The sequence below is a fragment of the Neomonachus schauinslandi genome, chromosome 13 (genome assembly GCF_002201575.2).
Source record: "Neomonachus schauinslandi chromosome 13, ASM220157v2, whole genome shotgun sequence".
Lineage (NCBI taxonomy): Eukaryota > Metazoa > Chordata > Mammalia > Carnivora > Phocidae > Neomonachus > Neomonachus schauinslandi.
Window position 1 is genome coordinate 57,879,835 of NC_058415.1, and position 135,247 is coordinate 58,015,081.

Consider the following 135,247-nt stretch of genomic DNA (forward strand, 5'->3'; position numbering starts at 1 on the left):
CTGTAAGCTGTGTGCTACTGAGAGAAGCCCTAGAGTGAACCTAGGACAGATGGGGACACCCACGGGGCTCTATAAATGTAGGAACAGTATGAATGAAGTTTGGAGCTCCAGAGGAAGAGGCAGCTTATGGGGCAAGAGGGGAAGGACTTGAGATTATCTTCAGGTTACCTGCAGGGTGGTCCGGGACACCTCTGCGTTGGCAGCAAATTGAGTGTAGAGCTCCAGGTGGGGGCAGAAGCTTTCCAGCCCCTGCCCCCAGTGCCCTCCTTCGAGGTAGGGAAGCAGCTCTCTGCGTGGGTGAGGACGGTAAAAGCGCAGTCCAACAACTACCAAGCACCACCTTATTGAATTCTCATAACCTTGCCCTGGAGGTAGTGGTATTACCCCATTTTACAGATGGAAGGTGGGGCACGGTAAGGCACTGGGCCAAGAGCATAGGTGAGGTAATTGGCAGACTCCGTATATGAACTTGGGTCTCCCCCCCCCCCCCACTCCAAGCTTCGTGCACTGCCAGAGGCCAGGGCCTTCCCTCTTCTCTCTCCCCACGCCCTTCTACTCACTGGCTGGCGCCGTATATGAGTTCCCAGGGCCCAAACAGGGCCTGGCGCTCTGCTGGTCGCAGGGTGCCTGTGGCTCTCAGAATCCCCACGAAATACTGCGGAAGGAGAATACCGGTATATAGTCTGCAGGAAGAGGAGGCTAATGCCAAGTCGCCGCTAGAAACTGTAGAATTCCTGAGCTCCCTACATGCAGACGGACAGCCCAAGACCCACCATACTCGGGGTCACCGACCTCGCAGAGACCCTCCCATACCCTGGGGTCCCCGCCCCATACGGGAGGGCGTGCGCGGCCGCACCGTGGCCACCAGCCCCAGCTGTTCCTGGTAGCGCCGCTCGGTCTCCAGCAGCTCCCGGGCAGTGCAGGCGCGTTTCCGCTCCCAACGGGCACGCTGCTCTTGCACTGGGCACCGTCCGCTGGCGCCCGACCTCTCCATGCCGGGCTGAGGGGTCGATCCTTCCGGCCGCAGCCCGCCGGAGATTCAAATCCCAACCGCTCCGGGGGCGGGGCCGGGGAGAGGAGCGCGCCTCCTGGCGCCGGGAGGCTGCACGCAGGACGGAGCATGCGCGGCGGCCTGCCGCCCCGCATCGAGTCTCTACCGTTACGGCCTTGCCCTACCGCCAGGGCGGCGCTGCAGGTGCGAGAAGCCCGCTCAGGCAGCAACGAGTGGGGCAGGTGGGTGGCCCTCCTCTGGAGTGGCGCTAAATTTGGGCAGCATTCTGGACCTTGAGTCAGGAGATTTGGGAGTGCAGACACCAGCGGGGCCTCAGTGTCCTATCTGTAAAATTAGGAAGGGGGCAATAATTACCGTACATATTCTCTCCTGGGCCTGTGCCAGACTCTGGGGCCCAGTCGTCCCCAGTGCTTTAATTACTAGGAAACCTCACGGGTCACACGGTTTGAAATATTTTGGCCCTTGGACAAAAGTTTTAGGTTTTGGGCGCCTGGGTGGCTCAGTTGGTTAAGCGACTGCCTTCGGTCACGATCCTGGAGTCCCTGGATTGAGTCCCACATCAGGCTACCTGCTCCGCGGGGAGTCTGCTTCTCCCTCTGACCCTCCCCCCTCTCATGTGCTCTCTGTCTCAAATAAATAAATAAAATCTTAAAAAAAAAAAAAGTTTTAGGTTTTAAGTTACTAACTCGTTTTCTCCTTTCATACTGATCCAAAACCTGACAGCCCATTAGCTCCTGGTCAGTAAACGTCAGTAACTAACGTGGTGGTCAGAATTGCTGTAATTCTGGCCAAAGGCTAAAGCTTGGAGTTGATTAGTCTGTGCTACCTAGTCAAAGATAAAATGGACCAGATTTTCCTTACTTCGCTAGGTCTTTCGAAAAATTGACAGTAGCCCTGGAGGGTGAATTGGCAGTACCATTTTGCCAGGATGTATAAGAAGTCTTAAAGTGTGCTTACTCTTATGACCTAGCAATTCCATTTTTAGAAATGCACCCTAAAGAACCAGATATGTGGACAAAAATATATATGCCAGAATGGGTGGTACAGTGTTGTTTGTAACAATAGAAAACTGGAAGCCATCTAAATGTCCAGTGGTAGAGGACTGACTAGGGAAAAAAAAAAGAGAGAATTGACTAGGAAAATTATGGTACAGCTATTTGAAGGAATAATACAAAAGCATTAAAAATGTAAAAAACCTATCAATATGGAAAAACACAGAGTATATTGCCAAAACCAAAAAAAGCAGGCTAACAAAGCTGTTTGTACAATATGATCCCATATATGTATAGCATATATAGGACTGGAAGTAGTCAAGAGGTAGTTGTGGTTGTTATCTCTGGGTGATGGGATTGAAGTTAATGCACTCCACAAATATTTTTTTAAGCACCTAATCTGTGCTAGGCACTGGATCGCTGAGGTTAAAGGGGTGAATGGGACAAATAGGGTGATTTTTAAAATTCCCTTATGTTTTTCTTCTTTTCCCAAGTTTTCTGCTTGAGCATGTATGCATTACTTTTTATTTTTATTTATTTTTTAAAAGATTTTATTTATTTGACAGAGAGAGAGCACAAGTAGGGGGAGCTGCAGGCAGAGAGAGAGCAAGAAGCAGGGGAGCCTGATGCGGGGCTTGATCCCAGGACCCTGGGATCATGACCTGAGCCAAAGGCAGACACTTAAACTACTGAACCACCCAGGCGCCCCACATGCATTACTTTTTAACTAGGAAAAAAATACTCTTAAAGACCAAAATGTTAAGAAACCTTCAGACCCTGCATTCTTACCACTGTGGACTCCTAGGAATTTGGAACCCAAGACAAGAACCAGAGTACTGTTAGGGTTCTGAGGTCCCCTTTAGCTCACTGACATTCTAAGAATTCTAAGGAAAAATGCTGGACTTAGATCAGGGAAAAACAACTTGAAGGGTTGGATGGCGGAAAGAGAAATTTTGGGTCAGACTGTACCTTGGACTTGGGTTGTAAGGAAACTGGTGACACCATATAGGTGAGGACTGGTTACACTGTCTCAAGTGAATGTGGGGCAGTCCACACTAAGAGTTCATGGGTGGAAGGGGACAGATAATCCCATGTAGTCAGTATCACTACGAGTCTCTTCTGCAGCCGTGGGATGAGCAGAAACATGGCCCTACATGTCTGAAGACACAACCCTAACCACCAAAAACTTGGCCATAAATACCACAGAGAGGCCATGCATCAGGCAGGGGGTGACCCAGTCAGTTGGTCCTGAGTACACCATGTCCCAACCTGGGAAAGCTCCCTGAATAAGACTCTGGGAGCTCAAACCTGTTTTAGAGTTTGGCAGTCTCCCAGCTGCAAAGGCATGATCCAGGGTCAGAGTCTATACTCCCCACCCAGACCAGAGACAGTCACACACAGAAACAGAGCACTTAAGAAAGAGATAGCACCATGGAGAATGGCGTTTGGGAAATTAGAAGGCTGAAACAGAGAGAGACCTGCTCATAGACACAGATCTAGGCTCTGAAATACTGACTAAAAGCAGCTGAGACGGCAGGGAGACGTGTGGATATATAGAGTGCTGCGGAGAAGTGTACCAGGGAATCCTGACAGAGACCTAAATGGGAAAACAATGGAAATAAGAACATTTGGAAAGAGGGAAAGTGAAGTAAAGCTGGGATGGGCCTTGGAGAAAGATCTCCACACATACAGACTCCAGACTCCAGTTAGCACGGTGCTTCTGTCTTCTGTGCTTCCCATGAACTCTTCCACCTCAACTAGATTCGTCTTACCACATTCTGTCTTGTCCAGTCCATCCAATTCAGATACTACCATGTACCCTCCATGTGTCAGTGTTTAACCAAGGTGCTGACATCACAGCTGACCCAGACAATAAGCTGACCTTCCACATTGCACACTGGATTAGATTTCCATGGATGGCTCTTAATTTGGACCCAGAGATAGCAACCCAGATTGTTAGGCTGACTGCCTCCTTGGAGGACAGCAGCTGTTCAGCTCTGTGAAAGTTTTGGTATACAGTGTGACAATCTGACAAGGCAGATAATTTGGGGTGCTGTAAAAAATGTGCCGTCATGCTCTTGGAACAGTTGTGGTTTGACAAACACAAGTCATCGACTGAGCTCCCTGAGGGCAGGGAAGGCATCTTAGTCAATATGATTTTTCTCAAGTCGTGGCAAGGTGATCTGCAGAGAGAAAAATGCTCAATAACGGTTGGTGAATAAAATAATTAAATACTGGACCCTACCCTTATGGAACTCAAGGCTATTAGAGCAGATAAAATGTCATAAATCACCATAATATAAGTTGGATGGTGGGCAAGGTTATTAGCAAGGGCAGGCAAAGAACTGTAATGGTTCAGAGGCACCAGAAATCTCTTCCTGTGGTAGAAAGTGGAAGAGGTGGCCTTTGAGCTGAGTCTTGAACCATAGAAGGGATTTAGACAAGACAGAGAGTAAAACTAACAGGGTAGAGGGTACACAAGTACTGATTCATGACAGTGGCAGGTGGCTGGGGCGTTCAAGTGGGGTCCTTGGGCCTCTGCTGTGCCAGGCATTACCTCTTTTTTTTTTTTTTAAGATTTTATTTATTTATTCATGAGAGACAGAGAGGCAGAGGGAGAAGCAGGCTCCCAAGGAGCAGGAAGCCTGATGCGGGACTCGATCCCAGGACCCTGAGATCATGACCTGAGCCGACGGCAGATGCTTAACCATCTGAGCCACCCAGGCGCCCGGCATTACCTCTTTAGATAAGAGATCAGTACAGTCCCCAGAGAGGAGGGAGGTAGCCGGAGCACCCTGAAGCTAGGGACTAGTTCTCGATAGGATTAGAAATACTTCAACAAATTTCTCTAATCCATACAACCGTACTGGTGCATATCTACTGAATGTGAGCCCCAGATAGGAACTTCCTGAGATGGCCTTATTCTCTTTTGGTTTGTTGGAGCCATAGGGACCTTACTAGAATGTGAGCTACAGAACAGCAGAGGCAGGTCTCTAGTTCAGTGCTGCATCCCTAGGGCTTAGAACAGTACCTGGAGGATTGGAGGAGGCTCAATAAATGTTTCTCAAATGAATAGGCATACTGGGAACCCCAAGTCCATTCTTGGGGTCCTTTCACTCTTCATCTCCTTGCACGTGCTCTCCCCCTCAAATCCATGCTCTACACCAGCCCTCATTACAACCTAATATGAGAATTGGATTCTGTCATTCTCCTGCACAAGATATTTGATGCCTTTCCTCTGCACAAAATACCATTCTTCCCAGTGTTATTAGCAATTGAATTGCTACTTCTTCAAAGTCCCGATCAGATTTTGCCTATTTCTGTATTACTTTCTGAGGCAGAATTAATCTCTCTCCACTGAATATTGTGATAGTGTTTGCCCTCACTCACTAGACAGTAAGCTCCTTAGGACAGGGACTGTGTCTTATTCATTTCTGTACCTTTAGTCCATAGCCCAGTGCTGGACATAGTAGATGCTAAATAAATATTTGTTAAATATAAGAGTGAGTGGTATTGCCAGCAGTGAGAACTAGATGAACAAAGGTGGTCAAAGGTCTGGGGGGAAAAATGAATAGTTTAATTTGGCTGGAGTATGAGGGAGAATAGTAGGAGATAAATTGGAACGGTTTCTTGGGTAAGATTTTGAAGGGCTTGAAAGTCAACTGCAGGAAGAAGATGGGCAGATGGAAGCCAATGAAGGTTTTTGAGCAGAGGTGTAATGTGAAAAATAAATTTAGTTTAAAGCCATCAGAGTCCCTCTCTTACATATACTCAGTTTTTCATTTATACTCAGATTCACCTCCCACCTACCTCTCTGTCCACCCACTCCCAGGCTTCCCCAACAGCTTGTCCTACCCCTTTATCTGCTCCCTGGCTAGGCCAGGGATATATCCATGGGCTGCTTCCCCTCTCAGCCAGAGGCTGTGGGGCCCCCAACTCCCTGGCTTTCCCCTTCTCTTCCTGGGGCTGGGAAGCAGGCCAGGGTTAGCTGAGGCTGGCTGGTGAGCAGCTGGGCAGTGCCAGGGAGAGCCTGTGTAGTGCCAGGTGGTGCCTTGGGTTCCAGGCTGAGCCTGTGACCCCGATAACCTCCTGCCTGTGCACATACCTGCCTCTCACACCACCCCCATCCAGGCTTTGGTATCGGGGAAGGGGCACAGGGCCAGGCAGACCCACAGGACTTTGGCTCCATCTCTACAAAAGGGCCCTCTGTGAGTCAGCCTGCTCCCCTCCAGGCTTGCTCCTCCCCCACCCAGCTCCTGTTTCCGATGCACGTACAGCCCGTACACACCGTGTCTGGGACACCCCGCGGTCAGCCACATGGCTCCCCTGTGCCCCAGTCCCCGGCTCCCTCTGTCGATCCCAGCCCCTTCTCCGGGCCCTGCCGTGCAGCTGCTGCTGGTACTGCTGCTCCTGGTGCCTGCCCATCCCCAGAGCCTGTCCCGGATGCAGGGGTCGGCCGGGCTGGGAGGAGATTCATCTGGGCAAGATGATCAGCTGGATGAGGAAAACCTACCCAGTGAAGAGGACCCACCAGGAGAGGAGGACCCACCAGGAGAGGAGGACCCACCTGGAGAGGAGGACCCACCTGGAGAGGAGGACCCATCTGGAATGAAGACTGAACCAGGAAAAGAGGACTCTCTGAAGTTAGAGGATTTGCCTACTGTTCAGGCACCCAGGGACCCCCCAGACTCCCAGAATAATGCCCACAGGCACAACAAAGGTTAGTGGTCATCAGCCCTCCAAATCTAGCCTCGAGGATGTTTGTCCTCCCCTCACTAAACCCCAGCCCCGGCAGGGATTTATTCAGAGAAGGAAAGGGGCCTGTATTCTGACAGTAGCCTTTCCCATCCCCAGGGAATCTCATGCCATTAGATCCTTCCCCCCACCTCCCCGCCCCCCATCAGAGCTCGAAGGGGATGAATGGGGAGACAAAAAAGCACAGATGGAGAGAGGTGAGCAGGAAGAGATGAGAAAGAAAAAAGGAGGAGGTTGGAGAGGAGAAAGATGTGGAAAGAGAGGACATAGGTGGAGAGAAGTAAGAATATGAGGGAAGAAAAGAGGAAAGATGGCGGGGGGGGGGGGGTTGGGTAGCCGAGGAAGAGCCAGAAGGGCTTGTAGAGATCACCTCATCTTCAGTCTACAGATAAAGAAACTGAGATCTAGGAAGAAGGAATAGCAAGTAGGGGAACCTAATAATTTGACTCAGAAACAAGGAACCTTGGGAAGGGGGTTGGAGACAAGGAGAAAGGGAAGAGGGTGTATTGATTTGGGCCTGGGGACTGAGGCCCCCACCCATTTTACAGACTAAGATAGCAGTTGCAAACTGATTATCTCTGGGGCCGGTAGGATCTTTGGTCTACCAAGCTATGGTGTTATGTTTGGTTGCAATCTGTTGTGCTTTATACCTGGTCACGTTAGGCATTTCGGTTACCTGCTATGCCCCTGTAAGGTATCTGAGTTGGAGAACACCTACTAGTGAGGGGGACCCACCACTTTCTGGCTGCTGGGGAGGGACTAGGCTTAAAGATCAGCTTTTCATCCTTCTCATTGATGCAGGGGATGACCACGGTCATTGGCGCTATGGAGGTGAGACACCCACGCCCTGCACACCCAACCTGGTCACCCTGCTCTGCTGATGTGAGCCCCCAGCCATCCCGAACTCTGCTCCTGGGCGTCCCACCCACTGCATCCTTGTCTGCCAGTCCCCAGCACCGACGGCTCCCTGTCTCTGTCCACAACCCTGATTTCTATTTCCCGCCCTATGCCTTCTCACTCCACCCCCTCACTTTTTCCTTTTTTTTTTTTTTAAAGATTTTTATTTATTTATTTGACAGAGACAGAGACACAGCGAGAGAGGGAAGACAAGCAGGGGGAATGGGAGAGGGAGAAGCAGGCTTTCCGCAGAGCAGGGAACCCCACGCGGGGCTCCATCCCAGGACCCTGGGATCATGACCTGAGCCGAAGGCAGACGCTTAACGACTGAGCCACCCAGGCGCCCCCCTCACTTTTTCTACCCCGCTTTCCGAACTGTTCCTGATCTTGTCACCAGATTTCCTGTCCACACTCTCTCCAGGCGACCCGCCCTGGCCCCAGGTGTCCCCAGCCTGCGCAGGCCGCTTCCAATCGCCGGTAGATATCCGCCCAGAGCTCGCCGTATTTTGCCCGGCCCTCCAACCCCTGGAAATCATGGGCTTTGAGCTCCCGCCTCTCCCAGAACTGCGCTTACGCAACAATGGCCACACGGGTGAGGCTGGGGCCGGGGGGGGGTGGGGGGGGGGAGTGGCCTCGCGGCGGCGCCTGAGGGAGGGGGCGGAGACTATCTGGGGATGGGCCCGGGTCTAGTGCGGAGGGCCGGCCAAGCCTGTGCTTGGGAGTTCGGTTGGCCCTCCCGGGTAGGTTGGCCCTCCGGGCTCAGCTGCCTCTTCCCTCGCAGTGCAGCTGATTCTGCCTCCGGGGCTGGAGATGGCCCTGGGCCCCGGGCAGGAGTACCGGGCCCTGCAGTTGCATCTGCACTGGGGGGCTGCGGGTCGCCCGGGCTCGGAGCACACGGTTGACGGCCACCGTTTCCCAGCCGAGGTGAGCGCACAGCGGAGAGGCGAAGGGGGGCGCTGGGCCGGGGGTCTTGCCCACTTCTACCCTCTGTTTCTCTCCAGATCCATGTGGTTCACCTCAGCACTGCATTTGCCAAAGTTGATGAGGCCTTGGGACGTCCGGGGGGGCTGGCCGTGTTGGCCGCCTTTCTTCAGGTACCAGCCCTGGACACCCCTATCCCCTGCTTCCCCACGCCCCAGGGCTCAGGGTAGTTTGACCCCAGATACCCCATCCTGGCACACGCAAGCTGGCACCTGGTAGTCCTCATTCACTCATTAATTCACTCAACACCCCCTGTAGGCCAGGCACTGAGCCACACAAAGGATTCCGAAACCGTGGCTCCGCCCACAGCCGGTGGGGGAGGCTGACTTGAAAGACAAAAAGGCACAGACATGGTAGAAGGTGGTCAGAGAAAACTTCACAAAGGTCAAACTTGAAGCCTTCAGTAGTGGGAAAGAAAAGGAGATATTCCAGGCAGAGCCAACAGTGTATGTGGACTAAGAATATGACCCACTCAGGGAATGGCAGATGGAACGGAGGGGAGAAGAGTAATTTCTTGAATACTCCTATAACCCGTACTTTCCATTTTGTGAAATGCAATAAAGTCTAGAGAAATATTTAGTGACGTCTTTGGACCTGTAACAATCAGGGCTGCATACACAGTGATTAGAAGAGGCTAGGAACATGGAGGGATGGTGAGATACCTTCTAGGCTCAGTAACTGCCTGACTTTAACGCCAGCCTCACAGCACAAAGTTCAGAGCAGTGCCTCTGAGATAGCATGTCCTTGCTCCCAAAGTCAAACACATGAATTATTAAGGTGAATGTGGAGGAAACGTGAATACAAAGGTTATTATGGCTTTCTGTGGGGAGACCATGAGTGTGTATGTGGAGGTAGGATCAGTGAGACTGGAAAAGATAGTAGGACCCAGGTCACTGAGGGCCTCCTATCCTAGGAGAGTGGCGCACCTTCCTCCTCCTCCAATTTACCCTTGAAAACCAGCCCACCAAGCAGCTTAGGTTCGTTTGCAAAATAAAAGTAAATTGAGTAGTAATACACAGATTTTGTGTTCTCCCAGCATTCTCAGAGCTGAGAAAGGGGGGGAGGGGAGGTATGGGAAGCCCACCTCACCTTCAGGCCTCCAGCCATGCATGGCCTTAGATACCTGTAAGAACCTGTCTTGTACTGTCATTTCCCAGGAGGGCCCAGAAGAAAACAGTGCCTATGAGCAGCTGCTGTCACATTTGGAAGAAATCACTGAGGAAGGTCAGTTTGTTGGTTTGGCCACTACCCTCAATACCCTTGTTCATAAAGAACTCTCCTTGGGGAGCCTCAGGTGTGAGGATGGAGATGGGCTCCCTCCCAAATGCAGGGAACCAATGTGTGAACTAACTATGATCTTGACAGTAATTATAAAGCTGAGCAGAGGCCCACAGGCTTTATGGCTAAAAACAAAACAAACAGACAAAAACCTCATCCCATCCCCCCCAAAAAACCCAAACCCCACAAAACCCCAAATCAAACAAAAACCAAAAGAAGATAGAAAAAAAGAGAGAGAAAAAAAAAAAGCGTTTGGAACTTCAGAGGTTGAGTCCAGGGAGCTAATATTTTTCTGAAAACTGTCTATTTCTCCTTCATAAGCATCAACTATTTTATTTATTTTTTATTTTTTTAAAGATTTTTATTTATTTATTCATGAGAGACAGAAAGAGAGAGAGGCAGAGGGAGAAGCAGGCTCCCAAGGAGCAGAGAGCCCGATGCGGGACTCGATCCCAGGACCCTGGGATCATGACCCGAGCCGAAGGCAGATGCTCAACCATCTGAACCACCCAGGCGCCCAGCATCAACTATTTTAAATTTGTACTTTTGCTGAAAATCTTTCCCTTCTCAGCCACTCTGAGTAATTTTGAATCTCACTGCCGGGCCTTATATTTTACTAAACTAGAGGGAACTGTGTTTGTGTCTGTTTTTTATGGTTTCAAATGTTTATACTGATTTACAAGTTATTCAGCTCATTTTCCCTTTTGATTCATTTTGGGTTTAAATCTGTAGTCCAGCATGTTATCACAGAACGCAAAGTAAGAGCGAAGACTCAGAGGGAGGACCTTGGGAGCACTTCTTTCACTCTGTGAGGCACCACAGCCCTTTACCTTCTTCTGAGTTAGGTCTTGTGCTGAGTTATGGGAAGGGACACACTTAGTGAAGAAGTGGTCTCAGGAAGTTGCACCAGCTTGGCTTCTGGGAGGTGAAACTTATCCCTGTACCCCAGAGCTTTGGAGGGAAGCAATCCAGGGGGGATTCCAGCACAGGTCCTCTCTACAGACTCAGAGACTTGGGTCCCAGGACTGGACGTATCTGCACTGCTGCCTGCTGACCTCAGCCGCTACTTCCGCTACGAGGGGTCTCTAACCACACCCCCCTGTGCCCAGGGGGTCATCTGGACTGTGTTCAACCAGACAGTGAGGCTGAGCGCTAAGCAGGTGGGGCTGGGCATGATGGTGGCATAGGGGATGTGGGGGAAAGGGGTGTAAGGATGAGATCAGGGTGGATAAAGAGATGAAGCAGCAAAATGGGGGAAGCAGAGGACATAGCGGGTGAAGCCCTGAGGTGCTGGCTGTGAGTAGGCCTGTGACCCTTTCATTTTCTTGTCATGAGCCCACCCCCACTGTCTCCTGACCTCCCTAGCTCCACACCCTCTCTGGCTCCCTGTGGGGACCTGATGACTCTCGGCTACAGCTGAACTTCCGAGCCACGCAGCCTTTGAATGGACGAATGATCGAGGCCTCCTTCCCCACTGAAGTGGAGAGCAGCCCCAGGACTGTTGAGCCAGGTGTGGCTTTCTGGTGCCCCATATTGCTGTGTGCGGCCGCCACAGGTCCCTCATCCTCCCATGTGTCTTCATTTCTGCCTGTGTCTGTCACTGGTAGTCACAGGCCCTGGTTCTAATTTGTCCTTTTCCTCTTCAGTCCACCTGAATTCCTGCCTTGCTGCTGGTGAGTCTGTGCCCCATCTCTGGCTCCCGACCTCTTTTTTTTTTTTTTTTTAAAGATTTTATTTATTTATTTGACAGAGAGACACAGCAAGAGAGGGAACACAAGCAGGGGGAGTGGGAGAGGGAGAAGCAGGCTTCCTGCTGAGCAGGGAGCCCGATGCAGGGCTCGATCTCAGGACCCTGGGATCATGACCTGAGCCGAAAGCAGATGCTTAATGACTGAGCCACCCAGGCGCCCCTCTGGCTGCTGACCTCTTGTCATCGTTCAGCCTCCGGGGCGAGGACCACCTCTACCTCCTATCCTTTTCTGCAGAATAGACCTCCAACCCCAATAAGATAGTGTCAGATCAAGGGGGAGGGCGTTCCCCTGTCCCCAGGGCAAAAGTTGATTAGAAAGAAGCTCCAGAAATCTCCTAGCATCCTCCTTCCCAAACAACCTCTTTTAGGTAAGAAAAAGAGGTGCTCATCTTACTCCTTCTTGTGTATCCACCCCCATCCCTTTGCTGGCCTCTTCTGGATTCTGACACTGAAGGCGGCTGGAGAACCTGGGGGGCAGGGTGGGGGATACACTGCAGCAGGCTGAGGGAATCCTGCAGACTCCTCGTCACTCTGAGGCAGCCTCTCCTCTCCCTCCAGGTGACATCCTGGCCCTGGTTTTTGGCCTCCTCTTTGCAGTCACCAGCATTGCCTTCCTTGTGCAAATGAGAAGGCAGCAAAGGTATACCTACCCACTTCCTGAGCCCCTTCCTCAGGCACAGCCCCACCTCCGTGGATGGGTCCGGAACAGTTTCATGAACACTGCATGCAAACGAGCTCATCTGGAGGGGGAGTTTTCTGATTGGGCTTTTGTGTTGTGTAGACTCCGAAGTGGGACCAAAGGGAACGTTAGCTACCACCCAGCAGAGGTCACGGAGACTGTTGCCTAGAGGCCTTGGAACTGGGAGAATGTGCAGAGAAGCCAGCCAGAAGAATCTGAGGGCGAGCGGGAGATTTTGTCCTGTCCTACCCTTTATGCCACTTCCTTTTTTAGGTCCAAATATTTTTTTAAATAAATGTTTCTAATAAAATATGTGGAAGGCAGCTTTGTTCCCCAAATCAGGAGGATGGTGTATTTATTTCCTATTGCTGCCTTTAACAAATCACCACAAACTTAATGGTAATGCAAATTTATCCTCTTAGGGTTCTGGAGGTCAGAAGTCCAAAATGAATCTTCTGGGCTGAAGTCAAGGTGTCAGTAAGGGCTGGTTCCTTCTGAACACTTTGAGGGGAGGGGGTTTCCTTTTTCAGGTTCTAGAAGCCAAGGATTCCTTGGCTTGTGGCCCCTTCCTCATCTCTCTCCAGCCTCTCGCTTCCATTGTTGTATCTCTTATAACTGCCTTTTGACCTTGCCTCCCTCTTATAAGAGCCTTTGTGATTACATTGGGCCTACCTGGATAATTTAGGATAATCTCCCAATTTCAAAATCCTTAGCTTAATCACGAAGTTCCTTTTCCCACATAGCGTAACATTTCACAGGATTAAGGTGTGGACGATTTGGTGGGGGGCATTACTGCCTAGCACAGATGTTTTCGGGAAGGGGCGGAAGTGACTGAGAAGTTAGAATGACCGTGGGCACACCCACAGCAGCGTATGTGTCTGGGGGTAGAGCAGGCTTAGCCTCTAGGCTTAAAATCATAGTGAGGCTTTTGGGCTTTCACCCTGCTCAAGTAAAATCTGTGTAGCTTTGCAGTTTTGCCTTCAGACTGGCGGCCTGCTGGAATGGGGCAGTGCCGAGGACAGCAGCTCCTTTGCCCTGCGGGTAGAAGGGGTCCAGATGTCCCCCCAGCCCAGCGGGGCCTCTCTGCTTCACACAGCCTGGTCACAACCCTCCTCAGTGAACCCACTGCCCCCACCTCTTGGCTCCCTTAGCAAAGGAAGTCCTACTGTGGAGCGTGGTCACGCAGGGGCCCTTTCAACCCCACTGCTCCCCTCGGGCATCTTCTTAGCCTTTCTACTTTGGAAAACCACCACCACCGTCACCAACACCAAAGAAAGGTTGAAAGGGCCCTGAGATGCCAGTAACCTCCACTTTATTGCGTTGGGGCGGCGACGGCAGCCTGGCTGGGGGCAGAGCCACCCTCACAGGTTGTTGAGTTCCAGCAGGGTCTGGTCGAGAGTCTGGTGAATCTCCACGTTCTCCTCCTTGGCACTGGCCAAGGTCTCTGCGAGGGGAAGCAGCGAGTGAGGAGGGGCAGGGAGACATGAGGGGAGATGGGGGCTGAGGCAGACTTGGAATGGGATGGAGGCACAGGAAGACATAAGCATGAAGGAATCTGAGGATCCCGTGCCAGGGGCAAATGGACGGACTGACCAAGACAGACACAGAAGCCTCACTCAAGGCTTCGGGGTGATGGGGGTTGGATGGGAGGGCCTGAGTCAAAAACTACTTTACCTCCTTCCTTATAGGGTTTACCAGAGTTGGAAAGGGAAGGAAAGACAAAGACTGAGCCAGAAAGGGGAGGGCCAGACAGACAGACAGACCTGAGGCAGAAAACAGACCTGCAGGGAAAGCCCCATGTTGTTGGCATCCAGCGTTTTCCCAAACGTCACCCCAGACCTTTCACCACCTTCTTGCCATTCCTCGGCACCTCCCCACCCGTCTCCCCTCCAGTCCTTCCTTTATCCTGGAACCGCAGCGGAGTGCTCTGAGGTCAGTGACAGGCCTGGGTCCACACAAGAGCGCGTCTCTCAGAGGCAGCAGAGGGCTCGCGGTGACGGATGGGGTGATAGGTGCCCACGTGAAGCAGTGAGACACTGACAGACTGAGAGTGCTGTGTGGAGGGGGGTTCTGCGTGGGCCACGGTGTTCTGTGGGTGAGCTCAGTGCGGGGGGGGGTCACAAGATTGGGGGTGTAAGAGCCAGGATCTCTGTGGGGGTGATGGAAGTGCTCTCTGGAGGGCAGGAAAACAGCACGGAGACCAAGTTGAGTTTATTAAGCAGCAGAAAGAGGTAGAGGCTGGAGGGTGGAGTGGTGGATAGAAGGATGAAGCAAGTGCCAAGGTGGGCGGGAGGTGCGCCGGGGGCTCTCCAAGGCCGCGCCCAGCCTGGCTGTGTGATGCTGACCGTTTTGCTCCTCCTACCTGCCCCCTCCCCACAGAGAGAGAATGGAAAGAGGAGAGAGAAGGGGCTGAGGGGGCCACACTGGTGTGGGACTCAGAGGGAGGTGATGTCGTTGAGTGCGTTGTCCAGTTCCTCACTGATGGCCTTGTATTTCATCTTCTGTGCATAGACTTCGTCTGGGGGTGGGGGGAGTCCAGGGGAAGGGGGCCGGATGGGAGTGTGGGGAGAGGGAATGGAGGGAAAGAGGAAAGGAAGGAGAGAGGGTAATGGAAAGAGAAAACAAGAATCAGAGAGAGGTGGACAAAGATGGAGTGAGAGAAATAGGCCAGAGAACAGGCTGGACAGCCATGAGGGCTCCCTCCTCCCCTCTCTGTACCCCTGTCTCTTTTTTCTCTGGAGACTAAATTGGTCCTATCTCCCCCAGGGACATGGGGGCACAGTGCTTTGAATGAGCAGAGTGCTTGCTTCAAGGGGAAGGGCCTGGGGCCAGAAAGGACTACAGTCCTAAAGTTGGAGATAAAATTGAGGCTTGCCTAAGAAGGCTACAAGCACGAGAAGTAGGAATTACGAAAGTGAAAGGGTTATTGTAGAATAAAAAGAAAATAGTTTAGGTACGACATTCTTGCTACTAATGAGAAATAGCCACAGGGATGCTTGGGTGGCTCAGATGGTTAAGCATCTGCCTTCGGCTTGGGTCGTGATCCCAGGGTCCTGGGATCGAGCCCCACATTGGGCTCTGTGCTCAGCAGGGAGCCTGCTTCTCCCTCTGCCTGCCTACTTGTGATCTCTCTGTCTCTCTCTCTGTCAAATAAATAAATAAAATCTTAAAAAAAAAAAATAGCCACAGATTAGTAAATACCTGGATGTTCATTTTCATCAAATCTAGCTTAAAATAGTATTTTCTATTAATGTCATGAATACTTAGATATTAAACCAACTCTATATTTAATAAAAAGATCTTTGTGATATAGCACTATTGTGTTGCACTTGGGGACGAACTGTCTAGGTCAGAGCTAGTCAAAGTGTGGTCTGAGGACCAGCAGCATTGCCATTACCAGGGAGCTTGTTAGACATAAAAATTCTCCAGCCCGAAGTCAGCAATCACTTTGGAGTAGGACCTAGGAATCTGTGTTTTAAAAATTCTCGGAGGTGTTCTCATGCACACTCAAGTCTGGGAATCGCTGGAGTGGGCACACTGCACTGAGATGCAACTACCTGAATGGTGGGCATAGACCTGGGAGCTGGTGGAGTCCTAGGTGGTCCAACACTAATTCATCCGGGACAGGCGAAATGGGAAAATAAGGGACAGACCGACAGTCACGGGGAGTGGGGACCCACTTAAAAAGGTCCCGGGGTTAGGAGGGTATCCCTTTACCTTCCAGGTCATCAATGGTCTTCTCCAACTTTGCCACAGACCTCTCAGCAAACTCTGCTCGGGTCTCAGCCTGGGAGTAAAGGTAAGATGGGGGAATGACAAAAATTAGGCCCTCGCAGATACTTTCACTTAAGTCAACCTCCTCTTCCAACCCTATTTCCAAAGTCCTTGCCACGGGCAGTGTCTGACGGGGACGGGGGGCTCAACGGGAGAGTAGGGACAGAAAGGACTCTCACCTCTTTTAGCTTCTCCTCCAGCAGTTTGATCTCCTCTTCATATTTATCTTCTTTGGTGGAATACTTTTAGGGACATACACATGCCATCAGGAGATCGCCTCCACAAATCCTTCACTCCACTGAGCCCACAGGCTACTCCTGGTCTTGTCTCCAGGGAACACCCAGCCCCTCCCTGCCTGGGCCCATTGCCTCCCTTCCCTGAAGGACCCCATCCTCACTGCCCCTCTAACCCCCTCTACCTTGTCCGCTTGGGCTTCCAGGGATTTCAAGTTGTTGGTAACAATTTTCAGCTCCTCCTCTAGGTCCCCACATTTACTGCAGGGGGTGTGTGGCGGGGGGGGGTGTGAGGGCACAGTGTGGGGGACAGTGGAGATGGCACAGTGAGGAAGGGGTGGAGGAGAGAAAAGAGCAAAGTTGTGAGAGTGACAGCAAGCTGAGTTTGGAAGCCCCAGGCCCTTCCCAACCCCCAGCAGGTGAGAGAGCAGCCTGAGACTGGGGGGAAGGTGAGCTGAGAGAAGGCACCGTTGCCCAGAAAGGTCCAGAGAGGTCACTACCTCCTCCTCTGAGGCCATCAGGGACTTGAGGGCCTGGTCCATGGTTCGGAGTTCCTCCTCCAGCTGCCTGGCTCGGCTGGGGGCAGCAGTTAGGGGTCAGAGAACAGGACCTGTCCCTATGGCCCCAAGCCTGGGAAACTGCCTCCCACGGTCCAGAGTGCCCCAGAGCCACAGGACCAAGGCCAAGTTTCACTTGCCGCCCCAGGGTCCCCTTACCTCTCAGCCACCTCTGCTCTTTCTTCTGAGCGCTCCAGCTCTCCCTCCAGGATCACCAGCTTCCTGGCCACCTGGGCGGGGGGGGGGGGGTAAGGGACAGAAGAAGCACAGCCCTGGTGAGTGGCTGGGGGCATCTGGGGTTTGGGAGGGAGAAGGAAGTGGGGCAGGGCTGTCACCTCCTCATATTTGCGGTCTGAATCCTCAGCAATGTGCTTGGCCTCCTTCAGCTGCATCTCCTGCAGCTCCATCTTCTCCTCATCCTTCATGGCTCGGTTTTCGATGACCTTCATTCCTCTGAGGGGCAGGGAGCAGGGTGGAAGTGGGGTCAGGACCAGCAGAGACAGGCCCCCGGCCCCTCCCTGGCCCGCCCCCTGGAAGGCCCCCTGCCCACCTCTCACTCTCGTCAGCGGCCTTCTCAGCCTCCTCCAGCTTTTGCAGGGCTGTAGCCAGGCGCTCCTGCGCCCGGTCCAACTCCTCCTCTACCAGCTGAATGCGGCGGTTCAGGGAGGCCACGTCCGCCTCGGCCTGTGCGTCAAAGGCCAGAGATCAGAGGGGCTTTGTCTGCCTTGAATGATGATCAGAGAGGCTCCAGAGGATGGTAAGATTCTTGTCATAAAGAATCTGTTTCCTGGCTTCCAGACTTTCAGTCTGGTTTTGTTTTGTTTTGTTTTCCCCCTAACCAACCATCTTCCATCCAGACTCTATACTCTAGCCCCAAACATGCATTCCTTAACAAGCTCCACTCCTCTGCTTCAGGGACTCTTCTAGCACCGTGCATACTTTCCCGATGGTTATCTGCAGGCCTTGCTGTACCCAGTGAAAGCACCCCGTGCTCAGACCAGGTCTGAGGAGCCCTGACCCCTCCCCCACCAGCAAAGCCTGGCCCAGGTGAGCGGGTGAGGAAAATCAGGCCAACCAGACCTCGCCGCTGCTACAAATAGCCAATCAGAAAGTCAGGCTCCGTGATGTCACTGGATGCCGGTCAGACTCCCAGTGAGGGGCTCAGGAGGCTAGCCAGGCCTATAGGCGACATCCATGGCTGTAACAAGGGCTTCCGGCCACAGGGCTAGGGCAGCCCCTGATCTGCGGTAGAGGCAAAACCTTGGAGGTTTTGGGGACGGTCCATGGAAAATGATGATACCTTACAAAAATGGGAGGGCAGAGCAAGAAGGGCCTCCAATAAAGGAAAACGAGAGGAGCAGTGCAGTTTAGCGTTAGGAGAATCGGCTCTGAGTCAGACTGTGGTCTGTAAGCTACAGCTCACCCACTCAACACTAGTGTGGCCTTGGGCAACTCATTTAGTCTCTCTAGGCCTCAGATTCCTCCTTTTTAAATTTTACATCTGCGTTGGTTCAAGCAGTTCGTCCTCTGTAGGCTGTTCTAAGGCAATGCAGTGCTTCTCATGATCAACAGGACCACTGGGAGGCTTATAAAACCAAACAGGCTCTCTAGCTCCATGCTAGGGCCACTCAAATGAGATCTCCAGGGCAGGAGCTTGGAAATCTTTTATTTATTTTTTTTAAGCTTCCAAGTGATTCTGATGATAAGCCAAGTTTGGGAAATAGTAAAATAATATGCAGAAAGCACTTGAGCCCATTGACTGCAGTGTCCACACTCCATAAATGTTAGATTATCCCTGTCTCTCAGAGACAAAGGCCTCAAGATTTAAGATTGGAAAGGAGAAAGGGCCAGTGTAGGGGAATAAGTGAAAGAGGGAAGGGATGGGTGGCAGCCCTGAGGGCAGAGCGGGTAGAAAGCACGTCCCGGGTGGTAATCACACAGCAGGGGAAACACAGCACCATATACAGGAAGTCACAGATTGTCCTCCAGGTGCTTGAGGCCACCTAGAGTGACAAAGGCCATCCTGGGCAGAGGGCCAGATGACTCAGGATTCTGGGGAAAGCACGGGGATTGGGAAGAATGACCCTGGGGGACCTTAGAGGTCTACTCTAGAGAAAGATAAGACTCTATAAAAGGAAAACTCTCTTTGTGATAGTGGGGTGACAAATGACTCTGAAGAGTCTGGGAAGTCCTCATCACAGGACTGCTATTTGCCATTTTCTTTTTTGTTTTTAAAGATTTCATTTATTTATTTGAGAGAGAGAATGAGATTAGATAGAGAGCATGAGAAGGGGGAGGGTCAGAGGGAGAAGCAGACTCCCTGCTGAGCAGGGAGCCCGATGCGGGACTCGATCCCGGGACTCCAGGATCATGACCTGAGCCGAAGGCAGTCGCTTAACCAACTGAGCCACCCAGGAGCCCTATTTGCCATTTTCTGCTTCTCAAGCTCTTTCCAGTTATGGATGCTGCTCTCCAACCACAGGACAGGCACTACTCTCCCCACCGGATAAATGTGAAGAGAGAAGGGAGAAACCGAGGCACCGTGTAAGTGAAGTGCTGTGTTCAAGGTCATGCAATAAGTCCGGGCAGTGTTTGCTATTGACTCCTGGCACTGCTGCCTTGTGTCCCTAGCTCTGTCCCTGTCCTCCCCTCCTCCCCTCCAGTCCCCACCCAGCTCCTTGGGTTTCCAGTCCTACCTCCAGCTGCACTGGGCCTTAGTTATTTATAGAGCGTCAGATGCCCCGGGCTGTCTTTGCTAGCAGCTGCAGGTCAGTTCCCTCCCAAGTGCCAGGGCTGGTGGAGAACCAAAATCAAGCCTGGAGGTCAGAGAAACCAACCTTGGCGGGGGGGGGGGGGCGGTTGTTGGGGAACATGGATAATGGTCAACATAAATAGTAATGTCATCTCAGATCTCAGATGTTCAGACCTACTTTTGCCAATCCTCCCATACCTCCAATCATAGGCTCATTTTAATCCTGGATGGAAGGCAAGTGGGGAAACTGAGGCAGAGAATGCTACAAGTATCCTAACCAAAGTCATATGGCCATTCTCCAACCTCAAGGTGGGGGTTGGAAATGGCAGAAGGCAGAGAAGTCTGGTTAGGGGATGTGGGGCGGGCAGAGAAATCTCAGAGTGAGTAGGACCTGCTAAGGTGGGTGCCTAGGCATTTGTGGCCCTGTCCCTCCGCCCTGTGGCCTGGCATGGTTGCAATGCTGACAGCTTAATGAGGGTAAATGAGGGGCCATTAGAAACTGAGCTGGGGGGCGCCTGGGTGGCTCAGTTGGTTAAGCGACTGCCTTCGGCTCAGGTCATGATCCTGGAGTCCTGGGATCGAGTCCCACATCGGGCTCCCTGCTCAGCAGGGAGTCTTCTTCTACCTCTGACCCTCCCCCCTCTCATGCTCTCTCTATCTCATTCTCTCTCTCAAATAAATAAATAAAATCTTTAAAAAAAAAAAAAACAAAAAAACTGAGCTGGGCCCTGGGTGCACAGCAGGGCTGCTGGAGCCAGAGGTCAAGGCCAGGGAATTTCTAATGGCCCCCCAGGGGTGTAACTCAAGTCAGGCCCTGTCTCTGGATTCCTCTCCCACCTCCTGCCCAGTAGTACCTACACCCACACCTCACACCCCACAAATGGAGCTGCAGCCTCTTCTCCACTTCCAGCTAGAGGATTAATTGCGGTGGAGGGTAAATTCTCTTACCACCCCTCCCCTCCTGCCCCACGGTGACTCACTGCTTGATCGCTGTACATTCTAAGAGCTGGAACCAAAAGGAGTTACAAGGCTGCGTCTTCTGGGGGAAGTGGTGGGTGGTTTTGATTTACCCACTGCCTTAGATTAATTGTGCAACCTTGCCCTAGCCTGGGTTTTGGAGAGGAAACCATTTCTGTCCTGGTGCTGGGGATGTCTGGGTCCCCTTCTCCCTTCATCCCCGTGTCTGGGACCCCTCCCAGTACACTCCCCCCCATACCCCAGGTCCACACTCACGTCGGTGGCCTTCTTCTCAGCCTGCTCCAGTTTCTCCTGGGCGTCTTTCACTGACTCAGAATACTTTTCCACCTCATCCTCTGTCCCCTTGAGCTTCTTCTGGAGGGCCTGCTGCTCCTCCTCCAGCTGGGAGAGAGAGGCCTTGGTTAGTCAGGCCTGGGGTGCAGGAAGGAGGCAGGGTTGCGTGTGAGCGGGGTACCAAAGGCATTTAGAGGCTGTCCGGGAGGAAGCAGGAGAGCAGAGAAAGGACAGTGCAGCCAGAGGTGCTGAAAGGGGACTGGTGGGGCCAGAGAGAAAGCTTCCAGCCCCAAGAGGCTGGGCCCATCATTGCTCTGCAGGGACAGGTGTGGAAATTGGGGGACTGCCGCTCCCCAGGCTATGGTGGGTGAGATTAAGTGTGGCTTCGGCTAGGTCCCTGAAGGTCCTGTGAAGGTCCAGCCCCCACACTGGACGGGAGAGCCTGGGACTGCAGGCCTCGGGCTAGGGGGCACAGGGCAGGGCCTACCCCTCCCTCGTTGGGGAGGAGGGCGCTGCACTGGGTCCGGGGCCCCCACCTGCTTGCAGCGGTCCTCAGCCTGCTTCTTGTCGGCCTCGGCCTGCTCGGCACGGTCGATGGCATTCTCCTTGTCCAGCTTTAGCATCTGCATCTTCTTCTTGATCGCGTCCATGGCTGCGGTGGGGGGCGGGCCGGCCGGTGGGCAGTGCGGACTGGACGAACTGGGCTGGCTGCGCGGACTGGGCGCACGGGTGGCGGGCGAGGAGGACCAAGCGGGACTGGGATGTCCCAGCCGCGCGGGCGCCTAAAAGGCTGGGAGGGACCGGGCGGAGCCGGGGGCCGGGACCCTCCCCCACCGCGGCCCAAACCTTGTAGGGGCAGAAGCACAGCCCGATGGGGGGGCGCGGCCGCCCCCTGTGCCCACCCCTTCGGGACCGCCCCCCCAGGCTCCTCCCCTCCCCCCACCCCCGCAGCCGTCGGAAGGTAAAGTAGCTGGTACGGTGCGCTGGAAAAACTCTAGCCTTACGGAGGGGAGGGGACCCTCGGGCTGGGGGCTCTGCGCTTCCTGAGTGACAGCCCGGCCCAGTGGCAGCTGCGGCTGGGGCCCCTGGGGCTATTTCGGGGCGTGAGCTCACGGCAGCTGCGCGGGCGCAGGGACCCGCGTGCCCCACTCAGCTGCAGCAGCCGCTGCCCTTAATTTAGAAGTTTCCTGTAAATCCCCCTGGATTAAATGTCTCTTGGGAGGCGGGGCTCCTCCGTGGTTCGAGTACCTCAGTTTACCCTGAGTCCCAGACTCTGGGTCTACGTTGCCGACGTGGTAGTGACAGCGGTGAGTCTCACCAGGGACTTGGGGAAACTGAGGCAGGAGGGGAGCCCAGAGCCCCGGCCCAGTGAGGAGCGAGGCCCGGCCTGCTGCCCCCGAGGGCGGGCCTGACCTCTCTTCCCCTCGCTTCCCCTTCCAGCCCCTGCCCCTGGAGCCAGGGCCCCTCCTCTACGGTGGTGGGGCGGCTAGGTACCCAGCTCCGCGCCCCGCCCGCCCTGCCCCCCCCCACGTGCCCCGCATATTTTCCGCGTGGCTCCGGCCCGGCAGCGATCCCCGCCCCCACCGACGCAGCCTTCCCGCCCCCTCCTCGCCCCTTCCCCTCCCCCCGCCCGGCTTTCCTCTCGCCGCGGTGGCCCCGCGCGCCCTGCCTCCCTTCCCCTTCTCCCTGCGGACTCTCCTGTCTCCCCTGGCGGGCCAACTTTACGCCAAAAGTTCAGTTCTGCCCTTTTTTGGGCTGTTTCCCCGTGGGGAGGCGGGGCCGGGCTGGGGCGGGGCAGGCGGGGGGCGAAGGGAAGAGTTAATGAGTCGGGGGCTCCCTGAGGCCGCAGAAGCAGCTCCCGAAGCCGGTCCCGGGGTCGGGAAGTGTGAAGCGCGGGGTGCGGGGCTGTTTGTTTTCGTTTTCCCTCGGGTGGGGTGGGGGGAGAGGAAGTGGAGAGCCGGTTGGGAGGAGGGGGAGGGGGAGCCCAGGCGGAGAAAACTTGGAGGGAGCGGTTCGCCTCGCTCCCCTGAGGCCGAGCGGTGGGAGGCCTGGCTTTTGCTGGTGGGGGTGGAAGCCGTGGGAAACGTGGGCCCTGGGCCCGGGCCGCGGGGGAGGGGGTGCGGAAATGTATTTAGATCTGCTTAGCTGCCTGCTTGCTACGCGTGGAACAAACCTGACCTCGCAATGTTCATTCCACCCATCTCCTTGTTTTCCCCAAACTCATGCAAGACACCTCCACCCCCCAGTAGCCAGTGCTAAACCCTTGGGGGTTACCAAGCGCTCCCCTGTTCTTCACTTTACACTGCCACTTAATCCTGTGGGTTCTACTGCCTACACATGATGTTCCTCCGCCAAGTCTCTGGGGTTGTCTTGGGCAGCTCCTAATATTTCCTCCTGCCTGTGTCTGCTGTGGTCTTCCTCCTGGGTCCCCAATTCGTATGTTCTTTCAACGGAACCTTGACATTGTTAACCAAAAATCTTTTAAAAAGTTGATGCCGATAAGATCCTAGAATCCTCCAAAACCCCTCCCACCTCCCTCCCACCTCCCTCCCTCCCTCCTTCGAGGATAAAAATCCACATTTCTTAATATGGCATATGAAGTCCTTCGTTTTGGCCCCTGCCTACCTCCCTGCCTCATTTCCTTTCATTCCCATCCTCACCCCCAATACACAGACTTGGACTTAATGCTGCATTCATACTGAACTACATGCAGGACCTGGAAATAACTATACGTTTCTTAAAGCTTCCACCTTTTATGCATTCTGTTCCCTCTGTCTAAAATGCTCTTCCATTGGCTGATTCTGGTGGCCTTAAAAACTCAGATTAAATGATAGCTTTTCTGGGAAGCCTTCCCTGGCCACTGCCCTTCTCATTCTTGACCTAATAGATGTGTGTTCCTGGTGTAGGCTCCTGTAGTTCTCCTCATAGTTCCTGTTATAATTGTTCTTGTACCTACCTTTGTCTCTTCTTCATTGGCCTGTGAATCCTCTAGAACAGGGACTATCTTTTTTAAATCTGAATTTCCAATGCCTAGCATAGCATCAGGCGTAAGAGTTGACAAACTTCTGCTGGGTAAATTTTTTTATGCACACAAAAATATTAATACTGTCTGGATCTAAAGGAACTCATGGTCTAGTGCAGCAGTTCTCAAACTTTTTTTTTTCCCCCCCCAAACTCTTTAGTCTTAGAACCTCTTACATTCTTAAAAATTAAGAATGGGGTTTGAAGATCCAAAAACCTTTTGGATTTTTGGATTATGTCTATCAATACTTGACATATTAAAATGGAAACTGAGAAAAATTTAAAATATTTATAAATTCATTAAAAATAACAGAAACCCATTACTCATTAACATAAATGTTCTTTTATTGATGTATAATTAACATACAATGTTATATTAGTTTCAGGTGTACAACATATTGATTCAATAATTCTATACATTACTATGTGCTCACCACGATAACTGTAGTCACCATATGTTATTACAGTATTATTGATTATATTCCCTATACTGTACTTTTCATCTCCATGACATTTATTTTATAACTGGAAGTTTGTACCTCTTAATGCCCTGTATCTATTTCGTATTTCGTCCATCCCTCCACCTCCCCTCTGGTAACCGCCAGTTCTCTGTATTTAAGAGTCTGTTTTTGTTGTTGTTTAAGATTTTATTTATTTGAGAGAGAGAGAGCAAGAGAGTGCAAGCAGTGGCGGAGGCGGGGGGATGGGGCAGACTCCCTCCCGGGCAGGGAGCTTGAAGTGGGGCTCAATCCCAGGACCCCGAAATCACGACCTGAGCCAAAGGCAGATGCTCAACCTGCTGAGCCGCCCAAGTGCCCCTTGTTGTTCGTTTGTTTTTTAGATTCCACATATATGTGAAATCAAATGGTATTTGTCTTTCTCTGACTTATTTCATTTAGCATAATATCCTCTAGGGTCCATCTATGTTGTTGCAAATGCAAGATCTCATTCTTTTTTTTATGGCTGAGTAATATTCTGTTGTGTATATCAGTACACCTCATCTTTATTCATCTATCATTGGACACTTGGGTTGCTTCCATATCTTAGCTATTGTAAATGATGTTGCAATAAACATAGGGGTACATATATCTTTTTGAATTAGAGTTTTCATTTTCTTTGGGTAGATAACCAGTAGTGGAAATACTGGATCATATGGTATTTCTATTTTTAATTTTTTGAGGAACCTCCGTACTGTTTTCCACAGTATTTGCACCAATTTACATTCCCACTGACAGTGCACAAGGGTCCCCTTTTCTCCACATCCTCGTCAATACTTGTTATTTCTTGTCTTTTCGATACTAGCCATTCTGACTGGTGTGAAGTGATATCTCATTGTGATTTTGATTTGCATTTCCCTAATGATTTCATGTGTCTGTGGCCATCTGTATGTCTTTTTTGGAAAAAATGTCTACCAGGTCCTCTGCCCATTTTTTAATCATATTGTTTTTTTGGTGTTGAGTTGTATAAGTTCTTTACACATATTGGATATTAACCTCTATCAGATATATCATTTGCAAATATCTTCTCCCATTCACTTTTTGTTTTGTTGATGGTTTCCTTTGCTGTGCAAAACCTTTCTATTTTTTGTTTGTTTTCTATAGGAAGGCTTTGAAAAAAAAAAAGATTTTATTTATCTGAGAGAGAACACAAGCAGGGGGGGAAGGGGCAGAGGGAGAGGGAGAAGCAGACTCCTCACTGAGCACAGAGCCTGTTGCGGGGCTCAATCCCAGGATCCTGAGATCATGACCTGAGCCGAAGGCAGATGCTTAACTGAGTCACCCAGGCGCCCCAAAACCTTTCTATTTTGAACATAAATGATTTTTAGTGAAAACTGTATTCACTTCCCTAAATTACTGAGAGGATGGCAGTTATTTTACATTTTTGCAACTCTCTTTAATATCTGGCTTAATAGAGGACATATGAATTCTCAAAATCTACTTGTGCTTTCTATGTATTGTTACAGGGTGGTTTGTTTTAGGTACTGTATATGAAGAAGAAAATCTAGTCTTATACAGATATATAGCTGGAAAAGAGTAGTATATTTATAGTCTTTTAAGGTAATTGTGTATATTTGGTACTACCTTAATACTTGACAAATGGTAGTTTCTTTTTTTTTTTAAAGATTTTATTTATTTGATAGAGAGAGACACAGTGAGAGAAGGAACACAAGCAGGGGGAGTGGGAGAGGGAGAAGCAGGCTTCCCGCTGAGCAGGGAGCCCGATGCGGGGCTCGATCCCAGGACTCCGGGATCATGACCTGAGCCGAAGGCAGACGCTTAACGACTGAGCCACCCAGGCACCCCGACAAATGGTAGTTTCTTAAGGGTTATTTGCAATGTGGAATCTGAAACCACGTCAATAACTTTTTTGTACTATGTTACATTAAAATCCACTGGTCTGTTCTGCACTTTGGTTGGATCTTTTATTTATTTATTTGACAGAGAGAGACACAGTGAGAGAGGGAACACAAGCAGGGGGAGCAGGAGAGGGAGAAGCAGGCTTACCGCCAAGCAGGGAGCCCGACACGGGGCTCGATCCCAGGACCCCGGGATCACGACCTGAGCCGAAGGCAGACGCTTAATGACTGAGCCACCCAGGCGCCCCACTTTGGTTGGGATCTTTTACCCAGGGATAATTATGTAACATCATGCATTGGTCATTTGTAAAATATTTATTCACTGAGCTATGCAGATGTTACAAATGTTAATACATTTCATTATACATTATAAAAAGAAATCAAATTCCTTAATATGGTGATTGGTTTCAACGGAAAAGTCTAAGTTTTAAGTTTTGGGAAACTGAAGCTCATGGTAGCAGATACAAGTTTTCCAGAATTCTAATTTTTACTTGAAAGTTCAAATTGGCAACAAATACTGTTGGGTTTTGGGGAACCTGGGTGGCTCAGTCAGTTAAGTGTCTGCCTCTTGATTTTGGCTCAGGTCATGATCTCAGGATTGTGAGGTCGTGATGAGACCAGCTTCTCATTCAGCAGGGAGTTTGCTGGAGATTCCCTCTGTCACCCTCTCCTTCTGCCCCCCCCCCCCATGCTTGTGCACACACTCTCTCAAATAAATAAATCTTAAAAAAAAAAAATACTGTCTGGTTTTCCCCTGATATTATAGAGTTCCTTTGTTCCTTTTTGAGAAAAGTTCTGCCACATACTAAAGTCTGATAACTATGGTTCATCCATCGTTTTCAAGCATATGTGGTATTCCATGAAAAAAGCAGCTAGTTCAGCTCACAAGTCAAATGATTGTCTAAGTGCTTTCCTTGAGACACCGTCATACTTTGGTGCGCAGCAGACGTGCTCTGTGCATACTTCCCAATTCATCACATAGAATATTGAAAAGCTGGGGCACCTGGCTGGCCCAATCAGGGGAGCATGCAACTCTTGATCTCAGGGTCATGAGTTTGAGTCCATGTTGGGTATGGAGCCTGCTTAAAAAAAATATTGAAAAGACTTGTTACCCAAGGATTTAGATTTAATACAATTAATTTTTAAAAACTGCTTCATCAAGGACATTCTTAAGTGAAGCTGGCATTTATTTTTTAAATTGCTAGTGCATGGTGGTGAAAATTACAGCCATTATTAGTACAGTTCGTTCCAGTGCCTTGTTATGTGCTAAGGCAGTTTTACCCACCATCGTTTTTGCAGGGTCAGTACAAATGTTGAGCACTGTGAAGAAGGAAAATAATGTCTTAGTGTTATGAAAATAATCTTGAACTTATGGACTCCTGAAAGGGTCTTGGGCACCAGTAGGTGCCTGAGGACCACATTTTAAGAACTGCTAGTCTAATGGGTAATCGAGCCTCTCCCCAGAAGGCTCCCTGAGGCAACACTAGTAAGAGGTATGGGATTGGTCAGTTTTTGGGGACATGGCAGGGAAGTGGTGGCAGGAGTAAGCAGCTGTCCTGGGCTGATAGCTGGAGGAGTTCAGACAGTCTGGACTACCACTTGTTGGGGAGGTTGTAGAAGGGATTTGAACTCTAGGTTCCCAACTCACGATGCTAGGACATTGAATCTGGGGTGAGGGGGCCACAGTGGTATGCACTGGAGTTGCCAGGCCTCTGCGTCAGAGAGGTGATAATGCATCTCTATTTTCCAGTGCTTAGCATGGGCATGGCTTAGCAAATATTGAATGAATTAATCATGGGAGTGATGGTAGGAAGTTGGCACCTTCCCTAATGGGCCGCTCTGGGGAGGACAAAGTAATTCCCCCTACTTTTTTTTTTTTTTTTTAAAGATTTTATTTATTTATTTGAGAGAGAGAGCATGAGAAAGGAAAGGGTCAGAGGGAGAAACAGACCCCCGCCAAGCAGGGAGCCCAATCCTGGAACGCCGGGATCATGACCTGAGCTGAAGGCAGTTGCCCAGCCGAGCCACCCAGTTGTCCCAATTCCACCTGCTTTAAACTTACTCTACTGGGGTAGGAGTAGAAGATGCTGTGGCTTCAAGGAGGTGAAATGCACCCAAGAATAGTAGTGGGCGATGTTTGTGTTTTCCTTGGAGGGAGAGACAAGGAAATATTCTGGGCCACGGGGCTGGTTAAAGAATCACGCATGAGAATCATGGCGGACCTGAGAGGACCGCCACCTGGTCCATGCCGTGTGGGCAGAGGGGGTGAAGTCGGAAGGAAGCGGAAATAACAGCTACCTCCCTGACCGCCTCCCTCCACGTAACCTCCAGATTAGCAGGGCAACTGGGCACCTGGAACAGTGCTACCGGGACCCGCCTGGCCATGAGGGGAGCTGTGCCCCCTGATGAAGTCTTAGCTCAGGGTCAAGCTTTTTCAATTCTTTTTCTTCTAGTGCTATTCTAGGCAGGAGTAACCACAAGGCCTGGGAGGGCCTACAAGTGCCCTGTCAGCAGGAGAACCCACCCGATGCGGCCTCAGGTTGGACTCTTTGCTTGTTAAGAGCCTCCCCCAGATCTGTGGTCATAGGTCTCTGAGGCTCAGACACTTGTAACTTACAGGCTTATTCTTTTCAGCAAAACTGCTTTTGCAAACTTTGAATTCGGCCAGGAACTGCGTTTGTTCAAATACTCTGAGCAGTGATGAAGCACAGAGTGGCCTCGGTAGCCACAAAGAGCAGTGGCAGCTGCTGTCCCAGCAGAAGAATGACACTTGGTGAGGCGTGGGCAGTGCTGGCCAGTGAGCTAGGGGACAACAGGACTTCTCAGCTTCCTAACTATGGTGACTCTGGGGATCTGGGTGCAAGGAGAAGGAAGGGGCCGCAAGGGGCAGAATGCCACAATGTGCCCCCACTCCATTTCTGAGCCAGGGGAAGTTGGTGATAGAACTGAATTGCATTCTTGCCTCCACATTCTCTTTCCCTGAGGAGAATCTCCCATCTCCTCACAAAGCCAGGCGGGGGTCGCAGGCAGAATGACCTTTATTGGGAGCACGACCTGTTTGGGGCTGACAACCCCGTGGCCCCCACAGGTAGCTGGGGGTGGGGGTAGAGACAGTATCAGGAAAGGAGGAGTAGAGCCAAGGCTGTGGGGACTGGCAGGGTGGAGCGGGCGGGAGCCCCGGCAGGTTCAGGCCGAGGCGCAGCAGCGTTACTACTACTCTTGGAGCGTGAATACGCTAGGGAGGGGCAGGCACTTAGGGGGCCCTAGGGCACGAAGGCACTTGGAGGCAGGGAGGGCACGGGGGCATGTGCAGCGGGACTGGGCAGGCCCAGGCCCGGGGTTTGGCAGGCACTCTGGGGAGTGCTGGGGCGGGGCGGGGCGGGCCGAGCCCCAGAAGGCTTTGGTAGCGGCCGCACAGTCTCTGGGCCGGGTCTGCATTAAATAGCGGCGGCTGCCCTAGTGCTCATCCCGAAGCTCTGAAGGCAGGAACTTGTACTGCTGTTGCCGGATCTGGGCCAGCTTCTTCCGCGCCTCTTCCAGCTCTCGCTCCTTCCGAAGCATCTCTTCCTGTGCGGCGATGATCTGCGGGGTGGAGACCAGGGGCTCAGTTCAGCGAGGGCGCACCAGGCGCGGGGCGGCCCGGGGCCAGGGCCGGCGGCGTGAGCGCCCTGCTGGCCGTGTCCGGCGGTGTCTGGGGCGATGCTCACCTGGGCGATGCCCCCGACCATCTTCTCCTTCACCACCACTGTTTCGTTCTCCTGGTCTTCAAAGGCGGCGGCCTTCTGGGCCGCCTTCACCAGGTTGTCGGAGGCTCGCTTCACCGCGTTGCCGGCGGCCTGGGCAGAGGGAAGGCAGCGGGAGGCCGGAGACTCAGCGGAGAGAGTGGCTCTACGTCCTCACAGGGACGCACGGCCGGGGGTAACGGTTTAAAGCGGCACAGCCCAAGGGGCCGTCGGATGGCCAGGGTTCCTCACCTGAAGTCGTTTCATCGCCTCAGAGTCCTGGTCAGCCTTGACCTTGCAGGCCACAAGGAGCTGGGCTGTGGAGGCGGCCACCTGCTTGGCTGATGAGATGAGCTTCTCCTGGCTGGCGTGGCCTTGTACGGCGGCATTGGCGGCTTCACACAAATTGTTGGTGGCCGCAGCCACCATCCGGGCCTGAAGTGGGGAGGGTTAGGTTAGAATATGCCTCTTGCCCTGGTCCTTCCCCCCGCCGGCCCCCCCCACCGGCCTTCTCAAGCCTCCCTAGCCGAGGGACCTAGTGGGCACTGTGTACTCACAGCAGAAATGAGGCCCTGGGACCACTGCCCATCATCCAGTGCATTGGCTGGAATGGCGCCCACCTGTGGGGGAAAGAGGAGGGCCTACTCACACCTGTGCCCTCCGTGGGCGTGTAAAAGCCCCCCATCAACTGGAGGACGGGCAGCAAAGCGGCTGCTGTGCCCGTTCTCATGCGCGTCCGAGTACGTACCTTCCCCTGGGCCACCAGTTCCCTCTGGGCCGCGGACGCCGCCTTTACCAGGGCGCTGGTGGCCGCCGCGATGGACTTGGCAGCTTCCAGGATCTGCTCCTCGAAGTTTAGGGACTCATCCGCCTCCTACAAGGAACAGACAAAGGTTGCAGAGAGAGACGCAAAGTGAAGGTGGGGGCAGTAGGAGGGGCGGGAAGAGGGACGGGGGAGGACTGACCTTGGGTTTGGCCCGAGGCTTCAGCTGCTCCAGCTTTTTGGCTGCAGCCTCAATGGCGGCCGCAGCCCCCAGGAGCTCGTTCTCAGCGATGACGGTGGGGTCCTCTGGGTCCACCCATTCTGTTCCTGGTGGGGCGAAGGGAGGAAGACAAGGGCTAAGGCAGAGCAGGGAGGTCAGGAGCACTGGGCAGCATGGTTAGCGCCCCCGGCACCTGTGGGGACTTGCGGGCAGAGGCCAGCTCTGAGCAAGCCCAACCAAGAGGCAGAGACCCCCCCCCCATGACAAAGGCTGCCCTTCCCGCCCTGCCCCTGGTCACCCCTCACCCTTCATGGCCTCAGCAGCCTGGATGAGCTCGGTGACCGAACCAGCCACACGCTTTGAGTGTCCCGTCAGCTGCTGCTTCAGTTCTGGGCTTGGCTTCTGCAGGGTCTGGGGAAGAGAGGCCAGGGAGCAAGAAGCATCAGAGCTTAGCTTCCGCCGGAGCTAAGAGACAGGCCAGCCGTGCCCCCTGCCCCCTGCCGGGACCGCTCCACGCCGCAGCCCGCAAACCCCATGCCACCTGCGTAGGTGTGCTCCCGGCCCCGCACCGCACACATGGGGAAGACAGTGGGGCTGTGTGTCACTCACCGGCTGACAGGGAGCAAGGAGAATGATGAAATGAGGAGAAAGAAGAGACGACGAAGGTAGAGAAGGGGGCGGTCAGGTGGGAAGAGAGGAGATAAAAGAAATGAAGAGGAAGAGGTGAGCGGGAAAACCAAAGATGCTAAGAATGATGGGGCCCCCAGTGGAAGGGAGGCTTGGGCATGAGAACAGATTTGGGACATAGAAGGTGGGGTGGGGAGGAGATGTGAACAGCCAACTGGAGAGCTGGGTGTGGAGCACACGGGGAGAGGGCCGTACACAGGGAGGCTGGTACGAGGAGCAGACAACGGCCGCCTTCCTTACCAGCAGCACGTGGTCCAGCAGCTCCAGGTAGCCGTTGGCACACTCCCGGCCGTAGTGCAGGGCCCGAAGCCGCACATCAGGGGCCACTTCTGGGTGGTAAGCTGCTTCCTGTCCCGTGGAGTTAGCGTTAGGGTCCCACAGAGCTCCAGGCCCCCAGAGCCCCTGCACTTTCTCTGCTCCCACGTTCTGCCCTAAAGCTGCCACACCGCCTCAGACTTCCGCCTCGCTATCAGGGTTTCTACCTTGCAAGCCCGAAGCATGTCTGCGATGGCACGACGGCTCAGATTAGCCGTGGCGATGACGTCCTCCTGGCGACAGGAGTTGCCAGCGGCAACAGCCTTGGCTGTTGCCATGGTGATACCCTTGGTCATGCGAATAAAATCTTCTGGGGTGGAGGTCTTGGCAGGTGGCTCTGGGGAACAGAAGACCTGTTGGGGGTCGAACAAGAAGGAAAATTGTACAGTGAGTGAGATTTACTTGTATAATGTAGCACTCTACTTGTAATAAACTGGTCCGTTGATCCACGGGCTCGAGAACAGCCATTCACTGAGTACTTAGTGTAGGTCAGGTCCTTGGAGGAGTTCACGTATCACAGCTAACATAAGGCTGCTGGTCATTTCTGACCGCAGTGATTGGGGAGAGTTTGTTTGAAATTTATATTGTTTGAAATTTGAGAGTTTATTTGTTTGAATTACCTTTGAGCTGGGTTTTCATTCCTAAACTATAGAGAAGCCTTGAAGGGGTGAGTGGCAGAGGTGGGGCAAGGGGCTGGGTCTTAAGAGACCTAGATAACAGGAGGGCGTTTTAGGTATACAGTGGGCCATGAATAACCAGGATGTCAAGTGAGAGAGTTATCAAGCAATGTTCTAGAATTATAGGGATGGTGGAAAAAAGGTTGTTGGGGCCTTGAGTATCAGACCAAGGTACTTAGAATTTTGCATAGTAAGTAAAAAAATTTTTTTTGATGTATGTGTTTATCCAGCAAATTATTAAAAATCAGCAGGTGGTAGATTCTGTGTGAGGTGCTTAGGAGTGCAGTGGGGAATAAAGGAGACAAGGCCTTTGTTCTCATGGAGTTTACACTATCGTTTTGGACACAGACAATAAGTAAACAAGCAGAAAAACTAAAGACTGAACTGGGCTGTGAAGGAAATAAAGAGGGTGCCATGCTGAGAAATAAAAATGAGGTCCTTTCTCAGGTAGGTGGCTGGGGAAGCCTCTCTGAGGAGAGGACTTTTTTTTTTTTAAGATTTTATTTTATTTTTTAAAGTAATCTTTACACCCAAAGTGGGGCTCGAACTCATGGCCCCGAGATCAAGCGTGGCATGCTCCACCGACTGAGCCAGCCAGGCGCCTCTGAGAAGAGGACATTTAAGCTGCAGCCTGAAGGAGGGAGGTTGGCAGGGGCCCGCGGGGCTTGGAAGGTGACGGTTAAGGAGTGTGAATTTTACCACAGACGCCAGGACACTCCCTAAAGGGTTTTAAGCAGTGAAGTGACATAACATCCTTTACATTTTCTGGCTCCCGTGTACAGAGAGCGCATCGGAGGGGTGAGTGAGGGGGCAGAGCAGATGGAGGCTACGGCATAAATACACTGTGGGCCTGGTGACGGTTTGGACGAGGTGGAGGTGGTGGGGATGGGGAAAAGAGAAAAGGAGATCCGCTGGGAGGGAGCGCTGACACATCTTGGCAACGCGCTTAGGTGTGGGGAATGAGAGAAAGACGGATGTTACAGCTGCATTCCTGCCTTTAGGATCTGAGTTATTAAAAGGTGCCACTGACTGAGATGGGAAGGACCAGGGAATGCTCAGGTTTGGGAGGCAGAAAGTTAAAGAGTTTCAGTTTGGGCATCACCGAGGACCATATCAGGGGAATTCAGAAATGAGCAAGATGAGAAGGAGATGAGAATGGCAGCAGTCGGAGGAGGGGAGAGTCCCAGGCGGAACACCTGCGCAGCAGAGTGGAGGGAGAGCAGACGAGGATCCCAACCCGGGTGCCCACAGCGGGGCAGGAGAGGAGGGTGGCTGGGAGGTCGAGCAATGGCCCGGATTGGGGACCAAGACTGGGAAGTCACAGGTGACTGAGGCGGCTCCCGTCCTAAGAGGAAGTGGCTTGTTGGCCAGAAGCTGGGAGGCCTGGCATCTCAGCGGTTTGTCAAACAGGCAGCTGAGAATAACTAAACTCAGAACTGAAGTCAACTTGCTAGAAAATGGCCGGGAAGTGGTTAAACATGCCAAAGAAGAGGACAGAGAAAGCAGGCGATTTGCACCAGTTTGGGCCGGCCTCCGCGTTTCCTAGGCCGATGGGGGCTCGCCGACGCCACAGGAGAGGCGCTCGAGAAGCAAAGACAGAAGCCGCTGTCACGAGGGCCCAGGAAGAAAGAATTCCAGACAGGCTTGTTCACAAAGTCAAATGATTTCGAAATGTCTGAAGATGAAAGCCAAGAGGAGGCCACTGAATGTGGCAGCTCGGAGGCCACTGGCGGCGGCGGGAGTGGGGAGAAGGCAGGTGTCCAACGCTAACTCGGAAGTAGGAGAGGAGGGGAAAGACACCAGCACGGCTCACTGACGCATGTGGCAGTGAGCGAGGAGAATGAGGAGATTCACAGTCTGTCACGACCCCTCTCGGACCCACGTCCCCGGGGCGCCCAGCACCCGCTCACCGCCAGCTCCTGCCGTATGTGTTCTGTGGTTGCCTCCAGGGCCCGTGTGCCTTTGGTGGCCTCATCTTCCACGGCTTTCACGGTCTTGAGCAACGATGTCACATTGGTCACCATCACCTGGGGGCATCAGAGGAGTTGCGGGGGGTCACGTTAAGGAACAGGAGGACGCGCAGCGATCCGCCCCTCTGCTGATGCTGTGCTCGTTCCCCTCCAACCTTGGCAGAGTTCTTGAGCTGCCACACAGCAGGGTCGTCCCCGACTTTGCCAGCTGCGGCCTTTGTGGCACTGATGAGGTCTCCCAGGGCTTTGGCCACATCTTTCACTGCGTTGATCAGCACTACCTGCGTGAGGGAGCGCAAGCTCTGGTCCGTGGGAGAGACAGGGGCAACAGGCGGTGAGTGCTTCTGACCAGAAGTAGGGGCGTCGGGCGGCTACCTGTGTCTCAGGGTCCTCGGCTCCCAGGCTGGCTGCACCCAGCTTGACGACGTCAGCGAGGCGGGTGATGGTGGCCACGGAGGACTGGGCAGCCTGGGCTAGCCTCTCCTGGCTCCCGGCCGCGTTCTGCACCAGGACCTTGGTGTCTTCCACCAGCACCTTTGCGGTCTTCAGAATGCCCTCCCTGAGGGAGGGCCCGGCCTAGTCAGCCCTTCACAGTCCTGCCCCAGCCCCTGCAGCCCCTGCAGCCCCTGCAGCCCCTGCAGCCTCTCCCGCCACCACCCACCCCTGGCCCTCCTCCAGGAGGCCCGTCCCCTCCTCACCGGTGGTCAGCGAAGGTCTCGGCCCCCTCGCGATTGAGGGTGCCGGCTGTGGCGAACATGATGGTGGTGTCGAGGTCAGCAATGATGCCGGACACGGCGCTGGCGGCCGTGATGCAGGCCTGGGTGCCACGATTCCCTGCCTGCAGCGCGGCCAGCACGTGCGAGACCTGGGGGAGGGAAGGCACGTGGGGACTCCGGCCGGTGCCTCGTGGAAGGGGGCGGTCACCGGTGGCCGGGAGAAGGGACGGAGGAGAGGGCTGGGAAGGCAGGAAGATGATGGGAAGGGCCGCCGCGGGGTCGGGGAGCCAGTGCCCCAGTCCACGGCGATGGGTGCAGTCACCTTCTCGGAGACTCTCCGGGCACACTCTATGAGCTCCTTCTTGGTGTAGGCGTCGCTTGGGCTGCACTGCAGGGCGCCCGCCTTGGTGACCAGAGCGGCACAGCCATGCCCCAGCTCCTGCACGCGGTGCTTGATGTGCGCACCTATCTGCGAGCGGATGGGAAAGGGAAATGGCCTTTACAAATGGCACTCGGGGACCTCCGTTGTGCTTGGAGGGGTCACGGAGGACCCAACAGAACACGCATCGTAGACTAAAGGGGTGGTGAGAAAAAGTGCCCAGCACGCAGATTTCCTGTTTCACATCCTTCAGGCAGGAGGTCACCTCCTACACATGGAAAATAATAGCATGTAGGCACCAACTGGTGAGGATTATGTTAAGCCCAGTGAGGAGGTGGGGGAGAAGCACTTTATGCTGGGGTATTTGAATCAGAGGGCCACGGATTACGATTTGGCCGGGATGTGGTTAAGGAGGGGTTTGGGGCTGGGGATTAGGTGTGTGGTGGTAAGATCCAATTACTTTCTTGGAAAGCCAGGAGCTTAGGGAAGGAAGAACTTCTTGGGTCTGCAACAAGGAAGAACTAAGAAGAGATTACAGACCTGCAGGATAGGAGAGAAGCAGCCACAGTCCCAGAGGGGTGTCGGCAGACCAGGAAATCTCTAGATTGTCGGCTGTCTCCTCTATCCCCATGACTTTGATCCTGTCCCTACACGAGCCCTGATCACTCTTTAGTGGAGTGGCCCTGACGGGGTGTTCCCCTTCTAAAGAAGGCTAGACAGAGTAAGGGTGGGACGGCCCCAGAGGCTGACATGATGGGGATGAGGGCACGCTACTGTGATTTTCTGTGAGGGGCGGCGGGGAAGGCCTTCACGGCAGCTGCCCCCATGTTTACCTCTTCATTCTCAGCAGCCACAGCTGCAGGCTTGGCCTGGGAGGCCAGGCGGCCGTAGTCACTGGTCAGCTGGTTAGCAAGAGGGCCTAGCTCCTCAGGGCTGGTGTTTGACTTGGTTACCTGGGGACGACAGAAGTAAAGTTATGCCCGCACCAAGCTCCCTGGGGGTGGCCTTCTTACACTCTCCCAAACTCACCATCTCTTGAACGGTGACAGCAATGGCCTTGGCTGTCCGCACCATAGTCGTCTGGTAATCCACAAAAGAACCTTCTGGTTCACCCATTGGTCCTTCATCTAGCTGAGGGAGGCGGATGGGGAAAGGAGACAGACTATCAGGGTCTCTGACACTGAGCTCAGGGACCCTGGCCCAGGGGAGCCTCTGACCACAGGCACCCAAGGACTCTAACCTGGTTGATGGCCTGGGTGATGGAGTCCACCATGCCACCGACAACCCCAGCAGCACTGGCTGCCTCGTTGAGGGTTGTCGTCAGGTCCTCTACGGCCTCTGTCATCATCTGCACAGCCTCCTCCAGGGCCTCCTGGGTGTGAGCTGCTTGCTGGGGGGCAGAGCGAGTGAGTGGAGGGGGGCTCTGGTGTTCTGCTTCTCTGACCTCTTCCTGGTAGCAGCCCCTCCCTCCCACTTTCAGTACCTTGGGGTTCCCGCCAGCCTCCTTGGCTGTGTACAGCAACTGCAGGGCAGACTCTGCCAAGGTTTTGGTCTGGTCCAGGAGCGCCATCTGCTGCGGGTGGCTCAGGGTCTTGGAGGCAGCACCCACCGCAGCAAGGGTGAGTGGCTCAAAGTACTGGGCCATCTGGGACACCTGAGGCGAGGGGTTTGAGCGGAGGTCAGCTGGGCCTGGAACCCTCACTTGCCCTGCCCCGGGACACCCCACTTGTCTCTCCGGGTACCTTGTGTCCCAGCTGGGAGGCTTCAGCCCTTGCAGCGCTGGCCAGTGGCTCGATAAGGTGGGAGATCTCCTGCACTGCAGTGAGCATCTGAGTGTGCAAGGCCTGGGAAAGAAGCGAACTTGAGCCCTGACTGTGACCTGGAACAGGGCCTGCTACCTCCTTCCATACTGAACTCGCTCACTCCCCTGGGCATGTTCCTCCTGTACCCTTGACGTCTCCATGAGGCACACTCCTGGATCCCCCATCTTCCTCGAGTGTGCCATCTCTCTCCCCAGATGCAACCTTCCGTATAACCCATTTCCCCCTTACCTCTTGAGAGATTCCCTCCCGGGGAGCAAGCTGTTGGCTGACAGCAGCGAGGGAAGCCTGGTCTAGGTCCCGCAGACAGCTGTTCAGAGCTGCAATGGCCGCCTCGCACTCCAGCTGCCCTGGAGCCTTGTCCCTGTAGACACATCATAGGCTCCAAAACCACGAACCGCCCTTTAAAACAAGGCTAGTCTATCTTTCCCCATGCCCCCCAAATCTTGGACAACAGCCTATCCCATCTAATTGCACTACCCTCCCCCTGTTCTGCTCTGTGCTCCCTAGCCACACTGGTTCTCTGCCCCTGCAACACCTCATGCTTGTAATGAGCTTCTTGATGGAGTCTGAGACGGTCCGGGAGTGGCCAGCCAGCACCGACCAGCGCGGCGGGTCCCGGGGATTGACTGCTAGGGCCCGGGCTGTCTGGATGAGTCCCCCGGCACTCTCCAACATTGTCTTGGCAGAGACCACAATGGGCTCCATTGCAGCCCGGCCCTGGGGGGAGAGGAGGCAGGGAGGTGAATCTCAAGACTCCTGCAAACGTGAGGGGGCAGCCGGCCCACTGGTTTTCCCTTCACATCGCCTCACCTCAGGGCTGATCTGGGCAGGAATGCTGGCAAACTCGGGGTTGGATGCAAAGGCACTCAGATTGTCCACAGCCTCCAGCAGAGGGGCCGTTGCTGCTCGGCACTGGGCACGGTTCTCTTCTGTGAAAGCTCCGTCAAGTGCCTGCAAGGGGGAGGGACAGAACCTCAGGACTGACTGCAGGCAAGGGAGGCGGAGCACCGGCATCCTCTCCTGGGCTGAGGGGGTGGGGAGGGGCCGGTGGTGACCTGTACGGACACGGAAGGGCCTGGGCTCAGGCAGACGGGCTGTGGTAGAAGGCCCCAGGGACTGATGCAGGGACTGGGGGAGAGGAGACTGGACGGTCAGAGGGAAGCTGGGAATCTCAAACACTGACAACCTTGATAGTTTTGACAAGATTGGCTGTGCTGTTGGCCACCTCCTTGGCCGACTGTACAAACTGGCGCTTGGCGGTGGGATTGGCCGTGCGAGCGGAGGCCAGGCGGCAGCTGTTACACAGCGCGGAGGTGTGCTTGGCCACGATGGTAGCTGCAGAGAGCACCTGCGGAGACAGACGTGCGGGAGAGCCACGATGAGGGCAGGGGCCCTGCGCGATGGGGGAAGGAGAGCAAGACCTCTGCAAGTCTCATTAGGAAAGACGGAGTCACCTGGAAAGTGAAGATTTGGGAGAGAGAGATACCCAAAGATGAACAGGGTGGGAAGGGGGAGATGGAAGACGGCCACCCTGATGGAGAAACTGTAGTAGGGTAAGTAGGAGAGTGAACTCAAACTGTCTACAGAGAAGTTCTGAACTTAGCAGTAACTAAGAGTGACAAGAAACATGGCAGGAGAAGACAGTTACCCCCAGAGAAGCCATGTGTGGAAGGTCAGCGATACGCCCCCACATCTCCCACATCTCCCTCTTGGGCCAGTCCATCTTGGCCGGGCACCGCTTCCCAGACTTGCCCATAGCACCTGCTCCCTTAAGTTACCTGGGCCTGCGTACAGCCAGGCTCCCCCAAACTCTGACAGGCCATCTGAATTGCCTGGTTTGCACGGGCAAACTGCGTGGGCTCCACCAGTCCTTGCTGCCCAGCTTGGCTGTTGGGATCAGAGACCCCCACCAGATATGCAGCCTGGGGAGAGAGAGGGGTGGGGGTGGGGTGAGGAAGAAAGACCATCTCTCAGGTGGGACCGACTAGTGACAGTGGGGACAAAGGGGAGTAGGGGTAAGTTTAGTAGCCAGGGTCCTATGTGAGCAGAGGTATATTAACAAATGATAGTAGCACTATAAAAAAAGAAAAAACCTCTCTTGTTTTGTTAAATGTGTTTGAACATTTCAGAAGGTCGAAAAGGTAAAAAAAATAAAAAATAAAAAATAAAAGGATAACCACATGGTAAGGGTTTCATCAAACTTCTGTGTAGATGTATATCTGGGGGATTATAAGGTAAAAAGTACTGCTTACTCTAAGTAGAAGTCAAAAAAGGTTTGAAAACCACCCCGGCACGCGCACACACGTGCGCGCATGCAAAGCCCCTATGCATGAGTCCGAAAACTCTGCAGGTTGTTATGACCACTGATATTTACAACACCTCCACGCTTCAGAGATTTGGAGAGAGGGAAGGGATGGGTGTAACGGTTGCCAACGATTTTTTATGATTAGATGACCAGCAGAAGGTTTGATTTATACTTCAACACATGGTCGCTCTACTTGTTCCTGTCTCTGCTTTTCCAGAAATAAGTCATACCATCTAGAATAGGCCACCCAACAGAACAGGGCAAAGGGAGGTAGGGGAGACTGAGGGAGCAGGCTAGTAGGCTTTCAGGGAAACAGTCTGAGATGAACTCTCAAGCCAGCCTGCCTTAAGGGTTCATGTACTAAAGCAAAATACTCTCACAGCGAACATTGTTTTAATCTTCGTAACTGCATAAAAAGGCAAAGTGGTGACTCAATTAACTGGAACTGTAGTCACTGGTACTATTTTAATAAAGTGATAGTTATGTGAAAAAGAACTTGCATATGCCAGTTAGCATATACCAAGAAAGCCAGGGCTGGAAAAGGGCCACTGACTGGACAGTGTCATCCTAACCCAAGGTGCCAGGGGCTCAGGGGTGACAGCGACCAGAACTGTTGGTATTCTATGGTTGCTGACAAACATCTCCACCGAGGAGGGGAAAGAAACCCAGCTTCCATAGAGTTGGTTTTGCAAACATCACTTCTTGGTCATCTACAGGAGCGTCAGGCTGTTGAGGAGGCGGGGGAGGGAAAGCAGGGGAGTGTGTGGGGACTGTCGCAGGGGAATAACCTGTGCGGCTGCCTCGGTGAAGCCACACAGGGCCTTGGAGGCTGTGGCGATGGCCTCCCCGAACTCAGGCAGGTTCCCATTCTTGGCGTTTTGGGAGATGCCAGTCATGGCCTCACCCAGTACCTGAGAAAGAGAGGGTATCGGGAGAGCCCGTCCCTGTCCTGAGAGGGGCGGAGGAGCCCCTGGTTTGTCCCATCTTCCTGCCACCAGCCCTCCTGGGCCCCTTGCCGCACTTACCTTTGAGTTCTCCATCACACTGTCTAGGCAGCCGAAGTAGGACATGTCATTGATGGGCTGGACCGGGTTCTCTAGGAGTTCCCGGACAGTCTGGACAGGGGGAGGACAAAGTAGGACTCAAGACACCTCCTTCACCCCCAGACCCAGAATACCGTCCTCAGCCTCCACACCGCTCAGCCTGCTGAGTGCCCACCTCCAATTCCCGCAGGGCATTGTCACACTCTTTCTGGCCTGGCGCCTGCTGGGTACACATGGTGATGAGCTGGTTGATGCTGTCAGTCACCGCCCTGGGAGGAAGAGAAAGTTGAGTGGATGCACACACAGGCCATCATTCTTGGGTCCTCTATACACGGGAAGTGTCTGTTTCTCTTTCGTGTGTAACCACTCCTAAGCTGGGACTTCTCATGAAATGTCCCCTCCCCAGTCTCTTCAACACTGCCGGGCTGGGCTTCCCAGCTCCTACATACCGGGCAGCTGCAGCCAGCTGACTCTTGAGGTTGGGGGCAGCAGGGTCTGTGGACAGGGCCTTGGCAGCCAGAAGGAGTTTGCTCGAAGACATAGAGATGCCCTTCAAGTTGGACACGACCTGGGCCCGGTCCTCCTGGCTCTGTTGAAGGCAAAAAGGTCAACACATTGTCCAGTCAGTCCTTTCTTATCTGTCTCTAAAAGGGCTCTTCCGTCCCAGACACTCAAATGTTGCTAGAGACTGGGGAGGGGGAGGGAGGAAGGGAGGGAGGCAGGCAAAGGTCAGGACTGAGCAGTCACACGGGTACCTCTCGCCTAACCCCTGAGCCGGACCCTGTGCCTTTTCATACCGGGGCCTGTCCTGCCATCTCCACACCAGCTTCCAGGAAGGTGCTGAAGTCCTGTCCAAATCGACCTGAGGCTCGAGCCAGGTCCTGGGGGGTTCCCCGAGAAGCCTGTACCAGTTCTGTGGCTGCCTGATTCAGCCCAGCAGCAGCCTCATTCAACCGGCTCTGAGCCTCTTGAAATGTCCCGGTGCTGGGGGGAAGCTGCAGGGTCAGAGAGAAAGTCAGAAGCGAGCATGGGGAGCGGTGCAAGGGAGAGTTTGGTCAAGGAGCGCTGGGAGGTGGGCACAGAGCCTGGGAGTAATGAAAGGGGATAAATCTGGGAAGTCAAGGTCAAGGAGAGGTCCAGAGGTGGAAGGAGAAGCTTGGAGTTCTTCAGCTCCTACGTGCCTCCCCTGGTCTTCCTACCGAGTCACTCAGGAGTCGCTTGCTGGCGTCTCCCACTGCTCGCAGGGCATTGTCCACATCTCGCTGGCCAGGCAGGCAGCTGACACAGCGGTTCAGGGCCTGGGTCACTGCTTTAGCCACCTGAGGTGGAAAAGGAGACAGGCGTTGTCAAAATGGAAACAGTTTGGGAGAGCCCCTCCTCCACTCATGGGGACATGGGAAATAACCGATCTACTGCCTCCGAAAGTGAAGAGGAAAGGGGGTGCGTAGCTGAAGGGGCTGAAGTTAGGGTATCAAGTGATAGTGATCAAACGGTCTCGAAGCTGGTGTTCAGCTAGGCCCCTGCCTCAGGCTAACTGAGACACTCCTACCAAGACTGAGAGAAAGGGTGGAATCCAGATAGGAGCTGTCAAGAGCAGACCTGGGAAGGTGCCTATCAGTGTGGATGAGATTTTGCTCCAGGCAGGTTGGGCCGTAGGGGGAAGTGGCCTCTTCCCCAAACCTGACCTGGGCAAGCCGCTGCTGGCTCTCAGGGTCCCCTGGATGGCCAGCTGCCTTTTTTGCTTCCTCGATGAGGCTGCTGGCTTTGTCCAGAACGTCGCTGGCTGTGTCAAGCACAACGGCCTGCACTGCAGGATCTGACGTCAGGGCAGCTACACCCCGAGCGGCCTGGGCCAGTGACCGCAGCCCACCTGCCACATCCCGAGCTGCGATCCCTGGGGAGATGAAGGGAAAAGGTGCCTTTACTGCCCGGCCCCGATCCCCGTGGCATCCTCTGTCAGCTCCATCCCTCCTTCAGCTCCTTTTCCCCAGCCCCTCCACATACCTGCGTAATTCTCATTGCCCTGGGCAACCTCCCCCAGCAGCTGGGCAATGGCGGAGCTCACTGCTTTGGTGCTGTTACCCAGGTCCTGGGCACATTTCTCCATCTAGGGATGAAGTGGGAGACTCAGGGGCAGAAAGAACCGGGAAATGGGAACTTGAGAAGCGAGTTGGGATCAGCTGGCAGTTTAAATGAAGGTTTTGGGCAGCTCTGGAGTGCAGGTGGGAAAGAAAACCTCAGGGTTTGATTAAGAATGAGGTGTTTTTTGTGTTTTTTTTTAAGATTTTATTTATTTAGAGAGAGAGCAGGGGGAGCGGCAGGCAGAGGGAGAAGCAGGCTCCCTGCTGAGCAGGGAGCTCTATGCAGGACTCGATCTAGGACTCTGGGGTCATGACCTGAGCCGAAGGCAGATGTTTAACCGACTAAGTCACGCAGGCATCCGAGTTTTTTTTTACATAAGATTTTATTTACTTATTTGACAGAGAGAGAGCGAGAGAGCACAAGCAGGGGGGGAGCGGCAGGCAGAGGGAGAAGCAGCTTCCCGCTGAGCAAGGAGCCCGATGTGGGGCTCAATCCCAGGACCCTGGGATCATGACCTGAGCCGAAGGCAGATGCTTAACCGACTGAGCCACCCAGGTGCCCAAGAATGAGGTCTTAAGAATACTTACGGTCTCCCCAGGTAAGGGTTTAAGCTTGCCATCTCGAGCTGCTGCCTTCACTTCCTGCAGGTCTCTCTCTAGATTCTGTACCACACTCAGTGCAGAATCCATCTCCAAAGGCCCACATGCTTCCTGAGCCTACAGTGATAAGGGGGCTTGGGTACCGGAGGTACTGCTGTTTCCCACTGACGCCCCAGGTTATACAATTATCCCTGTTTTAGGTTATTTTGCAGAGTCCCCATCATCCCAGAACTCCACCCTCATTTTCTTCCTTTCCTTTTTTTAAAAAATATTTATTTATTTGAGAGAGAAAGAGAGCGTGTGCACGTGCCTGCACACACAGCAGAGAGGGAGAGAGAAACTTAAGCAGGCTCTGCGCTGAGCGTGGAGCCTGACATGGGGCCCGATCTCATGAGCCTGAGATCATGACCTGAGCCGAAGTCAAGAGTCGGATGCTTAACCGACTGCGCCATCCAGGCACTCCCACCCTCACTTTCCAAAGCCAGCCAGCTCCCATACCTTCTGGGCAGCAGTACGAAGTTCGGCCAATGCGGTACCAAGGTTTTTAGCACACTGACTCAGCTGCATGGCCGAAGCCTGGTCCTGAACTGTTGGCACGGACGCCTTTGCAGCAGCCACCATCTTCCCACCTGGCTGTGGGGGAACAGGCGGGCAGACGAATGTACCATCTGCTTGGGTACAGGGACTGATGGTGGTTAGGACACGGTGAGCGCTGTGGCTCTGTCTGGGAAGGAGGCTGTTGGCGGAGCTTCAAACTGTGGGCAATCTCGGGGACTCAGAGGGTGGGAAGAGTCTTGTCTGAGAGGCGGGAGAGGGTGCCTTGCCTGCAGGAAGCTCTGGCTTGCGGCAATGAGGGCCAGCTGAGCACTGGGACTGTCAGGCTGAGCCTGGCTCCCTCGGACGCCCTGCACCAGCAGTGGAATTTGTTCTGCCACAGCCTGTGGGGGGAAAAGGTCATGAGAGCCACCTCGCCACAGACCGGGGGAAAGTGTCCCCCGTCCCACACCTCCTCCGACCGAGTCTCACCTTGCAGCTCTGCACCAGCAGCGGCTGGGGGCCGGCAGAGGCCTTGGGGGCGGAGGCTGCGTGCTGGGCCGCGGCGATGGTCTGTGTGGCTGAGGCCGCAGCCTGTTTGGCTGCGTGCTGTGAGGACAGAGTGGTTAGGACAAGCCCCGGGCGGTCCCCCACCCAGTCCCTGCCCACCCTGGCCGTTCTACGCCACGAGGAAACGCCGATCGAGCCTCTCTCTGCACATCATTCCTCCCACAGCGCCCACACTCTTGCTCCCGGTTCACTCGCCAGCCTCACCTCCAGGCGCTGCACCAGCTTCTTCTTGATGGCGTTCTGCGCAGCCGCATTGGTCGCCATGCGCAGACCCTCGGCCGCCTCCCGCAGCCGCTGCTGCTGCTCCTCACTGTCAGGGTGGGCGGCGGCTCCCTGCGAGAAGTGGGGAGACACGCATCTCAGCATCCCTGCGGCCCCCAGCTAAGCTCTGCTCCGGCCCCTCCAGACTCCAGCATTTTCCCAAGTCATTTCTAACTACCCGCACTCAAGGTGATCACAGCTGAGATGAGCTGCCTCGGGCAGGCGCAAGGGAAGCGCAGGGGGGCCCTGGATTCCCTTTGGACCCTCTTCAGGTGGAACTATGTCTTCTTTCCCTCTCGGGGGGAGGAGAGCCATGTGTCTTTCCCTACTCCCCACAAAATGCCACTGGGAAGTGAGGGGTGAGGAGGGCTCTCTGGGACAGGGAGGACACAGTTCAGAGCAGGGATCTCAAAAACCCCATCTGGGGACCTGGTTACTCCTGCAAACTGAGGAGCCCCAGAGCTCACGGAGTATGAGAGCCTCTTGGCTTCTTCCGGACAGTATTCTGCACCTTGCGTCCCTATGTCCCCCTGCCTTGTCTCTCTCTGCACTGTTGACTGTGCATTCCCAGGAGAGACCAGGAAGCAGGCAGCAAAGTAGGGGAAAGTAAGGACAGCAGACCTTGGACTTGGGGGAGGAAAAGGGGCACGGTTGCCTTGTCAGTTAGCAAGCACCCCAGCAGGCCACACTGGCTCGTAGCCTGGGCCGCCATCCACCTGAAGCCTGGGGCGCATTTACCTCCTGAGTGCTTCTATTTGTTCTCATGTATTTCCTGCTTTTCCTGGGTCCCTTCCATCAGGACAGGGTGACCTTCCGGACCTTTCTACTTCCCTTCAGGTCTCAGTCTGGGAGTGTGCACAGGCCTTGTACCTTGGCAGCCTCCACCATCTTGGCTGTGGCATCAGCCAGGATCTTAGCGGCACTTAATAGCTTGCGAGAATTCTCCAGATCACTCTCCCCCTCGGCATCAGCCTTGATGGCATTGACCAGGTCAGAGGTGGCTTGGGCTAGGATGCGGGCCTGTCGTACCATCTCACCTGAGAGGACAGGCCACGATCAGGTAAGGAAGCCAGAGATACTGCGAGGGTGCCAGGGGTGGGGCAAAAGGGTGCAGACAAGGTAGACAGTGCTCTTGAGGACAGTTAAAGAGACACAAAGGTTCTCGAAGGGATTCCCCTGGAGTTATTGTTTCTTGAGTTTAGGATCTTGGAGAGGGAGATTTCCTGGTGGGCTTTCATGGGAAGGAAGACAGTCTCTAATGGGTATTTTCAGCAAATCGTCTTGAGAAGGTAAGATACTCCTTGTGAAGGCTTTTAGGGGTGAGTGGGTAGGGGGGAGTGGGGAAGGCTCTCTCTTAATAATGCCGCCTTCCAACCTCCAGCTGTGTTTGTGTACGCTTCTGTATATTCTCCAAACGCACCAGAGAAGGCAGAACAGGGATCATATTCCCGCTTTACACAGGAGCAACTAGAGGTTTCAGAGACTGAACATCTAGCCTACCGTGCTGAGTCCTAAGGGGGAGGTGGCGGGTCTGCAAGGGCTGAATGTCCACTGGGCTCAGGGAGCCTCACTGGGGTTCGCTGTCTTCCCAGGAGTGGTGTTCTTACCAGCGTCACCCATGGAACTGAAGATGTTCTCGGTGACGGTGAGGATGGTGTCAGTGGCCTGGTCATAACGGCCAGCAGGCCCAGCGCCCGTGGCATGGGCCTTCACGTGCTGCAGCAGCTCATTCAGGGCCTGGGTGACAGCCGTGGCCGCTGCCCCTACCCCCCGCAGCAGCTGCCCGTCCTCTGTGGCTGCCTGGGAGGCGGACACACAGCCCTCCACGGCTCTGGCCACCAGGCGTCCAGCCTCCACCAGCTGCTCCTGGCAGACAGGTGAGCTGATCGTAGGTGCCACCACCTGCAGGCAAACTGCGAGTAAGAAATGAAGGCCATGGAAAGGAGTCGCGAGGTGGGGCGTTTGTGGTGTTTGTGACAGTCACTGGGAGAGGTGAGGAGCCGAAGAGGTGCAACGACAGGCTCTTGTGTGCGGCAGCATCACCCTCAGCACAGGACAGTGCAACCTTTGGGGCTCACCTTGGTACAGGCCACCAGCTGGGAGGTGGACAAGGCACACTGTGTTGCTGCAGCAATGACCTGGGTCTGAAGGCCCGAGTCCTCTGTCCGCTGGGCCACACTCTTGGCCTTGAGGACCAAGGCAGCTGCAGCACTTGCCACGGCCTTGGCTAGCTGCATTAGTACGTCCTGTGAGGAAAGGGCTGTCAGCAGGGCCTGAGATCGGGCTTGGAATCCACGGACCCTTCTCAGAGGCATAAGCTGTTTCATTCTTCCCACTGACTCCAATCATAGGACAGTGTATGCAGAAGCAACCAGAAGCTACCCCAAGCCCCTGCCTTGAGCACCCAGTAGGACAGATCCCCCACCGAGGAACAAACCTACACCGAAAGAAACAAGAGCCTACACCAAAGGGAGAAATGCATGAGGCGGATACACTCGGACGGCGATGGGGAGGGAGGGGCGGTGCTGTTACAATGGGATGGAGAGAGATACCTCTTGGGGTCCCTCCCACCCCCAGCTTCTTTCCTCCATTTCTTCTCTATCTTGGTTGGAAGCAGTCACCCTGGAGTACGAGACCCTGTACAACCCTCCCTGGTCCCGTTTCCCCAAGCCCTGCCTGTGGCATGCCTACCCATCTCCCATCATGTTCTGCTCCCCCAGGAGGCTGGGGGGGGAGAGGTGCAGAGCGAGTGTATGCGGCTCAGAGAGGACAAAGCTGGGAAGGCCCAGGCCAGAGGCCGTTACCGTGGGGGAATCGGGGGGAGATCGAGCCCCAGCCCCTCTGGGTGCACATATCTGCGTGGGAAATCCAGGATGACAAGTCAGCTGAAGAAACTGGCATGGGGTGGGGAAGGGGACAGCTAGAGGGACAGTGTCCTCAGGGTGCCATGGAGGGGGCTTCAAGATGTTAAGCTGGGACAAGGGCTATATATGGGGAAGACAAGGAAAAGATGACAGGCGGCTACAAAATATCAGTCAGCCAAGGGTGAACTAGTAGATTTAGTCTTGACTCAGGGGTTCTGAATTCTCATCCCCCAAAAAAGGGATTGGAGGTTCCCAGTGTCATTCCCTGCAAACAAGAGGTCCAGATTGGCTCTCAGAAGTCAATTTGTAGTAACAGGATTAGGAGCTAGATTCAGGGTTGGAGATTACCTCCGAGAAGCTTATGTTCTAGGGGCTGGGTAAGTCACCAACCTGGAAGTGGGGGTCAGTATCACTTTCCCCAATTTGCTGCAACAGCTCCCCACTGGCCTGGCCCACGTTCCCAGCTGCTTGCAGCAGGTTCTGACGGGGCTGTGGAGAGCGGACACCGGTCAGAAGCTGCCCAGTCCCTGCCCACGCGCCCCTGGGTCCTACACGCCCACGGGCCCCACGCCTCCACCCCGCAGCCTGGACCGCCCCCGTCTCCTCTGGGCTTCCTCCCTAGTGCCAGCCCGGGGCCCCGACCTCAGCACTGGCTGGCTGGGCACTGCGCAGCAGCTCCGACACGGCCCCAGCGAGGCCCTTGGCGGCCTGCAGCAGGGGCCGGCCGCTGCCGCCTTCGTCCTCCAGCAGGGCAGCGAGCAGCTTCACGCCGCGGGACATCTCCGTGAGGTTGGAGGAGATGGTGGTGACCGCACAGCCCACCGCTGTATAGTCTGTCTCCGCGGGGTCCCCTGAGGGAGGGGGAGGAAGAGGAGCGCGAGTGAGAGGGGGGCAGGCCAGACGATGGGCCGGGGAGGCGCACAGAGGCGTCAGTCACACACCCATCCTGACACAGTCTCTTCCATGAGTCAAGGTGTGGTCCCTCCCAGAGCCCGCCACGCTCCTTCTCCCCCTCTCCGTCACGCAGAGAACTTGGAGTCCGGCTTACCCGCTGTCAGGTTCACCACGGAGGCAGTACCAGCTGTGATGGCATCGACCTGGGAGTGGATCTCATGCTTTGATTCATCCATCTTGTTTTTACGCCAGGCCTTAGAGGCCTGCGAGAGAGAGTGACAGAGAGAGAAGAGAAGCAAAGCTCAGGATCTGCCCTGGTTTGGTTAATCCCAATCCCTCCTGTGAGTCCCAGCCTTAGCGTGGCTGGCCTCTCCTCCCTCCCATACTCACAGCATCCTGGCCCAGAGGGGGCAAAGTGTCAAAGTCATCCAGAGTGGCCTGGGCAGCTTGCACAGCCTGCATGCTGGAGTTAATGGTCCCAGTGAGTGCCTGCTGGGCTGACGTCTACAAGACAAGGGGAGGAGAAATAGGGAATGCTTAGAGGCAAGAGTAGGTAAAGGAGAACTCGAGGCTAGGGACAGGAATACAAACAGGGACGTGGGAAAAGACTGCCTAGCTCCTGGCTGGGCCCAGCTGACGGGCGGGGATGGGGGGAGTGGGGGAGAAAGGCCTGGTACCCTGGTGGCAGCGGATGCACTCTTACCAAAGGGGGCATGTGTCCTCGGTGCATCTGGCCACTGGTAACCTGCTGCTGGGCCGGCGGCATGCTGCCCACCTGGAAATTCTCAGGACCAGAGGCTCCGGAGCGCATGATAGCGGGCAGGGCCACAGAGCCGTGCTCCACTTTGCCCACCCGGTTATACTGCTGCTGCAGGACTGTCGACCTAGACAGGGGACACCCTGGGCAGCACTCAGAGGACTTTGTGGTCTCACCCCCTTCCCACCCAGCTCTAGAACCTTTGCAGGTCCTGTGGTTTAGGGGGCGTGTGAGGTCTCATGAGAGCCTGTGACTGGTTCAAGAACCGTCCTAGGGATTCCCCACCCCTCAGCAATCATTGGAGGCAGGCCTTGCCGTCCCTGCCCCTGATGGATGGGATCAGCCCAGCTCCCTTCGTACTTTTTGGGGGACACGGAGTCCTCCAGCATAGTAGACTCCTCGTCTCCCTCCAGCCCAAAGTGATCCTTGCTTTTTTTCTGTAGGAAGGAAAAAGGAACAATTAAGAGAGGCAGGGAAACGGCAGCTTCTTCTTTCCCCTAGTCAGCCTTTTTCCAGAACCTGGGTTCCCACTTTGAAAGGACCGGCTTGGGTAGAAGGTGGGGTTAGATAAGGAGAAGGCTGGGGTGGGCACCTTCTTAAGGATGATATCAATGTAGCCGGCGATGAGCTGGGCAATCTGCTCCCCTTCCGTCGTCTGTACTGAGTAGTAGCCATCTTGGTAGTCCCCGAAATCCTAGGGTGACAAGGTGGGAGCTTGGTGGGAGGGGCGCCATCTACCCAGGATGGAAAAGGGTAGGATGGGAGCCCCACGGATGAGCTGGTGAGCGCTTCCCCTGCCAACAGCCCTCTAGGGAGAAGCCCGCCCTTCTTCAATTTCCTCTTTATTTTCCTCCCTGCAGGGCAACACTTTATTTCTGAGAAGCAGTCTTTATGCTACATAGTTTCACATGCATGCCATCCATGAAATCTCTGTTCTCTCCCGGTGACAATAAAGTTGGAAAGACATAAACATTTATCATTGAAATGACCACAATTGAGGGTTAGCACTAGTACCCAAAATGGAAAGATAGCCTTTATGAAGTTCTCATCCCCTCACTGGGGCACTTCATCAAGGTGGTATCAGTTTCCAATCCAGCACACCAAAATATAAAGCTGGGCGGGGGGGGGAAACTATTATATAGTTGCTGCTGAAAGAGAGGAGGCTTATTTTTTTCTTTCTATCACCTTTTTCTTCCCTCTCCCCAAGTTTCCTGTGAGCTCAGCTTGCTGGTGACAGTTCTGTCCTGTTGATTTTAAAGACTGTTTCATTTAAGCATCACTTACTCTCCAGGAAATCTCCTCTACTCTGACCTCCATGGTCCTGTAATCGTTACAAAGTTCTCCCTTTTTCTGGAGTCACACTCAGTGCCCTATTCCAAGGAAGGGGAAAGACCTCTGCAGCTGCCCCCCCCCGGAAATTCCAAGGCCCCTTCCCCTCTGGGCGCCCAGACTCACCAGGGTGAAGCTCTTGGGAGAGGCAGCCCAGCGTTTGATGTTGGTGAGGCTCCATTCCTGGATCACCTCTTTGGTCTTCTCATCCACTCGCATGACACACTCCTTAGTGATGCCCAGAAGCCTGGGCACCAGCTTGTTCTTTCCTTTCATCTTTTCCTGTGAGGCAGAGGTTGTCATTGGTGCTGTGGCCAGAGGTCACACAGAGGCGTGAATGAGCACATCAGATCTCGACCACAAGGGGGTGCTGAGGAGCACAGGAGAGCCTAACTGGGGGTCTGGATGGAGCCTGAACAAGCTCCTAGAGGGAAAACACAGGGTCTGGAGCGAAGTGGTGGCAGAGGGCTGACAACAGGGCAAGTTTTCACAAGGTCAGAGCAAGGCAGAGAATGGGACTTGTAGGGATGATGGAAAATGTGAACAAGGGCAGGGCCAGACTTGGAGGGGAAAGGGTAAGAGCGGGAATAAGGAAGGCAATGAGAAGGATCTGTAGCCCACCTTAACCAGAAAGAAGGAGACACCATATGTCTTGAGGGAACGGGCTAGCTTCACGTAGCGCACCTTGGCCTCGATCTCACTCATCTGCCCACAATTCTTGTGTGCCTTAGAGTAGGAAATGGGAAAAAATGCTTACAAAATGCAGGAAGATAGTGTCACAGACAAGGAGTTGCGACGTTTACTACAATGGGAGCGTACTGTGGGGGACACAGGAAAGGTTAGGGGGTGCAGGATATGAGAAACGAGAGGGTGACAGGCTGGGGGCTGACAAAGGATACGCAGAAGCGACAATTCAGGGAATATAGTTAAAGAACTCGCAGATGTTCTGGAGACATAAACAGATAAGAAGCAGAAGGTCAAATAGAAGACTTTTTGGGCTGAGTATCCAAGAAGTGGGGATAACACATTTGTACAAAGATATACTTTTCAGTGTCATTTCAGGCATACTGTCTCATTTGATTCTCCTATCAATCCTACCCAGGGCAGGTACTGTCATCCCACGTTAGAGGCAAAGAAAAGAAAACAAGAATATTGAATTCCACAGCAAATGCAGTGATGGAGCGGAGATGAAAGGTCTTCTGCTTTCTTGGCCCAGGAGAGGTGGAAGGGCAGCTTGGTGGGTGGAAGCAGGGTGGGAGGAGACAAGGAAGGGGTGGGGGTCCATTCAGTCAGTTAATATTAAGCAGCAAAGCTCCCAGGGCATCCCCAACACTTTCCCCTACCCCCATTCACCTGGAAGATCTTACGCTCTCCCTTCTGCTTCACATACTCCTTGGGCAGGAAGTCCTTCAGGCTACACCAGAAAAGGGAGGGTCAGCATGTAGTGGACAGCATCAGGGATATGTGGGCCATGGACTGTGGGCCTGGGGGTGTGAAGAAATGTCTAGGACAGTGTTATCTTTGGGGAGAAGGAAGGCTCGAGGGAACAGAGTCAGGATTATCCACGAAATCGAGACGACCTAGCATGAGCTCTTGAGCGCAGCCTGTGTCTCTCCCTACGGGAAAAAGGGACCGAGGGAACCTGAGTTGCAGGCTCAGTCCCTGAGGAAAAGAGGGTCCAGGGCACTACTGCAGGGAACCAAGAGCAGAAGGAGCTCAGTAGAAGGATGACCATGCATGTAGGAAGCTAAGCAAGACACGCTGAACTCCACACATTCTGAGGAGTATCAGTGGATGAAACTTGTGAAGCTTTCTAAGTCTATGTTCCCTATGAGGAGAAATGTTCTGTTTTCCTCTGGCTACTGCATTAAAATTCTTCAGAGAATCTCAAAAAGGTTACATGCTTGCTTGAGAGGTATGGGGCAGAGGCAAGAGATTCTGGGCTACATTCATGTTCCACATGGGGCCCGTGAGGAGACAAATAGCTGACAGCAGCAAAAAAGGTACCCGTGTGGGTCAAACCCTGGTGCATCAGAAGAGGAACAGAGAGAGAAGGCCTGGGAGGGGGGGCAGGGCTGTTGGGGTCACAATGGCATTGAGTCCTGGGCCCTGACGGGGTGTGGGATGTGGGTCACTCACTCGAGGAAGCCAGCCTTGTGCTTCTGCTCATTGTGGGGCCCAAACTGGATCTGGCACTGGAAGCCAGCAAACTCACAGGCCTTGTCAAAGGAGACAGGGTGGGAGCCATTGAGGATGTCATCTCGTGCCTGGAGAACACAAGGTGGTGGATGTTGTGTGTGGGTGCGGGGATACCCTTCGCTGTGCTTCTGCCCCCTCTCCCCACCTGCCCTACCCTGGGCAAATCCTCTCCACACCTGCACATAAAGAAGGTTCAGCTGTACGGGGTCCCGGGAGTCCACATTCTGGTCTGAGTAGAAGAACTTCCTTCGCAGCAGAAGCGTCTCGTGCTCCTCCACTCCCTGTTCCCTCAGCGTGCGGCCATGGTCCAGCCAGTTCACTGGGACAGAGAGTCCCCTCAATGCCAAGCCCTTAGGGCGCCTGTCTTGTCTGCTCTTTGCCTTTTGTTTATTCTTCATCTCCTACCTTCCCTCACCGCTAAGTTCCATGAGTAAGACTTTGTTTTATTACTGATGCATCCTGCATCTAAAACAGTGTCTTGCAAAGCAGAGTTTCCATAACTAACGAATAGAGAGCTGTCCCCTGCTCCCCCCACCTGACCATTTCCAGGGCCCTCTTTTTTTCTATTTCCGCTTACACTCATCATCCGTGTGCAACTTCTGCTTTAGTTTTTCCATTTTCTTTTCATCTCGCAGCAGTGTCTTGTCCTTTCGTAAGGTCCCTGTCACCTCCTCCTTCTTCTCTTCCATCAGCTCTCGAACCAGTGAATATTCATCATGGTTGGTGATGCCTGGGGGAGGGGGAGGGGTGGTAGCATCCCAGGCACTGCATCCGTGTTTTCTGGCAGAGTTGGAGCCTCCACTCCCCAGCCCTCAGCCCCACCGAGACCCCTTACCAATGCGGGCACAGATGGTCATGAGCATGTCGGTGACAGTCTTAGAGTCATCCACCATGATAGTCTTCACAGTTCCATCGAGCATACGGATTTTCAGGGGCCTCTGTTTCTTCCTGTATTCCATGGTGTCCTGTTCGGGCAGGAATAGGAGGAGGGGCCCACTTGAAGCTAGAGGTATTACTTCCTTTTTCCATGGCCAGAGGGGAGGAAAGTAGATTACTAACAGCAAGACTGTGGTGGCTCACTCAAAAAGCAGGTTATTTTGACTGCCTGTGATAGAAAGCCTGGAGAGGGTCAGGGACAACAGATATGGGTGCTGAAAAGAGGAGGTGGAGTAGGGGATGTCGGTGGTCCTTGATGAAGTGATACTCACCCCATTTCGGAGCATGTAGTAATCCAAAGCTTTCCCGGCCTCCAGCCATATACCTTTTTTGGGGTCATCATCTGACAGGAACAGCCCAAAGTCGCTGGCTAAAAGAGAGGACGGATCACCTCAGACTCATGAGGACCCCAGTGAGGCTGGATGGCTGCGCGGTTGCCCCTTACTATTTCCCCAGGGACCGGGGGCCTAAAGGGGAGAGAGGGAACCACGGAGCATAGGCCTGAGGGGTTAGTAGCCTTGAGGGACGATGGGGTCATCCCTTAAAGCCAAGAGCCTGGGCACAAGGAGGGATCGAAGACTCCCACCCCCGCCACCGGGGTGCTCAGACTCACGAGGGCCAGCCAGGGCCTCTGGGATGCGTTCACGAATGATGCGACAGGCATCGTACACCATGGTGGACGGCTCGAACTGCATCGTCTTCACGACATTCCCAATGCTGATCTTCAGTGAGAGTGCAACCATGGTGGCAGCTTCTCCTCTCCAGCCTGGCTCGACCTGGCCCGTGGCAGCAGGGCATTAGCGCACATCCTCATCAGAGGAGAGATGGGGCCCCGGGAGGGGTGTTTTTGAAAGGGACCCACCAGAGCAAATAGTAACATAGTTGTTTTTATTTAAGAATTTTAAAGAGCGAAAGATTATTTATACCAAAGGAACCAATCTTAACCACCTAAGATATGTGAAGGAGTCTGGTCTGCAATGCAGTGTTCCCTGAGGACACCGTCCTGTCCCTACCACTAGAATCTGTGCCTCCCTTCTGTCTGCCAAGTATCTCCCTCTTGGCCCTTACCCTGCTCCTTTCCCAGCCCTGCCTCTGCCTTGTTTTCATCTTTCCTTGGTCCAGTCTTCTTCTCTCTTTGTCTCTCGCTAGGTCTTGCTGGCTTTTTCCTGTCTGGGATTTTCAGAGCTCTGCCCTGACTCATCCTGTGACCTCCCCTCTGACAGCTTTAGCCTCCTTCTCTGCAAAATGAGGACGTTATGTTAGGTAATTCCCAAGAGATCCTGAAGGCTGCAAACACCCACTCTAGCTAGCCCAGCAGGGAGACCAAACACGACTGCTTGAGCGTCTAACTGGAGAGGGAGGTGCCTTCCCAGGGAGCCCGGCCCCATATTTGGCTTCCCTGGCAGTCAAGCTAGAATGATGATTCTCTAATCCAAAAGGATCTCAGAAACTAGTCAACTCCTCAGTTTTGCAGAATGCATATCAGACCATGGTGGGGCAGGGGGTAGTTTCAAGGCAGGTCAGAAGAAGAGCCCAGTCCCTCTAACTTGGTTCTTGCTTCAAGTCACCAAGTGAATACCCAGTCCTCACGACAGCTCCTCGCATACTCTCCCATCTTCAGTAAGTCCTTCTCAAACTCTGCCCTCCGCCTCACTACCTCCCTTGATGGTGTTTTCACTGCAGCTCAAGATCAGTCCCACCCTGACCTCTCCCGCCCTCCTTGGCACCACATCTCAGCAGACTGGAGGAAGCCTTGCAGGTGGCAGGTGGCACCCAGGGCACAATTTGCCTGGCAGCTGGTGATGTGACCCAGTTTGGTATAGGGATTGGTTCCTCTCAACTAAGAGAATGAGCAAATCCAGGCTGCCCATTCCCCTCCTGGCAAACCCTCCTTGGCTAGCCCCAAGTGGGGAAACGCAGGACCAGGGGAAGGCTGGAAACAGGTGGGGGTGCTGGGACACAGTAGCCAGTAGAGAACCAGGGAAGTTGGGAAGGGATAGGTTTTTGGAGGGTGAAGAGGTTAGGAAGGATGAGGTGAAAGAGACTGATAATTTAGAAACAGGAGACAGGTCTATGTGGGAAAGGTGTGGATCAGGGATCTGATAGACCGTTTCTGACCTTATAGAACAGTCCAGAGTCTCCCACGAAACCACAGCTCACTCTCTATCTTTATTTCCAAACAAATGAGGATTCTTCCAGTCTCCCCAGCTCTCTGCCCACCTCCCCATTCCTCGGCCACTTTTCCCAGTAGCTTGACAGACCTGGCTGTGGGGTTGCTGGAGGGCTGGAGGGTCAGTAGAGTCGTCAGAGGAGCTGAGAGCAGGACTGAAAGGACCCCCCACCCTAAGTTGAAATTGCATGTCTCCCCCATTTCCTCCGGACATATGAACACCCCCTTCTTCTTCAAGCACGGAAACCTCTGGTGAGACCCCGATAAGGGAGATGAGTCATGCCTACCCTCACTCCCAGGCTGGTCCTGAGTGGACACCCACAGAGCTATAAGACGATGAGGGAGGAAAGGGAACTGAGAAGTGAACTGAGGGTGATGAGGGCAGAGAACAAGGTCCTTGGAAGTATGGGGAGAAGCTATCCAGGTCCTACGCTGGCCTGAGAACTTTGCTCCCTTTTCCACCATGTTTCATGAAACAGCAACAATGCCCCCCCCCCCCATCCCCTTCCCAGGGAACTCCTCCTCCCTCAAGGCATTCCTGAGATGCATTCCAGAGGAGTTGGGCAATTGGGGGGGGTGGGATGGAGGACAGGAGGTCAAATCCCAGCAAGGAATGGAATGTAAGTATACTGGGGGGTAAAGAATTTGGGGTACATGGGGAATATAGTCAGAACAGATACCCACAAAGGGAGCTGCAGAAAGACAGGGAGCTACAGAAAGGGACAAGGGAGAGAGAAAGCTGAAAACAAAGTCAGAACGTATGAGGGCTGGGGGAGTTAACACTCAGTCTGTTACCAAATTTGGCCTCTGAGGCCGCAACCGCGGGGGGCGGGGAGGGGGGGGGAGGTTGGTGGTTGTGGGTGAGACTGACATATCCGGCCTCAGGCTGCTGGAGGCTCACTTCGGGCTGGACTGGGCAGCTGAAGGGCTGGACCTGATCTCCCTCGACATAGCCCCTCACCACCTACACCTATTTATGCATATTCATTCTCCCCAACTGCACCCCAGTCTATGCACAGAGCTCTTTACCACAAACCTACTTATACTGTCTCCACATACACGTTATCTCAAACATGCAGTCCCTTACACAGACCCCATCACAACCACATTATCTTCCCGTAAAGACCGAATCCCACGCACACAGCTTCTCCACAAACACACCTCTATCCGCAAGAGAACAACTTGCCCCAACATCTCTCCTCCCATTACACATTCTCCCTCCATTCATCCAACAGGCATTTCTGAGGGTCTGTTGTGAAAAAGGCCCCGGGCCAAACTCTCAGTGACTGGGAAGCCAGAAGAGCAAGCCCTCGCCTTCACTTTCAAGGGGCTCCCAGTTAGTTGAGTGGGTAAGCTAAATACAGAATTATAATACAGGGCAGGATGTGGTCAGAGTCAAGAGGTGCGTGCTCAGGGGAGAGATCCCTTTAGGTTAGAGAAGAGGGACCAAAAAGTCTCTGTGAAAAGTGTCATTTGAAGTTAGGACTTTAAATAAAGATAATAAAAATCATAAGGATCTACCTTTTATTGACGATTATGTCAATTTCTCTGTATACATAATTTCATTTAATCTTTACAACAACCCGGCAAGATACCATTATATCCATTTTTACAGATTAGGAAACTGAGGTGCAAAGACATTAAACACTTGTTCAAGGAACTTCTCCAAAGCCATACAGCTAGTAAACTGTGAAGTTGTGAAGCCAGGATCCGAACCCACATCTCTCTGACTCCAAAGCCCAAGCTGTCTCCACTACGCCAGCCGGAGGTGAGTCAGGGGTAGTATTCCAGGCAGAGAGAAGAGCATAAGCAAAGGTGGAGGAGCAGGAAATCACGGAGGAGCATTCAGGGAAGTGAGCAGGCAGGCTGGCTGAAGCACAGGGTACCTGCAAGGGAGCAGCGATGGGGAAATCCGGGTCAGGGTGGAAAGGCAGGGGAGGATTAGAGAGGAAGGAGTATTTTACCTACTGGAGGGCACCAGGAGGCCACGGGAGGCTTTGTGCAGAGAAGCGACAGAACCAGAACTAGATTTTGGAAAATAATTCTGGCAGTTACCTTGGAGACTGGTCAGAAAGACAGTGCATTAGCACAAGTGAGAAGTGATGACAGCAGTTAGAATGGTAGAGAGGAGGATGTCACTCATTTGTAGTTTTAAGAGGTGGAACTGTCAGGACCTGATGGCAGTCTGTCCTGTCAACCTTCCGGGACCTGGGCCCAAAGTCAGACTGGAGTCCCACAGCTTCTGTCATCAGTAGCCACTCAGTGGCTGGGGTGGCATGAGTTTACATAAGGAATTGGGAAGGGGAGAAGGAAAGATCAGGTCAAGCTGGGTATAGGAAGATGAGGCTCTGGGGCACAGCAGATGGGGATGTGGGTTGCACCAGGTAGGGGCAGAAGGGATGAGGTCAGTGACTGTATCGGACTAGAAATGGGGAAGACAAGGTGTAGAGAAAGGCTGGAGAAGATGGTGGTAGGAAAAATACATACATGATCAGTCACTGGATCAGGCTAGGGGAAGGGGAAAAACAATTATAAGTCAGGGAATGACAGAGTGAGGTCAGAGGTCAGATCAGGCTGCAGGAGGCTGAGAAGAGATGGGGCTGTGGTCAGTGGCTATATAAGGCTGGGATGGGGAGGAGGGGGAGAGCGGAGGGACACTGGCAGTCTACAAGCAGAGCTGGAGCTGGTGGCGGTGGGTGGGTACAGGGCACGACCAGTCACACTGGGTAGGGGATAGTGCTGTGGTCAGTGGCAGGGTCAGGCTGGGAGTGAAATGGGGGTGTGGTCAGTGGCCTGGCTGGGCGTGGGATCAGCAAGACCCAGTTTCCTCTTTGGGTCTCATTTCCTCTTTTCTGTTTGGGGAGTGGGGGAAGGGGATCTACAACTGGACCAAGAACTTAAGGAGGCTTAGCACCAGGGGCTGGCATGTAGCAGGGCCTGGGGGTACTTGACAGTTATGTTGGGCTGGGGGGAGCGGTATTCAGCAGATGACCAGGAGGTATGCAGGTGGGTGAGTGGGGGAAAGTGTGGGAGAGTGCTTTAAGATGATGGGAGAGCTCAGATTTGGGAGGGCAAAATATGGTAGGAGGTGCAGAATCGGATAGGAAGGGAGGAAGAACTGCAGCTGGGACTGTTGGTAAGATGAACAAGTATGGGAGAGTTACAGATGAGGGGAGAATTCTGTATGCAGGACTGTGCTTGCAGAAAGGGGGTATGCAGGGAGGGTGTGAACTGCAGGGCCAGGGAGGACTTAATAACTAGAGAATGAGGGAACTGGGAGGCAGTGGGGCTGAACTTTCAAACGATTCAGTCATCTCTTTCTCCCGTGGCAACAGTGTTTCCATGGTCAGCCTTCCCTTAATCATAGTCCCCTCTCCCTAAGTAATCCCCCACTTATGTCTAGGCCTTGTACATCTCCTGGGTCCCAGTCCCATTCCCTCCTCCTATGTTCTAAACAACATAGTCCACGGACCCCTGTCCCTCAACTGTGGTGACCACAGCAAGAGCACTGGATTTAGAGAGCAGAATAAAGAAGCTGGAATCCCAGAAATCTGCAGTTGTAGCTGAAGCCCAGAACCCTACCTGAAATTAGTTTATCCTATCTCTGGGCTAGAGAACCCCTGAAACTACGTAGGAATGAGACCTCCCTGCAAAACGAATGCATGTATCTACTGCCAATCTCTTAAATTTTATCTATCCGAGGTCAACTGCCCTAATCTCAACCATAACCCCCCTAAAACTAACCCTAATTCCTGACATTAACCCTGACCCTTATTTGCTTCCTGTTTCCTAATATTGGCTTTAACATTCATCCCTTTCCTAATAGACACCCGTACCTAATATTGATCTAATTTTTACCCCTAGCACCAAATTCCCCGACCTTAACCCCAAATGTTGATCTCTAAGCCTAAAACTCCTTTGTCACTTGATTGCTGACCCATCCCTTCGCTATTTATCCCTGGTACCATGCTAATGTTCTCTAATCCCTAAAACTGGATTTCTAATTTAATTCCTGTGTTGACCCTTAACCCGGCCCTGAATCTTAACTTTGACTTAACGTTGGCCAGAAAACAAAATAATGACCTAATCCAAACTTTACCTATATAAAACGGACCTGACTCACACTAGTAACTCTAAATTTCCAACTCCGGTTTTTTAACTCCTTAAGCTAACCTTAATTCCCAAATTCACCCGAGGCTTTCCTACCCACATACCCGCTATCAGCTAACCTCAAAGCCGGTCCCCGCCCTGCGCCTCAATGCCACCCCACTCCTCTCCCTCTTCAAAACTTATTCCAGACAGAGGACTGATCCCAGGAAGGGCCTGGCTCCCTTAAAACGGCCTACTTAACTCCGATCCCAAGCCGAGATACACTGGACGGTGACCTCTCCAACAGGACCCGAAATAGGAGACGCAGGAGAGTCAAGGGACCCCGCCCGCCTGCCCGCCAGCCCGCTTCCCGGGCCTGGCCTTGCGGCCCCACCCTGAAGCTCCGGCTCGGCCCGTCCGGCCCGGCCTACCTGCGCTGCCCGGCTCGTGCCCCGCCCGCCGGCCCGCTAACCCGCTCGTTCTCCCGGTGGCAATCGGGCTCCGGCCTCGCCCTCCCTTCGACACTCTCTCGGCCACTTCCGTCCCCGGAACGTCCCCCACCCGCGGGCGGCGCCCTGGGCCCGCGCTCTATGGTTGCGGGGACAGGAGGAAGCTGCTCTGGCCCCAGCTCTCGATGCTCGGGAGCGGGTCTTAGACCGGCGGCCCCTCCCCGGCCGGAAGCAAGGGTGCGGCACAATTCGGAGAAAACGCTCTGACTGCGCCCGAGTTCCCTTTTAGTCTCGAACCCTTCCCTTTTTCAGCCGGGGGCCAAGGCGGAGCCCGTCCCCCAGAATGCCCGCCCTCAGGGTGTGAGGAGGCAGCAGGGACGGCCCCTCTATTTGCATAGCTCCTGGGACGTGGCGCGCAGCTGCTGGGCCACTTCCGCGTCAGAGGGAACTCCAAGTCCCGGAATGCCTCGGGGGTAGGCGCGTCACGTCCGTGGTGTTGGAAGCTGCGGAGAAGCGAGTCTAGGGAGCTGGTGCGATTTGAGAGCGACTGGTTCGGGTTTGCGGATGGGTGGTGGGGTGAGCGTCTGTGTTTCTGCCCATCCTTCCCGTTGATATCCAGTATGGAACTGGCGTTGGACTTGGGTGACCAGGACCTGCTGGACTTTCTGCTAGAGGAAAGCGGAGATTTGGGGGCCGAGCAGCCCCTTTCCGAGGTGGGTGGGGGCTGTGAGTCGGGGAGGCGCGGGGTTGCGGGGACGGCATTCATGAGGCAGTGGGTAGTAATAGGTCAAGGCTTATTAAGTTGAACCCTGTGCAGACGCTGAGTGAATGGGAGGCAGAGGACTTCCTGAGTTCCCTGCTGAGTCCTCCAGCATCGTTGAACGTCCTTAGCTCCTCTGATTCCTGTCTTGTTCACCATGATCACACCTACTCTCTCTCACAACATGTCTCCATAGATCTAGGTGAGTGTGAAATAAGTGAGGTTTGGGCGGAAGACAGGACACGTGGGCCTGGCTATTTGTACTTTCCCTTTTGCAGATGGTGGGAACTATGGAAAAGAGGGGGCCCAGACGACTCCACTGCGTGTGGAGGAGCCAGCAGAGCAGGTACTTGATTTATGGCGGGATTATTCACACATTGCACAGGTGGGGGCGGATTCCCCATTCCTTTCTGACATCCCCTTGCAACTCTGCTGCCCACCTACTGGTAACCCTAGGAAATTGCTAGGCTGATACTGACAGATGAGGAGAAGAGGCTGTTGGAGAAGGAGGGGCTTACTCTGCATGGGACACTTCCTCTTACTAAGGTAAGACTCCCATTGATAGGAGTGAAAGCTGGAGGGGGTTTGTGAGTCCCAAGTACCCACTTCTGTTAATTTTATATCAGGAAGGACTGAGGTTAGAGAACTTAGCAAATTTGTTGCTAATGGGAAGCTGGAACATGTAGTTAATATGGTGGATGCAGAGGCAGATCCTGGTTTTGTGGGGCTTTTACACATTTTTGGTGTTCTCTTTAAGAAAGAAGAATTCAAAATCATCAGTGCAACATTGGTATAGGGACTTGGAAAGGACTGTGCAAGCAAAGGGCCCTGATGCTTAGATTTCACTAAGGGCCTCATCATAATCCACCTATAGTTGAGTGGTAGAATTAAGTTTTAGAATTCATCAAGGCTGGACTAATAGCAAGAATAATTGTAAAATCCCAAGTTTTAAAATTTTAAGTTTGAAGCAATGAGTGGCAGCTTTACAAGCATGGTATTGTACTGTTGTGAAATCAACAGTACAGAAAAGTTGAGAGAATTTTAAGATTTTTTTTTTTTTTTTGAGAGAGCGAGAATGAGAGAGAGAGAGAGAACACATGAGAGGGGGAAGGGTCAGAGGGAGAAGCAGACTCCCTGCTGAGCAGGGAGCCCGATGTGGGACTCGATCCTGGGACTCCAGGATCATGACCTGAGCTGAAGGTGGTTGCTTAACCGACTGAGCCACCCAGGCGCCCTGAGAGAATTTTAATTTCTTAAAACTACAAGATGAGTTAGCAGTTTGAGATGACTAAGGAAGTGAGTGGGGTTTGAAGGCTGTATCAATGGAGGTGTTGCCTCTAGAAGGGCAGTGACCATCTTATTCTCCTTTATACTGGCCAGAGCACATTTTAGTGTCTAGTTTTGAACCCAGATCTTTGACAGATATTAAGAGGATGCAGTCCATCCCGAGGAGAGAAGATCAAGTGAGGAGTTAAAATTTTTGCCCAGATTATTTAACTCTGAAGAAATGTTAAGTGCCTTAAAATAGTTAAAGACTGTTCATTCTATATGACCTCAGAGATAGGTACTAGGTAAGTCCAATTGATAGAAATCATATGTTGGCTCAGGATAAGGAAGATTTTTTTGGAAAAGATTTATTTATTTTAATAGATTGCGCTTGTGCGCACAAGCAGGGCAGGGTGGGGGGCAGAGGGAGAGGGAGAAGGAATAAGAATCTCAAGCAGACTCCCCACTGAGCACCATCCCACGACCCTGAGATCATGACCTGAGCTGAAATCAAGAGTCAGACTCCCAACCAACTGAGGTACCCAGGCAAGGGTTGTTTTCTTCTTCTTTTTTTTTTAATTAATAAAACTGTTAAAAATGGTCTGGCTTGTGAGGATGTTAACCCCTGGCTTTCAGAGGCATTCAGAGAGAAGCCAAGTGCCTTTTGGTCTGGGAAGCTGTAGAAGGGATTCCTGCATTGAGAAGATTGAACTTAGTTGCCTTCCAACTCTTTGGTCCAGTGTTCCTCTGATGAAGATCTCTTTTCTGTCTTCTCTTAGATGGAGGAACAAGTTCTGACACGAGTGCGGAGGAAAATTAGAAACAAAAAGTCTGCTCAGGAGAGCCGCAGGAAGAAGAAGGTGTATTTGGGAGGTTTAGAGAGCAGGTACACAAGGGAGAGGGATGGGGCGGGGGGAGGGGCGCAGAGCTAGTTGGAAGTGTTGGGTTTTGAAGGGGGGATACAGGCCATATCCCCATATCCTATTATTATTCCCCCAGGGTCTTGAAATACACAGCCCAGAATCTGGAGCTACAGAACAAAGTACAGCTCCTAGAGGAACAGAATTTGTAAGTAACTCTCTAACATCAGTCCCTCCTCCCTCCTGTTTTATGCTGTCTCATTCTTTCCCCTCCTCCACACTGGGCAGCTCCTACATGCAAGGTCTGGTGCTTGGCCTTTAGTGGATCTGATTTCAAGAAGCTTACAAAGTAGTGGGGAACAAATTCACAAGTAATTAAATAAGTTAAATATTCAGAAAGAGTGAGGAGGGAGTAAGAAAGACCCCATGGAACCCTCCTACACTGTTGGTGGGAATGCAAGCTGGTGTAGCCACTCTGGGAAGACAGTATGGAGGTTCCTCAAAAAGTTAAAAATAGAGCTACGCTACGACCCAGCAATTGCCCTACTGGGTAGTTACCCCAAAGATACAAATGTAGTAATCCGAAGGGGGGGCATGAATCACAGACCTGTACCCCTGAAACAAATGAAACAATACATTATATGTTAATTAAAAAAAAAGGGGGGGCGCCTGGGTGGCTCAGTCGTTGAGCGCCTGTCTTCGGCTCAGGTCACGATCCCAGGGTCCTGGGATCGAGCCCCGCATCGGGCTCCCTGCTTGGCAGGAAGTCTGCTTCTCCCTCACCCACTCTCCCTGCTTGTGTTCCCTCTCTCACTGTGTCTCTCTCTGTCAAATAAATAAATAAAATCTTTAAAAAGAAAAAAAAAAAAAGACCCCATGGGGCTGATGACGTTTGATAGTAGATAGGATTCTGGGGTGGGGGTCGGGATAGGGAGCACTCTAGGCAGAAAGAACATGGCATAGTGCAGTCTGGCTGGAACCTTAACATAGGTGAGTTGAGTCAGAGAGAGAACATCAAATGCCCGGTGAAGATTATGTGCATAGCTGATCACGCAGTGTAGAACCACTGAAGGTATTTGCAAAGGAGTTTAAATCAGGTCAGGACAGAAAGGTGTTTGTTTTAATGAGGAACTTCAGGCATTTTGTCCACGGAGAGGAAGAATCCATTTAAAAATAGGACGAAAAGCAAGAGATAATTCAATGCACAGATGGAGGGGTGGCCTTAACAGGAAGGTTTCATTGTATCTCAGGGTGCCAGGCCAGGGGCTGCTCACTGTCCCCCTTCTTCCAGGTCCCTTCTGGACCAGCTGAGGAGACTCCAGGCCATGGTGATTCAGGTATCAGACAAAACGAGCAGCACCAGCACCTGCGTCTTGGTGAGGATGGTGATGGAAGGAGAGATCCTTTTCTCAGGTGGCAGGGACAGGGCTGCAACCTAGAGCCCTTCTTCATTTTCTTTTTCCCCGTTCTCCAGGTCCTACTTTTCTCCTTCTGTCTGCTCATCGTACCTGCTATGTACTCCTCTGACACAAGGGGGAGCCTGCCAGCTGAGCACGGAGGTGAGAGGCTTGAGAATACCATTAAGGAAGGGCTAGGGGGGAAGCCTGGCCGGTCCTTGAGGAGTCTGTTTCCTTAGTGTTGTCCCGCCAGCTTCGTGCCCTCCCCAGTGAGGACCCTCACCAGCTGGAGCTGCCTGCCCTGCAGTCAGAGGTACCAAAGGACAGTTCAGACCAAGAGATCCAGGCTCCTGGCAACTCTTGCTGCCCGCTCTACCACATGCCTCAGGCTCCTGGTGCTGAGCCTCCCCTGAAGTTGCTACTTCCTGTCCCTTCCTCAAAGTCCCCCTGCCCAGGTCCGGCCCTTCCCTTGCATGCAAATTTCACAAGAGATGGGGAATGGTTCCCTACTCACAGCCCCACATCTTTTATCTTACAGGGCAGATATTCAGGCTAGATTGGGGGGGGGGGGGGGGCGCTAAGCCAGAGTCTGCGGTTCCTAGTCTGTGTCCAAATGAAAGGAATGGGAGAGGGCTAGCCTGAGCTCATGCGTCCTGTGTCAGGAAGCCTGAGAGTTCAAACACACCACACTTAACTGGCTTTTTGGGTCTTTTATTTGTACCCACATAAATCTATCACCCCATGAATGAAATGGGCCTGGGGGAATCAACCGACCTCGTTAAACATTTCATGCAGTGAGGGGATTGGGTGAGGAGAGAAATAAATAAGTGATTCTGATGCTTGGATCACCTTCAACCCCTCTTTACTGGCACGATTGGGTGGGGAGAAGGGAAGGGGCATGATTGTCTCGGTGGCTCAGGGTTGCAGGAGACTGGGGCGGGGGGGAGCAGTGAAGAGGAAGAGGAAAGGCCAGGCTGGAGGCTGGGCTGTTAGAGCCTCCCTCCCACAGTTCAGAGGGCTCACTTTGGGTTTGCTGTGGCTTCCTTTGGTCTAGGGTTAGGTCCTGTGCTTAGTCCTGTGCCCTGTTCGGCTACTGGCTTGGAGGCCTTTCTGTGCTGCTGCTGCAGGGCCAGCTGCATGGCCCAGATGCTCAGCGGCCTCATGTAGGCCAGCGAGCGGAACACCCGCTGCTGGCAGTATGCTTCAGGGGTCTGGAAGGCCAGGCCCAGACGCTCCCACACGGTTCGGTAGCAGCCTTCAGCTGTCTGGAAGCCTTCCCAAGTCAGGCCCTGGAGGAAGAGATGTCAGGCACATTACTTGGCAGTCCCTGAATAGCTACTTCAGCTGGACAGATAGAGACAATAGGGCCTCTGCCCTCAGGGAGTTCCCAGCCTGTGGTAGAAATAAGCTTGACCCATAGACAGAACCCGAAGGCAGGAAATGGAAGGCATGCCTGGAAGAAGGGAGGGGCTTTCCAGATGGGTAGGGCCCTACAGAGGTTCAATGGCTGAGGAAGTTTGCCAGCCCAGGGTACAGATGGTGGAGGAGAGATGGAAAGGGAGTGCATTACCTCCTGGATCATGGTGGCTGCCAACCCGTAGACTACACCCACCCAGACTTCATCAGACTGGACACTGGATCTGTCAGGGACACCATGGGGCTGCATCCCATTCACAGCCCCCATGGCTCCTCCTGCAAAGGCCCGGACATTGAACTCGAAGATAGTCTGGAGAGCACAGACCACGTGGGGGGTAGGAAATACCTAGATGGGCAAAGGCAGAATCACGGTTTCCTAAATGTGCTTCCCACCTCCAGGGGAAACCCACCTTTCTCTCTGGCTCCTCCTCCTCGTCTTTCTCACCTCAGTGTCTCCTTCTCCTAGACCACTGGCCCTCAGGAACCACTGGCCAGCGCACTGGTCAGACATGATGCTACAGGACTGAGGCTGAGGGCTGCAGTCATAGTTGTAATAGCGGCCTGGCGTAGAGGAAGACAAAATAAGGTTCCTTGTGGCCCCACAGCTGCCTTAAGACTCCTTAGGATCCTCCAACTCACCATTCCACAGCAGTCGCTCATAGGCTTCTTGGCCCCGTCTAAGGATGGAAGAAAACTTATCCTGGACGTCCTGTGCCCCACACAGACCCGCCATCTGGACCATCACAGCCACGGCTGCCAGCCACAGTCCTCCACAGTAAGCACTGATCAGGGACACGGGTGTGGGGGTCAGACTGGCAGCTCCAGCCACTCCCATACAACATCACAAGCAATGACTCATTCTTCCTGGAGCCCACAATTCCTTGGTGCCCAGTTCCCCACCTCAGGCACCCTGGAAATCCCTACTCCCCTACCTGGGGCCTGTGGTGATCCATCCATCATAGGTCTGGTCTGCATAGCCTCCATTCTCAATGAGTCCATCTTGGTCCTTGTCAAACTTCATTTCAGACTCCATCACAGCCTAGAGAGGAACCAAGACACTGAAGACCTAGGTAGATGCTAAAGAAAGACAACAAGAGCCCGCTGGGCTTTCCCCAAACACCAGTCGTGCCCTTGGCACAGTGGCCACTGCACACGCATGTCTTACCAGGCACACAGGCCACATGTCTCTCAGGAAGCCCTGGTCCCCCGTCAGGTAATAGTCTCGATAAACCTGCAGCACAAACTTCAGGTTTAAGTCCTTCCAGTCCGCGGTATCGTGGACCACATATGCATTGACTCGGAGCCATGGCTCGTCATCTGTGGGAGGGGAGGAAACCTGACTGATTTGCATTGGTGGGTAGAGGGTGCAAAAGTTGAGGGAGGGAAGTGAACCCTGGGGTGGAGGTACTTTTACCTGGGTCCCCAATATCATGGGGGATGACGTTCCTCCTTTTCACAGGTGCCATTACCCCACTCATCAGGTACTGTCGCCGTGTCAGGTCCTCCCTGAGTGTGGCCAGAGCTGGGGGAGCAGACACACAAGTGGGGGAGCAGGGAATGGGCAGACTTGAGGTGGGGCTCAGAACTGTGTTTACGACCCTGGAGGGGAGCCAGTAAGCAGGACGAGTGGAGAGGAGGGTGGAGACAATCTGAGGGGCCACAAAGATTCAGGGCCGGGGTGGGGGGAGACGGCAGAAGGAGCACAAAAGGGACCCTCACCCATGTCATACTGCAGGCTGAGCTCGAGTTTGGGCCAGAGCATGACGAGGGCAAAGGAAGCGTAAAAGTGGACGTCATATGTGTTGTACATGCGATATTCCTGGCCTGGGGGAAGGAGGGAGACACACTTGCCAGAATTCCTGCTTCCCCTGGAATTGGGGATGGGGTACTGGCCTACCCCACACCTGCCGCTTACCCCCTCATCCCAACCAATGCCCCGGGGTAGGCAAAACCCACTGTCCTGCCTTGTGGTAGGGCACTAACTGGCCTCGTGGATACTGTGGCCCACCAGCTGCCCGTACCTTCCAGGTAGCCAAATCGACCGTATTCCTGGAGGATGGGGCGGAGCTGACACATGCTCCCCACCAGCTCCTCTGGTAGGGAGTCCTCGGGAACTTCCAGCCATACTGTGCCTCCATCAGCCAGGAAGTATAGTTCATTGAAGAGCGCAGATTTGTACCAGGCAGGCAAGGATCTGGGGAGTCAGGAGGAAGGAATGGTCTGATGAGTGTGGATCTCCCAGGAAGGGAAGGATTCTGGAGTTCTGCAGAGCAGGGGGCACCAAGTGAATCCCAGCCCAACTCTGCTGACTGTGGTTGAGTAGAGACTGAACCAAGGAGTCCCAACTGGAGTGTGAGTGCCCAGGAGAAAGGCAAGAGATCAGCCCCATTGGCACCTGTCGTCCAATATTGGGCTCTGCCAAGCTGAGATCTTCTCTTCCCAGTCCACATACCGGCACAGGGCATAGTGGCTAAGGGCAGGCGCTGCATTACCATCGCGGCCAAAGAACCTCGTGTACCGCCTGGGATGGAAAGAAAGGGGAGGAATGAGAACTCGGGTTCCAGGTCAGAGCTCCAGCACCTTGGATCCCTGTACTCTCTTGGTCCCTTCACCTGTAGTAGACCTGGCCCTTAGCTCCAAACATGATTCTGGGCATATCCCAAGCCAGTGAGAACTCCAGGCGGCACTGGCCTCGAGGTGGCAGCTTGCCTGTAACACACACAGCCCCAGCGATGCCTACTCCTTTCTGCGAGGGGGTGCTTCGGCCTGAGAGAAGCACAAGAGAAATCGGCATAGGCACCCCCTTCAGCCCCAGGGGTCCCTAATATGGGAAAATAAGGCCTGTTCGTTACCAGTGCTCTCACCCCTCCTCCCAAGACGGGAACAACCTCTCTTCCCACCACCTCCCTATCAAATCCCCCCATCACCAGCAGGGGAGTCCAGCTGTCCATCTTGAAGTAGATCTTGCCACACCTGCTGCCCAGTGCTGTCAGGGTCAAAGGCTGTGATGTGGGTTACCGTGGTAGCCGCCTGTTAAGGGGCCAAAGACTCTTTGAGGGGAGGCTCCACAGGTAGGCTGGCTTTGGACTACTCTCCAGTGCCCATTATAATTCCCACCAGAGGCTTAAGGGCTGTAGTGAGGATGGGACTCAGGAATTGAGGAAAGGAAGAGCCCGTGGTGGGATGCAGTGCACTTGGGGGCCAGGCTGAGGGGAGGCGTTCGGGGGCTAAGGTCTAGGGGAAGCTCTAATGTACCGTGAGTCGTGCGGCCACAGCCATCGTGTAGGGATTCGGAAGGGTTGGATGATGCAGCAGCAGCCCCTGTGCGGTCTCCCCATCACGCTCCAGACAGAAGGGCTCATTCCACAATCCCCCTGGGGCATCATCTCCAACCCCCAGTCCATTCCGCATGGAGAACATGATGGACACATCCAGCGCTTCGTCCCCTTCATTTTCCACATCCCATACAAAGACTCCTACAGGCAGGCTGCTGTCCTGGGAGCAAAAGATCAGACTCAGATGGTCCCAGTGTAGCCCCTCCTGGCCCCACTCCTCCAAACCGAGGACCTGGCTCAAATACTATCCCCTGCCCCCGGTATACTCTCTTTAGTTTCCACTTGCATCTCCCCATATTCCCAGGCAGGGGGTCTTACCACTGAGCGGAGGTCCTGGAAAACCAGCATGTCATGTTCCAGTCCTCTCTCTTTCAAGGATTGTGGAATTTACAGCAGAGACGGATCTCAGGGAGGGGAGGGCAATGGAGCAAACACAGTGGGAGCCTCACCTGGTAGTCATGGGGCAAGATGGGTGTGATCTGGCGACAGGTGAGGGTGACATTCTGGCCAGGAAGCTGATAGACAGTCCAGGCTCGGGGATAGAGGGCGTGGTAGAATGCAAAGTACCCACACAGGCCCCAGTTCCAGCTGCGCAGGACACTTGGGCGCTCCACGGACAGGACTTGCTGGTACACGGTCTTCCCCTCCCGACGCAAGCACACTGTGAACTACACCAAGAAGGCAGATAGGCTGGGATGGGGTAACCACAGCCACCTCAAACTCGTCTCCCCTCCCCTTTCCGAGCCTACAGGGGTTATCACTGCATCACAGCCTCGCTCATCCGCCAGGCCCCTCTCCCACACTGTGAGTCACCACCAGGTCCTACCTCCTCCTCCTCTCTCCCCCGTTTCCTCTCCTTTCTTACTGTGGTGGTCTTTGTGCCCTCACCATTTCTTCCTTTATGCTCTGCCTCTTCCCATCTGTTATCAGTGATCTTCTTACAGACAAATTAAGATGTGCTAGTCTGTGTTTATGTTTCAGTGACTCCCCATGGCCCTCAGGCTAAAGTCTAAACTCTTCTACCTGGCTTTCAAGGCCCTTCTTCATCTGGCCTCTCCCTGCCCATCAGACTGATTACCTGTTCAAGCACTTACATTCTGGTCATGTCGAATACTCACTGTTCCTTGAACACACTACATTTCCTCCTCCATGCCTTTGCTCCTGCTCATTCCCCATCTGATGAAACTGCTCATCCTTCAAAGCCTAGGTCAAATGCCATCTCCTCTCCTCAAGCAGTGAGTCATTGTCCTGTATGTCCCCCTACCTCTGTAGTCTAGCATAATGTTTTTGTTTACATTCTGACTCCCTGATTGCTCTATGGGTTCACTGAGGGCAGGGCCCTCTCCAGTTCACTGAGCCCCCCCCCCACCTCCACTACAACTCCACCACCAGAAACAGGCACAGTTGGCATGTATAGGGAGAGAATGGGCAAAGTGTCCATTTTTTCTCAGTGTACTATCTATCACTCTCATTTTGGTTCTTATGTGGTCTCACAGTCTCCATTTTCTCAAAGTCCTATTTGCCTAATAAAAATTTAAGCTTCTGGAGGATAGGGGATATGAGGGGTTAATATCTCTTCCCTTGCTTCAAAGTATGCCTGATATTTTTATGTATGTATACAATAATTTTTAATATTGCTGGAATGGTAGAGAATGGTTAAGACCACATCGAGAGCTGGTTCTGAATCCCAACGTGCTTCCATTTGCCAACGACATGACCTTGGGGGTGTTTACTAAATCTCTTTGGATCTTAGTTTCCTCATCTATAAAGGGGGCATAATAATGGTAGTACCTTGCAGGACTGTCTTTAAATATTAAATATCATACAAAATGCATAGCACAATCTCTAGCACACGTTAAGCATGCAATAATTACTTTAACTCTAGAGTCATGATTCTGGCAGGCACGTCCCCTCAGGATACCTAATGGATGAGCCAGAGAGGAAGCTTGGGGCACTGGGCAGGGCTGGTAAACCTGAACTAGGAAGGGCATTGTCATTAATTGGACTCAAGGTCTGCTAGTCATTTTTTTCTTTGAAGATGAGCTGAAAGCTGGAGGCATCCCTCAGACAGGAAATGGGAACATGGTGGACAGCTCTACCTGTGAGGTCACTAGAGAGATATGATGAAAGGTAGACCATATGACTCTGGCAATTGAAGGCCCAGATGTGATGAAGGAACAGAGGGAAAAGAAGTGAAGCTTCAGAAAAGGGAAAAAGGCCAGAGAGCTATGCCTGGGAGAGGAGGGGCTTCCCAGGCTCTTAGCCAAGGAGACCTCCAGAGGAGTGATCAGCAGAGGAGGTGACCTCTAGCTGAAGGCTGGCCAATCAGGGTGAACAGTGGGTGTTCTATACATCTTTTTTCTCCATGCATTTATAGACTTTTGGTTTGTTTTCCCTTCTGGTCCTACTACATGTTCTTTCAACTAGGTTAAGTGATCTGGGAATTCCCTGCACCCTCTGTGCAGGTACTGGCTGAGCTAGTGGAGCTGGGTCAGTATGAAGGATGTTAAGAGGCATTTACTAGAGAATTGGAGGGCACAGGGGTGCTGGGGCTGTTTACGCTTTTCAGAAATGTGTAGCCTTGGAGTATCTCAGTCCTAGTACATCCTAGCACAAGGCTGCGCACAAGGAAAGCATCCTAAAATACTTATTGGAGTGAACCAGGTGCACATGTGCACATCGAACGTCCACATCCTACACGGGCCAAGAGGTTCTTCCTGACCTGGGATATTGTTCTGGACCTCTCTTCCACCTGCTGGTTCTTACTTGGTCAGCGATGACTGTTCGGTGCTGGTACATTCCAGGATCAAGCTGCCAGCGACAGAACTGGCCTCTCCAGCCTCGGGTGATAGTGCCTCCCCCGATGCCGCCCAGAGGACAACCTAGAGCGAGATCAGGATAGTCAGTGAAGCTTGGCGAGAGGAAACGAAGCCCATTTCTTACTTCTAGACCATAGAGATGAGTCCTTCTAAAGACCACGGGAATATCAAATCAATACATTGTACACTATATATTTTTTTTAAAGATTTTTTTTTTTTTTTTTTAATTTGACAAAGAGAGAGACAGCAAGAGAGGGAACACTAGCCGGGGGCGTGGGAGAGGGAGAAGCAGGCTCCTCGCCAAGCAGGGAGCCCGATGCGGGGCTCGATCCCAGGACTCTGGGATCATGACCTGAGCTGAAGGCAGACGCTTAACCAACTGAGCCACCCAGGCATCCCTACATTGTACACTTTAAACTAACATGATGTTTTATGTCAACTATAGCTCAATAAGGTTGGGGAAAGAAAACCCCAGGGGATGGGGCAGTGCAACGTGCTTAAGCTGGAAGCCTCTTTGCCTAGCTCTGCAGTAGACCCTGAGGCTGGGCCCTCTCTGTGCAGAGCAGAGCTGGGGTGAGGCTCACCATAGATCTGTCTCAGGGGCACACAATTGATGAGGTCAATGAAAGGTGTCTTCTTCTCCACCTGGGTCTTCCGGTACCACCACTGCAGGTACCTGAGGAGCAAGAGGCAGTGTGAGTGGAAGGGGCAGGGGGTGGTACCTCCTGGGCTGCCTCTCTCCAGATACCCAGTTGTAACTTCCCATCAAATGGGTCTGCAGAGGACCCATTCCCTTCACTTCCAAATCTCTCCTCCTCTCTATTTCTCAACAGTTCTATTTCTCTTCCCAGTCACCCCAGCTCACAGCATGGGACTGTCTTTGTTTCTCCTCTCTCAGGAGCTTTCTGACCTTGCCTCACCTCTGACTCTATTATCACTGCTTGAGTTAGCTTAGGAGGTTTTGTTTGAGGTGCTGAAAGGGCCAGTTTTGGTTTCCCGACTATACCCCCCTCCCCCAATAGGCACAGTCTGCTGGGATAAATTTCTTCTTTTCAAAATGATTATTTTTCTTCCTGATTGTGAAAGGTGAAAATCTGTAGAATATACCAGATGGAAGGGAAAAAAATCCCACCCATAGACAACCAGTATTTACTTTTTGGGGCATATCCTTTTACGTCTTTTTTAAAAGTTCATCTAAACTGTAAGCTTTCTGAGTCTGCTCTCTCATAATATCCTAGTAAAACCTAAAAAAATCCCTACATTTTCCTGGTCTTGTCACAGCTCTGTGTCCAACAGACAGATGATTCTGTTTGGGATTCAAGGCTCTGACATCTGTTTCAGCCTAACTTCTAATCATAAGTCCTACAAATCCCCACTAAGCAACCCTTGCCCCACCAGACTCTCCCAATTCCACTATCCTCCCTACCCAGCTATTTTATACCCATTGTTCAAGCATGCCACTTGTAACCATGTAATTGGGGTAAGTAACTCCTCTGACCCTCAGTTTCCTCATTTGCAAAATGGGGTACCTCCTGTCCTCCCTACTTCATGGAATGGTTGAAAGAGCAAATGGCATAATAGAGAGGAAAGCCATCAAGTGGAATATGTGTGTCAGGTATGGTCGTTACCTGTACATACGCTATCTGAACGCCCAATCAGACACTTGTTATTTCTAAGTGTTCCTCATGTGAGTCTGACATACTTTTAAATTCCTTGGGGAAAGGGTTATTGACAAAGACTAGTTGATTACCCACAGCTTCAAGCACAGGCAGGGCACATGGTCTACAGTTGATAAACACTTGCTGAATTTACCAATGATTGTACAAGCAGTGGGGCACTAGACAGATGAACACAAAGAGAAGCAAGGGGAGGAGAAATGAGAATAGGAAAGGTACATTCTGGGAGTAGGGGGAGGAGGAGGGAGGGCAAAGGATGAGAGGATGGGAAGGCACAAGGTCTTCTCTGCCATTTTAGAGTAAACTGGACTTTGAAACTAGAGGCCAGAAAGAATTGGGGAAGGGAGGGTGGGTGCAGCGGGGATTAGGGCAGTGAGGGAGAAATGCAAGATATGGAGATAGGCAGAACAAAGGAGCATCTCGCATAGAACAAGCACTCAATAAATACTTATTGAATGAATGGACTCTAGCTGGAAGGGAGAGCAATCAAAATTGAGATCTTCCCACAATGAGGCCAAGAGAATGTTGGCTTGCTGCAACTCCTGATTAGAGTACCCCAGTCTGGCTTCCTCTTAGGGTTCACCTCTCATTCCCTTAACTTAGCAGCTGGCCATTCGTGATCTATTTGGCCTTCTCCATAATGTCAGCCCAAATTTAAGGATTATCATTCAGAATTGTTCCTTGTCTCACCCCTGCTTTCTCCTCAATGCAGGACTGCATCCTGTTCCAAAAGCCTTGTGTCGGTGATCTCCACCCTATCCTGGCATGTGGAGCCAAGGTCCAGGGGGCTGAGCACAGCTTCAGGCCTCTGACTCAGCTCATACTTAGGGACCGAAGGGCTAGGATGCCCACTTGTTCTTGATCTCAGGGTCCCTATCACATGCACCCCAGTGTGCTTCTCTCAGCACTCTAGCCCTCGATCTTATTTTGACCCAGAAGCTTTTGGGTCAAAGTTAGGCAGAGTCAGTTTCTGCAGTAGCCTGTAGGGATGATTGTTCTCTGGTACAGGCCACCCACAGGACCTAGCAAAGGAGCCAGATACCCAGGCAGTGCCAGACCCTTCCCACTGCTGAGAGCTGGGGTTAGGTAAATGGGCTACCCAACCCAGCCCTACAGCACTGACTGAGAGGGAAGAATCCCCTAGTTTAGAGGCTGTTAGGGCTGGGTTTTCCAACCTTTATGCTTCCATCCCCAGCTGTGTTTACAGTGTGGGTTGACTCAGGATGACCTCAGGGTGATGCTTTCTGTCTTCATATCCACCTGTTCCTGTTAATAGGTCTTGGCTCCTCATCACTAGCTTTTGAACTCAGAGGGGATCTGTAGGGATCTAAAGGAGTTCTACAGCTCAGGGTAAGTGCTTGGGGTGTCTGTAACCCTTGGGGGAAAGCACATCTGTGCAGGCTCTGGAAGGCTGTTATTACTGAGAGCTCTGGGGACACTTATGGCGGTGCCTCTCTGGCCAGAGGTCTTCTTTGCTTTTTATATCAGGGATTGTCTATCCCAGAAGAGAGTGAACAGCACCTCTCACACCCTCTCCTTGGGGTGAGAGCAGGCAGGCTGTCATCCACTCCCTGGAGTTAAAGCTTGGAGAAAGAAATGTAATGTGGTATGCCTAAATGAGGCAAGGAGAGTACCCCAGCTGCTCAGGGGAATCAGGGTTGAGAACTTCCCCCTCCTGAATATAACAACATTGTGTCAGTAAGCAGTCGCCACCAGACTATCCTTTCCCACCTTGCCACAAAGTATAGCAAATGCCAAAGGGCGGTCTTTGGGAAAGAGGGAGTATGTGAGAGGGAGCTTGAATGGGAAAGGCTGACTACAGGCCCAGATGTTCCTGTTCTTTCCTACTAGGAAGTAAGTTACTGGGAGGAAGGGGGTTGCAGAGATGTGATCCGGTCTCACCCCGCAAAACCACAGGTTTAGAATATGTTGGGGGTGGGGGGCCAGTTGACTGGGACAAAGCATCCACCTGCTTTCTCACCTGGAACAAAGTGAAACCTAAGGTACTCTAGGCAATGGGATCTACTCACCGCAAGCCCATGCCCAGATGCTTTATCAGGTTGCTTAGGGAGACGTTGTTGGCATTAAAGGGTTTCCTCTTCTCTGCAAATTCATGAGCCAGGCAGATGCGCCAGCCAAAGGTAGGCACCTGGTAGCCCTTAGCTTTACCTTCATAAGATGCCATCAGTTGCCCAGAATCCTCCGGATTGCTGTAGCCTGGCTCACTTTGGGGTCGATTGTCCTCAGAGCTCTCGAAGTCTGTAACCTGCCCAGCCTCAGTGCCTCCAGCATTTTCAGGGCAATAAATCTGTGGCTCCCCTTTGGCACACCTAGTCTGCTCCGAGGCTGGGACTCCAGTTCCCATGTTTCCTGGATCCTGGGTCCCCACGACCTCGATGGTCCCGGGTCCCAAGTCTTTTGGTACAAAATACCTCGCCAGCCAAGTCGAGATGCGGGCGGCTGTGGTGGTTAGGTGTCGTCTCGGAGGGCCGGGCGCTGGGGAAAGCCGCGGTGAGCTAGCGTCTCTGTGGAGCCTGGAAGCTGTTGCTGCAGCGGCGTCGGCGGCGACAGCAATGAAGCCACTTCGGACTCCCCCTCGGTCGTCTCTCTGGGTCCTGGGAGGGAAGGGTCGGGCCTCGTCGTCATTGGGCCGCGGTGATTAGTTTGCCCGGCCAAAGAGCTACCGAGTCCGCGGAAAGGGGAGGAGCCCCGGGGGCCAGCCCGCAAGGAACCGCCCCCGGGACCGTCCTAGGAGCTCGCGGCAGCCTCAGCCCGGTCCAAGGGCCGTGGCGCCAGGCCCCTCCCTGGGTAGGGCGCCGGATCCCGCCGGTTGGTGTCTGGGACAGCCCCTGCGCCCAGGTGCCAGCCCGTGGGAAGTTGACCCCAGGCGGCGGGACGACCAGAGCCCCTTCCGGTCCGGCCAGGCGGGCGTTTCCGGCCGGAAAGCGCTTGGTCGGGAAGGGGGCTGAAGGGAAGTCCCGCCTCTGCCGCGGACGCCGCCACGTACTTGGCCGGGTCCTGCAGGGGCGGGCAGGTGAGGGCCTCGGTGTGCCGAGACCCCGTTTTCGACCGTGCGAGGTGCCCGGGGTTGGGGCACGAGGTGACGGGGGGCTGTGGCCTTGGGCTGGGACCTGGAATCTGGCGGGAGGGGGGCGGAGGCCGGTTTGGAGGTTCCGGGAGGGGGGGTAAGGGGACTAACTGGGCGTTAAGAGGGGCGGGGGACTGGGAGCCCGAGCGACGACCTCCCCCTACTGAGTCAGCTGCCACCCGTACTTCCCATCCACCTCCCGCACCCCAAATCCAGGAGCTTCCCTTAGACACCGTGGTGGTGACCGCCCGTCTCCTCTGTCCTCGCCCCCAGGCTCGCCGCAGACGCCCCTCCCTGCCATGGTACTGACCTCTGACCAGCCCTGTTTCCTTCTAGATTTGATTCCGGAGCTGCCATGATTGAAGTGGTAGCAGAGCTGAGCCGAGGTCCTGTGTTTCTGGCGGGGGAGGCGCTGGAGTGTGTAGTGACGGTCACCAACCCCCTGCCCCCCACGGCCACTTCTGCATCCAGGTGGGGATGGAGATACTGAAGAAGGTGGTTCTTTTGGGAGGAAGTCTGGTATCTGTAGTGCTAAGCCAGAGCTCAGGTTGTCCTGTAGCTGCGCCACCACCTTCTTGCTCATTGTGTTCTCATTGTAGGAAAGAAAGGGCTGTTTAACAAAAGATGTGGTTGACAGAACCCTCTACACTCCCTTCCTCCCTCCTCCCCCATTCCCACTTTTACCCATAGTATACTTCTCTTTGTTTAATGGATTCTCTTTGGGATTTTAGATTCCCTGATTCCTAGGACAGCCACCTCACCGTGTTGGTCTCCTCAGGGGGGCTTAGGGAGCTTGGGAGAGCATTTATGAGGTCAGCAACTCCCCTCTGATGCCTTCTTTTCCTCCTCCCATAGTGAGGCTCTGGCCTGGGCCAGTGCCCAAATCCACTGCCAGTTCCATGCAAGTGAGAGTCGAGTAGCACTACCTCCCCCTGACTCCAGTCAGCCAGACGTCCAGCCGGAGAGCCAGACTGTCTTTCTACCGCACCGAGGTTAGAGAAGGGCATTTGCCTTTAGAAGGGGGAGTCATTGTCACCTGAGAGTAAATTTGTAAAATTGTTCTAGTGGGTCCTTCCTGTCTTTGTCATATTGGAGATGAGGCGGAATGTAATTGTTACTTTGGGGGTTTAAGACTGGTCCTATCTTAAAACAAGAAAAGGGGGGTGGCTTAGTTTGGGCTGCCCTTTGTTGGCAGTGCTTACTGCCCCTACTTGCTGTGCTAGCTTCATCCGGTACTGGACAGTGGGGTCATTAAATTGCAGTCTTTTGGGTGGCTGCAGCCTAGGTGGCTCAGATGGTTAAGCGTCTGCCTTTGGCTCAGGTCGTGATCCCAGGGTCCTGGGATCAAGGCCCATATTGGGCACCTGGCTCAGCAGAGAGGCTGCTTCTCCCTCTCCCTCTGCCTCTCCTGCCTGCTCATGCTGTCTCTCTCTGTATTTCTGTGTCCCAAATGAACAAATAAAATCTTTAAAAGAAAATAAAAATAAATTGCAGTCTTTTTAATCTCTTTTAGGTGAGAGAGGTCAGTGTATCCTTTCCACTCCACCAAAAATCCTTTTCTGTGATCTGAGGCTAGATCCCGGAGAGTCCAAATCATGTGAGTGACTGCCTCCTCCCCACCCCTGGATTGCCTTCTAAGGCTCCTGGAGGGAGGACTTCTCTGGCTGCCTCTGGCTGCCCTGACTACTACTTCCCAACCAGACTCCTACAGTGAAGTGCTGCCCATAGAGGGACCACCCTCCTTTCGGGGTCAGTCAGTCAAGTATGTCTACAAACTGACCATTGGCTGCCAGCGTGTCAACTCACCCATCACTTTACTCAGGGTTCCTCTGAGGGTTCTTGTGCTGACAGGTAAGTAAGGATTTCTGGAAATGATCTGTAGAGGGCTTGTGAGGGGGGCTGGAGGGAGGCTTCCTGGTCTTAGTAAAGGTGCGAAGGGGTTGGAGAGGGAGGGTTCTAGACAATAGGTTAAGATGGGTACCTGGGGCATGGCTCCCATTACCTTCAGCTTTCACAGGTTGGAGTCTAAAACCCTAACCTCTACTGTTTATTCCCTCCTAGCACTGCTTTCCACTTATTCTCTCTGTAGGCCTTCAAGATGTCCGGTTTCCCCAGGATGAGGCTGTAGCCCCATCTAGTCCATTCTTGGAGGAGGATGAAGGTGGGAAGAAGGATTCGTGGCTAGCTGAGCTGGCTGGGGAGCGCCTCATGGCTGCCACATCCTGCCGCAGCCTCCGTGAGAATCCTTTCACAATTGCCACCCCCCCACCCCACCCCCACCCCCTAGTATTACAGATTTTCCTAATTGCCACGTACTTCTGAGGATTCACTTACATATCCCACATTATAAAGAAATGCCCCACCTTGGCCTCTGGTTCCCAGCCCAAGGTACTCCCCAGTGTGGACTCCAGGCTTATAGTGTCCCATTTTCCCCAGATCTATACAATATCAGTGATGGCCGAGGAAAAGTTGGGACATTTGGCATCTTCAAATCTGTATACAGACTCGGCGAGGATGTGGTGGGGACCTTAAACTTAGGGGAAGGAACTGTAGCTTGTTTGCAGGTGAGAAGGAAAGGGGCTTTTGGGATGCTGGGCTTGGAGGGCTAGGGAGGAAGAAGGGCCTGCATAGAGGGGTGGTATATAGAAGTGAATAGTGTGGTCACCCAGGGTCCTTTTGGTAAAACAGCTTGAGGTTGGGCTCAAGCCTCTCATCTAAAGTCTGCACTTCTCAGTGCCTGCTACCACCCACTTCTCTTCTTGCTCCCAGTTTTCAGTAAGCTTACAGACTGAGGAGCGTGTACAGCCTGAGTACCAGAGGCGCCGCAGGACGGGGGGTGTCCCCTCTGTGTCTCATGTGACTCATGCCCGGCACCAGGAGTCCTGCCTGCATACAACCAGAACCAGCTTCTCTCTCCCCATCCCTCTCAGCTCCACCCCAGGCTTCTGCACAGCCGTTGGTGAGATCCTGACCCTTATCGGAGGGGGGAAGAGAGTAAAATGCCGTATTTCCATAGAGTGTAATGGGTCCTGATTCCTAACAAACTCCTGGCCATACCCACACCCAGCCTCTGACCCTTAACACTTTCTCAGACCTTCAACCTGTGTCCTAGATGCACCAACACTTAAACTCTTAAGAGCTTTGCAGGTATCCTTCCTTCCCCTACCCACTGAGACCCTATGATACACCGATCTCTGATTCCCCAGCATGTTTACTTCAAGCTGCCAAGTCTACGCTATGGTTATCAGATGCTTGACCTTGCTATCCTGATTGTCACATTTCTAGTTAACAGATTTCTAGCCCTGTGACTTTTCCCTCTCTTCCTGAATACCGCTTTTTTTCCTCATTCACTAACCACATCCTGCATTGGTTTTTACTCCTGGCTTCTAATGCCTCTGCCTTTTATCTTTTTCTTTTCCACAGTGTCCCTGAAGTGGCGATTGCATTTTGAATTTGTAACATCGCGAGAACCAGGTTTGGTGCTCCTACCTCCCCTGGAACAGCCTGAGCCTGTCACCTGGACTGGGCCTGAGCAAGTGCCTGTAGACACCTTCAGCTGGGACCTCCCCATCAAGGTGCTGCCCACAAGCCCTACCCTGGCCTCATATGCAGCCCCAGGCCCCAGCACCAGCACCATAACCATCTGAAACTGGCTCACCGTGACACTTTCTTCAGGATACTAAGAACTCAGCACCTGGACTCTAGTAGGGCCCATTTTCCCCACATGGGGTCCAATGGCACGGACAATGAGAGGCAGGCTTTCAGCTGTAGCATTAATTTATTTATTCAGAATAAATTGGCAGCTGCTAGTGGTTTCCCTGGAAGTGGCAGCAGCAGTGGGCAGTCAGCAGAAGGGTGACCAGTTGAGTTTAGCTGGAGTGGGGAGCAGGAGCCCCAGGAGCAGGGGTGTTAGCTGAGCCCCATTCTGGGTCGGGCCCTCCCCCTTTGCAGGGCAGCTGAGGGTCAGATTTTTGCACCAGGGAGAATTGGCAGGTTCCTGCCTCCTGACGTACCTCACAGCCCGCGGGGAAGTCGATGGGATGCTGGGACCTGGGGAACCAAAGGATGGGAAAGGAGTGAGCACAGTGAAGGGCCACCTTTATCCCTGCCCCACACTTGCTCTCTGCCAGCATTCCTCCCATATCTTTAGTGCCCTCTTGGTCCCCCTAACTAAGCTCTCGCCTACCATATATGGATGTTCTCATTTCATAGCAGAAATATTTTCCCTCCGGACCCACCCCTACATCCCCTCACTTTGTAGCCTGCAGCCTTATCTCTCAAACTCTTGTTGGTACCTTCAGGTTCGGCCAGCCTCATACCTCTGTTCTGTTCATTCTCACATCACAGCAATATGGTTACACCCTGGCCAGCCCTCAGTAACTCATGTCAGAGCCATTCTCTCTGGCCATCTTCGGTCACTCACGTGTCACAGCAGCCCACACCGACGGGATGCAGACAGGTACAATGGAAACAGTCCTTGCGGAGCCAAGATTCACCCAGGGTAAAATACTTCCCTTCATAGTGGCAGGGGGCTAGGGAAGAATAGGAAATATTAGCGTGTTTGGGAGTGGTGGTGGCAGACAGGATCGCTTGTGGTCTGGAGTGGGAGAAAGTAAGTGCATATCACCCCCATTTTTAGTCTCTCCTGTTTCCGAGCTGGGGGGAGTCTGGGTATTCCGATAGAGGATCATCTCTGAGCCCCCCCAGATCATCTCTAAACCCCAGCTCCCTCTGTCCCTGTCCTTTCCTAATGCCTCCCCCAGCTTTACCTTGAGCTTGGAAGTAGCACTTGCTGTGGACTCCTGGCTGCTGGAGGAGCAGAGAGATCACCAAGCAGATGATCCCCCAACTTCCCAGGACCCCCTTCGCCTGTCCAGTCCAGCGCATCCTTAGGGTCATTCCTGCGCACAGCCCTCGCGATCCCTTCTTGGTCTCTGTTCAGGCTACTCTGGCTTGTCTCTGGCTTTTCTTTGTTTTTCTCCTTGGGTCTTAGTTTCTCTCTTTCTCCCCTGGGCTCCTGTCTCACACCATCTCCGTGCCCTCTGCTCTCGCAGGCTTGGGGATGTTTATAAAGTGAGGACCCTGGCCCCCTGCTGAGTAGAGCTGGAAAAGCTGTAAGTCTGTTTCCTGAGGTGAGGGCATGAAAACAAGAGGTCTAGCTTTAACAAGCTGTGAGAGCTGATTCATGCCCCGGCACAGCTGGGGAGGGAGGTGGCCATGGAAGGGGCACTGGATTGGGCACTTCCCCAGCAAGGAGGTGGGAGGGGTGAGGGCCCCCATGTGGTCCCTACATCTCTTCCCTGACCTGGAGAGAAGGAAGCATTCCCCCCCCAACACACACACTCCAGGGGTGTGTGTGCTGGGATCCTTGCCTGGACCGGAGGGAGGCATTTCCTGGGGATGGCTAATCCTGTGCCCCAGCCAAACCAAGGAGCTGCAGTAGGGTGCGACAGCCAGAGGCTCCAGGAGAGCGAACAGGCACCTGGAGTGCAGAATGTTTCTCAGACCCTAGGGCAGAGTCTCCCGGAAGTATCCTAGAGACATGGCTGCCCCACAGAGATGGGGAGATAGGTGTCTCTTTTCCACAGGCAGACTGAGGATGCTTTATTCCATACCTCCAAACATACAGCAGATATAAGATCTTCCCATATCTGGGGATGGTTCTTTCAAAGAGGAACATCCTTAAATGCCCTGATGGTGTGAGTCAGTGCAGTTTCACAGAGGTACCCCTCTTTCCTATTGTACATTATGGAATGAGAATTGAGGAATCCTCTGACATCCTCTTTTGGGTTTCCTGCAGGTTCTAGAGACCCCCAAGGTGGGTGATTAAGAGCATAGGTTATAGAGTCGGACTAGTTGAATTCAGATCCTGATTCTACTTAAGACTGTGACTTTGGGCAAGCCACTTCACCTCTCTAAGTCTGTTTCCTTATCTTTACATTGGGATAGTAATATTAACTCATAGGGTTGTTAAGAGGCTTTCAATGAGGTAATGCATGTAATGCTGTTAGTAGTGTCCCTGGCACATGGCCCTCAGAAAATATTAGCTCCTGTGATTGGTGCTAGGGCTCAGAGACAAAATAGGTATGTTCGTTGTTTGAATCACTTCGAGCAGCTCTGCATTGCTGAGGGCTTTTGCTGGGGGCTGCTATCTCCTACCACAGACTTCCGCCCTTTTCACATTTATGTTCCATGTTGTCCTTACCACCTCCAGTTTGAGAAACAGTGTTGCTGGTAAACCCACTTTTCCTAGGTCAGTACCCTCACTTTTGCCCTGGGAAGAGGTGTCATTTTCTCATCCTTCCAGCTAACTTTGGGACTCCTGCTTTTCACATTAGGATTCTGATCCATTGTGTCCCATCCCCACTCATGTGAACTCTCAAGTTCTTTTTTTCTGACCACTCCAAAATGCTGGCCATCCCTTTGCTACTAATGGCTCCTTTCCTTCAGTTTGCCACACTCCAAAGACCCCATCCTAGCTGTTCCCCTCCTATGCAGAGGGCCGATCACTCTGACATTCTGTTTTTCCTTCTAAGTCTCCAGTCCCTTTTACTTCAAGACTCCCATTCCGTCACCCAGTGGATCAGCTACAACTACTTCTGGCTGAGCTTTTTAGAGGGCTACCCTGCCTCACCTCTTGACCATTCAGAAACAACTTCATCCATCCACCTCAGACTCCCTATCTGTTCTCTTCCCAGTAGAGAGCTTAAGTGGATGGAGATGCCTACCGTACCACATGGTCACCCTAGTCAGGTCTGATACCCTTTCTGTTTCAGAGGAGTACCAAGAGAAAAAAGGAAACTCATGGTTGAGGCAGGGTGCCCTGATACAGGCTTGTGTGTGGGATACATGGCTGGAGGAGGTGGAGGAGAAGGCCTTTCTAGCACAAGGGCCCAGACCTCTTGTTAGTGGTCAGTAGCTCTGCTGCTACCTTTCTGGGGAAGGGGGTCCTGCTGACACCCTGAAAGTCTGGACCAGTCTTTTGCTCCTGCAACCTGGAGCCAACCCAGTAGGGGGCAGACACGACTGGGAAGCTGGGAAGCTTGAAGTTGATGATGATGCTGGAAGGCAAAGGGGGCCCAGTGGGAGGGAATTGGTTTGTGTGAGATAATGGGGACCGAAGTGAGAGCCGCCTGTAATGAAGATAAGGTAGGCATATGGGCAGGAGTAGGGGGCTTCTGGAAAGAAAGCCTGGGGCTGAGCCAGGATCCCTCTCTCAGAAGTTGTGGGGCGGTGGGTGTCGGGAAGGTGTTGGTTGAACCCACTTTAATTCCTGCTGGTGTGTGTGCTCCAGCGTGCGTCTCCAGCCGTTTGGGGTCGGAGTCCACGCTTGGGTTGCTATGTGTGTGTGCTTGTGTGTTGGGGATGTCAGTAGTTAGGGCCCAATTCTGTGATTCTTGGGGCAGCGGTCGTTGGGGATGCCAATTGGGGGGGGGGGGGCGCGGCCGGGGGGGGGCGGTTGGCGCTCACTGGCCGCGCGCGCGCGCGCGCGGGGACAGAAAAAACATCCGCCGGAGGCCCAGCCGGGCGGCGCTCCAGTGGTGCCGGGCAGGTGCGCGTGGTGAGGAAGTGAGCGCATTCCGGGCCCTCCCGGCCGCCGGCCCTCCGGTGAGTCACCGCCGACCCCCGCTGCCCGCCACCGGATGGAGGGACCGGCCACGGCGGGGAGATTTGGGTGGCCGGAGCCCCCGAGGGTGGCTGGGCCGGGGTAGCCCGGCGAGGGAGTTAAGGGGGAGGGGCCCTGCGGGGTCCAGGTCCTGCTTTTACCCCAGGCGCGAACCCCCTAATAGACACCGAATACAGTCTGTGACTGGAGGCAGGCGGGGAATGTCCCTTGGGAGAATTTTGGGGTGGGGGGGCAGGGAGAAGGCCCCAGAGAGCTGGCCTAGGGGAGGGAAAGGGGCCCCAGGGCAAAACGGCAAGTGGGTGAGGTGGTGCGGGCGCCCCAGGGAGGGGCGGAGTGCGGGGCTGCGGAGCGAGAGCGCAGCGGACTGGAGTGCGGGAGGACCGCAGCGCCAGTGTAGGCCTTGGCGAGCCAGAGCCTGTAGATGGAAGGAGACTTCCACACCAGGTAGGAAGGTGGAAATGGCCAGACCCCAGAGATAAGGTCTGTCCAGAGGTCTGTGCGCTCGGACAGTGGAGGCTAGGTTTTGGGGGTAGCGGGATTTAGGGTTAGATAGGTATCGTTGTGGCTATGTCATTAAAGGCTTTGAATGCTGGCCTGAGGATTTGGGATCTGGCCTTGCAGGTGCAATCCACGGCCTCTGAGAAAGGAGCAGTGAGTGACTTAAGGGCGAGGTTATATGTGTCTAACATTACTGCCTGCCATTTGGCCTTTGCCAAAGAATTAGGCATTGATGTGCTAATTTTAATAGTCATTTAAAATCATATAACTGCATTTATCAAACGATTAAATGTTGATGTTTTAAAAATAGAAAAGTTGAAAAATCTGGTTCAATATTTGAACCTCACCCTCAGTGAGGCTATCAAGATTAGTTGTATGGCATTGTCATGCTTTTGTGCCATTTTCCCCTTGCTGACTTGAGTGAATTCTGTGTTTCTAATGCCCCATTTCTGTTACCAGCACAACACATCTCATTTCCCCCTCCCTCATCTTATGGTCTTTATTTTTAACCTTAGCTTTTTTCTGTGCAGCCCTTTAACCTGTCCTATGAATCGTGAACCAAGTAAAACATTTCTTGGGGTGGGGCAATAGGCTACAGTATATAAAGACAAATAACTCGGTTTTAAGTATATATTAAGTTACTTACTATTTTCTGTGGACATATATGTAACTACAAAGTTTCTGTTTTTACCCCGTAGCTGATAAAAAGAGAAAGCTAAAGGTGTTTTATTCACAGTAGCATTACTATAACAGCATTTATTAGTCTGATTGCTAAAATTAACTCTACAATGGTATTTTGTACTTTCTCAGAAACTGACACTAATTCTGTCATGATCTTTATAGTTTATTTTATTTTGGGCCAAAGGCAATTGCAGGCAGTAGGATCTTTATAATTTATTTTAAAGATCTTTAAATCCTGCAGTTGCCTTTGGCCCCAGACAAGAAAATCTGGGTCAGTTAATTTAAAAAAAAAAAGAAAATAATTTCCTACTTTGGGCCCTGTTGCTTTCTCCTGTGCTGTTTCAGGCCCAGCTCTACCTTATTCCCAGTGGCTTTTGCCTTCATTCCTTCTTTGCTCTGCTGGGCATCTTTAGAGGAAAACTTCACACCAACTTCCTCTACCATAAATTCTCTCCCTTCCCTTAACTCTACACTTCTCTTTGCCAACATACACCACTACTTCTTCATTGATTTTTTTTTAAGCCTACAGCCCTCTCTGGCTCTTTTCCATCTTTAACACTCTTGTTGAAATCTTCCTTTTTCTGCCTTTCTCTTTAATAAGACCTTTTTTTTTTTTTTTTTAAAGGTTGGATTTTATTTATTCTGCATGATCTTCTGTCTTCCTTCCTCTTCTCTCACCTTTTTCTGATTCTGGACTGTTTGTAAACCCTGTTATGCTTGCTTTCACCAAGGCTTCAACCTTCCCCTTAGGATTAAGCTCTTCTTCCTCTAAGATGCTTATGTTTCCACTGTTTTTCGTACAAGAATAAGAGTTTTCAAATTTACATCTACTTCAGTCTCTTCTTCTAGTATTTTGCATCCAGAAGTGTGACATGGTCAATTGTAGAGTCCATTGAATGACCCCACTTAAGCTTGGTGTTGTGCTAGCCACTAAAGAGTGAATTTCACAATTCTGGTGCCAGATTCCTCAGTGCTTACCAACAATGGATGTTACAGCATGTGTGTGCGTGAATTCTCTCATGTACACATATACACTAAAATGCACAAATAATATAACAAGTCAGTACATGTATATGAATATATATTCAGTATGTTTCATTATAATCAAGCCAAGTACATTTTGGGGTGCAAGATGAGGATGGGTTAAGTTCATAGATAGAATAGAAAGTTAAGAGACCTCATCCTTTGGCATTCTCTATTGAGATGAGAAGGATGAGAGGAGCTGTTCCTGTGCAGATGAGGAGATCACATGAAGGAGACTGAGTTTCAGGAGTTGAGAGAGATGACAAGTAAGACTGTGGTGAATGGCAGGAGAATGGGATGGAGGGGCCAGAGTCCCAAGAACATTCAATTGCTATGCTTAGCCTGGTGTTCTCTCTGGCAGAGAATATAAAAGATCCTCTGGTTCTAGTACTGATTTCAACTCTGGTTGAGTTTCCATTAATAACCTATGTTGAAGTTTTCCTACCTTGTCTCTGAACCATTGGTACCATTCTTAACAAGTTCGTGTAATTCATGATAGCCCATACCACCAATAATTAACCCCTAACTAACCACCATTAGTTTTGACTAAATTCCCTGTCCACTTATATGTTTTCATTGTTCCTGCCTGCTCTACGATCTGCTTGTGGCAGGAGTGACTTTTGAAATTCTATTTATGACTCTACTTTTATCTTATTTGGAAATTGCTCTCTTAAAATTACAGACTCAGAACTAGATACTTAGAAGGTGTCTAGTTCTTCGTTACTTCTGAAAGATGATCAAGTAGGTCTTTGCTTGACTATCTCTACTGAATGAAATGGGTTACTTCCTCTTGTGGTCAGAGGCTGCCCATTCTACTGTTATCTGGCTTTAGCTACTAGAGGGTTGTTAAGCTGAAATCTGTCATGTTATGGCATCTCATTTTCCCCCCTTAATTCTACTTTTTGAAACAACATGGAAAAAAATCTACTTGTTTTTCAATGTGGCAGCTCTTTAAAGATTTTTAAAGGTTCGTTTTTTGTTAGCTATTTGTCTAAGCTTTCTTCTTTACTACAGCACTGTCCAATAGAACTTTCTGTGATGATGGAAATGTTCTCTACCTGTCCTGTCTAATCCCTAGCCACTAGCCACATGTGGCTTTTGAGAACTTGAAATATAGCTAGTGTGACTGAGAAATGAAATTTTAAATTTTAGTTAATTTAAATTTAAATAGCCCCATGAGGTGAGTGACTTGTGTTAGTACAGCTCTAAACTCTGGGAGTTAGTTTATTGTCATATGGCTGGCTGTCTTTTGGCTTCTCCAGAAATCTTCTGGTCATGTCAAACATGGTAAAAATGTGTGTAACTGGGCTCTTGATCTGTCTAAAGGCCAGTACCTATTGTCACAACTGAGAAAAGATGCAGACCCAATCCCCAAAGCCCTGATGAATAAGGTCAGATTTTACTGAAGATTCCTTGGAAGGTGTAGAAGATGAAGGCTGTATCTCATCTCTCATATTCCAAAAGCAGTGCTTAAAAAAAAAAAAAAGTTCTCCTTTAATTTCTCTTTCCTAAAGAGAAAGAGTCCCTAAAGTCCCTCTCCCTCAAGTGGCTACCAGATCTCTCCCTCATCTTTTCTCTTCTTTCCCCAAAACGTCTTTTCTCCCTCTCTTTGAGCCTTACTTCTCTATTCTCTTTGAGCACCACCCTCTTTTCCTTTGAGAAGAGTTCTCAGGTGTGCTCCTCTTTCTTCAGCTTCCCTTCCCTTTCATTATGTCTGCTCAGTAAAAGCAAAGAACTTTTTTCGGACCTATCTTTCTTGGGGTGAAGGTGGGTGGGGGGAAATTAGGGCTAGAAGATCATAATAATTTTTATTTTCCCTTTCTCACATAATTCCTGACCTCCTTCTAGGAGTCCTCTGTTTTCTTATCATTGCTGAAGAGTCTTTAGTATTCTTTTACAGAAGAATCTCCATTGTCTTCTTTCACTCCAGATTTATGCTTGATGTATCCTAAAGCTCCTTCTTCACATTTCCTTTATCCATTTTCCTTTCCTTTTTGTTTTTTTTGCTTATGTTATTTTTAATAGATTTCTCTTTACCAATCTTCTGCGTGTGGAGAGAGGCTGCATCCATTGAGGGAATGGCATTCATTGCCCACTGTTGTCACCCAATGCCTTGTCCTCCCTTGATTTCCTTCTTGGCTTACCATCATTGTCCATACCTACTTCCCTTCATTGTCTGTTGTTCTAATTTTTGTTTGTTTGTTTTTGTTTTTAAGTAGGCTCCATGCCCAACGTGGGGGTTGAACTCAGGACCCTGAGATCAAGAGTCACATGCTCTACCAACTGAGCCAGCCAGGCGCCCCTAGTGTCTGTTGTTCTAGTCTCCTCCTTATCCATATCTTTAATAACATTCACTATTTTTTTTTTAAAGTGATTTTTGGGGTCTCATTTTTTTCCAGGGGACCTCACATAATTCTCTGTACTATGACCAAAACTGTGTATGTAGCATTGATTTCTGTGGAATGGGCATGTTGGTGTTGAGGGGCAGAATATCCTTAACCATGGCACTGATGTTTTGGGCTAGATAATCCTTTGTTGTTGGGGGCCAGTCCTGTGAACTATGGGATGTTTAGGAGCATCCCGACCTCCACTGTGACAACCAAAAATGTCTCCAGGCATTGCCAAATACCTACCTGGAAGGCAAAATCTATCATCCCCCCCCACCCCGCCCCTGCTCTTGTTGAGAACTGTGCTAGAATATGGGCTTTCTGAAGTTGACAGATGTTTATACTTTTTCTCTCTGACTCCTGATTTGTTTGCTTAGCCTCGGTTTTCAAAAGTGTGGTCTTTGTCTTACTTGGTAGGAGGTAGCTTCTTAAAATTGCAGGTTTTTGAGCTCATCCTAGACCTGTTGAATCAGAAACATTGCAAGTGGAATCTGGAAATCTGATTTTTACAAGACACTACTCCCTCTTCTCCCCTAACCAGGTAATTCTTATGCCCTAGGCTTGACCCTCCTGTGGCATAACTGCTGCATTACCCACATTTTTTTCCTGCAAATCTTGCTGGTGCTCCAGCTTTGCTTCCGCTCTTGGCCCCATGATGCCAACAAAAATAGGGAGGCCTCAGGTTACCAGGACAACTGGAGCACAGGAAACCATAAAAGCTCTACGCTCCCATAAGCATCATGGACTGTGGCTATACTGGCTTGATTTCTCCTTAGGGACTCTGTCATACTTTCTACTTCCCATCCCCAAACTACCCTGACTGGCAGATACCCAGGCCCAAGCCACAGACCTGTGGTGGAACATGCAGTGGGTGGCATGGAGAATGGCGAATGAAGTTTTCTTATTAACATTGATGATATTCTGTGTCACCTTGGTGATAATTGAATTTTATACTGGTGAGAATTATATTCCCCTGAGAGATGATGAGATTATAGGTTTTGAAGTCAGGATACTTAATTTATTTCTATTATCTATAGTTGCCTCACTGGACTTTGAGTCTTAGATCTTTTTGGATCCCTGGATAGATATTTTCACAATTAGCTTTGGGTCAAAAGACTTAGCAATCTACTTCTGATAAACTGGGAGCAGCTAATGTTTAGCAAGAAAAGAATAGTTACCAGATAATGAGTTTGAGTTCTATTTACCTTTCACCATAAAGCTAGTCATTTGTTTTAAGGAAGATCATCTGGTTTGATTAAGTCTTTAAAGCCATGAGTAAATAAAAATCTACTTGTACATCTAAGCACTTAGATGCTTAGAAAATGTTGAATTGAACCAGAACTAGAGCAGGCTACCTCCGTGGAGCATCTTGGCAGGTCAGAGCAAGAGAGAATAAAGGGTGATAAGGGAGACTTGATAGCTCTTTTCAAACAGCTGAAGGATTCTCCTATGGAGGAGGGGCTAGATTTACTTGCTTTAGGTCCAGAAGGTAGAATAAGCACCTTTATTTCAGATGACAGTGATAGAGGGACAGACTTCGGTTCAGTAAGAATCTTTGATTAGTTGGTGGATCTCAAATTGGAATGAACTGTATTGTTAGGCAGTGAAATATTTGTGACTGTATTGTTTATATGGAGTTTAGATTGCTGCTTGCACAAAGTTTGGATGAGATTTGGGACATTAAATTGAGTTTGGCCTGGAAAGAAAAGCAGGCAAATTTATTGGAGGTCAATTTACCCTTTCTATTATATGATTTTGTGGCAACTCTTAAAGTCATTACTGTTTTCCTAGGCACATCTGCCAAGTTTACCCCCTTGAGTCATTGAATATTAGAGTCGGTAGTAGAATCTTTAGAAATTTCTCAAATGTTGTTCCCTAGTCCTTTGGAGATTCCTCAAGAATGCCTCAGAGGTGGCTGAGAGAAGTGAAATGGAGGCTAGCTGAGGCTCTAAGCCCTTTACCTATGCTTCAGCCAAAACAATCTTGCCTTGTTTTTCCCCCAGAAAAAAAGGGTTCCACTGGGGGAAAAAAAACCGTAAAAGCCCTGATATTCTAAGTTCTTCATTTTACTGACAGAGTAACTGAGATAAGGAACAGGGAAGTGTCTTGCCAGAAGCCACACAGCTAATAAATTTCAGAGTTGGAATTCAAATTTAGCCCTTCTAATCCTAGTCTTTGCTCTACTAGTCTAACTTCTTGTAATTCGGTAAAGTTTCTCTCCATTTCTCTGGCCCCACTGTAATTCCGAATTTTATTTCTTCAGATCTATCCTCCAGGTTAGCCCCTGAACTATCAGTCTCCCTGCTCTCTAATCTCTTCTTCTGGTCTATGTTATATACATGGTTGCCATGTTACTCTTCTTGAAACATTGTCTTTATCACGGGATTTCCCTGCTTAAGAACCTTCTCTAGGGATGCCTGGGTGGCTCAGTCGTCTCAGGTCATGATCCCAGGATCCTGGGATCGAGTCCCGCATCAGGCTCCCTGCTCAGCGGAGAGCCTGCTTCTCCCTCTGCCTGCCATTCCCCCTGCTTGTACTCTTCTCTCTCTCTGACAAATAAATAAAATCTTAAAAAAAAAAAAAAAAAAACCTTCTCTATATTGCCTAGAAGAACTTTTCAGCTTGACACATTGTTAGTATTCTTTAGGATTCTCATTGTTCAACTAGCTGAACTTTTGCCCAAATCCATTATATTATGGGTAATTAAGGGGCTATATAGAATAGTGAGATTAACTGAGTCCCACCCTACTTCTAAACACCAATTTTGGCAGAATTTTTGTGTGTACAGTTTTAATCAGGTGATGAGAAGATACAAAAGAGATAGAAGATTATAGCTCATAAACAGCAAGTTGCACAACAGTATGGATCATGTCCAATTTTTATGACACATACATGCATTTGTTTAAAAACAAGAATGGGATGTGTAGAACTTTTCTGGAAGAAAATATACCAAACTGATAACAGACGTTAACTCTAAGGAGGGGGATTGAAGAACAGTGGGGGATAGTGGAGGAAGGGGGGCGACTTAAAATATTTATTTCTCCACTGAGGAGAGCCTCACAGGGTGGAAGGGAAACCTGAGGAAGCAAGCTTAGAGATGACGGAGAAGGAACTGCTAAACTGTCTTGCCTAGATCCACTGCCAACCATTTCTTTGCTTCTTGCATCACTCTGCTAAAGAAGTCAAGTGCCGAGAGATCATTTGATTGGCTAAGCTTAAATCAAGGGCCCAATGGCTCTATCGGATATAGAGAGAAAGGGTCTGGGAGAAGGAGCACCCCCCCCACCCCCAGAGAAAGTCCTTGGTTTCAGTGGAGGGAGGGAAAACTTTTGATTTTCCTCTCCCAACAAAGGTGTACACAGGGGAGTTAATTACTTGAAATGACATCAGAGTACTCTTAGGAAGGGGGCATGGATGCTGGGAACTAGAAAGGACAAACATCCACTGAATTCATCATCCCTCCCCTCACTTCTTACCTATACCTCCATCCTAGATCTTTCTTTACTTTTGGCTTAACCCAAGTCCTCTGGTGTGGTTTTAGCATTTACTGGAGATTGAGGTGCAGTGATTTAAGGGGATGAGGGAGAAAAGTGCAAGACAGGGCAGGTAGAGAGGGCAGGTGGCAGGTTTTACTTTGCTTTCTGCCCTTCCTGTGTTTACACAAAAGCTTTTTCAGTGCCCAGCCATTTAAAAAAATGATCATAATAAACATTTATAAGTCAAGTTACAAATAAAAGCTATCCATCTGGCTCTTCTAACAACCTGCCTCTCTGATGATGGAGCTATTCTTCCCCTATGCCATATAGAGTGTGGCCAAGGAGGCATTTCTGCCCATTTCGTGTGTGTGTTCCTGCCAACACACATACCAGGTGATTCTTCACCCTCTTTGGAAGGTCCAGACCCCAGTCAGAGTATGTATTAGAAGTGTTTTGTTTTGCTAGAGTGGGGATTCTTTATTTTTGAAGCATTAACCTTCTGATAAAAAATAGCTTTCTTCAACTGTTATCATTGTTTAGGCCTGATATTTTAAAAATTTGACTTGGGAAAGGGGCACCTGGGTAGCTCAGTTGGTTAAAGGTCTGACTCTTGGTTTCAGCTCAGGTCATGATCTCAAGGTAGTAGGATCAGGCTCTGCGTCGGGCTCTGCATTCAACACAGACTCTGCTTCAGATGCTCTCTCCCTCCCGCTCACTCTCAATCTCTCTCAAATCAATCAATCAATCCTTTAAAAATCGACTTGATTGGGTTAATCACAAGAGGGTGTGCAAATTCACACTCTAACTTTTATGAATTGGAAAACAAATTCCCTAAGGCATTCCTTTCCACTGGACAGAGAATCCATTCCTCTAGTATGTTGCAGAAGACTGATGGATCAAGGATAATTCTGTACTACCCATGGGCTGCTTAACCTCTGTAATGATTTGCTGGCCAGCCACTGTTGGTAACAAAAAAGACTTAACTTCTTAACTGTTGCAAAATAATTGTTTATTCAACTTTATGGAAATATAATTTACAAACGAGATGATGTATGTGTTTTAAGTGTACAATGTAGTGAGTTTTGACAGATATTGGCACCTATATATCATCTTCCCAGATTGTAGAAATTTCTGTTACCCTCCCCCATGAATTCCCTTGTTATCCTTTGCAGTCTCCCATCACCCTGCTGCAGACATCCACTGATCAGATTTCTATCACCGTAGTTTCGCCTATTGTAGAGCTTCATATAAATGGAATCATACAGTGTGTGTCCTGTTCTTGGCTTCTTTAACTCAGCATTATGTTTTTCATATCCATTCATGTTTTTGTGTATATCAGTAGTCCATCCCTTTTTATTGCTAAGCCGTATTTCATTGTTGTATATACCACAATTACTTCCCCAGTGATTAATGATGCTGAGTTTATCCATTCATCTGCTGATGGACATTTAGGTTGTTTTCCACTTTTTGGAAGCTGCTGTGAACATTCATATGCAAGTCTTTTTGTAGACATATGTTTGCATTCTTCTTGGATAGATACTTAGGAGTGAAATTTTAGGACTTGTGTTAAGTGAATATTTAACCTACTGTAGAAAAAAGTGTCAAACTGTTTTCTAAAATGCCTGTACACTTTACACTTACCAGCATCTTGTGAGAGTTCCAGTTGCTCTGCATCCCCATCAGCACTCGGTATTGTCAGTTTTTAAAATCATTCTAGTAGGTGTGAAGTGATATCTCATTGTGGCTTCCATTTGCGTTTCCCCAGCGATTAATGGTACTGAACATCTTTTCATGTCCTAATTTGTCACCAGTATCTCATATTTGGTGAAGTCTATTTAAATCTTTTTGCCCATTTAAAAAATTGGCATGTGGTCTGTTGCTATAAGAGTTCTTTATATATTCTGGATACAAGTGAGTCTATGATGTGAGTATATGTGAGTATGTGAATTGAAAATATTCCCTCTAGTCAGTGGCTTGCCTTTTTTTTCTTTATGGGGTCTTTTGAAAAGCAAACGTTTTAAATTTTGGTGAAGTTTAATTTCTTACTTTTTTTTTCTTGTACAGTTAATGCTTTTTGTGCCCTTCATAAGAAATCTTTGCTTACACCAAAGTCACAGATTTTCTCCTGTGTTTTCTTCTGTATCTAGAAATATTATAGTTTTACCTTTTGTTAGGTCTTTTACGTTTATTATCCATTTTGATCATTTGCTTTGCCTTTCCTCACTGTATGACAGACACAGTAAGAAGGAAAGAATCTGAAATAAAGGTGATCCTCTTAAAAAAGGATATACTGTAGAATAGAAATATTAAACTTTTGCTCTCTGTATTGTTGTCTTCATCTAATATTTATTTATTTATTTATTTATTTATTTATTTAAGATTTTATTTATTTATTTGAGACAGAGAGAATGAGATACAGAGAGCATGAGAGGGAGGAGGGTCAGAGGGAGAAGCAGACTCCCTGCCGAGCAGGGAGCCCGATGCGGGACTCGATCCAGGGACTCCAGGATCATGACCTGAGCCGAAGGCAGTCGCTTAACCAACTGAGCCACCCAGGCGCCCTTCATCTAATATTTATTAACTATTCATTAGTAAAATAGGTATCAGTTATGTACTGCATGTCAGGCACTGGGGATACAGTAATGAGCACACTAGACAGTGTCCTTGCGCCATGGAGTTTACATTTCAGTGGAGAGGTGGTGTTTTAGTGAGCATCCATTGTATGCATGGAAAAGTCAAGGAAATGTTACTGCCTTTCTCTCTGATTCCTCATTTGAAAGGAGTATTTCAGATCCTTGTCAATCTTTTTAATCTCACTGTATTAGGGTGCCTGGGTGGCTCAGTTGGTTAAGCGTCTGCCTTCGGCTCAGGTCATGACCCTGGAGTCCCAGGATCGAGTCCCGCATCAGGCTCCCTGCTCGGCCGGGAGTCTGCTTTTCCCTCTGACCCTCCCTCCTCTCACGCTCTCTCTCTATCTCATTCTCTCTCTCAAATAAATAAATAAAATCTTAAAAAAAAAATTTTTTTTTAATTAAAAAAAAAAAGAAAACATTTAATCTCACTGTATGATAGAGCAGTAACCACTTTCCACAAAGGGCCACTGATCTATAGAGAAAAGGGAATCGGCTTCATATGGCCAGCTATTGTGCAATAAAGTGGTATAACTGTACAGGATAGAAAACCATAGTAAGTGATCTCATGCTCCTGTTACTATTGAGATACAGTGACCAGACTTTGGTTTTAAAAAAAAAACAACAGTTTGTTTTTTGTCTCCAATCCTATATTTGATTATATCTTTTTTTTTTTTTAAAGATTTTATTTATTTATTTGACAGAGAGAGACACAGCGAGAGAGGGAACACAAGCAGGGGGAGTGGGAGAGGGAGAAGCAGGCTTTCTGCCGAGCAGGGAGCCCGATGTGGGGCTCGATCCCAGGACCCTGGGATCATGACCTGAGCCGAAGGCAGCCGCTTAATGACTGAGCCACCCAGGCGCCCCGATAATATCTTTTTGCTAAAAGAGTTCACTGTTAGTATCGTTACAGAACTCCTAGATCTCTTTCCTGGTAGCCAGAGAACCAGGTATCTCCTATAACTAACCAATTATATTCCCTAAAGCCAGTCATACTTTGTTTGTGTTAATGATACCCACCATTCTTCAAGCCACCTTAAGTATCAATAATAAGTGTTGTTTACTATTAACATTTATAAACTAAGACAATTATTAATAACCAGATAATAAGTGGTGTTAATTTATAGCAGAATGAGATCACTGTGACTGAGGTTGACCTTCGTGGAAGAAATAAAGATTGAACTAGTTCTGAAAGATGAGTAAGATTTTGATGGATGCAAAGAGGGCAGATTAATTTGGATTAACCGATGTGAGGAAGAAGAGATTAAGGACTGGTACATATAGCATTCATGGTGTGACTCCCCTATCATCTATCTGTAGCAGACATCATTAATGCATCATGGTACTCGTTCTTGCTGGTAAGACTGGAACTAGATAATCGGGAAAGAAATGTAGACATCAAGTGGTGAGATATTTTGAAAGGCATCAGTGAGACTTTGTGAAAATGTCTGACGTAGGAGGTCAAGCTCTGGGGCTTTTCCTGGGGGGAGTAGGGAAGCCCTTGGTGCAGAGGCTATGAAGGGTTTCTGCTGCAGCTGTACCGAATGTACAAGCATCTGAGGGCTGTGATAGCATCATAACCAGACTCAGAAAAATAGTGCCAGGGGAAGACAGTGCAATTTATTCTGTCAGGGGGCACCACTCAGGCTATTTTGGGCTGAGAGAGACCGTGGAATTATACCAGCCACAGAGTTGGGCCACGATTGCGGAGTAAGCAGCAAAGGCAAAAGAACATTGCTCTAGAGATCTGGGAAGTCAGAGGACCACTTGCTCAAGGAGTCCAACTTTTTCTTGCTACTACAAAGTCCCCTTCCCCTCATACAACCAGATCCATTTCAGATAGAAAAGCAGGGGAGAGGTGGCTCTCTAAGAGATCAAGCAATTTTTATTTAAGAGTTTAAGGTCATTTAAAGACTTTAAATGATCAGATCTGACTATGTTAAACTGGTTGGGAACTTCTGAAGGATGTGGTATCAGCAACTGTGAAGATGTACAAGACTTTGATGTGAGTAAAGGGTACCAGTCAGCTCATCTCCCAACTTTGATGACGTAAGGCAGGACTGAATGTGGAATGCTGCAGGCCTGTGCACCTGTTGCCAAGAGGAGCCGATTGGGCCCATCTAGGCAGGTTAGGATAGGTGCCAGAGGAGTCTGCTTGAGACTCTCCCTCTCCTTCTCCCCCCACTCACACACATACTCTCTCTCTCTAAAATAAATCTTTAAAGAAGTAGCTGTTTACCTGATGATCTTAATGATTTTGAGGTGATCATGTGGAAGGTCAGAAGAATGTTTCAGGGGCGCCTGGGTGGCTCAGTTGGTTAAGCGACTGCCTTCGGCTCAGGTCATGATCTTGGAGTCGCTGGATCGAGTCCCGCATCGGGCTCCCTGCTCGGCGGGGAGTCTGCTTCTCCCTCTGACCCTCCCCCCTCTCATGTGCTTGCTCTCTCTCATTCTCTCTCAAATAAATAAATAAAATCTTTAAAAAATATATATATATATATATATAAAAGAATGTTTCAGGCAGAGGGAACAGATCACGGAGCACCTTGAAATCCATGATAAGGTGTTTATAGTTCATTCTATAAAGGGGAGGCCAGTCTAGGGTTTTACGAAGAGGAGTGAGTTGGCCAGTGCTGCATTTTGGCTGTTTTATAGACATATTGGAGAGGATCAACACTAGACTCTGGGAGACAAGTTAAAGGGCGGTTACATTGGTTCAGATGAAAGATGATGGTGGTTTGCCCTGTGTAGTGTAGAGCAGTGGAGAAGTGGATGGATTTGAGGGAATATTTTGGAGGTCTATCCAGCAAGACTTAGATGTGGACAGTGAGGGAGATGAGAATTCAAGGATGGCTTTGAGGTTTTGGCTTGAGCATGTAGGTGGATGATGGTGCCAGTTACCAGTAAGAGAACTTTGGGGTGGGAAAATCATGTGTCTAATTTTGGACATTGAGTTTGAAATGCTAGCAAGTCCATCAAGTGAAGAGATCCAGTAGGCGACTGGATATATTAATGTAGAGGTGACAGAATCCATGCTTGGCACATGGAGATAGTTACTGGAGTTATGCATGGGTGTAGATAGAATTATTGAGAGTTGAGTGGAGAAAAAAAAAAGAAAATTAGGAACAAAGCCTCCAGGAATACCAATGAACCCACAGGACAGGCAGAGGAGGAAAAGCCAGTAAGAGACTGAGAGAGCTGCCAGGTGTTTGGAAGAAACCTATGGTATGGTGGTGTCACAGAAGGTGTCCCACTACAGTCTGTTGTAGAGAAATGTCAGAGTATGTGGCTGGACTCCTGGTGCTGCTGAAGTTACCTATAATATTTGATAGGGTGGGTGGGCTACAGAGGATCAGAGGAGTAGACCCAGAGTTCCCAGGCACCTTAAGTGTCTCCTTAATAACATGGCAGCCTTCTGCCTGTCAAATCTGAAGAAACCTGGACTCCGGGAGGTAGCAGGGGCTCAGAGGAAGGAGAAGGCTCCCACACAGCTGTATTACCTTCAAAACTCCATCTTTAACCTGGTCAAGTTCAGCAGGATCCAAGGGAATCCCAGTCTAGGGACCTGAACCATCCCACAAATTTTGTTACAACCTTACCACTTCCCCAGAGCTGATCCTCACCCTTTTTTCTGTCTTTGCCACTCTGATTCTGATGCCTAATTCATTCCCCTTGGTTCTTGATCTTTGGTTTAGTTTGGCTAGCTCTCCCTTTCTGAGTAGTAACTTCCATATATATATACTTCTTTTTTATTTTTTTAATTTTTATTTTTTTAAAGATTTTATCTATTTGACAGAGAGAGACAAAGTGAGAGAGGGAACACAAGTAGGGAGAGTGGGCGAGGGAGAAGCAGGCTTCCTGCTGAGCAGGGAGCCCGATGCGGGGCTCGAACCCAGGACCCTGGGATCGAGTCCTGCATTGGGCTCTCTGCTCCTTGGGAGCCTGCTTCTCCCTCTGCCTCTCTCTCTCTCTCTCTGTCTCTCATGAATAAATAAATAAAATCTTTAAAAAAAAATTTTAAAAAAATAAAAATAATTTTATTTATTTATGAGAGAGAGAGAGAGGGCATGAGCATGAGCAGGGGGAGGAGCAGAGGAAGAAGGAGAAGCAGACTCCCCACTGAGCAGGAAGCCTGACCCCAGGACTCTGGGATCATGACCTGAGCCAAAGGCAGACGCTTAACTGACAGTCACCCCACCATATATACATACTTCTAATAACCCCTATGCATGGCTGGCAAGCCCCAGATGCTGCCTCTTTACGTACCGCCCTAATAAGCAGTCACCACAGAGTATGGCCCAAGACTATAGATATCTAGGGTGTTAGTGGCTCTGACCCTTAGAAGTTTTGTTTTCTTCAACCATCTCCTTTTCTCCTGTTTTGCTTGTCTGAAGCTTATTTATTTATTTATTTATTTAAGATTTTTTGTTTATTTATTGACAGAGAGAGGGAGAGAGAGAACAAGCACAAGCAGGGGGAGGGTGAAGTAGGCTCCCCACCAAGCAGGGAGCCCGACATGGGGCTCGATCCCAGGACCCTGGGATCATGACCTGAGCTGAAGGCAGACGCTTAACCAACTGAGCCACCCAGGCACCCCATTGAAGCTTATTTATTAGCTAGATGTTAAAGGCTTATTCTACCCTTCAACAAATCTTGGCTTTTATTCTATTCCTAGCTACTATCTGGGCCTAGTCTTGCTCATGGCCATAAGGGTTTTGATAACCTTTTCTATGGAGTAATATTCTATGGAGCTTGCTAACATGTGCTTTCTTTCCTGCTGGGATTAGTCAAAAATTAATAAAAAGTTCTATCTTCCTATTCCAAAAGTCTATAACCTCTTTGTTCTGTGTATTGGGTCTGAGGAATGCCTATAGCCCTTAAATTATTTCAGGACCTATGATTAATATACTGTAGGTCTAAATAATAAATTTGCATGTCCCCTGTAGCTTGCAGATTCATATATGAAAAGTTTAAGGGCAGAAATCTGATTGGAAGGGGAGGGAGGGAGTTAGAAGGTTTGTCTTGAAACTGAGTCCACAAGAGTAATGTGATCAGCTGACTAGGACTGACTACCAGCAAAATAATAAAACAAAGGTGTGATTATTAAAAATGTGTGCTTTCTTCATTTAAGTGAGTTTTATAAATAGAATCTAGAGCCTTAAAAAAAAAAATCTTCTGTTGGCCAATTCATTTACTTAGTTTTTTCCTTCCTGCAAACAAGGTATACCATTACCTGAGAATTTCAAAGACATGCTTTGCTCACTTTTCTAGTATTTATGTATTTTTATTTGGTTTACTTTATGAAGAGGGGGAAGGAATTCATTGCCACTGATGCCAACAACTCTTCCTCAGATCCTCCAGGCAATCTTTTCCTTGGGGAGCTGTGTAAAATTCTGATCGTTACCATTGCACAACACCAAAATACCTTTTATATGTAGCAGTGACAGCACGCACGCCCACACCCAGTGGAACAAGGTCATGTTCCACCCGAAATTATCTACATTGAGTGACGGGTGATGATGCCATGACTGCAGGTGAACTCACCAAGGAAATGAGCATGGAAAGAAGAATGCAGAGAGCTGAGGACCAGGTTGGTGGCGGGGGCTGGGGGGAAGCTCACAGTTCAGAGGAGGAAGAGGATCTTCACCACAGTAAGAGATTAGTGGACACTGAGATGGGAGGGTAACTAGGCGAAGGCGCTGTGGTAGAAGTCTTGAGAGTTTCAAGAACAAGGTTGTGGTGAACAGTGTCAAATGTGATTGAAATATAAACAGAGGAACTTAACTGTCATGTGTAAGCCAGGGACGTCTCTGTGTGCTTCCTTATCTAAATCACGTATAAAAATTTTACACTAGATGATTCAACAAGTATTTATTGAGCTGCACACTAAGTGTAATGCAGTTGTATAAAAGAAGTATGAAGTGTTTTAAGTAAATATACTGGTAATTTATACATAAAAACTCCCCCATCAGTTTTATCTGGTATATTTGTTAAATGGAAGCTACAGACGTATTTCAGTGAAATTAAAAAAAATCTTTTGGGGGTGCCTGGGTGGCTCAGTCAGTTAAGTGTCTGACTCTTGACTTCAGCTCAGATCATGATCTCAGGGTGGTGAGATCGAGCCCCACGTTGGGCTCCATCCTGGGCATGGAGCCTGCTTAAGATTCTCTCTCTCCTTCTGCCCCCACCCCCTCCCTCTCTAAAAAAAAAAATACTTTTCTTTCTTTTTATTATTATTTATTTATTATTTATTTTTTTTATTATGTTATGTTAGTCACCATACAATACATGATTAGTTTTTGATGTGGTGATCCATGATTCATTGTGCTCCATGCAGTACGTGCCCTCTTTAATACCCATCACCAGGCTAACCCATCCCCCCACCCCCCTCCCCTCTATAATCCTCAGTTTGTTTCTCAGAGTCCATAGCCTCTCATGGTTCATCTCTCCCTCCGATTTCCCCCCCTTCATTTTTCCCTTCCTTCTCCTAATGTCCTCCATGCTATTCCTTATGTTCCACAAATAAATGAAACCATATGATAATTGACTTTCTCTGCTTGACTTATTTCACTTAACATAATCTCCTCCAGTCCCATCCATGTTGATATAAAAGTTGGGTACTCATCCTTTCTGATGGCTGCGTAATATTCCATTGTATATATATACCACATCTTCTTTATCCATTCATCTGTTGAAGGGCATCTCGGCTCTTTCCACAGTTTGGCTATTGCGGACATTGCTGCTATGAACATTGGGGTGCATATGGCCCTTCTTTTCACTACATCTATGTCTTTGGGGTAAATACGCAGTAGTGCAATTGATTTTCTTAAAAAAAAATCTTTTGGTATCCTTTCATCTCTGATACCTTTTTTAAAAATCTTGTAATTTTGGGGTGCCTGGGTGGCTCAGTCGTTAAGCGTCTGCCTTTGGCTCAGGTCATGATCCCAGGGTCCTGGGATCGAGCCCCACATCGGGCTCCCTGCTCGGCGGGAAGCCTGCTTCTCCCTCTCCCACTCCGCCCTGCTTGTGTTCCCTCTCTCACTGTCTCTCTCTCTGTCAAATAAATAAAATCTTAAAAAAAAAAAAGAAATTTAAAAATCTTGTAATTTTTTCTTATTACAAGAGTAATACATATCATTGAAAATAGAGTTATATAGGGGTGCCTGGGTGGCTCAGTTAGTTGAGCATCTCCCTCCGGCTCAGGTCATGATCTCAGGGTCCTGGGATCAAGCCCCATGTTGGGCTTCCTGCTTATGGGAGAGTCTACTTCTCTCCCTCTCCCTCTGCCCTTCCCCCTGCTCATGCTCACTCTCTCTCATTCTCTCTCTCTCAGATAAATAAATAAAATCTTTAAAACACATCTTAAAAAAGGAAAAAATACAGTTATTTTTTTTAAAGATTTTATTTATTTGACAGAGAGAGAGACAGCGAGAGAGGGAACACAAGCAGGGGGAGTGGGAGAAGAAGAAGCAGGCTTCCCTCCGAGCAGGGAGCCCGATGCGGGGCTCGATCCCAGGACCCTGAGATCATGACCTGAGCCAAAGGCAGACACTTAACGACTGAGCCACCCAGGTGCCCCCTAAAATACAGTTATAGATAAAAGTCTAAACCATACTATCCCCAAGAGATAGCCATTCTCAACACTTGGATTTATACTATTCCAGATTTCTACTCTGTGTGTGTGTGTGTGTGTGTATTTTTAATGAAACTTGGCTTGTTCCATACATGTTTCAACTTTCTGTTTTCACTTAGTGATGTGTGGTGAACAATCTTTGATATCATATATATCTGAAACAATGTTTAATGGGCTCCTCAGATTAATTATGTATGAATATAACATAGTTTAATTATACAGTGCCCTATTATTAGAAATTTAGATCTTTCCTGATTTTTTTTATTAGTATGAACAGTGCTGTGTTGGGGATCTTTGAGGCTAAATCTATGATTGGTTTCTTTAGCTAAATTCTTGAAGTGGAATCGATGGATTAATGGTAAACATTTATTTTATTTTATATTTATTTTGGTAAAAATATTTTAAAGATGTTTGATGGAAATTGTCAGGTTGCTCTCTAAAGTTGTATCAGATTTAGGGGTGCCTCTCTGGCTCAGTCAGTAGAGCATGTGACTTTTGATCTTAGGGTAATGAGTTCAAGCCCCACATTGGATGTGGAGCCTACTTTAAAAAAAAAAAAAAAAAGAAGGGCCCCCCCTGGGTGGCTCAGTCATTTGGGCGTCGGACTCTTGGTTTCGGCTCGGTTCATGATCTTGTGGTTGTGGGATTGAGCCCCAGGTTGGGCTCTGCGCTCAGCGTGGAGTCTGCTTTCGGTTCTTTCTCCCTCTCCCTCCCACTCATTCTCTAATAAATAAATAAATCTTTAAAAATAAAATAAGAATGAAAAATTATCCTCATTATTGAAGTTGTACCAGATTGTACTCCCACAGGCTGTGTATGAGAGTACCATTTTCCTGCATGCTTGCTAATATTAGGTATTGTTACAAAAATTTTTTCTATAGGGAAAAAAAGTAGTCCTTCATTGTTATTTCAATTTTAAAGCCACTATAAAAAATATATGTATATGGTAAATATACTAGTGGTAAATACTTACATCCTTTGAAGATAAATTTTATTTAAAAAGCTAAAAATTATTCTGAATTGACTTAATGAATGAACAGTCTGCATACTGTTGTTTTTGACTGAATGTGGATGTGACTCTGAAGTGATCGTATCCTAGTTCTGTCACTTCCTGGCTAGTCTTTGGGTAACATCTCTAAGCCTCAGTGTCTTTCCCAGATGGGGACTGTAATAGCACCTGTCTTAGAGGATTGTTAGGCAGATTAAATGAGGTACTAGATGCAAAGTTCATGGCCCAGTAGTTGACATATGGCAAAAATAAATATTAGCAACAATTATTGGTGAGACTGATTTTCTTGTGTGACTCTTAAGCTGAAAGGAGCATCAAAAGTGGAGTTGCAGGAACACTTTTTATTTATTTTTTAAATATTTTGTTTATTTTTATTTTAGAGAGAGAAAGAGCGCACAAACAGGAGAGGAACAGAGGGAGAGAGGGATAATCTGCAGCAGACTCCATGCCGAATGCATAGCCCGATGCAGGGCTTGATCCCAGGACCCTGAGATCATGACCTGAGCCAAAACCAAGAGTCAGTCGCTCAAACGACCGAGCCACCCAGACTGCCCCTCAGGAACAGTTTTTAAAGACATCATCTTAGGAGTAATCATCTAGACTCTGAAGGATAGTGTTCTTCCCAACTACAAATACTGTAGGTGCTAAGGGGGTCCAAAGATGAATAAAAAGTGTCTTCTGTTTTCAAGTAGCTTACTGCCTAGCAGGAAGAATGAGATATACTCATATTGCTCTTATATGAGGCCAAAAGTTAAAGCCTCCATGGAAGAGAGGCAGATAAAACACTGTGAAGGTTCAAGTAAAAGACAATTCTCTACAGAAGGCGGCACTTGAACCAGACTTTGAAGCATTAGGATTTGAATATGCAAAACGTGGGATGGGAGTGGGGAGGGTATTCTTGGCAGAAGGAATCACCTGAGCAAGAAGGCAAAGTAAAGTTGGAGATGGAAATGTAGGCATTATTAACCTCTGGCACTAGCTAAAATCATGGAAGTGGGTAAATACGTAATTGCAGAGTCACAGACTTGGACATGCAGAGATTTTAACTTTTGTTTTTAAAACTGATGTCCTCCACCCCACCCCCCCCCCCCCCCCCCACTGATAGAAGAAAACTTAGTGTTGTATGTTTCCGGTATATTTGGTTCAATTCAGTGGTGTGTGTGTGTGTGTGTGTGTGTGCGCGTGCATGCGCGCATGTGTATGGAAACTAAGATTCATGATTTATAACTCCCAGTCCAATTCAAAGCTCCATCTCTGGGCTTTCTGCCTGTTCCCTGCCTATTTGGTTCTATCTGTCAGAACTTGTACACAGCCAGGTCCTTATAGGGGAGGCTTATACTCTTGTTATTGGTCTCTTCTTAGTTGTTTCCTTTCTCTCTGCAACAGCTTGTCATACCCTCCCCTCTGCCACAGTTGGTTCTAAGATGATGGCCAGTGGTGGTTTTGATGGATGATGGTTTTGATGGATGGTACTTTAGCTTTTTCCATATATGGATAACCCTTTGGAAATATATCCACTGTAAACCTTACCACCAGCAGGTGACCCCTGCACATCCTCTTGCTCTTTCAGAGACCTTTAAGGTTGGCACACCAGCTGACCTTCCCTTCTAAAGCCCACAACTCCCTCTGGGCCCATGTGAACTTTTCCCTTTTCTCCACTCCTGGGTCCTCAGATGACTCAGCCTCCAACCCCCTGCACCCCATAGAAACCTGTGATGCACCATCCCCGAGAAGCTGGCCACTGGAGCTGTGGACAAGGCAGGCTACACAGAGTCATCACTGGATGACCCAATGGGCAGACTAAGTGTGTGCTTAGGGTACCAGCAAAGCAGGGCTATCAAATAGATTTAGAGGATAAGATTTGATATATTTTTTAAAATGTGAAAGTAATTACTTTGGAAAGAAACCAATTTATTATACTTTGTGTAAAGGATTGATTTTATTTATTTGAGGGGGGGGAGGGAATGGAGTACTATAATATTTCAGTGCTTTGGGTTTCTAAAGGCCTTCTAAAGACCCTGTGCAGGTCCACTCTTTGACTCATCCCAGATTTTAAGGAGAGATTCAGTTATGTCCTTCAGCCCCTTCCCCATATTATCCTGAGGACCAGAAGTAGGAAACCCATAATGCTCCCATCTCTCTCATTTCCCCAAACTCTTTTTCTCTCCTGTGTTCTTTTGGGAAAAGAGGAAAATCAGTTCTTTCTCTGCACTTCTCTGCATAACTCATCTGGATTCACACCGATAGCAGTCAGCTTTGAATTTAGCAGATTTTGGAATCAGGGTCTTTGCTCTCCATACCAGTAAATTCATTTTTGATTTAGTTGCCACATTTAGGGTCCAGCCGGGAAAACAGAAATCACTCTAAGTGTTTAAACCCCAGAGGGAACTTCATCCAGAGAAACAGCTATAAAAGTGAAGGAAGAGTTGAGAAGCTGTTCAAGGGAAGGTGAGGCAACCCAGAGAATTGCAAGAGCAGGAATCTTCTGTCATCCCTAGGCGGAAGGAACAAGAGGAGGAAGCCCAGAGGCCAGGGTGGGTGAGAAGCTGGAACTTTGGAGGGCCACCTAGGGCCGCTGGAGCCATCCACGTCATACAGCTTCTGTCAGAGCTGCTGGCCAAGACGCAGGGAGGAGGGGAACAGAAGTTTGGCTTCTGGCTTCTTCCCAACTCCAGTCTTCTGCCAGTGCCTCTCATGGACTGAATTTGGCAGGGACTCAGTCTGTGAGTGCCAGCCTCACTGGAGAGGGAGACGAGTGGATCGGGTAAGAAAGAGACCAAGGACTGACTGGGGTGGGTTGGACATAATCATGTAATCACTTTGCCACATAAATGGGCTTTTGTCTCTTCCTAGTTAGTACACTTCTTAAGGGTGGGTGAGGCGGGGAACTGCATTCTTACTTAACTTTGTATCTTCTGAAGGCCCCTCAACAAATATTTGTTCTATTGAACTGAACTTCACAGTTTCTAAACTCTTTTGGTCACGTGTCACTGACCAGCTCCTCTTTTCAGACTTTGCAACGAAGAGATGAAAAGTTGAAAACCTTGTGCACTGTTATAAAAACAAACAAACACATTCTTTTAAAATACTTCACCTTCCAGAAGATGACCTCAAACTGTTGATGGTGGGGTCTAGTTCATTTTTGGGTAGGAAATATCCCTGAGAATTACCATCATAATTAACACGTATACAATGCTTGACAATTTACAAAGTACATTTACATTTGTTTTCTTTATGAGGAGGTTTTAGTCTGGGGATCCTGGAATCTGTTTATTTGACCCCTGTCAGGTTAGTGTAAAGCTTAGATTTGAAAGAAAAACTTTAGGGTTCTTTTCTTCTGAACCTCACATGATGGACAACCTTCTATGCCCTTTTTGTTAGACAGTTTAGTTCCTCTCAGTAGCTGATGAGGGCTGTTCTCAGCTGTCATTTGGCTGGAGACGCCCGCATCAGGTTACCACTCCATTTTTCTCTTTCAGGGACCTAGCAGGTGTTTGAGGACGATGACTGACTCATCTACTCACACGGAGTAGTCATGTAGTCATACACATCACACTTGTTGTTTTTAGCGCCCTGTTCTCATCTGACTGTCCATGAATGTACTTATGTGTTTTAATAATCAGGCTCAGTCCTCAAGAAAGAGTCTAAATCAGCCTTACAGTTCGTGTCTGGTGTTTGGTCAAGATTTGGTCTGTGGAAAAGCAGACTGCTTTCATGACTTTATTCTTGGGCCAGAGATACCCCAACCAATCTTAGCTTTGTTTTTATCACATTATATATGAAGTTATCTAAATCATGTTTGGAGAGTTTAAGTACCCATTTCTTGTAAAACATTCTAGTCCTAACTCTAAGATCTGCTAATATTGGATTACACTTATTTATTTACACTTATTGGATTACACTTACTTATTACTTTATTATCTTTTTGCCCCAAGTTACTGGTTTTCAGAAGAAGCCTCTTAGCTCTTGTCTTAGTGCATTCAGGCTGCTTTAACAAACCACCACAGACTGAGTGGCTTATAAACAACAAACATTTATTTATCACAGTTCTAGAGGCTGGGAAGTCCAAGACCAAGGTGCCGGCAGATTCTGTGTCTGGTGAGGACCTGCTTCCTCATAGACAGTGATCTTTTTGTTGTGTCTGCACATGGGTGAAGGAGCTCTTTGGGGTCTTTTTTTTTTTTTTTTTTTTAAAGATTTTATTTATTTATTTGACAGAGAAAGACACAGTGAGAGAGGGAACACAAACAGGGGGAGTGGGAGAGGGAAAAGCAGGCTTCCCGCCGAGCAGGGAGCCTGATGCGGGGCTCGATCCCAGGACCCTGGGATGATGACCTGAGCCGAAGGCAGACGCCTAACCATCTGAGCCACCCAGGCGCCCCTGGGGTCTATTTTATAAAGGCACTAATCCCACTCATGAGGACTCACTCTCATGACCTAATTACCTGCCAGAGGTCCCACTTCCTAATACCATCACCTTGGAGGTTAGGATTTCAACATAGGGATTTGGGAGGACACAAACATTTAATCTACAACAGCTCTGATGTCACCATTCCACCCTCTAATAATTTAAATATTCCTAGTGCAGTTATGAGGAACTCATATGTGGATTTACCTATTTAAGGAAATACCATCTTTCTCTTTGATGTCCCATTACCTTCCTGTAAAACATTTAAAGTACCGAGTACCCTATATCAACATTATATTTTTTACACTTTTTGTTTATGATTAATATTAATTTTCAACTGAAGTTTTTGAATAATACTTGCACATGTTACAAAATTAAAGAAATACAAAATGATATATAATAAAAAAAAAAAATCTGTCCCTTCTTGCCCCTTAGATACCTCATTCCTCTCATGGAGGCAATCAGTGTTACTGATTTCTAGTCTAACAACTATATTTAATTTTTTTAAAGATTTTATTTATTCATTTGAGACACAGAGATACAGAGAGAGAGAGACAGCATGAGCAGGGAGAGAGGCAGAGGGAGAAGGAGAAGCAGGCTCCCCGCTGAGCCAGGAGCCTGATGTGGGGCTCGATCCCAGGACCCTGGGATCATGACCTGAGCCAAAGGCAGACGCTTAATGACTGAGCCACCCAGGCGCCCAGGGTTATAACATTTATAATCTGTACTGTTTTGTAATAATCATAGTTTTTTTTTTTTAAAGATTTTATTTATTTATTTGACAGAGAGAGACACAGTGGAGAAGGAACACAAGCAGGGGGAGTGGGAGAGGGAGAAGCAGGCTTCCCGAGGAGCAGGGAGCCCGATGCACAGCTCGATCCCAGGACCCTGGGATCATGTCCCGAGCCTGAGGCAGACGCTTAACATTCTGAGCCACCCAGGCGCCCCTAACAACTATATTTTAAGGCATAATCAAATACTTGGTCCTTTTTCTGAAGTCCCTCAATTATTTGTTATATTTACTATATAGAAGGATGCATCATGGCATGATACTGAAAAGTAAGTTGAATAGTGTTAAGCAATCAGAATAGTTTGGATTAAACATTGCATTTAGAAAACTGGCATCTGGCATGGACTGCTTCTGGGTGTATGCATGTCCCTAAATGTCTGACCTTCTAGCATTACTTTACCTGCATAAATACCACTCCTTCCTCCTTTATATACAAACAATCAACTGTTACCTTCCTGCTTGCTTTCTCTTAGCCTAAAATTTGTTTATCTGGGGTCCTTTGGCCCCTTCGGATGTTTTAGAGATCCTGGATCTATGTGCCCCTGAAATGATATGCAAAATTTTGTGTGTAATATGTTTATGTGCCTTTATTTTTTTAATTGGGGGGGAAATTGGGGCACCTGGGTGGCTCAGATGGTTAAGCGCCTGCCTTTGGCCCAGGTCATGATCCCGGGGTCCTGGGATCGAACCCTGCGTGGGGCTCCTGACTCAGCGGGGAGCCTGCTTCTCCCTCTCCCTCTGCCTCTCCCCGTGCTCATGCTCTCTCTCTCTCTGTATCTCTGTGTCTCAAATGAATAAATAAAATCTTTAAAAAAAATTGGGGGAAAATTATCCATGGCTTTTATCTGATGTTCTATCCACAGTCTGTGTCTGTCTTCTTTATTCTGCCTGAACTTTTTTTTTTCTTAAAGATTTTATTTATTTATTTGAGAGACAGAAAGAGAGAGCTAGAGAGCACAAGTGGGGGAGACAGAGAAGCAGAGAGCCTACAGGGAGCCTGATTCGGGGCTCGATCCCAGGAGGGATCTGAGCCGAAGACAGATGAGTAACCAACTGAGCCACCTGGGCACCCCATATTCTGCCTGAACTTTTAACTCCTGGTTCTTTCTCTCACTCAGAAGATGACCTTGCCTCCTTATTTAGGAATGCAGCTGAGCTGCTTATTTCATACAACCTTTCATTCAGTTCGGCATATTGTAGCAGATATTGAATTGAGTCCTTCCTTTTGCCCTGTAATTGGTGACTAGGGTCCAAAGATGGGGACAAAGAAACACTAAGTAACACACATTCTAGAGAGAGTTGCTAGTAATTGGGATCAGTCACCCTCTCGAGGGCTTACAAAGAAGTATCAGAACTGGCCCTGGTAGCTCCAACCACTAACCCCACCCATTCCTCATTACCCCACCTCATTCCCAGTCTATATAAGATATAAGATGACTCAAGGGGGAGGGAGTCATGACCCTAGCAGGGAATACTTTCCCCTCCTTTAGCCCCCAGACCAAGCAAGAAGCTGTCAAAGAGAGTCTGCATAAAGGAGAGACTGATTTCTCATTTCCTGGTTAGATTGTTTGGACAGTGGATTTGTTCAGCTCTGCATTTATCTGAGAAGAGGAAAGGCAATTAGAGAGAGGTGGAAGGACAGGGAGGGGGGTTAGCAGTGGAATAACCTTTATTCCTTCTGTTTGGCTTAGCAAGGTTATTTGTGTTTCTTGTGGTCAAATGGACCTGAGAAGGATAGCTCGCTTCATCCATCTTGCTGGTAGCCCATACAAGAGGCTGCCTACTGGACAGAAGTTAGGAGGGTTAAGGGAAATGACTTGGAACAGGATTGTCTACATTAGGGCACAACTCAGTGGAGAGTCCTCATGGGACTTTATAAAGAACTCACTGTATGAGAGATCTGGTATTTTGATATCTGCCAAGCAACAGGCTGGAATGGCCTGTCATCCACGGCCGGGAGTGGTTTGCAATAACTACCTCGTTTAGTAAAGAGACAGTTACTTCTTTCCTTTCTGCTCTCCTCCTGGTTCCCAACCCCTGAAGAGCTAGAACCTTCCTAGAGAAACTTCTAGAGAACTAGAAGAAGAGGAGAAGCCATAGAAGGGACCATACTCCCCTTCCAACTTCAGGTTCCTTAAGCCACAGCTCAAGCTTGGGCTGGAAGAAGGGAGGAGATGAGTTCTCACTGGACCTGAGATGGGCTTTTAAACCAGTCGGATTGGATTGAGTTTTTACAAAACCTAAAAGGGAACAGAGAGTTATAGAATCTGTCCATGCTGGTGAGTGAGAAGGAGAGACCTTTGTCACGGCACAGATCAAGACTGTGATAGGGTGCGAGGTTATGTTTATGCCCAACTGAGTTCAATGCTCAACAAAGAAGTTAAATTCACCTGCCTATCACTAATTCCATCCTTGAATCCATTGTCCCATCTTTCCCTGCCATCTCAGAGGAAATAACTCCTTTTCTTGTAAAGCGAATCCCTTCATCTGTACTCTTGTTTATTCATTGATAAAACATTTCTATGACGGGCGCCTGGGTGGCTCAGTCGGTTAAGCGACTGCCTTCGGCTCAGGTCATGATCCTGGAGTCCCGGGATCGAGTCCCGCATCGGGCTCCCTGCTCAGCAGGGAGTCTGCTTCTCCCTCTGACCCTCCCCCCTCTCATGCTCTCTCTCTCTATCTCATTCTCTCTCTCAAATAAATAAATAAAATCTTTAAAAAAAAAAACATTTCTATGACATCTAAAATGTCTTGCTCATGTTGAGGTACAAAGATTAACCATGACAGAATTATTTCCCTCATGGAATTCACAGTCTAGCAGGGTAGGTAGAAAATAACTACCTACTTTAAAGACAATGTAGGCAGTGTTACAGAAAGTGGCCTGAAAGGCCTCAAAAGATGAGCGGTTAGTCAGAAGGCAAGGAAAGAGAAGACCTTTTAGGCTGTTGGAAAAACCGTGGGCATGGACTAGTGTGGCCCACTTAGGGAACTACAGATAGTTCTGTATGTTTCGAAGGCATTTTCGCTGCAGAGGAGGCTGGAAAGAAAAGCAGGCACCAGACAATGATGGGCTAATGAGCTTGTTCTTTATCCTGTAGGCCAGCAGTTCGTAACAGCAGTGCTACTGCTCATGGAGGGGCATTTTGGACATTGATGGGACATTTTTCGTGATGGGAGATGGGTGCTACAGGCCTTTTAGTAGTTGGGGCCACAGATGCTAGACCTCAATGGGAGAGCAAATCCACATAAGTAAGAATATTGTTTTTTTTGTTTTGTTTTAAGATTTTATTTATTTATTCATGAGAGACAGAGAGAGAGAGAGGCAGAGGGAGAAGCAGGCTCCCAAGGAGCAGGGAGCCCGATGCGGGACTCGATCCCAGGACCGTGGGATCATGACCTGAGCCGAAGGCAGACGCTTAACCATCTGAGCCACCCAGGCGCCCAGTAAGAATATTGTTTTAAAGCAGGTATTTCCTTTTCTAGCTCTGCTACTAGGTCATGCATTCCACAAGAGAAGGAATTTTGTCTTGTCAATCTTTGTACTTCAACACTGGCAATATAGGGGCGCCTGGGTGGCTCAGTCGTTAAGCGTCTGCCTTCGGCTCAGGTCATGATCTCAGGGTCCTGGGATCGAGCCCCACATTGGGCTACCTGCTCGGCGGGAAGCCTGCTTCTCCCTCTCCCACTCCCCCTGCTTGTGTTCCCTCTCTTGCTGTGTCTCTCTCTGTCAAATAAATAACATCTTTAAAAAAAAAAAAAAAAAACACTGGCAATATATTTTGGTTGTCAAAAGCCCTGGATTCTTCATGATTTAGATCTCCTGAGTTCTGTATGATTCGCAATTGTTCCGCCAAACATTTGTGTAGGGTATCATATATAAATAAATTTGGTCTGTTATTACTTATCCTAACACTGGTGTTTAATCCAGGTTTGTTTGTTTGTTTTTTTTTAATGGGTTGGCTTCTGATCTTCTCTTAAATCCTTATTTACTCATTCCTTATAATTAGGTGCAAACATATGAGTGCTTCCTTGAGTGTTCTATCATAGTCCTGTCCAACCACTTATGTATTGAAATACCTATTATTTTACTACCAGTTATTGTCTTTTATTTGTTTTCTGTTACAGCTAGGACATTTTATTGGTGTTTGAAATTATGTGTATAGATAGCTTATATTATCTATGAATTTCATTTTAGGTTAGTAAGTTGCTGTTATTTAAAATATTTATTAGCAGAAGAGAGACTAACATCTGATAGGATCAAGAGTCACTATGTAGCTGTTGATTTTCAAAGTGTTGTTTTATTTTATTTTTTAAAGGGGGCTCTATCCCCAATGTGGGGCTTGACCTCACGAATCACATGCTCTTCTGACTGAGCCAGCCAGGTGCCCCTCAAAGTGTTATTTTGAGCCACAGACCTCCAGCTTGTTTGCTCGTGGCTCCCTAAAATAATAATAACCCCCTTACACATTTTAAAGTTGAAATCTCACATTTATAATCCAAGCTTACCTTTATATATTGTTAATAGGCGATGGAAAACGTCATTTTACAAGTTGGAATGAACTGAGGATTGACTGTAATTGTAACAGATATCTCATGGCGATTCGATAGAGTAGACTTTTAACTATCTTATAAATAAAGCACACTAAATACTAAATAAGTTAACTGTTTACCCGTGGTTTTTATTTAATGTGTCTGAATTTTTTGATGACCTGCAGAACTTTCCAGTTACAATTTTTTGGTTTATTTAAGTTACTGGGGTATAATTTATATATAGTAATATCCAATTAGTTTAGTGTATTTCAGTTACTTTTAAGACAAAATATGTCACTATTGTATCCTCTTTTGGCTAATGAATCCCAGCCTGGGCTAAACATGCCATTTCCTTTCTCTTTCCTTTTTTTTTTTTTTTTTTTAAGTTTTTTTTTTTGGGGGGGGGAGGGGCAGAGGGAGATAGAGAGAGTCTTAAGCAGACTCTGCACTGAGTGCGGAGCCCAACGTAGGGCTTGATCTCAATCATGACTCTGACTGAGATCACGAACTGACCTGAAACCAAGAGTTGGACACTTAACCAACTGCACCACCCAGGCGCCCCTAAACATGCCATTTCCAATGCTTTTTTACCCTTTACAGAATTATGTGTATGGAGGGAAAAGGCAGGAAGCCCTATCAACTTAAGGCACCTTGATTCATCTTTAAAAGTTTTCCTAGATCAATGTCTTCATCTATGTATCCCTTTGCTTGGTGTCCCAGCATTTTTCACACCCCAGAACAACTCCTCATAATTAGCTTTGGCATGAGCGAGGGACATGGCTTTCTTTTGTAAAGTGGGAGGTCTCTGTGAGCGCAAGGTCATTCTTTGGCAGATCGGTTTTAGGAAAGAGTACATATGGAAGACGAGCATCTGGAAGTGGATTCCTTGAAACCATCTTACATACATACACTTTGGAAAATCTGTGCTCCGCCCGTTTGAAGGGTAGAGGCCCAGAGGCTTGGGGGCTGTGTGTGAGAAGGCACTAAGGGCAGGCGGGAGGGGGTCTGGGCCTGCCCCTGCTATTGCATCTGGAACAGCTGTGCTTCATTTCTGTTTTACATTTAAGTTTGCGTTTGAAGGAAGAGTTTTGATGCTAAAAATAACAGTTTGAAAAACACATCTTCCATGGAGAACCATTTAAGGATTTTGAGCAGGGAAGCGACATACTTGGGTTTTTGTTGCAAAAGGTCACTTTGGCATCTGAGCACATTGTGGAGGATGGCTTGGAGGGAGGTGAGACTGGAGGCCCAGAGAGTTGTCCCAGAGGCTGTCGAAACAGTCCTAAGGAAAAATTATAACAGCTGACAACTCTGGGCTCCATCCCAGAGTGGGGGCATCCACATTAGATGGAGCAGGGGCCTCACGGTTTGCAAACCCCTACTCAGCTGCTTCTCACATTTACATTTTCTGCCTGGCCTTTGCCTGTGTGCCCCCGACCTTAGAGTAGTCTTTGACTCCTTCCTCTTCATCCTGTGGATCTAGTGTGCCACCAAGTCCTGTTGTTTCTTCCTTCATATTATCTCATATTTGATTCTTTCTCTCCATTACTCTTCCATTTTCCTAAATCAGGCACTTAGCAGTTCATGCTCAGATTTCTCCAGGAGCCTCAGAATGGTCTTCCTGCTTTTAGTCTGTCTCCCAACCAATTCTATGTTGCCACAGCTAGCTACTCTTTTTGTTTTTCATGACATATTGTAGCCATGCAAAAAGAGTACAGTTTTGTCAGATCCTGTTTCAGATTTCTCCTCCTCTTCCCAGTCTTTGGTTTCTCTAGGAAATTCTAAGTAGAGCAAAAGATTTAAAAAGTGATTAATACATTTCCATTCTCTAGAAGCTGTTGTGGTCATGTTTCCTTTGCTGCTTTTTTTTTTTTTTTTTTTTTAGGATTTATTTATTCATGAGAGACAGAGAGAAAGAGAGAGAGAGTGAGTGGTGGGAGGGGGAGGGACAGAAGGAGAAGGAGAGAGAGAGAATCTCAAGCAGACTCCCCACAGAGCATGGAGCCCGATATAGGGCTCCTTCCCAGGACCCTGAGATCATAACCTGAGCTGAAACCAAGAGTTGGATGCTTAACCGACTGAGCCACCCAGGCGCCCCTCCATTACTTCTTTTTATGTGACGTATTTGTGGTGCAGGGAACATATGCCTCTTTTTCTCAGTGAAAGACTTTGTGAAGAAAGTAGACTTTTAAGTGGAGTGGAGAAAGAAATATAACAGAGAATATTATATCTGAAGCTTTATGTTAGCAGGTGCTCCCAGCGGGTGCTAAGTAATTACTGGGGTTGGTAATAATGGTGAAGGGTGGTATTAGGAACATAGAGAAGCAGTATATGTACCTGGGAAAACAGGCCATGTGTGGAAGAACAATGGAAACCACTGGGAATGCGTAGAGGTGGTGATCCAGGCTTTGATGGAGTAGATGGGTAAAAAATAGGGTTCACCTGGAGCTTGAATTATCATGAAGATAAACATATACAGTTGCTTCTCCTGACGATTCTTAAACTTCTCAGGAATTCCTTGAAAAACTACCCATGTGGACTGTCTTTTCACAAAACCAGTATTTCTGGCCCTCAGAGTATGGTACCAGTTCAACTTCCAGCATACATATTGGGACAGGTACCTTAGAAGCTGGGATCTGATTTGAAAATATTTTAAATTTAAAACCTTTTCGACTTATAAAAGAAAAAATGATGTGTGAATTCAAAGTAAAAACCCTTGATCCTTTAAACAATAATAGCTGCTCTTGGAGGATATTGAATATTATGAGAAGGTGAACTGGACCCAGGGTCTAGAGCCATCTTGTGCATTGCTGTATAGAGCATGAGGAAAGTAAGGAGGTGCAGGGGAGTGGGCTACATGAGCAATAATGGGGTTTGACCTGTTTTCAGGATTCTGTCTCTCCCTTACTGGGGCTAAAAGAAACAATGCAGAATTTTTGTAAAGTCTCTCTTTGCCAGGCGCCTGGGTGGCTCAGTTGGTTAAGCGACTGCCTTCGGCTCAGGTCATGATCCTGGAGTCCCGGGATCGAGTCCCGCATCGGGCTCCCTGCTCGGCAGGGAGTCTACTTCTCCCTCTGACCCTCCTCCCTCTCATGCTCTCTGTCTCTCATTCTCTCTCTCTCTCTCAAATAAATAAATAAAATCTTTAAAAAAAAAAAAGTCTCTCTTTGCCTTCAGTATGTTTCACTTGTATGTATTTCTCTTTTTACACTGCCTCCTCCCCTCCCTTTATTGAAATGCTGCATTTGAAATGTATCTTTTCTCCTTTACTTTATCCTACTTTCCATGGCTGTTCTCTGCCCTCTGTTGGCAGGTTCCTTTGGACCTGTCTGTCTTGTGTGCAGGAGAAAGTTCACAAATAGTTAAAGCCCTTTTCTGCAGATCGGGTCAGTCAAGCAGAGAGAAGACTGGAAGGTGTGTGGTTTTTGTTTTTTGTTTGTTTTGTTTTTGTTCTTGTTTTGCTGGAATCCTTCAGGTCTGGAGGCATGGTCTGGTGTAGAGCAAACCTGGTGTGGTCCAGAGTTAGCTGTGAAATCAGGTAAGTTGTAAAACTGTTCGGTGCTGAACTGGGAGTCAGTTTGGGGCCTCAGGCCCTGCCATGGAGAGGATTAGCATGAGCCCAAATCCCATGGTGGTCCCAGAACTCAGCAAGGGTCTTGAGCCTCCTTTGGCCTGAGTGTGACTGGAGGTAGGATTTTTTTTTTTTTTTTCCTGCTAAGGAACTGGGCATTTTGGAAACCACAGCAGCTTCTAGCAGCTAGCTGATTTGATGCTCGGCAGTTTAGTTCTGAATGAGAAAAGAGGTGTTTGGGCTGGTCCTATCCTAGAAGAAATTATAGGTGGTGTCTGCGAAGTAGTGGAAGGCCATACCAACCCTATAGAGAGAAAGGTGGAGCCTGGCTGGGTGCTGCTCAGGCTAGCAGTGTCTTTAGATTTCTCAGGTTTTCTATGAATTACAGTGGGGTCACCAAATATTACAGCCAAAATCTTTTTGTCCACATCAATGAGAGCAGTGATCACTTAGATAATGGGAACTTAGATAATGGGAATATATAGATAACCAAAGTTCTCATTTATATAATATTTTCAGCCTGTCCTCAAAAATGAAAAAACAAAAACCTTTCACTGGATATTAATAAGAAGCTGCATTAAGCAATTAACTTTTATTTCCCTGCCCTTTCCCACTTTCTAGTATTAGTGGCCAGTTGGAAAGAAGAGGGCAAGATGATTGAAAGTTTAATCCCTAACATAATCAAGAGTTGTTCTTAATATTCAGAATAATGACCTATCATGTACTTGAACTTGTGTGGGAATCTAGGCAACAGAGGTGTTGGTGCTCACTAGGGTCTGCAGGTGTTCCACAGAGACTTGTCTGGGTCTTTGGTGGCCATTATCCTAAAAGCATGGCTTCATACCGTAAGTTCATGAGTTAGCACAGTATCTATACAGAGCCTCACCTTAGAGAATATCTATATAGAGCCTTGCCTGGATTCCAGTCTCTGCTATTAAAAAGTCATGTAGGGTTGGGGGAGGAGTGGTTTCCCTCTCCGGGACTTAGTTTTCTGTTAACTTTTTTTTTTTTTTTTTAGTAGGTTCTATGGCCAACCTGGGGCTTGAACTCATAACTCCTAGATCGAGAGTCCATGCTCTACCAATTGAGCCAGCCTGGGATCCCAGTTTTCAGTTATCTTTAAATAAGGGAATTGAACAATGTATTTATAAGACTCCTCCTAGCCCTGAAATTCAGTGATTCTGGCAAAGATTGTTTTATAGATTTGCTTCTCTTATAAGCTGTGTATAGTTGCTTAAAACATATTTGGTTGATGTGATCTGAAGTTAGAACCTTGTCTTTTTCAGGTTGTCCCATCACCCTTTTGACTGTTTTCTCCTTCTCTTCCTTGCTCAGATAGGACAAAATTCCTTTTTACTAACAGTATCAGGAGCTGGAATTGGAGTTATCATCCCTCTGTGTTAAAGAAGTCCTAAGGCTTCCATTTCTACTGCACTTGGGGCAAGTTGTTGCTGGGGCTTGCCTTTGGCCTCTGTGCCCCATGGATTCCAACTACATGCTCCTCCAAGGTAAGGGCTGTGTTATTCAGCTTTTCTTGTATTCATCCCTACAGCTTGTGCAAGTCAGCCAGTGTTCAATAAAGAAATAATCACACCTAAGAATAAAATGTCATTGTCCTTAATTTCCCCCCCCAAACCACTAGGTGTCGCCTTCATCTCAGAGAAACTAGGCCCCTCCTCTCTCCCTGCACACCTACACCCCTCCCTCTACTTCTGGAGCTCTCAGCTTCTTGGCACTGTGATTTCTGGAGGAGAGGCTTAAAGGGGGGAGACAAACTGTGGCGCTCAGGAGGGGGAGGAGAATGGATTTATATGCATCTCCTTTATGACCGTTTGAGAGAAACTCCCCAAGGTCCCATAGCAGTCTCTCCCAGCAACCATGATATCATCCCTCATAAGCTGTTCTCAGGATCAGATTGGCATGCCAGATATGGGGTATCTGGGGAGAGCCTTCTAGGTTGGAGGCTTGGGAGCAGGGTGGAACCCAAGGGGGATACAATGGGCTTCCATTGCCAGGGGGGAATGTTCTGCTTAGTCAGTCCATGAGCTGTTATCAGGTGCAAGCCTGGGCTGGGCAGGGAGACAAAAGAGAGGCTGTTCCTGGCCTGGGTCCCTGGAGCAGATGGTGTGGTAGAGGCCTAGCAGGCTATGGAGGGCCTCTGAGGACTTGGGAGACTACAGAAGGGAGCATGGGGAAGGAAGAGGGAGGTTGGAGGGTTGAGTTCTAAGGAAGAAGGAGACCCACCCATGGACTTTGTAAGGACTCAGGAAAAATCAGTCATCGGAGTCCCTTGGTCCCGGAGGGGTCAATCTTCCAGGTAGCAGGCATGTCTTCCTGGTGAGGGAGTGAGAGGTTCCTGCAATGGGAAGTGTGCTATGGTTTACTAGGTGGAGGACTAGTGAGGATACCAAATATGTGGGGATTCCTGACTGCTTCCTGGAGACTGGAGTGTTGGAGGGACTCGGGAGTAGAGAGGGGACCCTAAGAACAACGGGATACGCGAGTGGGGAGAAGTTCTGGGCTCGTGGCACTGTGCAAGATGGGCAGAGAGTGGTGGAGTGGGCCAGGGGCTTGGGGGAGATAGGGGTAGGCCCTTAAAGTGAGAGGACGCCCAGGAACCTCGCCGGCCTGAGAGGCCCTTGCGCGGAGCCCCCGAGTTGCACTGGGTGGGTATGAGACCTGGGATGTCCCTGGGCGCCAGGCAAGGGGGTGGGGGGAGACAGCAGGCGCCGGGGGGGGGGGCCGGGGGGGGAGGGGGAGGGGCCGCGGGGGCGGGGAAGGCGCGGGGCGGGGGCGGGCGCGGGCGGCCTGCCCGGGGAGTCACCCTCGGCCGCCGCCGCCGGCGCAGCGAGCGGAGACGGGCCCGGCCGCGGCGACCTGACCTGGACGAGCGGCGCGCCTGGGGGCCCAGGCGGGGGGCGGGAGGAAGCGCCGGGCAGCGCCGGCCGCGCGGGCCCAGGAGGAGCGGAGCAGAGAGGAGCTGGGACACGGGCGGGGCCGCCGCAGCTCCGGATGGGACCAGCGCCCTGGGCCCGTTAGTCCAAGCAGGAGCTTCAGGAGAAGCCTTCACAGGGAGATTCACCCCTGCCTTTCCTTCTCCTCCGGCCCAGGCCTCGCTTCGCTCCCCGCCCGCCCATGGTCCCAGTCCTTCCGCGGCGCGGGCCCCCTCCCACCTTACCCCCTTGGTCCTCCTTTTTGCGGCTCTCAGCCCTCCTAGTCCCTTCAGCGGCGAGGTGCCCCCGGGCCTTTTCTTTGTACCAGCCTCCCCCCCACCCCCACCCCATCCCAGCCTCGGATCCCCCTTTCCTCCTCAGCTTTATCAGGCTCCTTCACCTCTCACTGTCCCCATCCCAGGCGCAGGCCCCCTTGGTCCCTCCCTTTTCCTGCCACCCTACTCAGCCCTCAGTCCTTGCCCCAGGCTGGTAGACCCACCCCCTGCCTCTACCGCTGGGGCTTCCTCCCATCGCCCCCTCTCCCGTCCCCACCACTTTCTGTACTCCAGCCTACCTAGCTGCTCCGCACTTCTCTTCCTGGCCATCTTCCCCCCAGGTTCCAGGCTGGGCGGTGCTCGTGCCTCCCCCGGAGGCCAGAGTGGCGCCGGGGTCTGGGGGTGGCGGGGCTGCTGCTTTCTCCCCATGGCACTGCCATCACTGCTGCTGGTGGTGGCGGCCCTGGCAGGTGGGGTGCGTCCTCCCGGGGCGCGGAACCTGACACTGGCGGTGGTGCTGCCAGAACACAACCTGAGCTATGCCTGGGCCTGGCCCCGGGTGGGTCCTGCCGTGGCCCTGGCGGTGGAGGCGCTGGGCCGGGCACTGCCCGTGGACCTCCGGTTTGTCAGCTCCGAACTGGATGGCGCCTGCTCTGAGTACCTGGCACCGCTGCGCGCCGTGGACCTCAAGCTGTACCATGACCCCGATCTTCTGTTGGGCCCCGGTTGCGTGTACCCTGCTGCCTCCGTGGCCCGCTTTGCCTCACACTGGCGTCTTCCCCTGCTGACTGCGGGTGCCGTGGCGTCTGGTTTCGCAGCTAAGAGTGAGCATTATCGTACCCTGGTGCGCACTGGCCCCTCTGCTCCCAAGCTGGGGGAGTTTGTGGTGACCTTACATGGGCACTTCAACTGGACTGCCCGCGCTGCCTTGCTGTATCTGGACGCCCGCACAGATGACCGGCCTCACTACTTCACCATCGAGGGCGTCTTTGAGGCCCTGCAGGGCAGCAACCTCAGTGTGCAGCACCAGGTGTATGCCCGTGAGCCGGGGGGCCCTGAGCAGGCCACCCACTTCATCCGGGCCAACGGGCGCAGTGAGTGTGGCCCAGGCTATCTTAGGGTCAGGGGGAGGAGGGTCGCCGCATCCCTGGAGCTCAGCACTGGGAAATAAATGGTGGATGGACGTGGTGGTTGGGGTCAAGAGGCACCTGTGGACAGAGCACCTGTGACGAAGGTGAGGGCGTTGTATTAGGGGAGCCCGTGGATGGCACAGGCAGATGTAAACCAGGGATGAGATTTCAGGTAGAATGAGAAGCGAATCCTGTGTCAGGGAAGAATGTGGGATTGGGCAGAAATTGAATTTGGGGAGCAATATGAAACGAGTGCCCTGGCATAGTGAATGTGTATCCATCTGTGAGCAGAGACTTCTTAGACTGGGGCACCAAGAGCCCTTGGCCGCAGAAAAATCGTGAGGACTCCATAAATGAACTTTCGGGTTCAGCAGATTTGTTTGGGAAAGACGGGGTAAAGCTGACACTGAGAGAAATTCTGAGCAGTCAGTGCCTTTGAGCCTAGGCAAAGGCAGGGCAGAGTGGGGCAGTGAGGAGGGCTGGTGGGGGGCAACAAGCAGAGCTCTGGGAAGAGGAGGGGCTTGAAGCTGATAGCGCCCTTCCTCTGGGGTCTGGAGTCAGACTCTGACCTCTGCCAGATGGTCCATAAGGCCCCAGGGTACTTACGACATAGACTCCAAGGGGGAGGGATGGGGAGCATATGTTGGGTGGTTGATAGGTTAGGGCACTCTCTTCCTTGCTAAAGATGGAAATGCAGATGGTTCAGAGAGGGGGCTGTGTGGGGACCGGATCCTTTCTCAGAATGCCCCTCTGTCTTGTACCTGTTCCCAGTCGTGTATATCTGTGGCCCTCTGGAGATGCTGCATGAGATCCTTCTTCAGGCCCAGAGGGAGAACCTGACCAATGGGGATTATGTCTTCTTTTACCTGGACGTCTTTGGGGAGAGTCTCCGTGCCGGCCCCACACGCTCAACAGGCCGGCCCTGGCAAGACAATCGCACCCGGGAACAGGCCCAGGCCCTCAGAGAGGCCTTTCAGGTATCAGTTGAGCCCAACTTGGAGGAGGGGGAAGAGGAGCTTCTTTGAAGATTCTCTGTCTCTCATAAGACCCACAGAAACCCCGGGAACAGGGCAGGAATTATGAGCTACAAGGAGGGAAACGAACAGAGGCTTTTTGAGTTTCATATCGTTCTTTCTTACTTCTCCACTTTTGTGACTCTCCTGAGTGTCAGCGCTACCTCCCAAGATCCTGGAACACCCTCCTAAAGTCCCATTAGTAGACTATACTGTGAGGGAGAAAAGTTCTAGAAAAGACCTGGTCCCAGACCCCGAGAGGACTTCCATCCTTTCTGGATAAGCGAGGCATGATTGTGGTGCAGTTAACTACAAGTCTGCGAAAGAAAACGATTATGTGTCCTGGAACAGATACTAAGAACTTCAGGGGGTTCAGAGGAGGGAGAATCAATGTCAGCTGGGTTTAGGAAAGCCTTTTTATAAAGGAATAAGAAGCTGTTGTGACTTGAAAGGTAGATGTCATATTCCTAGTCTGAATGGGAGACAGGATCCAGGCAGCCTGAGCAAAGAGAAAAAGATAGGAATGGGCATATTTGGGGGACCAAGAAGATACTGACCTGCCAAGAAAGAAGGGTTGGGTTGAGGCAGATATAGGAAATAATGTTGCAGAGGTATAATCAAATTAAGGAGAGCTCTGAACCTAAGATTAAGGTACTTGGACTTGAATGTGAGGTCCTTGAGATTTTTTTGCAAAGAGAAATATAGAGACAGAATTCAGGTTGGATTAGGAGAGGAGTACTTGGGTCTCGAATGGGGTGAGGTGATGCGGGCTCCCATGCCAGTGGCAGTGGTAGGAATGCAAAGAAATGAAATTACGAAATAATTTGTAGGGGTAATTGACATGACTCTGTTCATTTCACTCCTCTGCTCAAAACTGTCAATGACTTACTTTCTACAGAATAAAGTCCTGACTCCTTATCATGACATTTCAGACCTTCTACGGTCTGTGTTCAGCTCAGTTTTTCAGTCTTGCCTCCTGGTGCCCCTCATGCCCTGTATTCCAGCCAACCAGACCTCTCTCAGTTCCCCAACCCCTGGGCCGCCCCGTCCTCTTGCCTTTGTGCTCTTTGCTCCTTTTTTTCTGGAACGCTCTTCCTTCCTCGTCCCAAATCTCTGCCTCTTCAAATCACACCCATGAACTGTTCCCTGATTCTCTCACCAATTTTTCACTAATTTATGTATATGTGTTTCTTTCTTTCTTTTTTTTTTTTAAGATTTTATTTATTTGACAGAGAGAGACACAGCGAGAGAGGGAACACAAGCAGGGGAAGTGGGAGAGGGAGAAACAGGCTTCCCGCTGAGCAGGGAGCCCGACGCGGGGCTCGATCCCGGGACCCTGGGATCATGACCTGAGCCGAAGGCAGCTGCTTAACGACTGCGCCACCCAGGCGCCCCTATATGTGTTTCTTATTTATTTATCCATAACTCTCCTTTTCCTGAAAAGGATTTGAGGTGGCCTATGGGATAACTTTAGGGTCTTTTCACCTGGGATTCTTTGAGTCTGAAATTCAGTAGATGTGTATAAGGGCTGGACTTTGGTGGTCATCATCTCCAGTGAGTAAAGTTTTATGTGGCTGTCATTATATATTTGGTTGTATCTGACTGTGAATGACATGTCTGGGTCTGAGTCCGTGACTGTCACACTTGAACATGGGCAGTGGCAGGACAGGTTTCATTTATGCTGTAACTTTTGCCTGAAACGACCTTCTCACCTTTGTCTGTCTGGATAATGTGTGCGTATTCTCTAAGACTCAGATGAGTTATTTTCCCTTTGAGGAAACAATCCTCGAATCCCCAGGTTGGACTGAATTTCCTGTTCTTGTGCTTAACTCTGTCTCCTGTAGAATTTACCACATTATTCGGTCGATATTTGATTCATTTGAAGATTGACTCATTCTATTAGTATCTATCGAGTACCTCTTATGTCCCGGTCACTCTGCTAGGTTCTGGTATACAGTGGAGAACGTAACAGATGTAAGTCCTTGCCTGGAACTTACATTTAATAGGATGGACAGACACTAAATAAGCAAATAAATACAAACATAGGGCAACTTGCGATGAGTGTTACTTAAAAAACCCACAAAAAACGAAGATCAAAACAAAACCAAGGCCTCTCACGTGAAGGGAATAACGAGGGAATTGTACTTTAGCTAGTGTGGTCGAGGAAGATCTCTATGGTGCTCCTAAATGGGATGACTCCAGAGCCTTTTGGGCTGTATTTTTTTTGGTGGAAGGAATACCTTTCTTTCTCATCTGGGAATTCCTACCAGTCAAGGGGCCCCAGCACTTCGGGTGGGGGAAATGAGAGCTAGTCAGCTGACAGTTAGATAAATTAATTCTCAGTTTTCACACTCACTACAGGCATTATTCAGATAGAAAAACATAGGGAGATTTTGCTAGGACACAAGAGAAGGGGGGAATCAGCAATCAAGAATATGCTGAGGGGGGGAATCAAGGCTTTGGGGTGGGGTGAAGGTAAGGGGGTAACGAGGTGTTCTCTGGAAAACCTACTTATCCTGTTCCAAAGCTGGAGCAGGGCAGGGGGGGAGGGAAGGTGGGTGGTCAGCTACAACCAAGGGTGAAAGAGCAGAGAGCCCTTACCCCAGAGATACCTGGCCTACTGGGGGGAGGGGGCTCTGAAATTAAGTATATTGATATGACTTTTCTCTCATTAAGCCATAGCTGCGTGATCATGCTCAGTTTTGTATTCTACGTGCCTAGTATGGACTTACTAAACTGCATTAAGGTGCGTGTTGGGGAGAAGTGGGGAGAGGACTAGGAATTCATTTACCGAGGAGTAGGGCTAGCTGGTACCGTAAACCAAGGTGATCAACCAAGATAGGGAAGAATAAGTGGATACAATAGAACTAAGTAAGCAAACGATGGCTAAACACGTTTTTGGCAGCCTTTGCTTGTTTTTCTTCTCACCTGGGGTCCACTGTGAAAAGGGCCACCATTACTTACCTTTACCTTCTTCTCTCTATGTAGCCCTGAGCAAGCACAGAAATTCTTTGGAGGTTCTTCTTTTTTCTTTTCTTTTCCTTTTTTTACATAGCTAGTAACCACAGCAAAAACAGTCTAGCATAGCAGTTTTCAAAATGTGGTCTTGGAACCCTGGGGGCCTCTGAAATCCTTTCAGAAGGACCGTGAGGTCAAAACTATTTAAAACATAATACTAAGATGTTTATTTGCCTCCTCACTCTTATCCCTCCGCGATTGTACAGTGGCGTTTTCCAGAGGCTACATGACATGTGATGCTCTTGTCAGCCTGGCAGCTGGAGAAGGTGTACTTGTGTATTCTTGTGTTCTAAATATTTGTCAGTTTTAATTTCTAAAATGTAAATATTGATAGATATAATCCGTGTAATCAAAAGCTCTTTGTGGTCCTCAGTAATTTTTAGTAGTGTAAAGGGGGTCATGAAATCAAAAAGTTTGAGAACTGCTAGTCTAGCAAACAGAGAAGCCTAGAGAATTATGAAGTGTCTAAAAAGCATTAAAAACCTGTCATCAGCCTTTATATTGAGATATAAATTGTGTTAAGCACGATCTTTTTGAGCTCTTTTACTGATTTTTTAACATTGTCAACAATATCCTACCCTTCTATTTTTCTTTTATTCTTGAAATAGGTGTTACTGAACAAACCCTTCCAACCCCATCCTCAGCCCCCTTCTCCTTTTAAATTTTACCTGGGGGTGGGAGAGTATTACAAGCGCGTGATCAAGGACCCAAATGCTCCAGGAAGAATAATTACATTATGAAGCAAACGCTAGTCTAATGTAATGACTACATATTAGAGATTAACTTTATTATTTCCTACTTAGAATGAGTTGATACAAAGTAAACCACATATATGTGATTTATCTAGTATCTCCATGTCCATACGTACTTTCAGTGACAGGAACGAACAAAACTGGTAGAAGTGAGTAGATTTTAATCTATCATTTCACAAAACGCATTGATCTGAATGAAGTCTTGCCCTGAAGTTGCGACGCCAGTTTCCCATCCAAGGCAAAGGCTGGTCTCAGTCACTGTGCAGGCCTGAGGTGTAGACAGAGGCCAATATGTCCATCAGCAAAGCAAGGGGAAATGTGTGAGGTCAGTGGGCGCCAGGAGGGCATCCCAGAGAGAGACAGAGATGCGCTGACCCAAGGCCAGTGACGTGGGCCTGGCTGAGATCACGTGTGTCATTTGCGTAGCTATGAAATGTGTGTGGGCATGTGTCTATGTGTTTTCTCTGTGACACATGTCTATTACTTAGTGACGTATAGGACCATGCCCGTATGCAGGACAGTGCTGCTCAGGGTGGGTATTCCACACACGTTCAGTGAATGGGCCCACAACTTTTCACTGATGGACTCATTGTCTCCAAGTGTTTCCCTCAGGTGTCCTGAAATCGGTTTAATTCACTGGGTGGAGGCACCGTGTCCAAGTGGCCCAGAGGAAAATATCAATACTTTACTGATCACCTTAACAGTAATTAACACCTCAGAGAGGAGCTGTTGATCCATGTTGTCCTTGATAGTGAGTATGTCCCCAGAAAGGATGGAACAGAGCAGCTGTGAGTGCCGTGGCCGCCTGGAAGGGGGAGGGGACAGGGAAGACAAGGGCACAGGTTTGGGGGATGGAGCTGATATCTCTATTTCCCAGGCTCCACCTTCCCAGAACCGTGCACTTTTCATGGCGGGTGCCACTCCCCTCTTCCCAGATGTAGTAAACGTGCACCGCACGGACCCCTCACACACACAGGTGCACGCACAACACAGAGCTTAGTGTCCTTTCAGCCTTCAGACTCATCTGTGTATATTTTGTATCATGAATATTTCACCGAGCTTCCCTGTCCTGCTTCCTCTCTTCCCCAATGCCTATCTTGAATCCTGTTCACTCTCCCCATGTGCTGTTGGTGCAGACAGTATTGGTGATCACTTACCGAGAACCCCCAAATCCCGAGTATCAGGAATTCCAGAATCGTCTGCTGATAAGAGCCCGGGAAGATTTTGGTGTGGAGCTGGCCCCCTCCCTGGTAAGTAGATCTCTCTTTCCTGAGAGTCGGGCCAGGCTTTGAGGAAAGGCTCTTCTCCCTAACTCAGCATCAAGCCTTGGCCTTGGAGCCAGCCCAATTTGGGGACTGTCTGCTGTCATCCAGGCTTTTTCCTTCTGCTCTTCTGTCCAGTGGAAGTAGGGATGGCATGTTAGGAATGACAGGAGGGAAGGAAGCAAACCAGAAGAGAGAGAAGAGGTAGAAGGAGACCCCAGAGACGGGAAAGGGGGCTGGGGAGGGGCCTGGCAGGACATTTGGAGACCCCTACTGAACTTGCCACCCCTAGATGAACCTCATTGCTGGCTGCTTCTACGATGGGATCCTGCTGTATGCTGAAGTCCTGAACGAGACAATCCAGGAGGGAGGCACCCGGGAAGACGGACTTCGAATTGTGGAGAAGATGCAGGGACGAAGATACCATGGTAATGGAGAGGGTCAGGCAGGGGCCAGAGCGCTGCTGATGGGCCTGCGAGCGGAGTAGGCAGAAGAAAATACAGATGCCAGGGGCAGAGGAAGAGTTAGGAGGGGTCAGAGAACATGGTGGAGGTGGACGTGTATTAAGAACAGGGGCAGGAGGGATCTGAGGTAATCGGAGGAATCGGGGCACAGGAGAGGGGCCGAGGGTAGATCTCAAAGTAAGGGCTGCTCTTTTCTATCTTAGGTGTAACTGGACTGGTTGTTATGGACAAGAACAATGACCGAGAGACTGACTTTGTCCTGTGGGCCATGGGAGACCTGGATTCTGGGGACTTCCAGGTAACGGGGGAGGAGGCAGGGAGGAGACTGTGGGCCCTGAATATCCAGCTTTCAGGGGTTTGGTGGGGCAGAATCAAAGGTACTAGAGGCAGGGACTTATTTGCTGGACCTCTATCCTGAGTGGGTGGTAGGCTGGGGAGAAAAGCAGCCAAATAGCAGGGGTCTGGGGGAGAGGCTGGTGGGAGCAGGCCCGCGGGCCCAGTTTTCTCCTTCCTCACAGCCTGCAGCCCACTACTCAGGAGCTGAGAAGCAGATTTGGTGGACAGGACGGCCTATTCCCTGGGTGAAGGGGGCCCCCCCCTTGGACAATCCCCCCTGTGCCTTTGACTTGGACGACCCATCCTGTGATAAAAGTGGGTGTGTGCGGGGGCTGGGAGTCACCCTTCCTCCCCTAACTTCCATCCTTTCATCTCCTCTCCCTGACTCCCCACCCTTAGCTCTGTTTCCCCCTCTACTTGCAGACCCCCTCCTCACTCCTTTCCCTCAAGATATCTGTCTGCTCCCTGCACCCTGAGCACTGCCCCCTCCCTGTCCACAACTCCACACAGTCTTTCTCAGGGTCCCCTCTCTCCTTCAGCTCCACTTTCAACTCTGGCCATTGTGGCACTGGGAACAGGAATCACCTTCATCATGTTTGGTGTTTCCAGCTTCCTCATTTTCCGGTGAGTCCTGGGCTTCCCACTGACCTACCCCCTTCCCTCCCACCGCTCAGGCCTTCTGGGGGTTAGCGGGACTCTTAGTTTGATGGTTGTCTCTTAGGCCTAACACCTTCCTCTCTAGCCTTTCTCGTTAAGCTTTTAGCCTAGGTGTAGTTTTCCCACTTTTGGTCCAAGCCTGGGTGTCCTAACGACAGGTTTCACGTGGGGGTCTTCTAAGGGCAAAGGTGAATTTTCCATGAATGCTACCATTTTAAGAAAGAACTTCTGCCTTCAGCCTCTGTGTTTTCAAATGAGCACAGGGCACGTATCCCACGTGTAGAGAATGCATCTTCCTCAGGCAGTCCTGCACCGAGTCCCACCTCGAGTGTAATGGTTGCAGCTTCTGGCGCTGCAGGGAAGCCCCCCGCAACCCCACTGTTGGCTCCCGGGGTGGTAGGATCGGGCTTGCCAGTCAACTGAGGTGTGCAGTCCTTACAGAAAGCTGATGCTGGAGAAGGAGCTGGCTAGCATGTTGTGGCGCATTCGCTGGGAAGAACTGCAATTTGGCAATTCAGAACGATATCATAAAGGTGCAGGCAGTCGCCTCACACTGTCGCTGGTGAGCTCTGGTCTCAGCTGTCCCTCTGCTTCCCTCTGAGTGCCTGTCCTTTCGTGCCCTGGACCTTTCCCAGCACATTGGCTTGTAATGATAGCCCTTGCACTGCCACCATCATCTAATGTTCCTTTCATCCTTCCGCCTCCATGTTGCCCTTGGCCCCAGCGGGGATCCAGTTACGGCTCGCTCATGACAGCCCATGGGAAATACCAGATCTTTGCCAACACCGGTCACTTCAAGGTGAACAGTCATCCGCTTGTTCTGGTCCCCACCATTTCATCCTCTTTCATCCCCATATGTCACCTCTTGCCATGAACCTCTGCCCCTCATAACCTTCCTTTCTGTGTCTAGCTGAGCTCCTGGATGTTCCCATGCTTCTCCAGGATTTCCTAGCACCTGGGAACTCCTGATACTAACTTCCCTTTTCCTTTTTCACTCCCACCATCAGGGAAATGTTGTTGCCATCAAACATGTGAATAAGAAGCGCATTGAGCTGACCCGGCAGGTTCTGTTTGAGCTCAAACACGTATGTAATGTTGTATGGATTAAGGGTGAGGGGTAGATAGGGATGGAGAAGAGGAGAGGGGAATAGTAAAATTGGCTAGGGAGGCAAGGGGCTTATTTATAAGGGATTTTGAGTTGTAGGTACAATTAAGAGAAAGGTCCTGTCATGCAGTGCTTTATTTCTGTATCTGATTTTTAATCTCCTTAAATTCTTTTTTCCTTTCCCACCTTTTGTTGTTGTTCTTAGATGAGAGATGTTCAGTTCAACCATCTCACTCGCTTCATCGGTGCCTGCATTGACCCCCCCCAACATTTGCATCGTGACTGAGTATTGTCCTCGGGGGAGTTTACAGGTAAGGGAAAGGTGGAGATTCTAGGGATAGAGCAGATAAGCATGTGATAGCTAGTGGGACTAGAATAGTCATATAATCTATTCCATGTCATTACCAGGATATTCTGGAAAATGACAGCATCAACTTGGACTGGATGTTTCGTTATTCCCTCATTAATGACCTTGTTAAGGTGAGTCTTCCCTGCTCTTCCATAAGAGTTCATTTGCTTTAAAATGCCTTTCTTTTTTTTTTTTTTTTTAAGGTTTTATTTATTTATTAGAGAGAGAGTGCACATGTGCACGAACGGGGCGGGGAGGGGCAGAGGGAGAAAGACTTCTCGCTGAGCAGGGAGCCCGATGTGGGGCTCCATCCCAGGACCCTGGGATCATGACCTGAGCTGACGGCAGGTGCTTAACTGACCTAGCCACCCAGGCACCCCTAAAATGCCTTTGTTTCTTGATCTTTGCTTTCAATTTCTCCTTCTAGTCCTGTGAAAGTCCTGTCCAGTTCCCCTTATTCCTATGGTTGGATAATAATGGGTAAAGGGTCTGGAGTTTTTAACTGGGGGAGATTTATCTGCCACAAAGAGTCCTGACAAAGAATTTTTGTCATCCTGCCCTAGATATCTCAGATCTCTCACCATCATCTTTTTTTTTTTAAACCTCTAAGAGTTTATATTAAGATTTCTCAGCAGGAAAAAGATGAATGGGGTCCCCAAACAAACTGAAATTTAAAAAAAGAACATTTACTAGTAAAACTAAGAGAAATGAAGGAAAATTATACTAGACCTTTGGTATCTTCCCATATATTAGTTTTTAGCTATTTTCAGGTGACCCAGTGGTGCATGGATTTGCAGAGGTATGAGTTTGAATCTTGGAAGGATTGGACAAGTGTTTAGAGCAATTCTTATAGCCAGTGAGCTAGCCTAGTGGATCACTTGTACCACACCTGAAGCTGGCTTTGGTTTTTCTGTTTAATTCTCATGAGGTTATTTTAAAAATTTTGTGGGTGTGTGCGTGAAAATTTGCCATCAAGTGAGAGATAAACTATTAGGTAAAGTTGATGTGGTGGCTGACTGTGATGATAAATATAAGAAAAACAGGACTCTTGAGAGTACCATGATTTGATGGAAAAGTGATTTAGGAAAAAGCCAGAAGCCTAATCCTTTCTGTATTCACAAATTTGGTGATTCCCAAATTTGTTGATATCAAAAGGAATAAAAAGGAGGAGTTCACAGAGACTAGAGTTATGATTTTTTAGGTCCAGAGCTAAATATTTAGACGGAGGTGTTTTGGTTAGCATACAGATCACTGCATCCTTTTCCTGTTCCACCTGAATTGACTGGGGCGGGCGCCCAGGGTTTCATTTTGGGAAGCACCACTCTGCCTTCTTGGGACCTGCCTGAGAGTCCCTCATAGGCAAAGGTTTTTCTCTTCTGGCTCTGCATTGGCTTGGCAGCTGTCTCCCATTTTTGTCCATTGTCCAGGGCTTTACCAATTTACTATTTTTTCCACTTTCTCTCTGGCCTAGCATTTTCTCTAGTAGATTGCTTTCCTCCTCCATGCTGACTCGCCTGCCTACACATGGCTATATGTTAAAGTTTACAACTGGCTAGTCTTCCTTGGTGCATCTAGGTACTCTTGATACCTGGGTCTCTAGCCATGTCTTCCTAAGTAGTGGCCATACATTTGAGGTCATCATGGATGTCAGATATATCATTTTTGGAGTTCACCCTCATAGTTCTGTTTACTACTCAGAAGACTGCCCTTTTCAGTCCTCCCCTTGTCCCTCCCCTTAAACATTTCTCCTGTCCCTGGTGCCATGGTGCCAATATACTGTTTATGGTACCAAGAAGGGATGACTCTCCTATTCTGCCTGCTTCTTTGGGTAGGAACTTACTGTAAAGGATGCCTTCCAAAAGTAGCTTATTGTTTTTATGGTCCCGAGATCTTTAGACAGCTAGCTAATGCCCACCTCATGGAGAGGGGTGTATCTTGAGCCGGATGTAATCCAAACCCATGACTTGATCTGTATCCTGCAGGGCATGGCCTTTCTCCATAACAGCATTATTGCATCCCATGGGAGTCTCAAGTCCTCCAACTGTGTGGTGGATAGTCGTTTTGTGCTCAAAATCACAGACTATGGCCTGGCCAGCTTCCGTTCAGCTGCTGAACCCGATGACAGCCACGCCCTCTATGCCAGTGAGGCCTTCCCCCAAAACCCCCTTTTATATTTTGCCTCTGGCCTTGATCATTTCCACCTAGGGAGGGTGGGAGAGGGAGATGGAATGACAGTAATATGGGGAGCATTATGGGCTTGGGGATACTCTTTTTGAGGACTTGGCCAGCCTTTTCCCTTTTCAGAGAAGCTGTGGACTGCCCCAGAACTGCTTGGTGGGAACCCACTGCCAACCACAGGCATGCAGAAGGCTGATGTCTATAGCTTTGGGATCATCTTACAGGAGATAGCACTTCGCAGTGGCCCTTTCTACTTGGAGGGCCTGGACCTCAGCCCCAAAGGTAATAGTCAATCTACTGCCCATAGACTCCTCTACCTGGGGGACCCTGTTCTTCATCCAAAGCCTTTATCACCCTCAGAGATTGTCCAAAAGGTCCGAAATGGTCAGCGGCCATATTTCCGGCCAAGCATTGACCGGACCCAACTGAATGAAGAGTTAGTATTGCTGATGGAGCGATGTTGGGCCCAGGAACCAGCTGAGCGGCCAGACTTTGGACAAATTAAAGGCTTCATTCGCCGCTTTAACAAGTGAGAGGGCACTAAGGGGCAAGGGCTCCCCAGGGATAGAAGCCTCATCAGTGTTGGTGGATGAGGTGGGGCTGGTGGGGCCAAGAGGGTGGGTTGGGTAGGAAGCCCTGGGAGTCTTGAGAGTCTGGGAGCAGGTACCATATCCTGGCCTCCCTCCAGGGAGGGCGGCACAAGCATATTGGACAACCTGCTGTTGCGCATGGAGCAGTATGCCAATAACCTGGAGAAGCTGGTGGAGGAGCGCACACAGGCCTATCTGGAGGAGAAGCGCAAGGCTGAAGCTCTGCTCTACCAAATTCTACCCCAGTGAGACTTTGGTCACCTTCCCAAATTTTCCTTTAGTATTCTACTCTATTGGGTTCTCCCAGATCAAGCTCCTGAGAACTCACTTTCCAACTCTTAGAACCCTGTTTTGTTTCACCTTGACACAGTGAGCCTTTCTGGCTATAGACCGTGTGTTTTCATTCTGTCTCCAAATGAGCTATGCTGCCTTCTTCCTGGCTTCCCAACCCTTCCTTTTAGGACACGGCTCTACCGTGCCTTTGCTCTAGCAAGTGGATGTAGAACACTCCCAACTTGAGACATTTAGCCCCCATCCCTAGGGGTCCCCTTGCAACCCCCCACCACTTAAATACTTTACCTTGAGCTAGTCCCAGTCACCTTCCTTCTCTTCTACCCGGCTTAGCTTTCATGTTACAACGCATCTCTGCTCCAGCCATGCACTCCTTGCCTCTCTCCTCCACCCATCCTCTCTCTCTGAGTTTGGCCCTTGCTTCCTAGTTCAGTGGCAGAGCAGTTAAAACGGGGAGAGACTGTACAGGCTGAGGCCTTTGACAGTGTTACCATCTACTTCAGTGACATTGTTGGCTTCACAGCTTTGTCAGCAGAGAGCACCCCCATGCAGGTGAGAACCAGAAGTGAGAAGTAGGGGGTGGGATAGGGATCTGGGGGAGCTTCGTTGGGGCATAGGGAGCCTTGATAGTAGGGGAGATTCATTTGTTCTGGAGTTCCCATATTTTGTTAGGGCTTATGGGTTAAGAATTCTTAGAAAGTTAGGCTCAAGTCTCAGGGGCTCTACTTTCCCATCCTTGTTAGGTGGTGACACTTCTCAATGACCTGTATACCTGCTTTGATGCCATAATTGACAACTTTGACGTCTACAAGGTGAGAGCTGGGGCTACCCTTCTCCTGAGACCACCTTGAAAACCCAGTCTCCCTGAACCCTACATGCCTTACCCCGCTCAATGGTCAGTTTGCCCTCCTGGGGGCCCTTTGTAGACAAATGAGGCTCTGGCACTCTTATTGTATCTTTCAGTCTGATTTCTTGTGAATCTTAGGCTGCCCTAATCAGAACCATTACAGGATTTAGCCCCTATCTGCCACTTTTTGCCTAGGAGTATAAACACAGCCTATCCATTTTTTCTCATCTCTCCATCCCTTCTAGACGTGGAAGAATCATATGGGATGTCGGTACAGAATGATTTATTAGGGTGAGGGACATGCTACCTTGTAAAAGATTTTGTTACGTCATTGAGTTGGCACAGAGTGGGCTTTATTGTACTTCAGAGTAAAAACCATTGGGATTTAGGTGTTGATTTTGTGACTAATTGTGTGGCCTTGGGCAAGTAACTGGAAAGCTCCTTGAGCCTCAGATATTTTACCTATAAGTTGGGAATAATAGATTTATTGTGGAAAGTGCTCATTGCACAGATAATACTATTCCTG

General features: G+C 50.1%; 9 protein-coding genes across 15 annotated transcripts in view; 4 read left to right on the top strand and 5 right to left on the bottom strand.

Annotated features, from left to right (window-relative positions):
• Positions 1-1,059, bottom strand: part of ARHGEF39 (Rho guanine nucleotide exchange factor 39) — a 3,310-nt gene extending 2,251 nt beyond the window's left edge. Inside the window, exons 1-3 of the mRNA XM_021691504.1 lie at positions 857-1,059; positions 561-655; positions 169-289 (exon numbers count right to left, since the gene is read on the bottom strand). Of these exons, the coding sequence (XP_021547179.1) occupies positions 169-289; positions 561-655; positions 857-994 (354 nt within the window). The 5' untranslated portion in view covers positions 995-1,059. The remainder of the gene's footprint in view (positions 1-168; positions 290-560; positions 656-856) is intronic.
• A 5,256-nt stretch (positions 1,060-6,315) lies between these two features.
• CA9 (carbonic anhydrase 9) lies at positions 6,316-12,676 on the top strand. 2 transcript variants are annotated; one of them, XM_021691454.1, is made up of 11 exons: positions 6,316-6,724; positions 7,561-7,590; positions 8,078-8,248; positions 8,438-8,580; positions 8,658-8,750; positions 9,795-9,861; positions 10,918-11,075; positions 11,281-11,425; positions 11,562-11,588; positions 12,224-12,305; positions 12,447-12,676. In XM_021691454.1, exons 1-11 carry the CDS (start codon positions 6,322-6,324, stop codon positions 12,511-12,513), a joined length of 1,386 nt encoding a protein of 461 aa, XP_021547129.1. In that variant the 5' UTR covers positions 6,316-6,321; the 3' UTR covers positions 12,514-12,676. The 2 variants fall into 2 exon arrangements, with proteins under 2 accessions (XP_021547129.1, XP_044776535.1); XM_044920600.1 differs by having other exon boundaries at positions 12,224-12,299.
• A 949-nt stretch (positions 12,677-13,625) lies between these two features.
• Positions 13,626-21,850, bottom strand: TPM2 (tropomyosin 2). 4 transcript variants are annotated; one of them, XM_021691173.1, is made up of 9 exons: positions 21,448-21,850; positions 20,894-21,019; positions 17,459-17,592; positions 17,244-17,361; positions 17,068-17,138; positions 16,852-16,927; positions 16,298-16,360; positions 16,062-16,131; positions 13,626-13,788 (listed from the first exon to the last, which is right to left on the bottom strand). In XM_021691173.1, exons 1-9 carry the CDS (start codon positions 21,559-21,561, stop codon positions 13,706-13,708), a joined length of 855 nt encoding a protein of 284 aa, XP_021546848.1. In that variant the 5' UTR covers positions 21,562-21,850; the 3' UTR covers positions 13,626-13,705. The 4 variants fall into 4 exon arrangements, with proteins under 4 accessions (XP_021546848.1, XP_044776269.1, XP_044776270.1 ...); XM_044920334.1 differs by lacking the exon at positions 16,852-16,927 and adding an exon at positions 16,537-16,612 and having other exon boundaries at positions 21,448-21,776; XM_044920335.1 differs by lacking the exons at positions 13,626-13,788; positions 16,852-16,927 and adding exons at positions 14,538-14,862; positions 16,537-16,612 and having other exon boundaries at positions 21,448-21,776.
• Positions 21,851-29,308: 7,458 nt separating this feature from the next.
• TLN1 (talin 1) lies at positions 29,309-60,827 on the bottom strand. 2 transcript variants are annotated; one of them, XM_021691356.1, is made up of 57 exons: positions 60,665-60,827; positions 54,547-54,709; positions 54,206-54,303; positions 53,833-53,962; positions 53,575-53,727; positions 53,174-53,316; positions 52,938-53,065; positions 52,152-52,212; positions 51,420-51,524; positions 50,925-51,080; positions 50,062-50,163; positions 49,830-49,906; positions 49,416-49,596; positions 49,103-49,216; positions 48,867-48,975; positions 48,461-48,669; positions 48,209-48,307; positions 47,033-47,200; positions 46,562-46,856; positions 45,825-45,991; positions 44,898-45,026; positions 44,616-44,732; positions 44,414-44,527; positions 44,088-44,222; positions 43,578-43,706; positions 42,913-43,015; positions 42,594-42,802; positions 42,108-42,227; positions 41,706-41,903; positions 41,358-41,497; positions 41,084-41,177; positions 40,891-40,980; positions 40,654-40,776; positions 39,339-39,482; positions 38,747-38,908; positions 38,371-38,511; positions 38,096-38,277; positions 37,789-37,921; positions 37,480-37,581; positions 37,221-37,391; positions 36,978-37,127; positions 36,767-36,868; positions 36,571-36,690; positions 35,681-35,827; positions 35,341-35,507; positions 35,018-35,201; positions 34,798-34,923; positions 34,583-34,699; positions 32,163-32,348; positions 31,921-32,028; positions 31,299-31,404; positions 30,976-31,100; positions 30,759-30,884; positions 30,568-30,630; positions 30,263-30,445; positions 29,996-30,124; positions 29,309-29,870 (listed from the first exon to the last, which is right to left on the bottom strand). In XM_021691356.1, exons 2-57 carry the CDS (start codon positions 54,674-54,676, stop codon positions 29,745-29,747), a joined length of 7,626 nt encoding a protein of 2,541 aa, XP_021547031.1. In that variant the 5' UTR covers positions 54,677-54,709; positions 60,665-60,827; the 3' UTR covers positions 29,309-29,744. The 2 variants fall into 2 exon arrangements, with proteins under 2 accessions (XP_021547031.1, XP_021547030.1); XM_021691355.1 differs by having other exon boundaries at positions 60,624-60,827.
• Positions 60,828-61,159: 332 nt separating this feature from the next.
• CREB3 (cAMP responsive element binding protein 3) lies at positions 61,160-67,270 on the top strand. Of its 2 annotated transcripts, none has more exons than XM_021691326.2 (9): positions 61,160-61,354; positions 61,459-61,603; positions 61,680-61,747; positions 61,858-61,947; positions 63,447-63,553; positions 63,667-63,735; positions 64,819-64,903; positions 65,002-65,086; positions 66,807-67,270. In XM_021691326.2, exons 1-9 carry the CDS (start codon positions 61,262-61,264, stop codon positions 66,851-66,853), a joined length of 789 nt encoding a protein of 262 aa, XP_021547001.1. In that variant the 5' UTR covers positions 61,160-61,261; the 3' UTR covers positions 66,854-67,270. The 2 variants fall into 2 exon arrangements, with proteins under 2 accessions (XP_021547001.1, XP_021547002.1); XM_021691327.2 differs by lacking the exon at positions 66,807-67,270 and adding an exon at positions 65,164-66,156.
• On the bottom strand, positions 65,625-76,805 carry GBA2 (glucosylceramidase beta 2). Its single transcript, XM_021691325.2, has 17 exons — positions 76,201-76,805; positions 73,079-73,170; positions 72,442-72,557; positions 70,125-70,343; positions 69,596-69,835; positions 69,268-69,370; positions 68,953-69,106; positions 68,736-68,861; positions 68,362-68,534; positions 68,060-68,164; positions 67,755-67,862; positions 67,506-67,657; positions 67,273-67,379; positions 66,980-67,122; positions 66,786-66,901; positions 66,495-66,686; positions 65,625-66,213 (listed from the first exon to the last, which is right to left on the bottom strand). Exons 1-17 carry the CDS (start codon positions 76,533-76,535, stop codon positions 65,944-65,946), a joined length of 2,751 nt encoding a protein of 916 aa, XP_021547000.1. The 5' UTR covers positions 76,536-76,805; the 3' UTR covers positions 65,625-65,943.
• A 366-nt stretch (positions 76,806-77,171) lies between these two features.
• RGP1 (RGP1 homolog, RAB6A GEF complex partner 1) lies at positions 77,172-81,609 on the top strand. Its single transcript, XM_021691312.2, has 9 exons — positions 77,172-77,248; positions 77,595-77,729; positions 78,114-78,250; positions 78,772-78,855; positions 78,960-79,109; positions 79,348-79,494; positions 79,695-79,822; positions 80,028-80,217; positions 80,682-81,609. The coding sequence occupies exons 2-9, from the start codon at positions 77,614-77,616 to the stop codon at positions 80,903-80,905; spliced, it is 1,176 nt and encodes a 391-aa protein (XP_021546987.1). The 5' UTR covers positions 77,172-77,248; positions 77,595-77,613; the 3' UTR covers positions 80,906-81,609.
• Positions 81,128-82,157, bottom strand: LOC110581454 (microseminoprotein, prostate associated). Its single transcript, XM_021691311.2, has 3 exons — positions 82,028-82,157; positions 81,682-81,790; positions 81,128-81,308 (listed from the first exon to the last, which is right to left on the bottom strand). The coding sequence occupies exons 1-3, from the start codon at positions 82,155-82,157 to the stop codon at positions 81,128-81,130; spliced, it is 420 nt and encodes a 139-aa protein (XP_021546986.1).
• A 38,949-nt stretch (positions 82,158-121,106) lies between these two features.
• The window catches only part of NPR2 (natriuretic peptide receptor 2), a 16,012-nt gene continuing 1,871 nt past the window's right edge, over positions 121,107-135,247 (top strand). The window contains 19 exon segments of the mRNA XM_021691775.1: positions 121,107-121,823; positions 122,631-122,836; positions 127,779-127,892; positions 128,197-128,332; positions 128,572-128,666; positions 128,887-129,019; positions 129,244-129,328; positions 129,803-129,923; positions 130,086-130,160; positions 130,369-130,446; positions 130,672-130,725; positions 130,727-130,777; positions 130,875-130,946; positions 132,798-132,957; positions 133,120-133,275; positions 133,354-133,522; positions 133,682-133,828; positions 134,303-134,426; positions 134,618-134,686. Coding sequence (XP_021547450.1) covers positions 121,157-121,823; positions 122,631-122,836; positions 127,779-127,892; positions 128,197-128,332; positions 128,572-128,666; positions 128,887-129,019; positions 129,244-129,328; positions 129,803-129,923; positions 130,086-130,160; positions 130,369-130,446; positions 130,672-130,725; positions 130,727-130,777; positions 130,875-130,946; positions 132,798-132,957; positions 133,120-133,275; positions 133,354-133,522; positions 133,682-133,828; positions 134,303-134,426; positions 134,618-134,686 — 2,712 coding nt within the window. The 5' untranslated portion in view covers positions 121,107-121,156.

Bases quoted from the DNA above. Each gene is read 5' to 3' on its own strand.
- CREB3 (XM_021691327.2), top strand. From the start codon at position 61,262: ATGGAACTGGCGTTGGACTTGGGTGACCAGGACCTGCTGGACTTTCTG. The intron at 63,736-64,818 runs GTAAGTAACTCT...CCCTTCTTCCAG, and splicing joins CTCCTAGAGGAACAGAATTT to GTCCCTTCTGGACCAGCTGA. The intron at 64,904-65,001 runs GTGAGGATGGTG...CCCGTTCTCCAG, and splicing joins GCACCAGCACCTGCGTCTTG to GTCCTACTTTTCTCCTTCTG.
- GBA2 (XM_021691325.2), bottom strand. From the start codon at position 76,535: ATGGGAACTGGAGTCCCAGCCTCGGAGCAGACTAGGTGTGCCAAAGGG. The intron at 68,165-68,361 runs GTACGGGCAGCT...TCCTTCCCCCAG, and splicing joins TCGATTTGGCTACCTGGAAG to GCCAGGAATATCGCATGTAC. The intron at 67,123-67,272 runs GTAGGGGAGTAG...GTCCCTGATCAG, and splicing joins TGGATCACCACAGGCCCCAG to TGCTTACTGTGGAGGACTGT.
- LOC110581454 (XM_021691311.2), bottom strand. From the start codon at position 82,157: ATGACCCTAAGGATGCGCTGGACTGGACAGGCGAAGGGGGTCCTGGGA. The intron at 81,791-82,027 runs GTAAAGCTGGGG...ATTCTTCCCTAG, and splicing joins GTGCTACTTCCAAGCTCAAG to CCCCCTGCCACTATGAAGGG. The intron at 81,309-81,681 runs GTGAGTGACCGA...TTGGTTCCCCAG, and splicing joins GGTGTGGGCTGCTGTGACAC to GTCCCAGCATCCCATCGACT.
- RGP1 (XM_021691312.2), top strand. From the start codon at position 77,614: ATGATTGAAGTGGTAGCAGAGCTGAGCCGAGGTCCTGTGTTTCTGGCG. The intron at 78,856-78,959 runs GTGAGTGACTGC...CTTCCCAACCAG, and splicing joins TCCCGGAGAGTCCAAATCAT to ACTCCTACAGTGAAGTGCTG. The intron at 79,823-80,027 runs GTGAGAAGGAAA...TCTTGCTCCCAG, and splicing joins GAACTGTAGCTTGTTTGCAG to TTTTCAGTAAGCTTACAGAC.
- TPM2 (XM_021691173.1), bottom strand. From the start codon at position 21,561: ATGGACGCGATCAAGAAGAAGATGCAGATGCTAAAGCTGGACAAGGAG. The intron at 17,593-20,893 runs GTGAGTGTGGAC...TTTGACGCACAG, and splicing joins CTGAGAAGAAGGCCACCGAC to GCCGAGGCGGACGTGGCCTC. The intron at 16,928-17,067 runs GTAAGGGGACCC...TGCTGCCCCCAG, and splicing joins AGAGCAGAGGTGGCTGAGAG to CCGAGCCAGGCAGCTGGAGG.
- TLN1 (XM_021691356.1), bottom strand. From the start codon at position 54,676: ATGGTTGCACTCTCACTGAAGATCAGCATTGGGAATGTCGTGAAGACG. The intron at 49,597-49,829 runs GTACGAAGGGAG...TCCCCTGTCTAG, and splicing joins GACTCCGTGTCCCCCAAAAA to GTCGACAGTCCTGCAGCAGC. The intron at 48,308-48,460 runs GTCGGGGCCCCG...CGCTCTCCACAG, and splicing joins CCCAGCCAGCCAGTGCTGAG to CCCCGTCAGAACCTGCTGCA.
- CA9 (XM_021691454.1), top strand. From the start codon at position 6,322: ATGGCTCCCCTGTGCCCCAGTCCCCGGCTCCCTCTGTCGATCCCAGCC. The intron at 6,725-7,560 runs GTTAGTGGTCAT...TCATTGATGCAG, and splicing joins TGCCCACAGGCACAACAAAG to GGGATGACCACGGTCATTGG. The intron at 8,249-8,437 runs GTGAGGCTGGGG...CTTCCCTCGCAG, and splicing joins ACGCAACAATGGCCACACGG to TGCAGCTGATTCTGCCTCCG.